The sequence below is a fragment of the Gymnoscopelus braueri genome, assembly GCF_963280865.1.
Source record: "Gymnoscopelus braueri genome assembly, chromosome: 12".
Taxonomy (NCBI): Eukaryota; Metazoa; Chordata; class Actinopteri; order Myctophiformes; family Myctophidae; genus Gymnoscopelus; species Gymnoscopelus braueri.
The window spans coordinates 5890846-6035024 of NC_137614.1; the positions used below are offsets into that span (position 1 = coordinate 5890846).

At 41.0% G+C, this 144179-nt stretch overlaps 6 protein-coding genes across 7 annotated transcripts in view; 2 read left to right on the forward strand and 4 right to left on the reverse strand.

Moving 5' to 3' along the window:
• LOC308097460 (dedicator of cytokinesis protein 3-like) overlaps window positions 1–2751 on the reverse strand; it is a gene marked incomplete at both ends in the record, with an annotated part of 143086 nt that extends 140335 nt beyond the window's left edge. Inside the window, 1 exon segment of the mRNA XM_080445219.1 lies at window positions 2715–2751. Coding sequence (XP_080301345.1) covers window positions 2715–2751 — 37 coding nt within the window.
• Window positions 2752–25494: 22743 nt separating this feature from the next.
• dcaf1 (ddb1 and cul4 associated factor 1) lies at window positions 25495–69989 on the reverse strand. The gene is made up of 27 exons (XM_080445220.1): window positions 69766–69989; window positions 64545–64665; window positions 63748–63824; window positions 63564–63637; window positions 61845–61958; window positions 60505–60642; window positions 59543–59859; window positions 58800–59124; window positions 56051–56152; window positions 54466–54624; window positions 53402–53581; window positions 52286–52495; window positions 48988–49157; window positions 47514–47638; window positions 46340–46575; window positions 44986–45229; window positions 42986–43886; window positions 41694–41892; window positions 39434–39516; window positions 36869–36953; window positions 35002–35235; window positions 33886–33979; window positions 31945–32049; window positions 30706–30779; window positions 30460–30555; window positions 29241–29520; window positions 25495–27704 (listed from the first exon to the last, which is right to left on the reverse strand). Exons 2-27 carry the CDS (start codon window positions 64655–64657, stop codon window positions 27649–27651), a joined length of 4791 nt encoding a protein of 1596 aa, XP_080301346.1. The 5' UTR covers window positions 64658–64665; window positions 69766–69989; the 3' UTR covers window positions 25495–27648.
• Window positions 69990–71673: 1684 nt separating this feature from the next.
• Window positions 71674–76504, reverse strand: LOC308097576 (protein SSUH2 homolog; the record flags this gene model as incomplete). Its single annotated transcript, XM_080445433.1, has 10 exons — window positions 76442–76504; window positions 75341–75470; window positions 75194–75254; window positions 74965–75086; window positions 74782–74844; window positions 73530–73627; window positions 73347–73439; window positions 72930–73035; window positions 72688–72798; window positions 71674–71814 (listed from the first exon to the last, which is right to left on the reverse strand). The coding sequence occupies exons 1-10, from the start codon at window positions 76495–76497 to the stop codon at window positions 71674–71676; spliced, it is 981 nt and encodes a 326-aa protein (XP_080301559.1). The 5' UTR covers window positions 76498–76504.
• Window positions 76505–81237: 4733 nt separating this feature from the next.
• Window positions 81238–95428, reverse strand: ssuh2rs1 (ssu-2 homolog, related sequence 1). 2 transcript variants are annotated; one of them, XM_080445431.1, is made up of 13 exons: window positions 94445–95428; window positions 94108–94172; window positions 92265–92369; window positions 88779–88854; window positions 88032–88161; window positions 87882–87942; window positions 86515–86636; window positions 86356–86418; window positions 85627–85709; window positions 84999–85091; window positions 83674–83779; window positions 82532–82639; window positions 81238–82257 (listed from the first exon to the last, which is right to left on the reverse strand). In XM_080445431.1, exons 1-13 carry the CDS (start codon window positions 94468–94470, stop codon window positions 82117–82119), a joined length of 1179 nt encoding a protein of 392 aa, XP_080301557.1. In that variant the 5' UTR covers window positions 94471–95428; the 3' UTR covers window positions 81238–82116. The 2 variants fall into 2 exon arrangements, with proteins under 2 accessions (XP_080301557.1, XP_080301558.1); XM_080445432.1 differs by lacking the exons at window positions 94108–94172; window positions 94445–95428 and adding an exon at window positions 92818–93359.
• A 176-nt stretch (window positions 95429–95604) lies between these two features.
• rpl32 (ribosomal protein L32) lies at window positions 95605–100343 on the forward strand. Its single transcript, XM_080445434.1, has 4 exons — window positions 95605–95664; window positions 96766–96866; window positions 97710–97891; window positions 100160–100343. The coding sequence occupies exons 2-4, from the start codon at window positions 96771–96773 to the stop codon at window positions 100287–100289; spliced, it is 408 nt and encodes a 135-aa protein (XP_080301560.1). The 5' UTR covers window positions 95605–95664; window positions 96766–96770; the 3' UTR covers window positions 100290–100343.
• Window positions 100344–112670: 12327 nt separating this feature from the next.
• The window catches only part of LOC308097438 (glutamate receptor-interacting protein 2-like), a gene marked incomplete at its 3' end in the record, with an annotated part of 107536 nt that continues 76027 nt past the window's right edge, over window positions 112671–144179 (forward strand). The window contains exons 1-4 of the mRNA XM_080445196.1: window positions 112671–112771; window positions 126514–126597; window positions 132516–132651; window positions 138660–138805. Of these exons, the coding sequence (XP_080301322.1) occupies window positions 112732–112771; window positions 126514–126597; window positions 132516–132651; window positions 138660–138805 (406 nt within the window). The 5' untranslated portion in view covers window positions 112671–112731. The remainder of the gene's footprint in view (window positions 112772–126513; window positions 126598–132515; window positions 132652–138659; window positions 138806–144179) is intronic.

The following is a 144179-nucleotide window of genomic DNA, read 5'->3' on the forward strand; positions in this document are numbered from 1 at the left end:
TTCCATTTGCACACTCTCTGAGTTAAAAGACCAGTGAGGATTTCACAGCGTTAGTTAGAGATAGTGGCTCGGTCGACTGAACGTCAGCTTTCCACATTTCAGCACCACGGACAGAGCCATGATATTACTAGGCAGGCAGGCAAGCACACTCACACACGTTTTGTATTACTATGCTCGTGAGGACATCGACCTTTCAGGAAAGGCAATATGCATGAATGCCATTTGGACTATTAGTTTGCGGCCAAAAATAGACGATCTACAAGCTCGTCAACAATGGCCAGGACCATGAATGGTCCTCCACACACACATGTCTTTTTTTCCCTCGAATTCTACAGTACTTTTGGCCGTCACAAGTATAGTATTACAAGCACACACACACACACACACACACACACACACACACACACACACACACACACACACACACACACACACACACACACACACACACACACACACACACACACACACACACACACACACACACACACACACACACAGAGTATGGATGCGGGGGTGGTAGTACAGCTAGTTAGCGGGGGAACTGTTGCTTTCTCATCCTGATTGCTTTCCCTTTTGTCCCTTTCTCTGTCAACCGAATATGAGGATTTTCTTTTTCTGTGTATACCTCCGTATGTGACTTCATTTTACTCGTGACTCGTGTGTGTGGTGTGGTGTGTGGTGTGTGTGTGTGGGTGTGTGTGACTGTGTGTGTGGGTGTGTGGGTGTGTGTGTGTGTGTGTGTGTGTGTGTGTGTGTGTGTGTCTGCTGGGGGTCGTGAGTAACCCCGCAACTAACAAGCTTACAGGTCCACCTGGATATCATGACTCATTCGAGTCGTCAGAATTGCTAGTATTTCTATGACTTCTACAATAAAATGAGTCTTAAGATGAGTCACTGTAAGACGAGGCTACAATTCCATAGTCCATACCATAATGAAATATAACAACAAAACCATCAACATTATACAGTCCCCACCCCCCCACCCCCCCACCCTGTCGCAGTATTGTGCCATCTAATCGTCACTGTCGGGTGGAAACCTTGTATGTTCAAACTAAACCGTTACTTGTCAGGAAATTGGGTGGAAAAAACACAGGTTCCAATGGCTCCCATGTGGTTATAATTTAGTCACACAAAGCTCTTGTTATAATACATATAAAAACGTAGGAGCATTCATTTACATTAAAAAACGTTTATGAAAAGTTGAAATATTTACGGTGATGCTAGCTTTCTGGCCCGACAGCAACGCTCTGCTAACAGGTTAGATAGGCTGCAGCCAGCGTCTCGGTCTACACCTGTGGTTCTCAACCAGTGGTCCTCGGGGGGGTTCCAGGTGGTCCCCAGCTAAATGATGGAGAGTTGGTAACCGAATGGACCCTCATAGATCTCTTTAACTCTTGATAGGGTAAGATGAAACCAAATGGACCCTTATATAGATCTTTAACTCTTGAGAGTGTAAAATGAACCCAAATGGACCCTTATAGATCTTTAACTCTCGAGAGCGTAGAATGACACCAAATGGACCCTTATAGATCTTTAACTCTTGAGAGTGTAGAATGACACCAAATGGACCCTTATAGATCTTTAACTCTCGAGAGCGTAGAATGACACCAAATGGACCAAATGGACCCAATCGCGCCTTGAATGAAGGCGCTATATAAAATGCACCATTTACCATTGTATAGATCTTTAACTCTTGAGAGCGTAAAATGAAACCAAATGGACCCGTACGGGTCCATTTGGTTTCATTTTACGCTCTCAAGAGTTAAATTATTGTTAAACATCTGCATTACTTAATTAAATAATTGTTATTGTTTATGGACCTTGATATGAAACGGGTTGAAAACCACTGCTCTTCACCTGTTGTTGGAAAGGCAGTGTCAGCGCCCCCTGGTGGCTCCAGTTGGCCTTTCCAGCTTTTCATTGTTTCAATATTTATAAAAACGTAGGAGCATTAATTTACATTAAAAAAACAATATACATATTGAAATATCTATGGAGATACGAGCTCTCTGGCTGACAGCAACGCTATGCTAACAGGTAAGAGAGGCTGCAGCCAGCCTCCCTCTACACCTGTTGTTGGAAACGCAGTGTCAGCGCAGCGCCCCCTGGTGGCTGATCTCGGATCAGGCTACTGCTGCTGCTGCTATTATGATGCTGTTTCTTCAGTGGAAAGCTAATACACATTATTAATACCACAACAACACACTATGTGACCAACTCAAATGACAAAAACAACAACAACACCCTCGTCCTTATAGACAGACAGACAGACATCAAACATTATAAACCCTTAAAGGTTATATGGATGGATTGGATCATCATCATCATCCCACGCAGTTTTGTCATCTTATGCAGTCAGTGTGGCCTCTCTCTCTCTCTCTCTCTCTCTCTCTCTCTCTCTCTCTCTCTCTCTCTCTCTCTCTCTCTCTCTCTCTCTCTCTCTCTCTCCCACTGTGGGTATATATATACAGTACAGGCCAAAGGTCTATAATATGAAGGAAAAAATGAACACACACATTGTGTAACATGTATGATAGCCTGTGTGGTGGAATGCTGATGAATACAACAACAATAACGTTAGGTTGTTGATAACATAAATAGAGAAATAAATAAACCACAAATGCCAACGCAGCTAGCAAATGAATAATAAGTCCAATTTACAATCGCTCCAATCAAAAGGGATTAAAGCTACACAAAAACGATCAACTCACCAACTCCGATCTTCTCTTCCTCCGTAGGAACCCACATATTTAGGCTTATTTTCCCTCCTTGTTCGGCAACATTATGTCGATGATAATATGGTTGAGGAGGAGGTTGTAGCTAAAAAAGAAGCGATGCGAGGCTATAGAGGCTACAATGTAACGATCCAGTCCTTCTAGAGCTACAATGTAACGATCCAGTCCTTCTAGAGCTACAATGTAACGATCCAGTCCTGCTAGAGGCTACAATGTAACGATCCAGTCCTTCTAGAGGCTACAAATGTATCCATTCCTAATAGCCTTTACATCCAACTACATGATGATACAATGAATCCAAATCTTCTGGAGCCTCTATAATAGTGGCTTTGAGGTGGAGAAAGAAAAAAAGAGACCATCCAACGATGCCTTCAGTCTATGCTATGTTATATTATGATATTATATCATAATGTAGATGTCCCTGTCGCGAGTCTCTCCAATCTGATGCAGTCTCCGATCCGTGCGTCCACCTACAAAAACCACGCACACACACACACACGCACGCGCGCACGGCAAATCGAATCTCTCTCCCAAATGGTGTTATTATTGCAGCCGCATTTCGATTGGAAACAGGAATATATATATATATATATATATCTTCTTTCTTCTTCTTCTTCTTCTTCTTCTTCCTCCACGAGATTTATTTATTTATTTGTTTTCCTTTTTTTAGGGGGGGGGGGGTCCGGGGGGGTCCTTAAAGTCTATCTATCGCACGACCATCATCATGAGGTCCAGGTTGCAGCTCTGATCTGATGTGATCTGGTCGATCAAACGGTGCTGATGCTCTCTAGTCGTGATGTGTCTCTGCTGGTCATCAAGTCAAAGTGGTGCAAGAAGAAAATACGAGCAAACTGCAATATACCATAAGCTGCGCCATCTTCACCACTATGTCACATGACTGCTTTTGTCAACACTGATGTGTCAAGCATTTGCAAATAATATACTCTCTCTCCCTCTCTCCCCCATCTCTCTCTCCTCTCTCTCTCTCTCTCTCTCTCTCTCTCTCTCTCTCTCTCTCTCTCTCTCTCTCTCTCTCTCTCCCCCCCATCTCTCTCTCTCTGTCTCTCTCTCTCTCTCTCTCTCTCTCTCTCTCTCTCTCTCTCTCTCTCTCTCTCTCTCTCTCTCCCTCCCATCTCTCTTCCTCTCTCTCCCCTTCTCTCTCTCTCTCTCCCTCCCTCTCTCTCTCCCCCATCTCTCTTTCTTTCACACACACACACACACACACACACACACACACACACACACACACACACACACACACACACACACACACACACACACACACACACACACACACACACACACACACACACACACACACACACCTGCCTATCTCTCTCTCTCTGTGTGTGTGTGTGTGTGTGTGTGTGTGTGTGTGTGTGTGTGTGTGTGTGTGTGTGTGTGTGTGTGTGTGTGTGTGTGTGTGTGTGTGTGTGTGTGTGTGTGTGTGTCTCACTCTCTTCTCTGAAACCGCAATTGCATCCATCATCACAAACAACCTGTGTTTCATACAAGCAGGCAGGAGGACGTCAGAGCAGAGGGGCTGCTTCCATCCATGGCCCTGCATCTGTGAATGTTGTAGCCTGAGGACTCCATCCATGGTGTAACTATAGTCCATAGCATTACATCTGTGAATGTTGTAGCCTGAGGACTCCATCCATGGTGTAACTGTATAGACAGTCCATAGCATTACATCTGTGAATGTTGTAGCCTGAGGACTCCATCCATGGTGTAACTATAGTCCATATAGCATTACATCTGTGAATGTCGTAGCCTGAGGACTCCATCCATGGTGTAACTATAGTCCATAGCATTACATCTGTGAATGTTGTAGCCTGAGGACTCCATCCATAGTGTAACTCATACATGGGCAACTGGCGGTCCGGGGGCCACATGCGGCCCCCACCTTCACTTAATGCGGCCCACATTAAGTGATTTCAGCTGTTACAATTCCAAACATGCAAACATGACCCGCTTTAATTACTTCAGTCTATATTAGTAGCTTAATGACTAGTATTAAAATTCTATTGTCTTTTTTATGTCCAATGTATTTGTATAGTTCAAAAGGTTTACATAAGTATAACTAAATGCATTTGAAATTAAATTAAAATCTTAGTTTTCGGGATTCTAATTCAAAAATAGCAACAAAAAAAAATGTGGATTCCAATTCAAAAATAGCAAAAATAGCAGATCTACAAGCTCAAAGCTTGTAGATCTGCTATTTTTGCTACTTTTGTGTGACATAGAATGGCCCGACAGTATATGCAATGTGGCCCTCTGGAGTGAGTGTGGAAATATAGTGGCCCTCTTCATCATCAAAGTTGCCCACCCATGGTGTAACTAGTCCATAGCATTACATCTGAGAATGTTGTAGCCTGAGGATTCCAAATAGTCCACAGTACAGTGGTGGAAAGAAAGTACTGTACTTAGGTACAATTTTAAGGTATTTGTACTTTTTGTACTCTTGAGTATTTCCAATTTCCAATACTTTTACTTCTACTCCACTACACCTCAGAGACAAATATTGTACTTTTACTCCACTACAATTATTTGAAAACGTTATTACTAGTTACTTTTCAGATATAAATGATGATATTGTAAAACATACATTAACCACTTTAGCCCTATTTTATACATAGGCTATTTGAAAATAGCCGATCTACGCGTTGTGAGCTTGTAGATCTGCTATTTTCAGACATTCTAGTACTTTTACTTTTGGTACTTTAAGTATATTTTGATGCCAATACTTTTGTACTTTTACTCAAAGTAACATTTTGAACACAGGCCTTTAATACTTGTAACAGAGTTTGTAACAGAATGTTAATATTGTGGTATTGCTATACTTAAGTAAAATATCTGAGTACTTCTTCCACCACTGCCATGGTATTACATCTGTGAAAGTTGTAGCCTGAGGAGTCCATAGTGTCACTAGTCCATAGTATTACATCAGATAGTAGGAGGAGGATGATGATGATGATGGTCACAGCAGCCCTCCTGGCTGAGTCATTTTTACTTTTTAACACAGGAGCTACAGTACACAACTCCAGCTGACTGCCTCCTCTGTCATAGTGCAGCACTTAGTCCTGCACAAAATGACATACTTTCTACTTTAGGGTTCACATTTAAACACATTTATTTGAGTAGAATCATCCTCTGTGTGTGTGTGTGTGTGTGTGTGTGTGTGTGTGTGTGTGTGTGTGTGTGTGTGTGTGTGTGTGTATATATATATATATATATATATATATATATATATATATATATATATATTCCCAACTGAGCTTTACCCCAATGTTTTTATTTATTTGTTCATTGTATTGTATGTATTACATTCCTGATTATATTCCTGATGAATTGAGTACAATGGACCACAATGGAAACAAGCCCTTAAAGCTTTTGGTGTTATCCTTGTAGCATAACTTTTGACTGTACTTCCTGTACTGTTATTAATCTTGCTAATAAAGTAAGAAGGGGGCGTGTCGGATCGGATCAAATGAATATCAAATCTAAATACTGAATCAAGCTACTTAAAAACTGTCCGGGGTGCTCACAAAAGCCTGAGTAGATGTTAAAATGACCCCAAACATGTTTGAAAGTGAAATATCCCTTTAACTGTTACTGTGGGGTGTACAAATGGAACCAAATGGACCCGTAAGAGTCCCTTTGGTTCATTTTGTACACTCTCTTTAGTTAAATCAACACTCAGGAATTTTCAGTGCACAATGCACAGCTCAATTTGGTTCAAATTGCATTATCCTGGGGGGTGGGGTTAAATTGTGAGCTTATTGAATTGTAACTGAGTAACTCTGATGGAGATGAGGAAACGCTCAGGTTACACTAGCACACATCTGTGAGTCGCCCCACACCTGTTATTAGTGACATGTCAGTATATATATATATATATATATATATATATATATATATATAAAGACAATAGGCAACAGTATAATGATGAACATCTCTCTGATCTAACTTTAGCCGCATATTTATGTAATTTTGTTTGTTATTTTACTGTACGTTGCTATTCTACTTATCGATTGAAAGCCCCCCCCCCCCCCCCCCACCAAGTGATATGTTCTATCTGAAAATGTATACCTTACTGGAGAAGCATGCAAGGCCCTGACAAGTACCAAAACGAAACAAGCCAAAGGGAAATGCTAACCTGCCCCCCCCCCCCCCAAATTGATATGTATCTGGCTGCGGTCCCCCATCTCAAAATATTTTGTGCCAGGGACGTCCGGAGGAGGAGAAGATTTGTGTGAAAAAATGTTCAAAAATAGCAGATGTACAAGCTCACACTGCCACCGTGTCACAAAGGGATGCGCTGTGAGCTTGTAGATCTGCTATTTTTAACTATAAACTATAAAATATGGTGGTTAACATGATTGCGATGCTATATTAACAAACTTTGCAAAGCCGATCTACAAGCAATGTGTCGCACGCAACACAACTTGTGAGCTTGTGGATCGGCTATAAATCGGCTATAAATCGGCAATAAATCAGTACAAGACAGTCTTGCAGACATTCAGGTGACAAGGACATCTTTCAGTCTCACATCTGCTTTGCTTGCGACCAGTGTTGGAAAGTAACTAAAGTAATATGTAACTTAAAGTAATATTATTACTTTTTTTCCAGTAACTAGTAAAGTAACTAATTACTTTTGGCAGGGAGTAATAAGTAAAGTAACTATATTACTTTTTAAACAAGTAATATGTAATAAGTAATATATTACTATGTTTTAGTGACTTTTCCAACACAGTGTTGGAAAGTTATGTTTTAGTAACTTTTCCAACACAGTGTTGGAAAGTAACTAAAGTAATATGTAACTTAAAGTAATATATTACTTTTTTCCAGTAACTAGTAAAGTAACTAATTACTTTTGGCAGGAAGTCATAAGTAAAGTAACTATATTACTTTTTAAACAAGTAATATGTAATAAGTAATATATTACTATGTTTTAGTAACTTTTCCAAGTTGCGACTACAGTGGACTACCTGCAACACACTTTCAGGGGCAGGATTTGTAGTCATCCATGTCACTGTTAAAGGATAATTCCAGTCATTTTAGATGTTTGCTTTGATGTGTCGCTAATCACTCACCGACATACAAAGGGCCGTTGAATTTTTCCAGAGAAGCCCCTGTTGTCCATTGTGGAGACCCCTTCCCCTGGCACAATGGAGTAATGTGTATAAATGAAAATTGCCTATTTTAGCACCTCCAAAGTTCGTTTTTTTTCCTCTAATCCTCATTTTGCAGTGTACTGACAATCAAACATGCAATGAATGTCCCTTATGAGCTGCCGTTCATGCAGAACGACGTGAAGCTTGTCCTCGGTGTTGCCAGATTCTGTGAGAGAAACAAGCAACCAGCTCCATGTCGTTCTGCATGAACGGCAGCTCATAAGGGACATTTAGTGCATGTTTGAGTGTCAGTACACTGCATAATGAGGATTAGTGAAGAAAAAAAAAACTTTGGAGGTGCTAAAATAGGCGATTTTCATTTATACACATTACTCCATTATGCCAGGGGAAGGGGTCTCCACAATGAACAGCAGGGGCTTCTCTGGAAAAATTCAACGGCCCTTTGTATGTTGGTGAGTGATTAGCGACACAACAAAGCAAACATCTAAAATGACTGGAATTCTCCTTTAACTCCCCATCCTCAATGTGCCATCCATTGCCAATGGGTGAAGGGGCACACATTAAAGCTGCCAGCTACATTATATTACTGCTGCTCGGTAGTTTGCCCTTCTACAGTGCTGGCACAGGGCGTCACTGATGCCTTCTTTGAGAATCCCTTCGGGGATCTTGTCTCTGCCCTCTAGGCGGCATAGCTGAATGGTTAGAGAGCCCGCCTGGGGAGCAACTGAGTATCCAGTTATCCCAGGTTCGAGTCCAGGCCTGGCAAACAATGTCTCGAATATGACAGGTCGAAGTGTCCTTGAGCAAGACACTTAACCTCTAGTCTAACTGATCAGCGATCAGCTGGATTGAGCTGAAACCAAATTTCTCCCACGGGAGCAAGTAGGTCAATATTAGTTGAAGGCTAGTGTCTAGACTGACAACTGTGTTCCATGAAGGACAATGTCCTAATCTACTTAATAGTGACAGAACATTTGGCGAATAATTAGACCAAGACACAATGACTTACTGTAGGTGCGACCTTTAGAGATACACAATGTCTTGACAAACAGATATAACTTTTAAGGTTCAAATCATCTGGAATATTAACATAACAAGCTAGTGTTGGTTGCTCTGTTGCACCTATAATCCAGGCAGTTAGATTATACAGTTCAAGTGGCAAAACAGATTTTGCTTCGGTTTAGACACATTTAAATTATGCGGGAGGCCACGGGGCATGTCTGGAAGAGTCACATAGAAGCCTCTTGAATATCAACGCCGCACTACACAGTGTCGTTGTGTGCTCAGTAGTTTGCTGTCCAGATGTTGTACCTGCCGTGTGTTCGCTGTCACTTTCAGCTTGGCTTACCTCAGTTGAGTCGATTGTTTCTGGGCCTGATGGCTGAGGTAGCCTGTATATCAGTTTATCTCCATGCTGCGCTTGCTGGGGCACTGAAAAACCAGCAGGGGGCAATCACGGGTCAACCTCCTCTTCAATTGATCCTGCCTGCAACATAAACGTATAAGGAAAGATGCTCACAAGTGTACAAACAAAGATGTATTCACACTGATAACCAATTTAGTTTAAATATAGTCTCATAGCCTTTTGTTGTGAGAGAAAACATTTTTAAAAAAAGTAACTTTTCAGCATAAAGGTTTTATTTTGTCTTTCTTCTCAGAACTGTCTAAGGGACTGGTGGTATTTCAGTTACAGTTTGAAGCGTCCAGATCCTCATGTGTTTTCACTGTGTTAATTTAAAGAACATCCTTCTTAACTGCTTCATAGTCAGCACCTTTTAGTTAACAATAAGCCTTTGACGGCTCTCTCACAGAAAATCCTGTAGCTTACAAACCCAGCTGGCATCGAAGGTTGGTGCATTTCTGAAAACACACACGCGCACACACACACGTGCGCGCGCACACACACACAAACTTCAGAGTTTTAGTTTATCTCCCACCTCTTTCTCTTTCTCCCTCTCTCTCTCTCACATTGTGTGCATTCCACGCACGCACGCACGCACACACACACACACACACACACACACACACACACACACACACACACACACACACACACACACACACACACACACACACACACACACACACACACACACACACACACACACACACACACACACACACACTCACACACACGATATAGTGAAACATGATATCCTGTAGCTTGCAAGCCTGGCATCGAAGGTTGGTGCATTTCTGAAAACACAGACGCGCACACACACACAAACTTCAGAGTTTTAGTTTATCTCCCATATCTCTCTCTCTCTCTCTCTCTCTCTCTCTCTCTCTCTCTCTCTCTCTCTCTCTCTCTCTCTCTCGTGTGCATTCCACGCACGCATGCACAAACACACACAATATAGTGAAACATTTATTTCATTTAGGCCTACAAAATAATTAAAAGTGAGCAACAATATTTTATTCACACCTATCTGTAGAAAACATTTTCAGTAGCAAATTAAAGTATCTAAAATTTGTTGAGATAAAAACGTTTCCAAAATATCTTCAATACTTCAAACGGTTTTCTACATTTTCTACAGTAGTTCATTGCCCTTGTGCATAAAGAGGACATATAAAGAGCCCTCCATTATTGTGTTTTTCTTTTAGCAACATTCAAAGTGTGAGTCTGTGAGAGACAACGCCACAAAGATCATTTATAGGCAAACATTTATAGACTTCCAGTTATAATTGTATAATTGTAAAATAGAGCTATACTAAACACTCATCTAAAAATATGTGTTAATTTTTTTTAAATCACTTACTCCCCAGGGATGTACCAGCCTCCTACCTTTTCCTTTAACAATAAATATCTTCAACAAAAAGAGCAGATCTACAAGCTCACAGCACACCGCAGCGCTTGTGAGCTTGTAGATCTCAGCGAATATGAATCTATGTTCACTAATTGATAGCCTATATCATAACATGCCCAGAATAGTAATACCAGGATTAACCACTTGAACCCCAGCATCCACATTATATGTGGATTTTTTTCTTTTTAGTTTCCCTGAGTCTCTGGTATTTTAGGTCATACTTGACCTTTTTTACTGGTATTTTTTTCTCTCATGTTTGTACCCTTTTAGTAATATTTATACGTGCTCTTTTGTAATGTTGAGATTTGGTGTAGACGGAAAAAAGTGGTCCAAATACAGACTAGAGCCAACTGAGGTCCAGTTTATAGTTAATGTGGTTAATAGGTAGGATAGAAATACCCCCACCCATCTCACACAGACCGGCAGGAATTTGGTTTGATTTGATCGATTGAATACTTTAGTCAAAAGAAATTATGACTAACTTTATTAGTCAAAACACTTGCAGGGCTAAAAGGATAACACAAAAGAGTCCATTGTGGTCCTATGTGTTTTAATTCATCAACAACAGAGCATAGAATATTAACACATTAATACAGGTCACCCACAGTAGTTTTCTGACAGAGGCTTTTTTCAGGCCAGTTTTGAAAGAAGCCAGTGATTCACATCATTTAGACATGGGAAAATGTTCATAGTACTACATTGGTCCTCTAAGTGAAAAATCTAAATCTTTCACTAAATCACTAAATCTTTTTGAGATGGGGGTCCGCAGCCAAATACATATTATTGTGGGGGTCCTTGACATGAAAAAGTTTGAGAACCGCTGTTGTACCGCTGTTGTACTCTGCCACATTATGGTGGCAGAGTATAGTACAATGAATTTGTATTTTTCAGAGCATGTTTATTTTAATGATCAATCAATCGATTGCGTTCTGGTTTGGATCAATGGAACCAACCTAGTATACTTATAGCCTACATAATAGCTCCTATTGGTATGACATAGAAAATTCGTTTCTTTCAAGATTTTAAAGAAATCTAAAATATTTGTTGAGATGCATTTTCAACATTTCAACTTTTGACCTTTTTACATTTACATTTTCTAGGCACATAATTGCTCATTGTCCTTGTTCAAGGTTCAACTTTATTGTCAGTAACAATTGTCAAAACAATACCAATCGCAGAGTAAAAGGCACGTGGAATTCATTGTGCGCTAAACCTCGCACAACAGCTACAGTCTCAAGAAGTTAGACATTAAAAATCACTGTTAAAACCTTGATGTGATCAGTATTAAAACTAAAAAACTAACTAACTAACTAACTAAAATCTATATTCAAATCTAAACTAAATGAGGGTGCATAGCAGTAACGTCATCATATGGCTTGAAGTGCAAAACAGAATAACAGTGTAGATTAACATACATCAATCAAAGTCTGTCATCAGTCCGTTTACAGTAGCCACAGGCAAGTGGACATGTAGTCCAGGCAGTGCATTAGTATTAGCTTAGGTTGTGCATAAATTATGTTTTTTTCACCCCATGGGGACTTGAATTCATGGATATTGTTTTGCTTTCCTAATATCCAATTCAAGTCTCCATGGGGTGACTAATCGATAGGAAAGAAAGTCATTTTGGGGGTGAACTATCCCTTTAAGTTGGGTAGAAATAAAAGAACAGAGCATGCGTTATGAGGGGCTGATTTCAGATGGCAGATATGTGAGAGTGTGAAGCTTCCTGGTAGTTAATCTTCCTCTTCCTCAGGAAAGTTGAGGATGATAGGGTTGTTGAAATGCTTCCTCCACAGACGCAGAGCGTAGTCTTCCATCCTCCTCCCCAGAAAGTAGACGATGAGGATGGTGAAGAGCCTGACCAGGGGATGTGTCTGTTTCATCACATTCCAGCCCTCCTGAATCACAGTGGTGGAAAGATGACATTACTGAAGTACTGTGCTGAAGTACAACTTTGATTGATTGAATACTTTATTAACAACATTGTTAACAGTACATATATAGAGTCAAAAGTTATGCTAAGCCCTGGGGGGAATTTGAGGTACTTGTACTTTACTGTACTTGAGTATTTACCGTTTGTTGATACTTTGTAATTCTATTCCACAACATTTCAGAGGCAAATATTATACTTTTTACTCCACTACAGTTATAGCTTTAGTTACTAATTCATGAAGCATGAGCTAGTTACTGCAGTTAGATTTAGATGATTTGAATATTAACTGATTAATGTGTTATTATAGGTTAATCTACCCAGCAACACAAAGTGATGACAGAGTTGATGTTCCTCCCGGGGAAGGGCTGTCCGCACCGAGACATGGCCATCACCATTGATAATGCTGTGGTGACGTCAACTCGGACTGCGAGGAATCAGGGTGTGACCCTGGATGACCAACTGTCGTTCTCGGCAAACATCGCATCAGTGACACTGATCCTGCAGATTACTCCTCCACAACATCAGGAGGATTCGCCACTTCCTCACGGAGAAGGCAGCCCAGGTGCTCATCCAGGCTCTTGTCATCTCCCGCCTGGACTACTGCAACTCCCTCCTTGCTGGTGCCCCGGCGTCTGCCATCAGACCTCTGGAGCTTGTTCAGAAAGCTGCGGCTCGTCTGGTGTTCAACCGCCCCAAGTTCTCCCACACAACTATCCTTCTCCGTTCTCTACACTGGCTCCCCGTAGCGGCTCGCATCCAGTTTAAAACCCTGGTGCTAGCCTATAGGGCAGTGAAAGGAACAGCTCCTTCTTACCTCCGGGCTATGGTCGAGGCTTACACCCCTGCCCGACCACTTCGGTCTGCCGCCACGGGGTGACTGGTTGCCTCGTCGAGTCGTCGCTCAGTGGTCCTTTTGGCCGATCTACACGGTCACAGCTTTTTTTCTGTTCTGGCCCCACAGTGGCGGAATGAACTCCCCACACCCCGCTGTCAGGACAGCAGAGTCACTGCCCATCTTTCGCCACAGGCTGAAAACCCACCTCTTCAAGAAACACTACCCTTCCTCTTCGCCTGGCCTACTTGTTGTTAACTAGTTGTACGAACTCTTGTTTTATTGTTTAATTGGATCTTGTTTATTCGATACACTTATTTGTTTTAGCTCTTGCTCATTTGATTTTCCTATTTGTCTCATCTGTTTAAGAAAGTAGGTAGCTGATATATGGCACTTTTACTTTAGCGCTAGGTATACTCTTGCTTGTTTTAGAAGAGAATGCACTTAAGACTTCTGGTGATTAGTAGTTTCGTTCCCTACCTACATGTCTGTTGAATGCACTTATTGTAAGTCGCTTTGGATAAAAGCGTCTGCTAAATGACTGTAATGTAATGTAATGTGATTAAAATCTGCCCAACCTTTACCAGCTGCAGCATTAAAGTGAAGAATGCATTACTAATTACAATCCAATATGTTTTAATGACTATACATGACTTTTACATGTAACAGAGTAATTCTACATTGTGGTATTGCTACATTTACTTCTGTTAGTAGTTAGTTAGTAGTTAGTTCTTTTTCACTGTACCTGCATGACGGCAGTGAGAGCTCCATAGTCGACAGCAGCCAGACCCAGCAAACGCATAACAGGACCCGGGTTGAACAGGATGTGGTACTCGGCAGTGCACATGGGACACGTCACACGTATCCTACTGTCACCCTGCTGCTTCTCCTCCACCCAGCGCTCCAGGCACACCTTGTTTTGATTGATTGATTGATTGATTGATTGACATTTTTATTAGGCAAAAGAATGTAAAACAACACAGTTACATTTATGATACTTTTGTCTAAAAGGTCCGACCAAAAAAGTCCTTGCGGACTTGTTTCCGTTGGGGTCCTTGAATTAATTTCATAGACATATATAGTAGCAACCAAACAGTTCAAATCAACATAAAAAACAGAGAAAAAATACCACTATGTACAAAAAAAGTCGAGGCGCGGAACTCAGGGAAAAAGGAACATCTTGGAAGGAAGCAGAGAAGATCGCCCAACACCGAACTAGCTGGAGGAAATTCATAAATGACCTATGCTCCCCAAAGAGCAAAAGGGTTTAAGTCAGACAAAAAAAGCATCATGAAAAATAAAAGAATATATATACCTTGTGCACCCACTTAGTGGACCCTCGACAGAGACAAGGATGAAGCCACTCTGCCCTGGGGTCATCCTCCTCTGTCCCTAAACACACCCAGCAGTTCCTGGACAAATTCTGGAAAAAAATGGCAACGACAAAAACAGCCTTTGTTTACACAGAATTTGCCAATTCAATTTCAGAACCAAATTTGATAAACAATCAGTTTATACCACATGAAATAAGACTCAGGATTGTGATGTGAAGTCAGTGAAACAAGACAAAATATAGCTGCAAGCAGCAATAAACGGGGCCAGGGAATGAAGGGCAAAAAGCAATATGCAATAATAGCGCAACACGACATAGAAACAGAATAGATTGAACTTGAGACGAAGCAGCCCATGCAACTAACAAATGAGCATTCTCAACAGCTGAGCAGAGTGCTGAGGGATTGTGGCTAGCATGCAGGGGAGCAATCCAGGGTTAAGAACCTCACTCATGGACACCTCAACCCATGGCCATAGACAGGAATCGAACCCTTGACCTTAGGACTCACAGGCTGCCACACTGCAAATTGAGCTATAGCTTCATCCAGCCTGATGGTGTCTGTAGAAGATCATAAACTCTTGCCTTCTGTCATGAACCAAGCCCCTATCTCACTAACACTAAGATCGGGTTCACAAACCATTTACCAATAGAGAAATTGTATGTCTCCTCAGAACCAAAACTAGCCGATCTACAAGCTCACAGAGCGTTGCTATCCAAAACGTTGTGAGCTTGTAGATCGGCTATTTTCACAAGGAAATAGGGTATACATTGAAAATAACTTTCTGAAAAAGGCATTTCATGTTATCTTTAAAAATTGCATATGCATTCATTAACAAGGTCATGTTTTGTGCAATGCATTGTGAGCTTGTAAATAGAATATCCGAGGTTGAAAATAGGGCTTTTCCACACACACACACACACACACACACACACACACACACACACACACACACACACACACACACACACACACACACACACACACACACACACACACACACACACACACACACACACACACACACACACAGCTATGCTCCCACCCACCCACCGGGCGCTATGCTCCCTCTGCAAGCCTAGGTAGCCCGTCCCCCCGTCCCCCCAGTCTCTCTCTAGCATGCTGCACTGGGTGCATCACTACACAATGTGATGCCCAACCTGACCTTTGTATCTTTGGTCACTTCCACTCACCACAGCAGCACACAGGGTACTGTGGGTAGGCACTAGGCACTAGGCAGCACACACAGGTCACAGCGCACCCCCCCCCCATGCACACACACTCTCACACACACTCAGATTTTCTACTTCAGTAAAAGTAGCCTACCACAATGTAGAAATACTCTGTTACAGATAAAAGGCCTGTATACAAAATGTAACTTGAGTAACAGTTCAAATGTATTGACATCAAATATACTTTAAGTACCACAGTAAAAGTACTCATTATGAATGATATATTTCACTAATTGTATCAAGTTGTCCAGATTTGTCCAAATCTTTACAAGCTGCCACGAAGCGACTCATTGTGAGCTTGTAAATCGAATATTTTTCAATAGCTGAGGTTGAAAATAGGGCTTTCAAATTAGCTTGGAACTAAAGCTGTCAAATAACTGCAGTGGTACAATATTTGCCTCTGAGATGTAGTGGAGGAGTGAAGTAGAATGAAGTATTGAAAAAAAATATATATACTGAACTAAAGAAAATGACCTCAAATTTGAATTAAATACAGTACTTGAGTAAATGTACTCAGTTGTTTTCCATCAATGCACAACACTAAGCCAAACAGATACTAGGTCTGGTGAACACTTATATTAGAGTACAGAATTTAAAAGTTTTATTTCTGCAATTCTGCAAAAACTAAACAAAATGGCAACGATAACAAAAAAAAGTATTTGTTTACAGTGTAAGTATTGTGTAAACTTTACACAATGCTTACCAATTCCATTTCAGAACCAAATCTGAACATTTGATAATCAGTTTATACCACAAGAAAAAAGGCCTGTACATTCAGTAAAAGTACAAAGGTATAAAAAGTTTTAGTTTACCTGATCAATATCCATGTTTTTGTAGATGTAAAACCCCCCAAAAAGAGTCACCATACAGTACCACTAAGTTTGGTCCAAGAGACTGCTCTGGAGGCTCAGGCCCGTCTCTTATACACCCAGTCCCCCCCCCCTCTCACTATGTCCCTCTTCCCCCCTCTGTGTGTGTGTGTGTGTGTGTGTGTGTGTGTGTGTGTGTGTGTGTGTGTGTGTGTGTGTGTCTTATCCCCTATTTTCTCTCTCTCTCTGTGTGTGTGTGTGTGTGTGTGTGTGTGTGTGTGTGTGTGTGTGTGTGTGTGTGTGTGTGTGTCTTATCCCCTATTTTCTCTCTCTCTCTCTCTGTGTGTGTGTGTGTGTGTGTGTGTGTGTGTGTGTGTGTGTGTGTGTGTGTGTGTGTGTGTGTGTGTGTGTGTGTGTGTGTGTGTGTGTGTGTGTGTGTGTGTGTGTGTGTGTGTTATCCCCTATTTTCTCTCTCTCTCTGTGTGTGTGTGTGTGTGTGTGTGTGTGTGTGTGTGTGTGTGTGTGTGTGTGTGTGTGTGTGTGTGTGTGTGTGTGTGTGTGTGTGTGTGTGTGTGTCTCCTCTCTCTCTCTCTCTCTCTCTCTCTCTCTCTCAAACAAAAACAAAACAAAATACATTTTCTACACAGATAATTGCTCATTATCCTTGATCCTAATTCAACTTTATTGCCAATAACAATTGTCAAAACAATACCAATCGCTGAGTGAAAGGCACGTGGAACAGCTACAGTCTCAAGAAGTTAGACATTAAAAATCACTGTTAAAACCTTGATGTGATCAGTATTAAAACTATAACTACATGAATACGTTTTAACCCAGCAACCCTATGTAAATTACGCCACTGCTGAAAATAATCCTAAAACGGGACAAAAAAAAAATGTATTAAAAAAAAAATACATTCTTTTTTTTTTGGGTGGCCCACCGGCCGTCTGGTGGCCCGTAAATGGCGCGGCCGTTCTGGAATTTTCCCGAATTTCCCAGTGGCCAGCACGTCCCTGGTATCAATACTGCAATGTCGAAATACTCTGTTACAAGTAAAAGTACAGAATTCAACTTTACTTGAGTAAAAGTACAAAAGTATTGGCATCAAAATGTACTTAAAGTACCAAAAGTTAAAGTACTAAAATGTTTGAAAATAGCAGATCTACAAGCGCTCCAGATGTGTCCAAATCTTTACAAGCTGCCACGAAGCGACTCATTGTGAGCTTGTAAATCGAATGTTTTTGAATAGCTGAGGTTGAAAATAGGGCTTTCAAATTAACTTGGAACTAAAGCTGTCAAATAACTGCAGTGGTACAATATTTGCCTCTGAGATGTAGTGGAGAAGTATTAGTAGTATGAAGTATTGAAAAAAATAATACTGAACTAAAGTTGAAGAAAATGACCTCAAATTTGAATTAAATACAGTACTTGAGTAAATGTACTCAGTTGTTTTCCATCAATGCATGCACGCACGACACACACACACACACACACACACACACACACACACACACACACACACACACACACACACACACACACACACACACACACACACACACACACACACACACACACACACACACACAGTGTAATCCAAACAGATACTAGGCCTGGTGACACTTATATTAGAGTACAGAATTAAAAAGTTTTAGTTTACCTGATCAATATCCATGTTGTTTTGGTTTTTGTAGATGTAAAATCCAGTAAATCACCCCCCCCCCCCACACACACACACACACACAGGCAGCACATCACCACCACAGCCAACAAGTTGCTATAGAGGTCCACATAACCGGGCTGAGGAGTACAGTAGGTGTGACCGCGTCTTTGCTGCTGCTTCTCCTCCTATTGGAACAGCCCGCCCTTCTATTTAGAAGTGCTAATTCTATTGAGGCTTTTAAATCCCTTCTTAAAACACACTTTTATTCCTTAGCTTTTAATCACATTTAAGTTCATGTCTTGATCTGCTTGTTGTATGTGATGTGTGACTTTGTTGTTGTTAGACTTGCATACTTTCCTGTTTGATGTTTTTTGTCTCACCCTGTACAGCACTTTGGTCAATTTCGATTGTTGTGAATGTGCTTTATAATTAAAGTTTGATTTGATTTGATCACACACACACACACACACATGCAGCAGATCACCACACACACAGGCAGCGCACTAAAGTTAAAGAAAATGACCTCAAATTTTAATTAAATGTACTTGAGTAAATGTACTTAGTTGTTTTCCACTCACACGCACGCGCACGCACGCACGCACGCACGCACGCACGCACGCACGCACGCACACACACACACACACACACACACACACACACACACACACACACACACACACACACACACACACACACACACACACACACACACACACACACACACACACACACACACACACACACAGTAAGCCAAACAGATACTAGGCCTGGTGAACACTTATATTAGAGTTTTAGTTTACCTGATCAATATCCATGTTTCGGGTTTTTTTGTAGATGTAAAATCCAAAAAACAAGTCACCACACACACACTTGTTGCTTCTGATGCCAAATGTTTTTGCTCCAAGACAAGAACGATGTTGATGTGAGGTGATACAGTACATATGAGGAAGTTTTGTACCTTTGCAAGACATAAGAATAATGATGGTCCAGCCAACACTTCCACTCACCTCACCGCTCACACAGGCAGCAGTCCCCCCCCCCCACACACACACACACATACTTAGATTGTATGCTTCAGTAAAAGTAGCAATACCACATTGTAGAAATACTCTGTTACAAATGTACTTTAAAAGTACTCATTATGAATGATCTACTGTATCTCTCTTTCTTTCTTTTTTAATTTTTTTATCCCACAATTTTGCAACCCCATTTTTCTCACCCAGTGCCAAATGTCTAAGTAATCCTGGGCGCTATGCTCCCTAGGAAGAGCCACACCGTGACCTCAACGCTCACAGAGGCAGCGCACACAGGCAGTAAATCACCACAAACACACAGGCAAATCAGGCAGCACACCAGCCCCCCCACACGCACGCACGCACACACACACACACACACACACACAGTGTCACAGGGTCAAACGCATCCCTACATGCAACGTCTCTCTCTAGCATGCTGCACTGGATAGGCAGCACACACAGGTCACAGCGCAACCCCCCCCCCCATGCACACACACTCACGAGACACCACACTCTCACACACACACACACACACACACACACACACACACACACACACACACACACACACACACACACACACACACACACACACACACACACACACACACACACACACTTTGAGAAAAAGTTCAAATAAATGTACTTTAAATATCACAGTATAAGTACTCATTATGAATGATCTATATCACTAATAGTATCAAGTTTTCCAGATTTGTCCAAATCTTTACAAGCTGCCACGAAGCGACTCATTGTGAGCTTGTAAATCGAATATTTTTTAATAGCTGAGGTTGGAAATATGGCTTTCAAATGAACTTAGAACTAAAGCTGTCAAATCTGATCAATATCCATGTTCCCCACACACACACACACACACAGGCAGCACACCAGCCCCTTCCTCACACAGGCAGCGCATCACATCAATCACAGGAGACAGGAGAGGGACTAAAGCCCTATTCGCACTGGATTAGTATTATCTAGGGACCTCTGGTAATTCAGAAATCACCCCCCCGACGTCTGTGTTTTTTTGGGCACATTCGCACTGGATAAGCAAAGTCTGCGTTTTACTTGAAATTACGGACATTATCGATGATCCTTATAACAGAAAAGACCATTCATTTGTAGACTCCCTGAGTTAACGTTTACATTAACAGTATTTATTTAATATTAAAGTATTTATTCACTCTGATTGAGATTATTCTGATTGAGAGTCCAACAAGCCAATTAAACAAATGATCAATGTCGCAGAGGCACGCATTTCAGGCAACACACACACACACACACACACACACACACACACACACACACACACACACACACACACACACACACACACACACACACACACACACACACACACACACACACACACACACACACACACACACACCTCTGTAATCTGTTTTTTTAGGACCCTAAAGGTGTCTAGTTATGATTTCTTCTTGTTGCCCTGGTCAACTAATGTCCCATGGGGTTTATTTTTAACCCTTTCTGACACCTACCCCCAACCCAAACCATAACATGGTGATAACAGAGAATACCATAACTCTTGAAGTAAACAACATACAGCGACAAATTAACACATTTTCTATAGCATTTTGACCCAAGGAATTCATTAAAGTGGTTATTATAAAGATTCAAGCACATCTTGACTCTATTTCAGGACATAAACAGCCAAAAACTAGCAGAAAATGTTCAAATCACAATTATCACATCTATATTTCTCTTTGTACTAAACTTTTAAGGTGTATTCTTTTTTTACCAGATGTTTTTTTAGGACCTTCATGGTCCTGTATGGACCTTTAGGATTTATTCTTGTTGCCCTGGTCAAATAATGGCCCATGGGGTTCATTTTAACCCTTTCTGACACCTATTCCCAATCAAACCATAAAATGGAGGTAACAGAAAATACCATAAATCTTGAAGTAAACAACCTACAGAGACAAATGAACACATTTTTCTATATCATTTGGACCCAAGGAATCCATTGAAGTGGTTAATATTAAGATTCAAGCACATTTTGACTCTATTTCAGGACAGAAACAGCTAAAAAATAGCAGAATATTTTGAAATCACATGTATATTTCTCTTTGTACTACATTTTTAAGGTGTTTTATTTTTTTACCATATGTCTTTTAGGACCCTAAAGGTGTCTAGTTAAGTTTTAATCTTGTTGCCCTGGTCAAATAATGTCCCATGAGGTTTATTTTAACCCTTTGTTACACCTATTCCCAACCTGAACCATACAATGGAGACAATAGAAAATACCATAACTCTTGAAGTAAACATACAGAGACAAATGAACAAATTTCCATATATAATGTTGACCCAAGGAATTCATTAAAGTGGTTATTATTAAGATTCAAGCAGGTCTTGACTATTTCAGGACAGAAACTGCAAAAAACTAACAGAAAATGTTCAAATCACATCTATACTGTATTAATCCTTGTATTAAATACTTAAGGTGTATTCTACTTTACCCCATGTTTTTTAGGACCCTTATGGTGTCTAGTTAAGATTTCTTCTTGTTGCCCAGGTCAACTAATGTCCCATGGGGTTCATTTGGTGACCATTTTAAATCGATGTCCACAGGAGTGGCGTTTTCATATCTGAACCAGACAACGTACAAAGACAAATAAACCCACTTTTTCATAGAATGTTTACACCAGGAATCTAATGGAAAGGTCACTGACATGGTACAACCATTCTTTATTGGTGAAAAACACAAATATAAAATGTTGGCTTATATTTAGGCATAATATAACTTTCTTAAATAATCAAAACATAATTTCACTGATCAGTATCATCCATCTCAACCTCTTCCCTCTTATCATCATCATCATCATTAAATAGTGTTAGGATGATCATACACAAACCTGAAAGCCTTTTGAAATTTGGGGTTCTTCTGGAGCTTTTTGAGTGGTGCCACCTTGCCCTTGAAGGAACTAGTACAGCCCTGACCACTGAATACATGGTACCCAAGCAGGGTGCTACAGTATGGCTGCCCAAGAGAGGTTGCTAGCTCCGTGACATTTACCAGCAGAAGGTGCCTGCCTGTGCCAGTGTCAAGGTAGATGAGCAGGTTGATGTCGTCATCAACATCAACAATCATTCTTGGCAAAACTGCTAACACAAGAACTCACCAAAGTTTTCTAGGTATTGATCAATCAACTCACTTCTCAATCTAATGCCACAAGTTTATGAGCTGTTCCTTCCACGATGAGAGCAGCTGTTTCACATTTTGCTAGCCGGGATGCTGCCTCCTTACTCCCCCAGACATTGAGCATCAACTGGCAGAGCTGTCGCTTATTTTCCTCATTGCCCAGAAAGAACTTAAAGTCCTGGGGTTTCCTGGTGGCTGGACCTTGCACTATGAATTTCTCTGAAAGTCCACGCCTCAGCCTCTACTGCGCCTTGATGGAATCAAGAGTGGTCTTGATTCCATCAAGGCGTAGTAGAGGCTGAGGCGTGGACCAGCTCGCTTGCCCCCATGCCAGGACACACTCATCCCCCACATCCAGTGGGTGAACTATAGAGTGACCTGTTACAAGCGAGCAGCTGAGCCAATCTTTTGGAGGCCTAAATCCTATGATGATGGTCAGGGGTGGCAGAAGACAGAAGGAGGGATTTTGGAGCCTGTCTGGTCTTGTGGGCCAATTCTGCCCCTATCTCTCATTGACCTGTTGGCTGCTGGTGTCATCAGTGATGATGATGATGAGAGGGAAGAGGATGAGGTGGAGTTTGATGATGAAATGGATGATACTGATCAGTGAAATCGTGTTTTTATTATTTAAGAAAGTTATATTATGCCTAAATATAAGCCAGAATTTGATATTTGTGTGTTTTCACCAATAAAGAATGGTTGTACCATGTCAGTGACCTTTCCATTAGATTCCTGGTGTAAACATTCTATGAAAAAGTGGGTTTATTTGTCTTTGTACGTTGTATGGTTCAGATATGAAAACGCCACTCCTGTGGACATCGATTTAAAATGGTCACCAAATGAACCCCATGGGACATTAGTTGACCTGGGCAAGAATACACCTTAAAAATGTAGTACAAAGAGAAATTTAGATGTGATTTCAAAATATTCTGCTATTTTTTTGCTGTTTCTGTCCTGAAATCCTGAAAGTCCTGAAAGAGTCAAAATGCGCTTGAATCTTAATATTAACCACTTCAATGAATTCCTTGGGTCCAAATGATATAGAAAAATGTGTTAATTTGTCTCTGTAGGTTGTTTACTTCAAGAGTTATGGTATTTTCTGTTATTTCCATTTTATGGTTTGATTGGGAATAGGTGTCAGAAAGGGTTAAAATGAACCCCATGGGCCATTATTTGACCAGGGCAACAGGAATAAATCCTAACTAAACACCATAAAGGTCCTAAAAAACATATGGTAAAAAAGAATACAACTTAAAAGTTTAGTACAAAGAGAAATATAGATGTGATAATTGTGATTTGAACATTTTCTGCTAGTTTTTGGCTGTTTATGTCCTGAAATAGAGTCAAGATGTGCTTGAATCTTTATAATAACCACTTTAATGAATTCCTTGGGTCAAAATGCTATAGAAAATGTGTTAATTTGTCGCTGTATGTTGTTTACTTCAAGAGTTATGGTATTCTCTGTTATCACCATGTTATGGTTTGGGTTGGGGGTAGGTGTCAGAAAGGGTTAAAAATAAACCCCATGGGACATTAGTTGACCAGGGCAACAAGAAGAAATCATAACTAGACACCTTTAGGGTCCTAAAAAAACAGGTTACAGAGATGTGTTTTTGGGGTGCTCACGGAGCCTCTAAACTGCCTTACTAGGCTTTCAAAGACAGAAGTAGTCTCACCAGAGGACAGAGGACGTGATTCTCTGTTGCCGCTTCTCCGATGACCAAAGTTTGAGAGTCAGCTTTATAAGAGACTGGGTGTGCTGGCCCCCAGCCAATCCACTCCCTGTGTTACAGGTGTCAGTCCATTTATGATCAAGGCTTCAGTCTCCACCTCTCACCACCAACTCTCCACCTCAGAACAAAGGAAAATACAGAATGCTACAATGCAAAATAGAATACAAAATACGGCTGGCCGTAACAGTCATTTTAAGATTTCTTTGGCTATTCAAAAATAGCAAATATACAAAAACTCATAGCGGGCACGAGTGCCGTGCTATGAGCTTGTAGATCTGCTGTTTTTGAAAAATATATATATTTTTGCAAATCTTTGAATATATATATATTTTTAAAGCAATTTTTTTTTTACTCAAATCTTTGCTTCTGGGGATTCTACAAATGTCTTCTAAATCCTAACAGTTTTCTGAAAAACCTATGTTGCTATAATAGTATCAGTGGTTCTCAAACCTTTTTCCATGTCAAGGGCCCCCAAAATTACAAGGACTTACGGAGCTGCTGCACGGGGCACCAAACAGCAGGAGGGCAAAAGTGATTCTATCGGGTAAAGAGCTTCGAAATATTGAAACAATGGCTGCCGAAGAAGCGGTAAAACGCATCGGCAGCACCCGCTGGTGAAGCGAAGATTCAGGGCCCATTTGTGGGACGCGGGCCCATTTTTATGGGTTGTGCCCATTATTGTGCCCATTATTTTTCATTTCCTACATTTTGCTTATTATTTAAAAAAATGTTCTTAAAATGTTCCCCACAAAAATCAAAATTCTTAGATTTAGAAGAAAGAAAAAACCCTTTAAGAAGTAGTGAAAATAGCAGATCTACAAGCTCTCAACGCATTGTATCGTGACACATTGTGAGCTATTTTCTGTGTGAGCTATGTGAGCGATTGTGCTATTTTCACTAGTTTGGGTCCCGGGGAGACATTAAATTTCTCTTTCGGGTCTCAAGGTAAAACGTTTGCAAACCACTGATTAAGTCTTCCTCCGACCACTGGACTAGAAGACTTCTCTGCTAGTACTAGTTTCAGTATAATCGATGCATGTTAGCAATGCAAATAAGTTGTCCTTCATCAGACACGAAACAAAGACATAATTTTGACGTTTTATTTATAGCAAAAATACTTTAGATACATACAAGCTGTACAGAAATGGTTTCAAGAAGTTCACCATAAAAGCTTCCATAAGTAACAAAACTGAGTAGGAAGGAACACACTCAAACCAGGCAAAAAACATGAAGTCTTGACACTGCGTTGCATGAAGTATGGATGTCTTAAGTATTTGTTTTCATCTGGTTAGTGAATACTCTTCACAGAATGATTCTGAAGCCACCGATTCAGTAGAAGAACAAATATCTTGGGAGAAAAAAACACGAATCCATCAAAGTCAACAAGTACGGTGTATTTATCCACCTCGACAGATTTCCTGCAACACGGTTTCTATCTCTCGCTAGTAGTAAGACCAAATCACATCCGGAATCTATAGTTTAGGATGAAGGTGTAAACGACTTTACTGTAGAATACCATAAATCACTCTCATGATGAACCCTAAGGCATTAAAACAGGCAGGCTACTGAAACATAAAATACATGTTGGACTGATGTCTTTTAAACGGCACAAATCCCTGAGGATTTGGTCAGTTTAAACCAGTGGTTCTCAACTTTTTCAGACCGCGACCCCCCAAAAAAAAATCATATTTGAACTGGGGACCCCCCGTTTTGTTTGACTCCGTTCCACAGATAAACACATTTTTGGCCAAAGTTTTATACTAGTTTATTGATTACTTTTGTTGTTGCTTTTTTTTTAGGTATTAAAAAAGGTCTTAAAAGTCCTTAAATTGTCACTTCCCTATCATCCCACAGGTTGAGAACCACTGGTTTAAACCAAACAGACGCATTAACCACTTGAACCCTCGTGTCCCAATTCTGGGCATGCCAACGGAAAGACAAGGGCAAACGTAGCGGCAGATATAGCCAATCTACAAGCTCACAACGCGCCACGACATGTCGTGAGCTTGTAGATCGGCTATTTTCGATGGGGGAAGGGGGGGGGGGGTGCAGGCAAGGATAGAGCCATGGGGGACCCCGGTCAAACAAAGTATACAGGGTTTAAGTGGTTAATTGGATGGCGGGACGATACAATGGAAGGTAACAGTAAAAGGCCTCATCACCCCTCTATGCACACGATATGCGTTGTCGTAGTCATGGCAACGTCCAAACGAATGATTTGTGTTTCAGGTCAGCGTTTCAAGAGCACCGTGGTTCATCTATAACGTCTATATTTACACAGTGAATATCCAGAGGCAATGATCTTTCATGGCACAGCCGCGGCGCGGGCTTTTGGTCATCTGTTCTATGGGTGGGTGGGTGGTGGTGACAGCGGTCGGACGTGGGTTGGTCTTCGGGTGAAATATGTCAGCAAATAGTGCGCAACAGCAGCTGCCTGTTGCAACACCTTAAACTTATGTTTATACGTTATCTACGTATACGCACAACCAGTTTGGACAAGTGTTGGCCGACGAAAGTGACGTCTTTTTCCAACTGAAATGTCGCTTGGGCAAAAACAATGTTATGTTCAGCAGAAAACCTTTTTTCCCCCCAGCTTAAAGTATGAGATCTTTGACAAGTGACATTTTGTAAAGGGCGGCGATAAGACAAGGTATAATTTGCCTTTTTAAGTCCCATTATGTCAGGAGAGTGAGTCAAAGCTTTAAAAAAAAAGCATTGGTCACCTCGCCACACAAAGCCAGTAGAGAAACTCATGCATGCATGTTTTTCTTCCCTAAGAAGAGAATTTTGTCGGCAGAATCCTATATAAACTGGAAGGGAATCCATAACAAATGGCATTGATGATGATGTGACAAAATATACAAAAAAATCACTTTTTTCACTGTATCTGCAACATGATTTCAGTCATCAAATGGGACAATTTGTTTCCTTTTTCTTTTCTTTTTCTTATTTTTATTTTTTTTAATAAAACTATATAATATACAATCATTTTTTACCCATTACAAAGTCAGTTTGTGTTCCCTGGTTCTTGACTCTTGACTCTTCCAGGATGCTTTGCTTGCGGAAGCGAAGCGTGCACATCTTCTGAAACTGGCGGTGCTGTAAAAGTCAGCTCCCAACTTCTTGTTCTGTTCACCGTGTCCTCACCTCTTCTCTGCTGTTCACATAACTCACATATTTATGAGTGGCTGCCCTGCTCAGAGTTCTTTTTAAAGTTCTTCTCCTAGTCCCTCCCGGGTCCCAGACGCACCTCTCACTCATTGAGGGATAAGATGATGTCGTCCTCAAGGTCGGAGTTGTCAGAGCTGTCTGTTGGGTTGATAGATAAAAAAATCAAGTTGTAAGATTTAGAGGTCTGACAATACAGGGGGCTTCACACTGAATAAGTGAGCAGGAAATCATGTTAGATTTTAGCGTTGGATATTCAAAAATAGCAGATATACAAGCTCACACAGCGTGTCACTTCGTGCCACTTTGCGAGCTTGTACATCTGCTATTTTTGAAACATCTCAAAAGTGTTTCAAAAATGTTGAATAATTTTGCCGGTCATCAAATTATTGGCTTAGGAATGCGACAAAAACAAATTCAAGGCTTCATGGGGAGTGTAATTGATAGAAAACACGATTTTTTAAAGGTGAACTACTCCTTTAATATAGCGTCACAATCATTTTAACCAGTCAAAGTGGGGTCCGGTGACCCCCAAGGACCCCTGGGGGGTACCCAGCTAAATATTAGTTAAATTAGTAGTTCACTGAAAAAATTACTTATTTTCTATCAATTACACACCCCATGAAGCCTTGCATTCATGGAGGGTTTTTTTGTGTCGCTAAGCCAATAATTTGGCTATTCAAAAATAGCAGATATACAATATATACTAGATCTACTAAAATATCACCTACCCTACCTTTAATAAAAAAAGATGTGTTATTGGTGGGCAAGTAACGTAATCGGTGTGTGGCCAGACTGGCCACACACACACCACGGAACACTGGACACCGCGACAACCGTAGTGGAAAACGAGATATGTAACACATCACGGTGTTACACAATAAACACAATGCCCTTCCTGACCATCAGAGAGCACCACAGTCCACTGACACTTTCAAAACGGGAACTAAAAACCTTTCTTTTTAACAAGGCACTTGCCTAGATGAACTGATTGATGCCTTTGTGTGTTTGTAAACTTTAAACTTTTTATTAGTCGTGTATAGTAGGGGGGAGAGGGGGGGGGATCTCTTTTATTTACTATTATTATTTATTGTCATGTAGCACTTTGAGACTTGTTTCAAATGTAAAGTGCATTACAAATAAAATGAATTATTCTTATTATCACACGTTGTTTTAACCAGTGTTAATTTTGACAGCAAATTTTGATTTTGTTTTAGTCATAGTCTTTTGAATAAAAGTAGGTTTAGTCCTACTTTAGTCATCCGAAAATGTTGTCGACTAAATATCCTAAGATTTTAGTCGACTAAATGTACAATAGATTTTGTGGCCAAAAATGTATTTTGGCGGGCCGTGATGGCTGATTTATTTAATTAGCTGTGTGCCGAAAATAGGCGATCTACAAGCTCACAACGCGTTGCAGACGCGTTGAGAGCTTGTAGATCGGCTATTTTTGGAGCGTGACACTCACGCGCAGCCAAGCATAAAATGCCCCTCCCTAACATTTTAGTTTAGTTATTATTTGTTGACGAAATTGTCAATATATTTAGTCATAGTTTTAGTCATCATAACTTAGTTTTTGAAAAAAGGTAGTCGACGAACGTTTCATGTCATAGTTTTAGTCAATGAAATGACCACTTTAACGTTAGAAAACGGAGGAAGCTTGAAGAGCTTACGTACCGTTGTCTCCACCCAGATCCACGTCCTCGTTGTCGGAGTCATCATCGTCGTCGTCATCATCATCGTCGTCGTCATCGTCGTCCTCACCCTCTCCGTCCTCCTCCAGGAGGCGGGCCACCTCCTCGTCATCGGACGGAGTGAAGTCATCGTTCCCGTCCTCTTCCTCCTCCTCGTCCTCCCCCGCGTTGTCCTCGTTCTCCAACTCGGCGATCAGAGGGTCCGTGTCCACGTCATCGTCCGAGTCGTCGTCTTCGTCGTCGTCCTGATCGTCGTCTTCCTCCTGGTAGGAAGCGAGGTGGGGGAGGGGGGACAGAAACAAAAGGAAACAAAACAAGAGCGCTCATCGAAACTGATAAATCATACATAAAGAGAAGATATCGTTGCTGGCTTTGCATATAAACATCAAAGGATGCTATAGCAACTACATCAATCAATAATGTCTTCTGTCTTATGGAACTAGTGTTGCACCGACTGACAATGACAGGGTGTTGACGATCACAGAGATGATCGACAATATACATTTATATCATATTCAATATTTAAATCTTTCCATCTAATATACAGTATATCACGAGGAAAACTTTACACTTGACATTTAACCACAGCACAGCATCCCTATTCTGGGGGGTTAGAATATCTACAAGCTCACAACGCGTCGCATTGTGAGCTTGTAGATCTGCTATTGTTGATGACGAGATTTGGTGTACATTGAAAAGGAACGCACGCAAAGTATAGTATTAGTTGCAACTCAGGTCTGTATAACTAAGTATAGAGGGTCTAAAAGGTTAAACTGAAGAGATATTAATACATTCCAAATATTAGCCCATTATTCTGCGGCACCCCTGGACTTCCCCTGGAGAAACCCTAGCGTAGAGGATTTGTTTGTTCCTCTCACAGACTTTTCTTCCTAGTGCGGGGCGGATTTAGACTTCCTCTTCTACGTATTCTCAGAGCACACGCTCACTGCCTGTCTGCCTGACTGTCTGTCTGACTGTCTGTCTGTAAGCAGTGGGAGAACATCTTCTGAGGTCTGCCTGCATACAATACAGATTCAAATGTAGACCTGTAGGGGGCCATTTCAAATTAACACAGGGTTTCGGTGTGAATGCACAAATCTAATGCCCTAAATCAAATGCAGTTTGATAGCTCGATTGACACACACACACACACACACACACACACACACACATATAGTTGCAGCCCTGGTCAGAAGGCTCACCTGATCCTCCTCATCCTCCTCTTCCTCCTCGGCCAGTCTCTGGCGGCCCACCTCGTACAGCCTGCACACCGTGTCCGTGTTGACAGAGTCCTGGTTCTGTGTGGGATAACACGGGACAGCAGAGCACATAGTCAAATCTCACTCAAATCCGTGTCCAAATACATATCATTTTGGGGGTCCTTGACATGAAAAAGTTTGCGAACCAGTGCCATAACACACAGGTGTGTGAATGGTCAGCCGGCTTACCTCAATGACAGCCAGGTAGCAGTCCTTTGTGTCTGTGCACAGGTCAAATATGTTCCTCTTCACATCGATTGTAGCTGTCAGGGTGTAATAAACAATGTGTGAATGAGTAATAAACAGATGACATTGGCCGCCGCCTAATAGTACTAATTTCTGTAATTGAAACTAAAACAAACGGCATATTGTCATGATTTTTCAAGGATTTTTCCAAAGTCTGTCAAGAAACGATAAGGCCGGCATTGTCTTTTATTGCAACATTTCTAGTACACATGAGACCCGAAGGAGCACTTCAGATACGTTCAACCTTATCTTCATATAATTGGTCCTCACGGATGCTCATTATAATATGGCACCATTTCTGTCTACTCTCTCCGTCTCTCATTGGTGGACTACTGTATACAGACAGTTCAGAAACCTGTCTACCAATGCAATGACATCATGGATGGGGATTCCAAGCTTATTGGAAACTACATAAAGGATAAGGATAATTCCTTTTAACAGGTCGTTCATGAAAGTCCTTGCGGTCTTGTTTCCAATGAGGGCCTGTGAGCAATTAGGGGTTAAGAGTCTTGCTCAGGGACAAATTTCATTTCATCGACACATATGCTGGCCTGGCCTGGAATCGTACCTGGGGCAACCAGGGCCTCTGGTTCCCTAGGCGGGCTCACTAACCACTCAGCTATGGCCGCCCCCACAGCGCTGCTCTTATTGGATAGTTAGGATGCTTGAAATCTTGTTTGAAATGACCAAACCTGCCTACTGATGATGTCACTGGTAGGCAGGTTTCCGAACTGTCCACAGCCCTCCTCTGAGACACAGAACGAGTAGACAGAAATGGTGACGTCTTATAGACATTTTCATACAGGGATTGTCTGTCAGTGTATTCACATGAGAAGCGCAGTGCAACCCTTATAATGAGCTTTAGTGAGGACCAATTATATGAAGATACGGTTGAAAATAGGTGATGTGCTGCTTTAACTCACTGAGTGCCAGAATTATTTCTGGCTATTTCTGGCCAGTGCGATTTTTTTTTCTTTTTTCTTCAAAAGTAAAACTTTTCAGTTATAATTTAAACAAGGAGTGGATGGAGCTGCAAATCTTCAGATAATGATATCTTGTGTTCAACAAAAAAAAAAATGTATTTTTTTTTATTTTTTACTATTTTTTTAAAAACACATGAAACACATGAATGGCACTCAATGAGTTAAGATGACATGAGATGGTTGTGAGGAAGTATCTTACCTATAGGTTTATAGTCAGTGGCGTTGAATGTGCGGAAGGAGGAGCCGAACGGTGATTTCATCTGCATGTCCATCATGTCATCCTCTTCGTCAGCTTGTAGCATGGCTGCAAGCACACAACAACAGCATCACACCTTGGACTAGACATTATACTACTACTTCAATGAACCAAATGATCTTCCAGCATGTTGTTTTAATATATTTGTTTTTAATATATCAAAGAATCAATGGAAATTATTAGTTTTATAATCGACTAAATTGATTAGTTTGATTAACTACATAAGCTCCATCTTATACTTCGTAGTACAACAGTGTATCGCACAAATATACAAATATTGCTGATCTACAACCTCACAACGCATTGCAAAACCTATTTTATCAAAATAGATTTATGTTTTTAAATGATTGATTAAATCGAATAACTGTTGCACCCTTCGAATGGAGGCACACATGGAGAAAGAGCGCAGAGAGTGGAGAATTTTCAATCTCCATACTGCACGCACGCACACACACACACACACACACACACACACACACACACACACACACACACACACACACACACACACACACACACACACACACACACACACACACACACACACACACACACACACACACACACACACACACACACACACACACACACACACACACACACACACACACACACAGAGTGCGGGCCTGTTGAGAGGATATATTTGTAGTGCAGAGTGACACATGGCTGCATGCTACTTTGTACGGGGAGAGCTGTCATGGTAGAACGCCCATTGCTCTGTGAGGTATGTGTGAAGCAGTTGGTTCTCTCTGCTGCCAGCCTAGCGCCGAGCATCATGCCCATATGCCTCACCACCAAGCACACACACACAGTTTACACCTCTCTCTCCACACACACAGGTTTGTATTACTATACTTGTGAGATCGTACACATTCTAGGACAGCATTGAAAATAGCTGAAAAGAGGCGATCTACATGCTCACAAAGTCTTCGCAAGCTTGTAGACATGGGGATTTTTTTGGGTGAGTGATATCACAGCTCAAGTTAAAATAACCCTGAGCCCAACCCATAAACCTAACCTCTAAATGTCTAATCATAAACCCTGAACCCAACCTGAATATCTTTTTCTAATTGTGAACCTAACTCTAAAAATCTTTTTCAATCATAAAACAACCATTTCTGTGAGGACCAGCAAATTGTCCTCACAATGTCACAATGTCCATTTTTCACATCCTACTATACTCGTGGGGACAGGTGGTCCTCAGAAGTACGGTAATACGAACACACATACACATATACACACACACACACACACACACACACACACACACACACACACCCCCCCCCCCCCCCCCCCCCCCCCTCATAATAGCTCAGCTCGCCGTTATCAAGCGCTCCTTTCACACACTTCTACAATCTACACCCCTGCTAAGTGGAAGGGTTTGTAGACGTAATAGGGCTGACGGCCGGAACTTCATTTCCCATCATGCAACTGCTGTGTCTAGGGTTGCAACTATCGAACTATCTTAGCGATTATTTCATCAATTATTAATCAAACAATCACATCGAATTAGTCAGATCAATGACTTAAGCTCTATGTTATACCTTTCACACAACAGTGTCACGCAAGCATTGGTATTTTTTGAAAATCTATCATTTAATTAAACATTTAGATTGTCTCTGTCGGGTGGAAACCTCATAATGTCCACAACTGTTCCTTTTCAAGATTCAAATTCAAAAATATCAAAAGTAGCAGATCTACAAGCTCGAAACGCGTCGCTTCGCGCCGCTTTCGAGCCGCTTTCGAGCTTGTAGATCTGCTACTTTTGACACTTTTGTGTGACGCTGTAGTATGATCAATTAGGGCGTGACAGCAACGATAGATATATTTTTAAATAATTGGTTAAAGTGATTAGTTGGATGAAGGGTTTGGTGGAGGGATTACCTCCATAGATGACGGTGCCGTTGTTGTTGAAGACGATCCTGCACTGGTCCAGAGCTGGCACCGTGTGCAGGAGATGGAAGGTCCTCAGATCCCACTGAACGGTCTCATTAAGGACCCTGAACGTCTTTCATATTTACAATCCGGGGAGGATTCCCCCAAAAACATATTTAAATAAGCTTAAAAAATAGATAAAATAGCAGATATACAGGTTCACACGCGACATGTTGTGAGCTTGTACATCCACTTATTTTCACTATTTGTCATAAGTATATACTGTAGGGCTTAAGTGGTTAACATGTTTGAATAACACAAGCGTGTGTGTGTGTGTGTGTGTGTGTGTGTGTGTGTGTGTGTTCGTGTGGAGAGTCAAAAAGATTGGGAACCACTAATTTAGAGGACAAATGAAAACTCAGTGTCACGACTGTAATTGTGCATTCAAATAGAGACCTATTTTTCTTTGCCTTTGAACAAAAGTTTCTTCTTTTATTCCCCCATTGTATCCCTGATGGTTGCCAATCCCCCCCCCCCCCAAGTGCACTGTGGTCCCTGTCGCTGCCAGCCTCCACAGTAGTCCTGTGGAGGTTGCAGACAGCCACATGTCTCCTCTCATACACATGGAGACACAGCCCGACCCCATGCCAGACTTGTGGGTCCCATAGAGCACCGAAGTCTGACGTAATTTACACATCCTACCCGGGTCGCGTTTTTTCCCCCGCGTCAAATAAGAACTGTGTTCCAAAAATAAACAAATGCTCCCGGCGGTTTTACTCTTATGGATATGAAGCATCAACTGACGGTGAGAAAACGATAATGTTACTTCCGCCAAATTAGTTACATTTTCGCCAATAACAGACTGTATCAAATATGAGTGACTGACTATCATAAACGATACAGAACCTCCTCCCTGACAATTTCGCCGAGACAGTTTGTTTATTTTTGGACCCCAATTCTTATATGAGACGATTCTATGATGACCCAATGTTATTCTCTATAGAGAAATTACTTTACGAACCTGGGGATGAACGATTGACGTCAGGACTTCTGTACTCTATACGATCCAGATTTTGGAACCGCTGGTCATAGACCAGGACCAGACCCCCCCCAAAAAAAGGATACGATCTCTGTGTTGATGATGACCTCCAGGCCGTTGGGGTGGAAGACTCCGCTGATGTTCATGTTGAACTTGTCGAACTTGTGGATGGCCTGGGCGGAGCGCACGTCCCACAGCACGCCGTCGTTCAGCACCAGGTCGTCCGTGGGGTTGAAGGTGGCACAGTTCCTCTTGTAGTTGTTGGCCAGGTCCGGGTTGTTCAGGGTCAGGGTCTTCTTCCCCGACTGGATGTCGTAGATCTGGTAAAAAAGAAAAAAAATGAAAAAAGAAACGCAGGGGATTCACTTTTGAGCGTTCATGCTTGTACGGTAGTAGTTTTTAATTTACTCACGATTTAAGCAAAAATAGAATCTCACAACCTAGTCTTAACCCATTAAACCACCCACGATGGTATGAAAGGAACATAATATGTCTGGGGGGAGGGGGAGGATCTCTTCTATCCACCGGAACTAAAACATTTTAACCACGATCGTTCGTTCTGTTGTTATCGGCCGTTGAATATGGCTCGTTTTCATCAAAAAACGCAATCTGGGAGACAAAATCAGAGCTAGATGCGTTTTTCAAAATCTCATAACATGGGAGTGGACGGGGTTATTTTTGGGGGATGACGTAATGTCCGGTTCTATAATCACTGAAAACATTACTATTATTTTGTTTTAGTGGACGCATATATGCATCCTTGGCAGGTAATGTGTTAAAATCTTAAAATAGGGCCCGGACCTGGCCTAGAGGTCCGGGCACCTAGGCTCATAAAGCACTGTGGGTTCGAGTCCCGTTCCCGACGGTCTTTGCTGCATTTCTCTCCCCCCCGTTTCCTATCCATCTCTACTATGAAGCTATAGATAAAAGGCATAAAACCCCCCAAAAATATCATAAAAATGTTTTAATAATCTTAAAATAGACGATCTACAAGCTCTCAATGCGTCTGCAACGCATTGAGAGCTTGTAGATCAGCTATTTTCAGTGAGCAACATGCTTTCATAGAAGACATGCAGAAACTGAAATCAGTTGTGGCGACTGAGAACTTTAATCCTGGAATCAAACAATCATGACCATAAAGCCTTTAATTCTGGGTCAAAATAATAATTGGGGAAACGTGAAAAAGGAGAAGGTACAAGACTGTGGAGTGAGGAACTTGGTATCCCATAAACCATTGCACATGCATTTCCAATGGCTCCAATCAAACTATGGTTTAGCTTGCTTTCGTCTTAAATGTAACCGTCGTTATTATCATAGTGTTTATATTGTTAGGGGGCCGCAGTGGCTCAGGAGGTAGAGCGACCACTTGTGAATCGGACAGTTCCCGGTTCAATACCCGGATCGCCCCCTGGGTTAGTGAGTCCTCGAGAAAGACACTGAACCTCTTACTGGTTTGGTACCAATGAGCAGGTTGGTGCTTTGCATGGTTTCTCCGCCATCGGTGTGTGAACGTGTCTCTCAATGTGTGAATGCAACACGCATTGAAAAGCACTTTGGATAAAGGCGCTATATTTATATAAATGCAACACTCACTAGTGTTGAAAAATATTGTACTTGGCTTTAAGTGATTTTTTAAGATGATTTAAGATCGTGTCTCCAGACTGTGGGATCCAGTGTCCAACACTAACATGGTAACACAAGCTCCACCAATAAGAGATGTCGACGTTACACTTAAGTTACGATAGTGGGAAGTGAATGTCTCCATGATAACAGACATACGTGTGGCTTCTACAGGAGATTACAGCATCATTTTACAACCATCACTCATGCTCAAGTCTACAATGGATTGTTTCTGTACATTATTTATGTAGCTGATAATACATTTGGGACGTTTACCATTTAGCTCTAGGTGTATAATGTTTTGTCACATTTATCTGCAGTAGCTTGACTTACGTGAGCTATGTGTTCCTTCGTACCGATCACTCTGTCTTGAGACAGCTTACTGAATTCCACGTAATGGTTGCCTAAAAAGGAATGCCTGGAAACAAAACATAATGACATTTGAATATTAAAATTTCGCCCCAATTTTTGTTCTACACACGTTTCTGTGTGACAACGAGGGCTGTCACAATTACAACTTTTTAAGTTGACGATTAATTGTCACACAAATAATTGCGATTAACGATTTAATTGTGTTTTTTGGCATTGAGCATTGGGACATATGAATAAAAGCTTAATTTCTGTTTGGCCTTTTAGGCTTTGTAATCAAAACTTATATGACAAATAACTTAAATATACAAAGACATTGTGAGAAGTGACACGTTGCAAGCTTGTAGATCAGCTATTTCTGCTTTTAACATTTTTGACGATTATGACGATTATGCAAAATAATTGAGATGATCTCAAATAATTGCGATTAAACGATAATGTAATAATTGTGACAGGCCTAAGTACAACTGCCATTGTATCCTACTGGCTCACCTACCAGTGAGGAGCCCCCACCGGGAGGACGTAGAGCCTCCGTCCTACTCCTCCCGTCCCAACGCTCCCTGCTGACAGGTGCCGCCCCCAAAGCCCGTAGTGCTGCAGTGACTAAATGTCACCCTACCCGCTTCCCCTCTCCTCCCGAACACGGGCCAATCGCGCTGGTATAGACGCTCGGTAAAGCCAGATGCATCACGGTGGATTCGAAACCCCCTAGATTCGGCGGCGGTGGTGAGTGACATTTGAATATTCAATCAAAATTTGCCAGCCAATGAAAATCGATGAAACGCCGAGAGGTTTCAACCCCGCGGGAACAAAGCACTCCCTCTAGGCTTAAATAAAGACCATAATATTATTGCTCTGACTGGATGTAAACTGTGGGGAGTTTTGAGGCCATACAGGTAGGGTTGCCACCCGTCCCGTAAAATACGGAATCGTCCCGTAATTGGAAACTAAAAGACGCGTTCTGTATTGAACTGATACGGGACGCACTTTGTCCTGCATTCTAAGGTCGGGGAATCAATATGAATGACAGGGCGATTTATGTGCCGTCCTGTCTCTTTGCTGTGTTACTGGGAGAGTGGGAGCTCAGTCAGTCAGTGTTGCCAAGTATAGTGAGAGAAATGAGCCAGCCGACCTACAAAAACAAGCCAAATTTTGTCCAAAGGTTGCGGGAAATAAACAGACTTGGCAACGCTTATGATGCCATTGTCTGAGAGTGTGCTCAGCAGCTCATTGGCTCATTACTCATAACACGACCAATGAGAGTTAGCGCTTTCACGTTGCTAAGATACGTTGTTGTCTTGTTCAACATGTATGGTAGAGTATGTTAATACAATATTCTGTAACTTATAAAACTGGGGTGGTTATATTTGGTCTCCCTGCTCTTCTATTGAGACATTTAGATCCTGTGTCTAGGTTGGACACGACTTTTGACACCATCCTCTTTCTGGTTTGACGAAAAAAATGATCTGAAAAAGTCAAAATCCAATTTCTCCCCAGAGCAAGCAGGGAGGCTCATTTCAGCACTAGCAGAGGAGAAATGGGTTCAAATCCGGGATAGAACAGGAAAGTTACGGAGTGCAGTTTTAATGGTCTTACTACTGCATACTCGTCCTCAAGCCACTGATGTTACCCGAAACATTCTGTATTGTTCAATATAGAAGTGTTTTAATCCCGTCTGTGCCTGAGGCTAAATGTGTTTCTTCAATACAGTGATATTGTTCTTTGAACAGGGTAAGCACTTAGACATTTTAATGTGTATACAGTATGTACTAGTACTGGTTTTCAAAGTGGGGTCCAGGGACCCACAGGGTTCGTTGAGGGGGTTCCAAATGGACCACTACAGGTCTGTAACCAAAGGGGTCCATTTGGTTCCATTTGTACACGCTCAAGAGTTAAGGGGGTCCTTGAGATTTAAAAGTTTGAAAACCACTGCAGTAACACGTCGAATAAGACTGACGGAGATAATTCAAATGTCAGAATCGATCAAATAATCTCTGTCAGCACTTGTCCAAGGCTGCCAGAAGGGTAGAAGCCCCTAATCAAACTATCTCTCTAGGTTTAAACAGCCACCATATGCTAGGCAGATTTCCACGCACTTTGCTTCCTACCAAGTAATACAGTAATTAGGAGTGTCGGTGCTGCGAGGTCAACTTAGATGAGCTGCTAAACGGGTGACAAATGGTGTGTTATGGTGGTTTGTCTATAGAAACAGTCCGCACTCACAGGGTGAACTTTCTTTTAATTTTAGTATTTACCGCAGCAGCAGTCTCTGACAAACGGACGTGTTTCGGCTACTCAGGCCTTCATCAGCGTTGATGGAAGGCATGAGTAGCCGAAACGTGTGTCCGTTTGTCAGAGACTGCTGCTGCGGAGAATTTACATTATGAGTGCGGACTGTTTCTATAGACTGTTCACTGAGAGTCTGCACCTGTATGTCCTTCTCTGAAACTAGTATTGACAGTAGAGCGTGCTCAGCTCGGGACTTCTGTCCCCTAGTATTTGGATGTGTTATGGTGGTTCATCACTTACTTCATGATAAAGACGGATTTCATGCCCCATAATGCAGACAGAGGATAGCTCCATGATGCCGATGTCAAAAGCAGTGACCCATCCTAAACGGAACACAAGAAAAACTCATGTCAAAAGCAGGGACACATCCTAACGGAACACAAGAAAAAAATGACATTTGCTTTATGAGTGGATTGGCTCATAAAGCCCTTCACCCCCATGTGCATTCTACAACCCAGTGTGGAGATTATTTAGAAAATGTCATTATTGTCATCATTTTATCCTTATTTATAGTAATTATTTTAAATGTCAAACTAATAATTTTGTATTCTTATTCATATTGGATATTCACCTCAATTTCCCTCTGGAGATCAACAAATGTTTATTATATGTATCTTATTGGCACTTTTTATTAGAACTTTTCTCAACTTAAGAAAAAACGTTGTGGCCCGCTTCACACAGGGCTTGAATTGAATGTAGGCTTGAATTGAATGTAGGCTTGAATTGAATGTAGGGACAGCGTTGATTTCGTCGACTAAAACGATGACAAAATGTTGGTCGACTACCTTTTTTCACTGACGAAAACTAAATAAAAACTAAATAAAAACTAAGCTATGATGACTAAACTAAATATATAGACTAAATATATTGACAATTTCATCAACAAATAAAAACTAGACTAAAATGTTAGTGAGGACGAGTGGAGAAGAGATCTAGTAGAACTAAAAGACAAGTCATTTTATGTTTGGTTGTGCTCGGGCGGTGCGCTCTGAAAATAGCAGATCTACAAGCTCACAACTCGTCGCGCTGCGACGCGTTGTGAGCTTGTAGATCTGCTATTTTCAGCATGCAACCAAGAGTAAAATCAGCCATTACGACGCCATCAAGGCACCACCAAAATACTTTTTCAACTGTAGATTTAGTAGACTATAATCTTGGGATATTTAGTCGACTAAAACTAGACTAACAGTAAAACATTTCAGATGACTAAAATATGACCAAAACTAAATGGAATTTTATTCAAAAGACTGACTAAAACTGAATCAAAATTTGCCACACTAGGTGGCAAAATTTGCCACACTAGGTGGGAGTTGGAAAACAAATGTGGTGTTTATGTAGACACAGCCTTATTGCAGCTTGGCATACAGTATATTATCAATGCTAATTAGTGGTGGACAAAGTACTTGAGTCAAGGTATAGATATTCCTTCCTAACATTACTCCACTGCAAGTGAAAGTTGCGCAGTCAAATTTGTAATTGCAGTGGTTCTCAACTTTTTCTGGCCGTGACACCACAAAATAATCATATTTGAACTGGGGAACCCCCACCCTGACAAGCACTTGGAATTGTAGGCGTTGATGCATTCCATTTAGTTTGACTCGGTTCCATAGTGAAAATAGCCCAGCTACATGTCTATGGCTAAAACGGGCCAAATACCTATTTTACTTTCCAAAATAGCAAAAATAGCCAATCTACAAGCTATTTTTGCTATATTTCAACAGATGGATTTAAACAGAACAATGTTAATATGAATTCATAAGGATATTAACGATTCAGACAATTATGCAGAATTATTTGATTTGGCTATTTATTTGGTTTCTTTGGCTATTCAAAAATAGCAGATCTACAAGCTCATAGCCCGGCACTCGTGCACTCGAGCTTGTAGATCTGCTATTTTTGAAAAAAAGCGTGAAAATTTGTGCAAATCTTTGAATATATATTTTTCAAAGCAAACATTTGTAACTCAAATCTTTGCTTCTGGAGGGGTCCCTGGAACAACATATTTAGAGATGGGGGTCCGCGACCAAATACATATAACTTTGGGGGGTCCTTGTCATGAAAACGTTTTGAGAACCACTGATATTATTATAGCAACATACGGTTCTCAGAAAACAGTTTTAACTGATTTAGAAGACATTTGTAGATGCGTTCCCGGATTGAATGGGTTAATTCATTAAGAACTGGAACGCATCTGTGTCACTTTTAGATTTGAGCTAAAAAGCATTATTTTACACAAAATTAGCAGATCTACAAGCTCATAGCGCGGCACTGTGCCGCGCTATGAGCTTGTAGATCTGCTATTTTTGAAAAATCTTGACAATCTGAGCAAATCTTTGAATATATACATGTTTTAAAGCAAAACAAAATATATATTTTTCAAAAAAAGATTTTTTAGAAAAGTGTCGGGATTTAGAAGACATTTGGCTTCAGGTCTTAATGGGTTAATTCAAATAAAATACAGGCTGATTATTGTTAATAATATTTTTAACAGGCCACTAACCCGCGAGGGCTCCAGGTGGGTGATGGCAGAGCTGTGGCAGCTGTAGCTGGCCTCCTCCTGGCCCGTGAACACGTTGTAGAGTTTGAGCTGTCCCGTGCACGTCCCCAGCATCAGGAAGCGCTCCCGGGCTGAGAAGGCACAGCACATGAACCCGCTCTCATCCTCCTCCGCCTCCCGGAACACAGAGATCGGCCGGAACCTGAGGGGGGGGGGGGATTGAAAATAAAAAGGTAGAAATGTAGGAAAACATGCGTGGTGGTCCCTTCCCTTTTTCCCCCCATACACTAAACCACTCCGCCGAAAACGGCAAATATAGCAGATCTACTAGATCGGCTAGTACGGGGGTCCCTACATGATCTTTTTGGGGGAGGTCCCCAGGTGACAGTGAGGTGACAATTATTTTATTATTCTTTTTTTTTAAAATATTTTTTTATTATTTTTGCTTTTCTGCCTTTATTGATAGTATAGAGAATGACAGGAAACAGGGAGAGAGAGACGGGGAGTGACGCACAGCAAAGGTGGTCGGAACGGGATTCGAACCTGCGACCCGCTGTCAGACATTAGAGCCTATATGTGGTACTATGCGCCTGGACCGCTAGGCCAGCAGGCGCCCCCAGTGAAGTGACAATTTAATGACTTTTAAGACCTTTTTATTACCACATTTTTTAGGTGGCGATGCGTTGTGAGCTTGTAGATCTGCTATTTTCACAATATTCATCTGTGGAACAGAGTCAAACTAATGCCTCAACTCCTACATTCCAAATGCTGCAGTACTATCAGAAGTAGTTCAAATATGATAATTTGGGGGGGTCGCGGCCTGAAAAGGACCATTAGGCTAGTGGATCTGCTATTTTAGCCGAATGTTCTCCTATTTTCACCGAATGTTAGCCTATTTTTGACATGCCCAGAATTAGAGCCAGACCTAGATCGGCCATGACTTTTCTGACGTAATCGGCATCGGCAGATATGCAGGCGATTTGTCCCGGTTTTAACCACTTTAAACCTGGGGTCTCTATTTTGTCTATCATTTTGTATATCATAATAGTTTTCAAAACTTGTTAAAAAAAATCTTTGATCTACAAGCTCACAACGCATCATAATGTGTGTAGAGCTTGTAGATCGTTTTCTTTTTTAAATTTTCTATTTTTGAAGTATTTCAAACAGATTTTGCACTTTGACAAAATATGGGTCAAAACATTAGTACTTGGTGAGCTATGACTCTCCAGAAGCAGACGCAACAATTTGGCATGGATTGATGTGGTTAAACAAAGCCAACAGAGTCAGACGCTCACCTGCTGAAGATGAGGTGTCTGTCGAAGCATCCTCCGTCTACGCCCCCGTACTTAGGATATATGACCCTCCTCGTGTGTCTGGAGGTGAAGTTGACGGGCGCTTGCCGCCTCTGTTTGGGCTCGGGGCACTGGTGGGGGGTGAACAGCGAGAACGGCGGGCAGGTGGCCACGGGGTTTTTGCAGCGCGCGTGCTGCTCCCGCAGGTACTCCGTGATGATGCCGTCCAGCGCGGGGGGAGAGGGCAGGTGCCTGTCGAACTGCTTCTTCATGGCCGGACTCTGAGCGAAGGCGCCGTGGTCCGACTTCTGTCTCAGCACCCGCGGCTTCTTACAGCTGGCGGCCATGGCGGGGCACGGCGGCTGCCGCTCCCGGGTGAACACGATTCGGCCGGGCGGCGGGCCGTTGGCGCAAGGGGTGACGCCGCCGCCGCCGCCGGTCGGCGGGGAGAAGGTGGCGGGGGACGAGGCCGACGAGGGGAGGCCGACGGGGGGCTGCGACGTCGACGGACGGGGGGTCTGCGAGTGTCCGGAGGGGAGGAGGAGCGCCGGAGTGGACGGCGGCTGACAGCCGTGGATCCCCAGCCTCACGCGCTCGACGCCGTTGGCGAGCCGTGGGGCGCGGGGGAGGGCGGCGGCGATGGAGGCGGGCGTGAGGGGAGGAGGCGGGGGGGCGGGCAAGGGGAAGGCGGACGTCGGGTGTGACGAGTGAGAGAGGTGCACCATGGGGAGGTCCGCCTCCTTGGTGAGCGTGTTGGCCGTGCCGTGCAGGCCCTTGGCCACCAGGTGGTTCCGGATGAGCAGCAGCAGCTCCTTCTCAGGGAAGGAGATCCGGGACTGGGCCACGACGTTGGCCCTCTGCAGCCAGGCCAGGGACACGTCGGTGCCGATCAGCAGGGGCTTCCCTGAAAGTAGGGGTGCAACAATTAAATCAAACTAATCAATTTGACTGATTTTATTAACCCATTGAGACCTGAGGCCGATTCTACAAATGTCTTCTAAATCCTAACGGTTTTCTGAAACACGTAATGTTGCGTTATCACTGGTGCGCCAACTTTTTCATGTCAAGGACCCCCAAAATGATGTAAGTATTTGGCAGCGGACCCCCATCTCAAAATATCTTGCTCCAGGGACCCCCCAGAAGCAAAGATTTGAGTTAAAATGTTCGCTTTAGAAGAATATATACTGTATATATTCAAAGATTCGCACACATTTTCACAATTTTTCTAAAATAGCAGATCTACAAGCTCGTAGCGTGGCACTCTGTGCCGTGCTATGAACCTGTATATCTGCTATTTTTGAATAGCCAAAGTGTAAAATAATGCTTTTTAACTCAAATCTAAAAATGACACAGATGCGTTCCCGGTCTTAATGGGTTAAAACAATACATTGATAAAATTGATAATTTAACAGAATAATGGATTAATAACTGATCGCTTTTGAACATCATGTCTTTCTTTTCTTTTCCCTTTATTTATTCAGGGAAGCCCATTGAGAGCAAGCTCTCTTTTTCAAGGACGCCCTGATAACAACATATAAAATACATACATAATGAGAGACAATAACAAACATTTGAATAACACTACAATGTCACAGATGCAAATAAACATAGAGTTACATGAAACAGGAGCAGTCACTATGTAGTGTGTCCTCAAGAAGCACCTCAAGAAGCATGTCTCTATTCCAATCGCACCAGTTTCAAAGAGTCCTGAAGTTTGTTCCATTTGTCTGGAGCATAATACATGAAAGCAGTCTTACCAGAATGTCATTCTAGGCAAAAAGTTTCAAATTTCAGAAACGTTCCAAATAATGAAAATAGCAGGAGCTATTTTCACAATTTTTGCATGTCACCAAGTTGTTACTTCATTCATTGATATATAAAATAAATTACAAAACTACCTTAAAAACATGCTTCTCGATTATTCGATTAATGAAAAAAAGTGATCAACAGAACAATAACTAAAAGAAAACAATGGATAGTTGTCGCAGAGCGGGATGCCTTACCCGAGATGCGCTCGATCAGCTCGGCGGCAAACTTGCAGAACTTGACGTGCTCGCTGCGCTTGTCCTGCAGCACAGGCTCCTTCATGAGCTGCTGGATGTGTCCGCTGCTGAACAGCGGCAGCTTGCTGATGATCTGCCGCACCGAGCTGGAGCGGGACAGGCCCACCAGGGCCTTGCAGGCCAGCGCTCGGATCTGATCCGCGTCCGTGATGGGCATCTTCACCATCAGCAAGGAGAGGAGCACCTGTACGAGAGAGGAGTCAGGGAGGGACAGCAAGGATGTCAATCCGGGAAAGCATACTGTGTCATTTTAGATTTTTTTGTTGTTGCTACAACCATTATTTTAAACTTTGGCTATTCAAAAATAGCAGATCTACAAGCTCATAGATTTGCTTGTAGATCTGCTATTTCTTTTTTCAATCGTGAAAATCTGTGCAAATCTTTGAATACATGTTTTTTAACTCAAATCTTTGCTTCTGGGGATTCTACAAATGTCTTCTAACAGTTTTTTCTTTTTTAAAACTTATATTGCTATAACATCAGTGGTTCCCAAACATGTTTCATGTCAAGGACCACCCAAAATGATGATCTTTTTTTAATAGCCAAAGAAATCTTAAAATGACACAGATGCGTTCCTGGTCTTAATGGGTTAAAGGTCCTTAAATTGTCACTTTACTGTCATCTGGGGACCCCCCCCCCCCTCACAATTGGTCCCGACCCACAGGTTGAGAACCACTGCTATAGGACCATGGGACCGTGGGAATGAATGAATGAATGAATGAATGAATGAGTGTTGATTTCGTCGACTAAAACTATGACGAATTTCTTTTGTCGACTTTTTTTTCACTGACGAAAACTAAATAAAAACTAAATAAAAACAAAGATATGATGACTAAAACTAAGACTAAATATATTGACAATTTCGTCAACAAATAAAAACTAGACTAAAATGTTAGTGAGGGACTAGTGGAGAAGAGATCCAGTAGAACTAAAAGACAAGTCATGTTATGTTTGGTTGCGCTCGGGTGTTGCGCTCTGAAAATAGCAAATCTACAAGCTCACAACGTGTCGCAGCGCGTTGTGAGCTTGTAGATCGGCTATTTTCAGCATGCAACCAAGTGTAAAATCAGCCATTACGACACCATCAAGGCACCGGCAAAATACATTTTAGTCGACTAAATCAACTGTAGATTTAGTCGACTATAATCTTATGATATTTAGTCCACTAAAACTAGACAAAAACTAAAACATTAAAAAAAAGATATGACTAAAACTAAATGGAATTTTATTCAAAAGACCATGACTAAAACTAAATCAAAATGTGCTGTCAAAATGAACACTGGAATGAATGTACCTTGATGCCGTTGTTGGACTGCACCACGTTCCACATCTTGGTGAGCACGCTCTCACTGGACTTGGTCTGCTGGGGCAGGCGGCGGCGGGCCGAGCCGGCCATGAACTTGCCGATGCTGGAGATGCGTTTGTCGGGAGCGCACACGCAGTTGATGACCACCTGCAGCGCAGACTTCTGGATCTCGGCGTCGTTCACAAACACCTCGCCCTCCGCCACCACCAGCACGATGCTCATCCCTGAGACCAAACAAAGTTAGAAGGAAAATCAACTAGAATATAAATAATCAATGGCTCAGTGGCTCTGGAGGAAGAGCGGCCACTTAGGAATCGGCAAGGTTCCCTGTTCGATCCCGGGCTCCCCCCCTGTGTTACTGTCGAAGTGTCCTTGAGCAAGACACACTGAAATGCTCCCCCATGAGCGGGTTGGTGCCTTGCATGGATTCCTCAGCCCATCGGTGTGTGAATGTGTGCGAGCGAGTGGGTGAATGTAATGCATATTGTAAAGTGCTTCGGGATAAAAGGCGCTATATAAACCATGTATTTACAACAAGGGGTGTCAAAGTGAACTTGGTATAGGCCTCAGGAATAGAGCTTATCCAATATTCTAAATTGATATTACTCGTTTAAATTTTTAGTCTATGTAATTCTACAGAATGTCCTCATACAATTCATCAGCTGGTCAGCCACTGTACTTCTCTCTAAAAGCACAGCCTACTGTACCTGTGGAGTTGAGAGCTGATTCTTTAATCCATTAAGACCAGGAACGCATCTGTGTCATGTTAAGATTTCTTTGGCTATTAAAAAAATAGCAGATCTACAAGCTCATAGCGCGGCACTCGGTGCCGCGCTATGAGCTTGTAGATCTGCTATTTTCTTTGAAAAATCGTGGACAATTGGGAGAGAGAAGCCAGGCGGGGAGGATATTTGTCACTGCACGTACTCCTAAGGGCTGGGGGGGGGCACCTGTCAGCAGGGAGTGTTGGGCGGGAGGAGTAGGACGAAGGCTCTACGTCCTCCCGGTGGGGGCTCCTCGCGTGCAGGTGAGCCAGTAGGATACAACAGCAGTGACAACACACACAAATGGTGAGGAATCAGCTGGCATAATGACTAAATTGGGGAGAATAGGGCCCGCTGGGGTCCATGTGGTTCACTGGAATACACAGAACACGACGTACCGACAGTAGAGATAGTGGATCCACCCTCATCCAGCACGGCTACGGCTTCGGCCAACAACAGCTGGGTCTTAGGCACCACGGTCAGGATGCTCAGGATGTCCAGGGCGTAGCGCACCGTGTCACTCCTAAGCAAAAAAAGGAAAAGAGCGTTTGCAGAAGCATGAGGATCAAACGATCAACGATATAAAAAAAACTATTATATCGTTGCCGTTGAGCAGAAACCTCTGTTTTATGTTTTTTCATAAATACTAATACACTAATACATCATACTTAAGTGTCACACAAAAGTAGTGTGTAGATGTGCCATTTTTTTTTATTTGAATTCGGAAAAGTAACAGTTTTGGACAGTTTCTAGTCGACAGCAACGATATGCAATTTGCAACCAAAATGTGAATGCTTGTCTTTGTTCCATAGAATAAATGAAAAGTTGATTTTGACGGGCTGGGTAAACAGGTGAAGCAATCTGAGGTTTTCATCAATTAACCACACAACAAATTAATGCATAATGAAAACTAAAAGGTCAGTCGGAAGCAGTGGTGGAAAAAGTACTAAAATGTTTTACTTAAGTGAAAGTATCATTCAATACTGCAATGTAGAAATACTCTGTTACAAGTGAAAGTCCACAATTCAAAATGTACTCGAGTAAAAGTACAAACGTATTGGTGTCAAAATGTAGTTTTAAAAGGTAGGGTAAGTGATTTTCTTTGGTTAAAATAAAAAAGTGTTAAATAGCTCTATATTGTGATAGTACTCATTGCTATAGAGTGTTTGTTCAGTAAAAGGAGTCTCCATGTCTCTCCAGCTCTTTATAAAACAGAAAATGCATTTTTGTTTCAGTTTCAGTTTCATTTCCAATAAGGATAGAGAACTCAATCAGGATATAGATTAAACAAGTGAAATTGGAAGTGATGACACTAAGAAATGAGCAGAAAAAAATGGAACTGGAACACACACACAACATAAAAATGAAGCTGATAATGGGTACTTTCTCCTGATTGGCTGAGATTTTGACACCTACCTGAAAATGTATTTTCAGGTTTAATATTCTATTAAAGAGCTGGAGAGACGGGGAGACTCCTGTTACTGAACAAACACTCTATAGCAATGATTACTATCAGAATATAGTGCTTTAACCTTTTAACAAAATACTTTTTGTTTTAACCAAAAAAATCACTTACCCTACCTTTAAAATGTATAAAAATCTTTAGAAAATAGCAGATCTACAAGCTCACAATGTGTCGCATCGCGCCACATTGTGAGCTTGTAGATCGGCTATTTTCAAATGGACGAAATGTATGTAGGGCTGAAGTGGTTAATATATGTTCTGCAATAATAATCAAAATCTACAAAGTAACTAGTAACTAAAGTTTTCAAATACTTGTAGTGGAGTAAAAGTACAATATTTGCCTCTGAGATGTAATGGAGTAGGAGTAAATGTACTTGGTTACTTTACAGCATTGGTCGGAGGCCTTACCTGCCGTAGTACGTCCTCCAGTCACAGGCGATGGAGATGAGCTGCAGGAGGAGCTGGACACAGGACAGCCGGTAGAAGACCTCGGCCGGCTCCCAGTACAGCAGCAGTGGACCATACTCTATGAGGAACTCCATCATCTCCACCACCTGCTCGTGGCTGTAGTTCACCGCCTGGTGGACAGAACAGGCATGACATGTGAACAATATTCCAAGGTTCAACATTTCAAGGTTCACTTTAAACCCATTAAGAAAGATGCTTTCCCCGGTGTCATTTTAGATTTCTTTGGCTATTCAAAAATAGCAGATCTACAAGCTCATAGCGCGGCACCGAGTGCCGCGCTACGAGCTTGTAGATCTGCTATTTTTGAAAAATCGTGAAAATGTGTGCAAATCTTTGAATATAATAATAATAATAATAATACGGCCAAATACATATCATTTTGGGTGGTCCTTGACATAAAAAAGTCATACACTACTAGGATGAATTAGCTTTTGTTAAGCTGCAAATTCAGTACCACTTAAACTCTCTGTTCTTGATAAAAACGGATCAGTAAAGAGCTCATTTTGGTACGCTCTTATTTAACTCTGCACAAATCGATTCGCCAAAAATAGCCGAGCTCACAACGCAACACGTGGTGAGCTTGTAGATCGGCTTGGCGAACGTTCCCCCCAGAATAGGGATGCTGGGGTGGGGGTTCAGGTGGCTAACAAAAGTGCCATTGATTATATTAAAATATCGTTAATCACAATAATTTTTGCCACAAGGGCCTGAGGGTGGTACTAGAGGTAAAGTCAAGGAGTCACTCAAATGTTAGTGTTCATACTGCAGGGAGCATTAATTCACTCACAAGGTTTCATATCGATTCACCCAGTTCGATTTAGAGATACAGAGTGTACAAGTGGACATTTTGGCCTAACATTGGCGCTAGAGGCTTTGGGGGGTCACAAAAACCGGTACGGTACACAGAGGTTGACACTAACGGTTGTCCAACTCCCCGTGGCAAGTAAACAAAACGTTCGGGCAAGTGGAGTTTGCTTTCAGGTTGCCCGACGGGCAAGTGCATTCTGTCTTCATTACAAAATATAGGCTATTTATGAAGAACAATGATACCCTTTTACAACTAGCAGTTGCACTCATTCTGGTTTTTCAAAGTGACTGTTGCCACTTTGATTCAACATTAATGTTCTACAAGCGCAAATTTTACCTCTCATTTTAGAATGGAAAATTTACTTTTTGGGCAAGTGGGGATGACCTTTGTGCAAGTAGAACATGACCTGTACTTGCCCGACGGGCAAGTGTCTCTGAGACCTTAGTGTCAACCCCTGGTACATCTTTCGGGGAGCATGAATGCACTCAGATAGAGTATCATGGCAATCCACCCATTAGATTTTGTGATAACTTGTGTTGTGTGCAAATGGAAATCGTGGCCAGGGGCGTGTAGCATGAATTTGCAACTGCAAAACAGTCTCTGTGGACCCCTTGAACATCTCTTGGAAATAATTAAGTGAGCTAAACAAAATATCTGTGAGCGAGCCTGTTCTGTTCTGTTCTGGCTGCAAACCATCCATTTTGTTGTGATCTTGGAATCAAAATGTTGCTCTGACTAACTGACACGTTGTCATCCTTAGAGCTCTGACACTAGCGAGGTCAAGAGCCTGATGAATAAAACCTACATAAACAAACTGCTATCTATTTAACCACTTAACCCTCTGGGCATGTCATAATAGGTGAACATTCAGCCAAAACAGGCGGACATTCGCTGAAAATCTACTGATCTATTATTCTATGGGTGTCTCTTAGCTTGTAGTAGGGTTGGGAGCAGTGGTGTAAAGTAACTAACTACATTTACTTAAGTACTGTACAATTTTGAGGTATTTGTACTTTACTTGACTATTTCCAATTCCCAGTACTTCTACTCCACTACATCTCAGTACACCACATAAATCTATACATAAGATTGCGTAGCACAGAGCAGGTGGATACCCCAACAATAACAAACATCTGGCTTGCACTGGAGCTTCTTGGAGCTCTCAGCAGCAGCCGCATACAGTCATTATAAGCCACTGTGAGTCGTCTGATGCTGCCTTGCTTGTAGTGACACCACAGGTGGGCAGTATACAGAGGTGTACAAAAAGATTTAAAGAGTGAAATCTTCACCGGTACTGAGCACATGCTAAATTTGCGAGACAGCATGTTCCCTTGATCATACAGCTTCCGACGCCGTCTATGTATGTCCTTGTCATCAGAGAGGTCATTTGATATTATATGGCTCAAATATTTAATCTCACAGCAGACACTAGGCAGTGCCTGAGAGATAGAAGTCAGGAAAGGTTGACTGTCTGTCTTCTCTGCTTCGGACAATCATCATCTTACTCTTTTTAGCGTTGTACTTTATATCAAAATCAACACCATACTGTGAGCATTAGGCCCGTAACGATACAGTAACTGCATCGATGCATCGTTTTGAATTTTCAACGATCTACTATATCGATATGCAAACAGCTAAATATCGTATCGTTTGACTTTGAATCGTATCGAATCGTTTTGCAATGCAAATAATCGTATCGAATCGTTCTGCAATGCAAATAATCAATTATATCAATACTAAGTACTTTTAAGAAGAAGAAAAGAGAAAGAGGGGTTTATATCCAGTATCCAGGTATTTATTTTTCACACAGAATTTTTGGGTAAATAAATAGTTACTATATCGATTTTAAATCATTGAATCGAATCGTATCGTTCTAAATTAACCCGTCCTGTATCGTTCATGTATCGTATCGACTAAATCGCTGAATCGAAACGTATCGTATCGTTCTAAATTAACCTGTATCGTTCATGTATCGTATCGACAACCAAGTATCGTGATACGTATCGAATCGTTGTTAAAACGTATCGTTACACCCCTAGTGAGCATGTACTCAGAAGCTGTTGAAGACCAGCACTATTACTACTATGGACTAAAGATCACCAAGTCATCCGCATACATAAGGTGATTAATTAGCGAATTGCCAACCCTACACCCTGTATCACATGCGTTTAAAATCAAAGATAAATCATCCATATAAGCATTAAAGAGAAAAGGAGACAAAATCCCCCCTGGCGGACGCCATTGTTCACACGAAAGGGAGCAGAGGTTGACCTCCCCCATTTTACTCGCATCGTCTGGTGAACATACCAGAAGACCAGGATTCTGACTAGAAAACTAGGGACCCCTCTTTGCGACAATATACTATTTACTTAAGTAAAAAATGCGAGTACCTTTTCCACCACTGGATGGGAGTGAATGGGTGTTTCTTACCTTGTAGTAAGGCTGGGAGTGAATGGGCGCGCCTCCCTCCGTGCGCTGCAGTGACTGTTTGACCTGCTCCACCTTGATGGCCAGATGGGCTTCAAAGTAGCGGCGCAGAGCCATGCAGGTGTGCTTGGCCGTCTGCCTGCTGGAGAAGATCTCATCATCGCTCAGCAGTGTTCCCTGGTCCTCTGGGTTCAGGATCTCCAACGTACTGATCTGGAAAACAGTGGGTACACAGTCACACACCTCAGTATGACATAACCATTAAGACCTGAGGCCGATTCTACAAATGTCTTCTAAAAATCAGTAGTTCTCAAAAAGAAATCGTGCCAAGAACCCCCAAAATGATATGTATTTGGCCGCGGACCCCCCCCCCCCATCTGATTTTTTTTGTGCCAGGGACCCCCAGAAGAGAAGATTACAATTAAAACATTAATAAATTATCATTTTTGAGATTTTTCCAGGTGTTTCAAAACATAGCAATTGGCTATTCTTTGGCTATTCAAAAATAGCAGATATACACGGTGCCGCGCTATGAGCTTGCAGATCTGCCATTTTAGATAAATAATGAAAATGTGTGCAAATATTTGAATATATATATTTTTTAACATTTTTACTCAAATCTTTTACAAATGTCTTCTAAATCCTAGACCGTTTTTTGAAAACAACTTATGTTGCTATATCAGTGGTTCTCAAACTTTTTCATGTCAAGGACCCCCAAACATTTTTTATTTTGGCCGCGGACCCCCATCTCAAAATGTTTTGTTCCAGGGACCCCCCAGAAGCAAAGATTTGAGTTAAAAATGTTCGCTTTAAAAACATATTTTCAAAGATTTGCACATTATTTTCACGATATGCACATTATTTTCAGATTGCACATTATAGCAGATCTACAAGCTCGCGCTACGAGCTTGTAGATCTGCTATTTTTGAAATATCGTGAAAGAAAGAAATCTTAAAATGACACAGATGCGTTCACGGTCTTAATGGATTAAGAGCGTCTGCTAAATGCCTAAATTGTTAAATGATTGAAATGAAATTATTTCCATGACGCTTAATCGTCAACTTGAATGCTGTAATGGTGAGAGCCCTAGGATTGGACCGATCGGCAGCAGTCTCTCACCAGGTTGACGAGGCGTCGGAGGCCGTCCTGGCGGTCGAAGAGCTCCAGCACGGCGCGGAAGGAGAAGGAGATGGAGAAGAACATGGTGGCATGGCAGCAGCCCGACGCGTGGGAGCACTCCAGCAGCCACAGCGTGTAGCCCACCACGTCTGACAGGATGGAGGGAGGCAGCATGCACACCTGTGTGTGTGTGAGGAGACAGTGGTGTAAAGTAACTAAATACATTTACTTAAGCAGTGTGCTTAAGTACAATTTTGAGGTGCTTTTACTTTACTGGAGCTTTTCCAATTTTCGATACTTTTACTTCTACTCCACTACAACTCAGAAAAATGTTTAGTTACTAGTTACTTTGTAGATTTTGATTATTATTACAAAACATTACCCACTTCAGCAATATACATTTCGGCCATTTGAAAATAGCAGATCTACAAGCTCACAATGTGTCGCGATGCGACGCATTGTGATCTTGTAGATCTGCTATTTTCAAACATTTTATACATTTGAAAACTTCTGCATAATGACTAATTTTACTTTTGTACTTTAAGTACATTTTGATACCAACACTTTTGTACTTTTACTCAAGTAAATGTTGAATTTCAGACTTTTACTTCTACATTTCAGTATTGATACTTGAAAATTTGACTTTTCCCACCACTTGAGACAGCAAAGAGGAGCCACTATTGCTTTGTTTATCGATAAATCATCGATAAATCATCGATATCGGCCGAATTTCTGCCAATTATTTTCCCCCTGTAGTTTAGAACAACCATCACAGCTTTCTATGTCCATGAGCAAGTGCACTGGTGTCTAAACAGTAAATACAGGTTCATAACTTATTGATGTGGTAGTTTGTGGGAGAAAACTACCAGCCAGGGCATTCTGCTTATTGTTTTTAGTTATGTGTGTTACAACTGTATTTTATTAGATATATAAAAAAAACTGTTTTTGATCGGCCAGCTGCCTTCCCTATTATCTGAAATATCGATAATATCGAATTATTATAATAAGTACATTTTCAGTGACAAAGAATGTGATACATGATGAACATAACGTTGAAGCATTACCCTTTCCATGGCGTCCTGGTTGTAGGCCAGGTAGTAGAGGCACAGGGACACCCCCGTGGCAGCCATGGACGGCCTGGGGATCTCCAGCAGCTTCTGGACGCCTCCGTGAGCCACAAACTCTGCAGCAAACTTCTTGTGCAGCAGCAGAGACGCCAGGTACTGCAAGAACACAGAGACAGAGGGGAGAGAGATAGAGAGGTATGGAGATAAACCAGAGGAAAGGTTAGACCCTGCTATCGTTTACATAGCATGTTTGGGGGCAGGGGGGTGTGATTCAGAGGCTTGACTAGGGCTGCGACTATTGATTATTTTCTTAGAAATTATTCTATTGGATTTTTCAATTAACCCATTAACACATTGAATGCCAAGCGCGTAGATCTACGCGAACCTATTTAAAGCCGCAGCGTGCCAGTCGCGTAGATCTACGCGAACCGCCGATTCGCGTTGAAAATTTTCCAGGTGCACTTTCGGAATTTTTTGATCCATTTCCGGTTCCGGTTTGAAGACCGGAAACAGAATTATTTGGGATCCGTTTTTTTCGATCACGTCGGCCCCCATTCTAAAGCGCACACTGAAACTCAATTCTCTTCCTGTAGTTTTTTCTCCTCGCATATCACTGTTTTTTTTTTTTTTTTTTTTTTTTTGTAATTAAGGTTTTTATTCCTTTTTCAACAAATAAACATGACATAACATAACAGACAAAAACCAACAACACAACATAACAAACAGATAAAACAACAACATAAAATACTTAAAATAAAACAAAACATAACTAACTAAAGCAGGCAGGCATACCTAAGCTAATCGGACAACACCCCACACCCCTTTATTTATCACTTGTGAATATATGTCAATTGTGTCACTGAGCATATCACTGTTTAACGTAATCCGCTCTAACTACAATCATGGAGATCCGTTTTACATGCGGTTTTCACTGGGAGATACAGTGAGATGTCGCGGATGTAAACAGACCGTGTACGGCTCAATCTTAAGGATGGAAAAAAAAAAAAAAAACAATAACACGTTGGCACTGGTGAGTACATTATGAGATTAACATCTGGCATGGACCGGGAACGCATCGGTGCCATCTTAGATTTTAGCTATAGCCATCATTTTGTACTTTAGCTATTAAAAAATAGCAGATCTACAAGCTCATAGCGTGGCACAGAGTGCCGCACTATGAACTTGTAGATCTGGCGAGCTTGTAGAGCTGTGGGCCACATGGCTCGGCAAGGCTTACTACTGTGCATGTATCAATAAATCAATATGAAAGAAATCGAATAGATTTTTTTAAATAATTGATTATTCTGATTAACAACTTTGTCATACTACGGTGCCATGCAATAATGGTGAAAATAGCCAATCTACAAGCTCAAACGAGTCGTAGATCGGGTGTTAGAGCTATGTTTTAACAATTGGTATTTTCACCTACAGTATATTGAAAATATAGGTGAAAAAACTAAAACAAAAGACAAACAATTTCTTCCCCAAATCGATTATTTCATTAAAATTGATTATTCTTTATAATTGATTAAATTGATAACTGTTGCATCAGCCCAAAGCATCAGGACGGTGGTGGGCGTACCTTGAGGGCCTCAAAGGTCAGCTGCACGTCGTTGGTCTGCTTCAGATCCATGTAATGCATGAGCAGCTCCCGGGCTCCCATCTGCATGAACACCGCCAGCAGCTGCACCGCAAGACACAAGACACAATGCATGAGCGATTCCCAGCCCTTTTTTTTTTCTCTCCTCAATTTAGTCCTTATGCCAATTATTTCCTCCCACACACATTGCTGTGTGTTGTCACTGCTGTTCTGCTGACTCAGATGCCGGTGAGGAGCCCCCACCGAGAGGACGTGGGCAACTTTGATGATGGAGAGGGCCACTATATTTCCACACTCACTCCAGAGGGACACATTGCATATAACTGTCGGGCAGACACCTCTTAACTCCGTATTTTAACCTTTTTCGTAAATTAATGCCATACTTCGCCATTCTATGTCACACAAAAGTAGCAAAAATAGCCGATCTACAAGCTCAAAACGCGTCGCAGCGTGGCGCGTTTTGAGCTTGTAGATCTGCTATTTTTGCATTTTTGAATTGGAATCCTGAAAAGTAACTTTTTTTTTAAATTTCAAATGCATTTAGTTATTATGTTGACTTTATGAACTTAAATACAAATACATTGGACATAAAAAAGACAAAATTATTTTAAGCCCAAAATAATGGCAAAATAATTTGACACCCCAGTGACAGATATCACCCTCCCTGCCCGGCTTCCCTCCCTGACGTTGAGAAACAGTGGAATATATGAATATGTGATTTAAAAATAAGACTGTTATTCGAGCATTTCTTGGAAGAGGTTTAACATTTAAAACAAACCGCACATTTTTTTCTCGCCAGTCTCACGGCATCAGATGTTGTAGAAACTAGAAAATGGACAAGCCGTCATTTTAGTGTGACTTAATTGTAATGTCTGTTGCTTCATCTCTAAGAAAACTCTAACAAGTAGAGCCCATCTTGATATGTTTATGGACTTAGACTGACACCTGCTGGTAGGTTTGAGAATGGTCGCAATTCTCCCAATGTAATTGGCAAAACACAATGATTTCATGTCCAATATAACATTAATATTAAAAACAATAATGTCAAAATAAAATGTTGTGGTATGTCTTTCTTTAAAACTTGTCAAGCCGGCACACAAGTTATCATCATTAAAATAAATATGCTCTGAAAATGCACACTGCCCACCCACTTGACCACTTAAGGAGAATTTCAGACTAGCCTTTTCCTTACCTTTATGATGTTATGTCCTAGGACCAGTGGTACAGTAGAACATTTGCATAACATCCTGAGTCCACCGCAGCTAAAAACCAGAGCGGACGGCCCGTGTGCTAGATCGCATATTTATTTATTTTTAATTTATTATCTGATGGTCATATTGACAGAAACCTAGCCACAGTGTTTGTGTTCGATGCGCCCCTTCCTCCGGAAGTCTAGATTTCACCTGTGATTTCTTCCAAGTCAGCTTGTAAACACTACAGCGGCCCATTTCGGACAAAAACACTGTGGCTAGGTTTCTGTCAATATGTCCGTCAGATATCTAGCGATCTAGCACATGGACCGTCTGCTCGGGTTTTAAGCTCCGGTGGACTCGGGATGGAGTTATGATTTTTTTCTACAGTACCCCTCTCCCTAGGATATAATAATATCATACAAAGGTAAGAAAAAGGCTAGTCCGTAATTCTCCTTTAACACGGCGGCCGATAGCCGCGAGCACTTTCGAGATGTTCAAGCGGGCCCTGATGCAGAAAAGGCCTAAATTGCTAACCAAACGGACCGTTATCTCTATTTGTACACTTTTGCGTTAACCCATTAAGACCGGGAACGCATCTGTGTAATTTTTAGATTTCTAATTGCTATTTAGAATTGCTATTCAAAAATAGCAGATATATAAGCTCATAGTGCGTCACGGCTATGAGCTTGTAGATCTGCTATTTCTTTTAAAAATCGTGAAAATATGTGCAAATCTTTGAATGTACTTTTCTTTTCTTTTTTAACACAATAACTGCCAAAGACGTTTATAAACGTCTTTGGGAATCTAGCTATTGCCTGCCAAAAACGTTTAAAAACGTCCTGGAAAAAAAAAAAAAAGTAGTATTGACACTCTTTCGATATTCCAAACGAATAAGGAGATAACAATTCCCAAAGATTTGCTGCTCCATCCACTTCAATGTTAAAATTCAAACGGACAAACAATTCACATTGTTTTTTGGTTTGAAACTACAGGTTTTGAGCTATTTTCAAACATCAAACAACACATGACAACAAGGTCATAATGACCTCGTTGACATTTGTGAAACCACACCTGAATCTCATCTGTGATTAGAAATTATCTGGGATCAATCATACTGGAGAAAAATATTCTGTGGCTATGCGAAAAGGTACCAAAATCGTTCAAAACCCTGGCAGGCTACAGACTTTTTCTGAAAAAACTCTGGCAGTCAATCAGTTAAGCGAACATTTGTAACTCAAATCTTTGCTTCTGGGGGATTCTACAAATATCTTTTAAATCCTGACAGTTTTTTGAAAAAACCTATGTTGCTATAATTAGTGGTTCTCAAACGTTTTTATGTCAAGGACCCCCAAAATAATATGTATTTGGCCGCGGACCCCCGTCTCAAAATGTTGTTCCAGGGACCCCCCAGAAGCAAAGATTTCAGTTACAAATGTTTGCTTTAAAAAAAAAATTGCCCAAAGAAATCTAAAATGACACAGATCATGCTTTCCCGGTCTTAAAGGGTTAAATGAATGCCGGGGGCGGGGGGACCTTACCTCCTGGTACTCCCCCAGAGGAGTGAGGTACTGGAGGATGAGCCTCTGCTCGATCTCGGGGGTCAGCGGGTACAGGTGGTAGTTGTTCCCGATCACCCAGGGGCTCATCTCCGACCAGCTGCTGTTGGACAGCTCGCTGAAGTTCCTCTCGGGCTCCGGCAGCGAGAAGTTCAGCTTCTGCTTGGCCTTCTTGCCCGTCTCCCGCTCCGCCTTCCTCTTCAGGTAGCTGCTGCCTATGCCGCCCTCCGCCTTCCCGTCTGGCACGTCCTGGTGGTGCGTCAGCAGCGTGCCCGGGGCGGACATGGGCTTCATCATGGACGTAGGGCTGTCACCATTATGAAAATTTACTTGACGATTAATTGTCACTCAAATAATTCTGATTAACGATTTAATTGTGTTTCTGTCGTTGAACATTAGTGGAACATTATGAATACAAATTACATTTCTGTTTGGCTTTTAGCCTTCATAAACAAAAGTTACAAATAACACATATTTAATTACATTATAGCCTACTTACTGTATAAATAAACATTAATAGTGGAAATAGTCAATCTATGAGCTCAAAACGCGTCACGAAGCTTGTAGATCTGCTATTTCCACTATTTTAGACATTTAAAAAAAAATATTTGAACATTTCTAACATGGAATTGATTATGACGATTATGACGATTATGCAAAAAAATCTTGCTATTATCTCAAATAATTGCGATCAGGCGATTATGTAACAATTGTGACAAGCCTACATTGAGTTGACCCGGCCTCCGCCGCCGTTCTTGAGAGGGGAGCTCAGGCGGAAAGAGGACCGCTCGTTCTCGAACGGACTCCCGTCGCGGTCGTCCTCTTCCGGCGTCTCCTCCTCCGTTCCGGCGGCGGCGCCGTTTGTCCCCGTCGACGTGAACGGGCTGTCGTCGAAGCCCCCGTCGACGGCCTCCTCGTCCAGGGGGAGCAGGGGCTCGCCCAGACCCAAAAGGCCCTTCCGGGGACTCGGCCTCTTGAACTCGGCCCTGCTCTCCGCCTCTTTGTCTTGGAGCTCGCGGAGCCGCTGCAGCATCAGAGGTACCTGCCGAGAAAATAAAGGAACCATTAAAAAGAGGGGTGTTTTAACTTTAACCCATTTAGACCTGAGGCCGATCCTAAACCCTTTTTCTGAAAAACTTCAATTATTCATTCAAAAATCACAACAAATGTATGTTGCTATATACTGTACATAGCAACAAGAACCCCAAAAGGGGTTCCCGTCCTGAACGGTGTCCAAAATGGGTTAAAACACTTCTGGGTTCATTTTGAGATCTACTCTGGCCTTTGTGTGCTTGATGTAATATTTATATATTTGAATTCATGTCAACACATTTTTTATCATTTTGAATGTGTAATGTAAAAAACATACACCTGTGTGGCCAACAGGTGTACACACACACACACACACACACACACACACACACACACACACACACACACACACACACACACACACACACACACACACACACACACACACACACACACACACACACACACACACACACACACACACACACACACACACACACACACACACACACACACACACACACACACACGGCTATTTTCAGTCTTTCGATTATCGATGTACATATTTTTGTCATAATCGATTAAATCAACTAGTTCAATGAACTGCTAATGAACCGAATGTGCCCTAGTTGGGAGGACAGCACCATCTACTGACCAGGATGGAGTTCTCCTCCCTGTAGTTGGCAGCGATGTCCTGGTTCTCCATGGCTCCGGCCAGCAGACCCGTGGCGTAGATCCTGAGAGGCTGTTCAGCCTCCTGAGCCCACTTGAACAGCCTCTCCACGATGCCCTCCTGATGGGACACAAAGCAACGCTTACAATGGGTTCACTATTAACCCATTAAGACCGGGAAAGCATCTGTCATCTTAGATTTTAACCACTTGGACCATTATCTTATACTTTGTCTATTCAAAAAGAGCAGATCTACAAGCTCATAGCACGGCACCGAGTGCCGCGCTATGAGCTTGTAGATCTGCTATTGCAAAATTGCAAATCTTTGAATACATATATTTTTAAGCGAAAATGTTTTACTCAATTCTTTGCTTCTGGGGGATTCTACAAATGTCTTCTAAATCCTAACAGTTTTTTTTTAATGCATGTTGCTATAATATCAGTGGTTCCCAAAATTATATGTATTTGGCCACGGACCCAATCTCAAAATATGTTCGTCCAGGGACCCCGAGAAGACTTGAGTTAAAAATGTTCGCTTTAAAAAAAGATATAATATATATTCAAAGATGTACACACATTTTCACGATTTTTCAAAAATAGCAGATGTACAAGCTCATGAGCTTGTATATCTGCTATTTTTTAATAGCCAAATAAATCTTGAAAAAGAATGACACAGATGCGTTCCCGGTCTTAATGGGTTAAGGACAATTATTACCACAGACACTTCAACATGAGGCTAGTAGGGCGAGCCAACCAGTGTTGTCCAATGCAAAACTCGAGTCACTTCCTGACTTGCCTACGTAATGGAAATACGAGTCAAATAGGACCCTGGCCAGACTGAGTAGCGAAGATTCAAGGGTAGCAGGGAACCCCATGATAGGAAGATTTGTCACCATTTTTCCGAAAATAGTGCATCTCCAAGCTCACACAATTCAAATGGGTCTAAAGTGTTTAATCCTCCTTTTGCTGGGGATCCCCTGGAACGCCGTCAAGGACCCCTGCCCGCACCCCACTCTGAGAACCACTAGCCTGGGACCAGACGGATCTGCCAGTGCAAAAACAAAATTGCCCTCTGCAATTTTGGTCTGGCCCCTGGCCTCCGTTGTGAATCCATTTCCGGCTCCGGAAGTTTGGGGTGACCAATCAGGGCCCAGTATTCTAATATGGGAGACTGTAATTGGTAGTTGGTTGTAGGTCTAGCCAATTGCGTCCAGAGCCATTCTTTTGATCCCGCCCCTTGGAAAAAAAACTTCCTCATAGAAGCACCAGACTCATATCCACGCAGTGAGTCATATAAGCCAGCGGTCAGGAGGGGTATCCTACCTTCTCCTGGAACACCACAGCGGTCTCCAGGCCGGGCATGATGTTCTGCAGCAGGCGACAGGCTGCCGTGTTGAGGGACAGCTCTCTGCTGGTCATCACGTAGCTGTTGACCAGCTGAAACACAACGGCTCAACCTTTCAATCAACACGTCCATCCATGTGTTCAACAATAACACTCATCTTTTAACCTTTGGGATTTAGAAGACATTTGTAGAATCCCCAAAAGCAAAGAATTGAGTTACAAATGTTCGGTTAAAATATAATATATATTATGTATATATATATATATATATATATATATATTCAAAGATTTGCACACATTTTAACGATTTTTCAAAAATAGCAGATCTCTAGCTCAGATCTCTAGCTCATAGCCAGTGCCGCGCTATGAGCTAGAGATCTTGAGCTAGAGATGAGCTAGAGAGCTTGTATATCGTCAGTGTCCAGCCGGGACCAGCTAACTCCTTTTTCAGTTTTTTTTTTTTTTTTCATAAATCAACGCTATTGAACCCCCTCTACATCTGTGTAATTTTTTTTTTAATAATAACATATGAAAAGTATTAAAAAGCGCCTCTGACGAAAACTCCTAACTCCATTGGACCCTCAAACTGTCCGTCAAAAACAAACAACTCCCCCCTCCTCTCAGGCTCTCGAGAAGCTCTGCTCTGTATGAGGCAGACAGGGAGAAGATTTTTCAATGCTTTTGGGAGAACATAAACTGGGAAGAGAAGAGAATGTATGTGCAAGGTTTGATAGATGTCACCCCAGTAAAGAGGAGTGTTTTCTTTTAAAATGTTAATGGACAGAGAATGAGTGTGTGCAGGAGTTTGTTTCAAACATCTCCAAGAGCTCAAGGAGATCATGCCAAAAGACTTTCACAGCTTTTATGACAATCTAAAGCACTAAGAAACACCCACCACACACACGCAACACACAACGTTTTTATTATCACACAATGTGATAATAAAATGTTGATAGGTATATGATAGGTAAATTCAACTGTGGTTGTTATTGTTAGTGCAGTAGGCTACAGATTTGATAGGCTAAAGATTTTATTTTTCATGAATGTATTTTGTATTTATATGCCATTTTTTTTATTGTTGGTGTGCCATGATCGCTTTTGTTAAATACATGATTGAGTATTGAGGCAGAATTGTTTGTTGCACTCAACTGTAGAAGAACAACAGTGGTAACAGTTAGATCCATGGTTGTTTACAATGCATGTTAAAATAAAAGTTGTTTAAGTACAGAATTCAGCTTGATCTATAGTATATGAGGATGGCGCTCACCATAAATAGCTGATCTCCAAGCTCACAATGCGTTGTGATGTGTTGTGAGCTTTGAGATCCATTGCCAGCTGTTCTTATCAATGATGGACAAAACCTCCTAACTCCACTTGCACTGGATTTGGGTAAAGTGGTGATAATATAATGACACATGCAAGTATCTGATAATATATAAAGTCACAATACCAAGTTTGATGAGGCAGTATTGCTTTGTTTTAAAAATATAAGGTTTTCTTCATTTTCTGAAAAATTGATATTTTGTTTTTCATTTCCTGAACAATTACCATTTTGGATTTAGCTGGTTCCGGCCGAACAGCAGAGATATGTTATTTTTGAATAGCCAAAGAAATCTAAAAATGACACAGATGCGTTCCCGGTCTTAATGGGTTAATGAGATTTACATTCCTTTCTTTCTTCCTTTCTTCCTTTCTTACCGCGTTCATGAAGTCGTCGTTCTTGAACAGAATCTTGAGCAGGTGTCCCAAAACGCATTCTGGATCCGCTCTCCCTGATCGAAAAAACACAAGTCAGCTGCATATATAGGATATGTACTCTATCCAAAGTAATGCAGTCATTGAGTGAACATCTTCATTGTGAATATTATGGTAATTCTTGTACCAGGATGTCGGTCATCAAAGGGATCAGGATCTGCTTTGTGGTATTCCTCTGTCTCCCTCTCAACCAGCTCAGAGATTCTGGACATTACAGAACATATTAGTTATAAAATATATTAAAATTAAATATAAACATTGAAACAATATTATATACTATTCTATACCAGGGGTCTTCAACAGGGGGTCCTCAGAGTTACTACAGGGGTTCCGCCAAATCTGTGTGGTGGGGAACGTTAGCCGAAAATAGCAGATCTACAAGCTCACAACGCCTCGTGCTGCGAGGCGTTGTGAGCTTGTAGATCTGCTATTTTCGGAGAGTCTGTGTAGAGGGGGAAAAGAGCAGACCAAGTACAGAGCCAATGGTCAAGTTGACTAAATATTGAGGGTTTAAAACGTTAACTGTCTAAAAATACACATTTGCGTGAATCCAACCATCTATGAAATCTATGAAAATCTGCAACACAGTTTTATACAATAAGTAGTGGGGGGTCCCTGCTTCATCTCGCTCTCAGCTAAGGGGTCCTTGGGCTGCAAAACGTTGAAGACCCCTGATTACTTCTGAGAAGTGAGTCAAAGTATAACATCATTTGATAAGAAAACTATTTAATTATTTTTATTTCAAGGATCCTCATAACCCTGAGAGTGTGCATTTGGTTCCATTTGTACTCTCTCAGAGTTACAGAGCTGTAAGAATCTATTTGGAACTCAAGGAACCCTGAGGGTTCCTCACTGGATCCCACTTTGAGAACCACTATCGTATACCGTATAAACAGAAAACCTTTAAATAATAATCTATCTTACTTGGTGAGGATGTTGAGCAGTTCCGTGGTGCTGCCCTGCTGTTCCTTCTCCCACTGCTCCAAAAGAGCGGTCAGCTCTGCCTTGGAATCCACGCTGGCAGATGCCGACGCCATGGCGTTACCTGACGAGACAGATGGAATAACACACACCCCAAATTATTAGCATTAAAAAGCCATACCAATAAATATGAACTCACTCAACCCAATAAACCCATTTAGACCTGAAGCCAATTCTACAAATATTTTCTAAATCCCAACAGTTTTCTGAAAATGTTATGTTTCTATATCAGTGGTTCTCAAACTTTTTCATGTCAAGGATATGTATTTGGCCGCCGACCCCATCTCAAAATATGTTGTTCCAGGGACCCCCAGCAGAGCTAAAGATTTGAGTTAAAAATGTTCGCTTAAAAATAATATATATATATATATATATATATATATATATATATATATATATATATATATATATATATATATATATATATATTCAAAGATTTGCATACATTTTCACAATTTTTCAAAAATAGCATATCTACAAGCACTTTGTGCCGTGCTACGAGCTTGTAGATCTGCTATTTTTCAATAGCCAAAGAGTAAAATAATTTTTAGCCCAAATCAAAAAATGACACGGATGTGTTCCAGGTCTTAATGGGTTAAAGGTATACTACGTTAGTTCCATTGTCCCCAAAATGGAACACGATTGATTGATCATTAAAATAAACATGCACTGAAAAAAATGCATACGGCCCACCTATCTGACCACAAAAACAATAGCCGATCTACAAGCTCAATCCGGTAGGAGAGCTTTGTCCATCACTGATGACACTAAACAGTAAACAAACAAAACACCCCTCAGGAAAACTCTCCAGAGGACCCCCCCCTGTCAAACAAAAAAACCCCATTTGAAAAGATTTTGTGCCAGGAGTGACCCATATAAGAGAAGATTTGTGTTGTTAAAATAATTCCAAATTCCTCCAATTTTTTCAATATGATTCACATTTTTAATAGCTGAAGTATCAAATATAGTTAAATATATATTCAATGATGTGCACAAAGTTTCACGATTTTTCAAAAATAGCTGATCTACAAGCTCATAGCGCGGCACCGCGCTATGAGCTTGTAGATCTGCTATTTTTGAATAGCCAAGGAAACCTAAAATGACACAGATGCGTTCCCGGTCTTAATGGATTACAGTGGTTAAACTGTTCCTCATTTTGTTGATGACCCCCCTGGAAGCCCCCCCCCCCCCCCAAGGGCCCCTAAGAGGCCCCTAAGCCCCCTTTCCACTGCAGCTTAAGCACCACACCACACTACACCACACCACACCACACCACACCGCATCAAAATATCTACCTTTTCCATTACACAAAAGTACCCCCTCTCAAATCCACAGGTATGAGTAGCAGACTCCGGTCATTGACACTCATTTGTAATGTAAACATAGATGGAGGTCATTGCTTTTTGTCTAACAATGTAATGTAAATGAGTGGCCAACTGTCCTGTATACAAATGCAAATCACCTGTGCACGTGTGGGTGAACCATTTGGTTCGGTATGAACCAAATGGATCCTTATAACTGTGATTATAATACAATATAAATTATAATGTATTACAACTATGCTAATTATAATACACTATAATGCATTATAACTGATTATAATACAATATAAATTATTATAATTTATTACAACTATGATATTTAGAACACACTAATATATTACAACTGTGATCATAATACACTATAAAGTAGTATAATGCTTTACATATGATAATTATAACACACTATAATAGATTACAACTGTGATCATAATACACTATAAAGTAATATAATGTTTTACAACTATGATAATCATAATACACTATAATAGATTATAACTGTGATTATAATACACTATAAATTATTATAATGTTTTACAACTATGATAATTATAACACTAGAATAGATTTTAACTGTGATTATAATAATATATAAAGTATTATAATGTTTTACAACTATATCCTGTTCTAAATAAAAAGTCGGTGAGTGATCAGTCATTATGAAGTGTTTGGCCCCGCTTGGCCTAGCTCAGACCTACCCAGGACTGGGTACTTTTTAGGCACCAGTTTAGTACCACTTACACACCACTCTACCCACTTCATTGTAGTGGAAACCGAGGCACAAGTGGACGGTGTGGTGTGGGGTAGGGTGAGGCCATGCATATGGAAAGCCGCCTTTAAGAGGTCCCCGGACGCCACTGTGAGAGCCACTGCTGTACATGGTGTGCATGTTGTTGTTTGAATTGTTGTTGAACATACAGTAGGGTAAGCTTTGTCCATCATTGGTGACACTAAACACTAACAGTAACACCCCTCAGGGCAATGCTACAGAGAGGCTCCATGTTCAACAAAAAGATATGCATCGTTTGCTCCTCCTAGTGCAGTGGTGGAATGAACTCCCCACTGATGTCATGACAGCAGAGTCACTGCCCATCTTTCACCGCAGGCTGAAAACCCACCTCTTCAGGAAACACTACCCTTCCTCTTTGCCTTGCCTACTTGTTGTTAACTAGTTGTACGAGCTCTTGTTGTATTGTTTTGTTGTATCTTGTTTACTCGATACACTTATTTGTTTTAGCTCTTGCTCATTTGGTTTTCCTATTTGTCTCATCTGTTTAAGAAAGTAGGTAGCTGATATATATTACTCTTAGTTGCTTGTTTTAGAAGAGAATGCACTTCTGGTGATTAGTAGTTTTCTTGCCTACCTATGTTGAATGCACTTATTGTAAGTCCACAGAAGCAAAGATTTGAAAAAATAGTGGTCTGGGGACCACCAGTGGTCCTTGAGGGGGTTCAAGGTGGTCTCCAGCTAAATGATGTTGAGTTGTTAACCAAATGGACCCTTATAGATAGTCTTCAGTGTAAAATGAACCCTTATAGATAGTCTTCAGTGTAAAATGAACTTGCTTTAATTTTACACTCTCAAGAAAGAGTTAAATTATTGTTAAAATTGTCAAAATGTTATCCAACGACAACAAAATATTAGGACCACTGTTTGAGAACCACTAGAAAAGAAATGATCATGCAAGTCTGACCTCTCAGTTGTGAGTTTGCTGTGTAAAGGAATTTTTACCACTGGTTAAATTGTTGACAGTGTTGGAGAAAGTACATTTATTTTTTACTTAAGTAAAAGTATCAATTATACCATCATGAAGAAATACTTTAAATGATTGTTAAAAGGATAACACAAAAAAGCCTAGGGGCTGATTTTCCATTGTAGTCCTGTCTATTCAGTAATCAAGGCTTTTAAAGACATGACAATAATATACAATAATAAACAGGAACAACATATTTTGAGATGGGGGTCGGCGGCCAATACATAATATCCTTGACGTGAAAAAGTTTGAGAACCACTGATATAGAAACATACAATTTTCAGAAAACTGTTGGGATTTAGAAAGTATTTGTAGAACAAGACATAATAAGCAACACTAGTTAAACTAGTTAATAAAGTCTTTGGTCTGAAAGGCTAAATCTCATCAAACGGTGGTTCCATGGCTCAAATGCCCAATACCTTGATATAAAAGGGTTTAAATCAGTGGTTTTCAACCAGTGGTCCGGGGACCACCAGTGGTCCTTGAGGGAGTACCAGGGTGGTCCCCTGCAAAATTAGTTAACATATTCACATAGTAGTCATAGTATAGTCACAATCATTTTTAACCACTTAGCTTTGGCAATTCAAAAATAGCAGATATACAAGCTCATAGCGCGGCACCGAGTGCCGCGCTATGAGCTTGTATATCTGCAATTTTTGAGCTTGTAGATCTGCTATTTTTGAAAAACCTTGAAAAAGTGGGCATATCTTTGAATATTTATATTTTTTCAAGCGAAAATTAACTGATATCTTTGCTTCTAGGGGGTCCCTGCACAACAAAACATTTTCAAATGGGGGTCCGCAGCCAAATGTATATCAATTTGGGGTCCTTGGCATGAAAAAGGTTGAAAACCACTGGTTTAAATGAAAACCACTGCTGTACACAAAAAGATGTGCATGCAGCCTGCACTGCATGCAGCTGCAGAACTCCAGGAGTTGCCTAACCTTGCCTTTTCTACGTCTTTGGCAATTAAAAAATAGCTCATAGATTGTAGATCTGCAATTTTTGTCCCTGGCACAAAATATTTGAGATGGAGGGGGGAGGGGGGGGGGGGGTCCGCGGCCAAATACATATCATTTTGGGGGTCCTTGACATGAAAAGTTTGAGAACCACTGATTTAAACTAGCAAGTTTGCATCAAAACCTGCATGTTTATAAGAACACCACTAGTGCATCGTTGTAAACACACACACACACACACACACACACACACACACACACACACACACACACACACACACACACACACACACACAGTACCAAGTTGACGTTAGCTTTACAGCCGCTAGCACCAGTACTAGGATAGGTGGGCACCAATAAGGAAGAGTGGGCACCTATAGGTGTTACATTGGCAATTTAAAAAATATATATATATATATTTGGGGAAATGGTCTAAGTGAAGTAAAGTATACATGATTACAACATGCTTAAACATGCGACAATTAAGGTCTAATAGATCTACAATTGCTGCAAATAATTGCTACAAAACCTGTATATCCAGTCATTTTGGGGCATAATAAACAATACGTTGAAGGATACAATTAAGTCTGATAATGATGTAAAGTGCATGTTCACATGTATACTTTACATTACTTAATAGTATTATTATGATGATGTACCGTGCATGTTCACATCATGTATAATTTACTTTAGACCATTTTTCAAATATTTAATTTTTCAACATTTTGGACAAAATAGCCCAGATGTCCCTAAAAGTGCCCAGATGTCCCTAAAAGTGCCCAGATGTCCCTATAGTGCCCAGATGTCCCTATAGTGCCCAGATGTCCCTACAAGTGCCCAGATGACCCTATAAGTGCCCAGATTTCCCTATAAGTGCCCAGATGACCCTACGGGTGCCCAGATTTCCCTATAAGTTCCCAGATGTCCCTACGAGTGCCCAGATGTCCCTATAATGCACAATGTCCCTAAGTGCCCAGGTGTCCCTATAAGTGCCCAGATGTCCCTACGAGTGCCCAGATTTCCCTATACGTGCCCAGATGTCCCTACAAGTGCCCACCTCTCCTGCATCCGTATACTAGCAGCAGCAGCATAGGCTAGTCTAACCAGCTAGCATGTAGCATGCTAACTTTACCTTGGTTCCTCTCAGTGTTTCCTCGGCTCTTCAAAGCCCGTCCAGGGGACTCTGTGTGTCCGGAGCTTCAGTCCACAGTCTGGCCCACAGCCTAGCTTTAAAGTGTGTTTATAGATCAGATATTCCAAAGGCTGCGGAACGTGTGTCTTGTCTGGCTGTATCTTTGTTGTTGCTCAGGGTTTATTATCATTATGGCGAGCAGAGCAGCAGCAGCACGTTCCTGCTGCGCGTCATCGGCCAGGCGACGCGTCCACTTTTAATGACGCAACGAGTCCGACCTGTGCAAAACCAAAACATTGATGAAAGATTGTGTTTATATAATATCAAAGACCATGCCAATTTGTTATTTGTTTATGATATTTTGACAGATTTAGGGGAAGTTTTTCTATTTTATAGTCACACAAAAGTACAAATTTAAGGCCTCCAAACTTAGAGAAGATATAGTATAAAGTTCCACATCAAAGTAGGATTATTAAGGAACTGCTTAATCCAATAAACTTTAAATATATTAGAAATAGTAGTAAAATCAAGAAGATTAAGCCCACCAGTATCATAAGTATTCATAACAACAGAGTTCTTCACATAATGAGTCTTATTCTCCAAATAAAATAGTAATAATATTATTGTTAAACCAGTTATGATAAAATAAAGATCTATTTTTAAACAAAATGCACCTATTATTGAATGATATTCCAGATGTAGCATTTATGCTACAATGAATTTATGTTCATTGTAGCAAATTTGCTAACCAACGTTCAAATATATATATATTAAAGCCTTATTATTGTCATACTTAGAAACCTTAAAACATTGTACAAACACTAATATAAAGCTATGGAAACCAGAAGAATCTATGAAGAATATGAATATATTAGCCTCAAGTCTATAACCTCAAGCTTATTTTTTTTATTTCTTTCCTTTATCTGTCCAGTATTGTAACTGCATTTTGTCCTGTTATTTGTAATGTTGATATTTTGGCAATAAAAAATAAAACCTGGATGAAAAGGTTCCCTTTTATTGTCAGCTTTTCAGTCATGATGTCAAGATGTGTTAGTTCTTTTTTTATTACAAGTTCATGCTTATTATGCAATCAGTAAACTTTAAATGACACAAATACATTAGTGCAATAATACAGAGAAGCAGAAAAATAAAACACTTAATTTCAGAATAGTACATTCGTTTGATATTATTGTAACACTTGTTAACTCATGAAAAATAAATATATTGATTGATATATTTTAAACACTTGATTACTCTTGAAAAATGACAAATATGAGAATTTCAAAATAGTGGCATATTGATTGCATACAGTATTTTCACATTATTATGATTGTTCCTGAAAAATTACTGGTAGGCAGTGGTGGAAAGTAACATGTACTCAAGTACTGTACTTAAATACATATTTGAGGATTTTTGTACTTTATGGGAGTATTTAAAATGTTCTATACTTTTACTTCTACTCCACTAGGCCTACATCTCAGAGGCAAATATTGCCTACTTTTACTCCACTACAATTATTTGAAAACTTTAGTTCCTTTATAGATTTTGATTATTATTACAAAATGTACGATCAGCCCTATTTAAACTTAGCCGTAGATCGGCTATTTGAAAATAGCCGATCTACAATCTCACAACATGTGAGCTCGTACATCTGTTATTTTCAAAAGACTTTTACACATTTTAAACGGGACATTATGCATAACTAGTACTTTAAGTATATTTTGATACCCATACTTTTTACTCAAGCCCATTTTGATTACCAGACTCTTACTTGTAACAGAGTATTTCTGCATTGCAGTATTGATACTTTTACTTCAACAATTTGAGTACTTTTCCCACCACAGCAGGTAGGTCTGCAAACAAAGGCACTAATTACAAAAACACTAATTACACAAACAAAGGCACTAGTTACATGACAGTGCAACAGCATGTGGCTGGATAATTGTCAGCTTTAACTCGCAACTCATTCCCATAGACATAGTATACATGCAAGCTGCCTTTCCAGTTGTAGGTCACCTTGGTGATGGGTATCAACTCGATAGTTTGACGCTGTAGACAAAAGGAGAATTATCAGTTCATTTTGCAACGTTTAAAGATGCTGTAAGAAGTGAAATGTTTGGGTTAAATAGCTCTATATTCTCACAGGAATGATTGCTAAAGAAGAGTGTTTGTTCTAGTGAAATGATGAAACCAATAAATGAGCAGACAAAATTGGAACCGGAACACAAGTTGATAAATTACGGTATCTTGAAATTGGTAATTCCCACAAAAAAAAAATGTATTTGCCGTTTACCATAAAGCTCAGCTGGAATGACGGGGCGACACCTGTTACTGAACAAACACTCTAAAGCAGGGGTGGGCAACTTTGATGATGGAGAGGGCCCCTATATTTCCACACTCACACCAGAGGGCCACATTGCATATATACTGTTGGGCAGACACCTCTTTTTTCCCCCCGTAAATTAATGCCGTACTTTGCCATCTATGTCACACAAAAGTAGCAAAAATAGCCGATCTACAGCTCAAAACGCGTTGAGCTTGTAGATCTGCTATTTTTGAATTGAATTTTCTTTTGCTATTTTTGAAAAGTAACATTTTTATGTTATGCTTATGTTAACTTTGTTAACTTTATGAACTTAAATACAAATACATTGGACATAAAAAAAGACAATATCAATTTAATACTAGTCATTAAGCTACTAATATAGACTGACTGAAGTAATTCAAGCGGGTCATGTTTGCAATTGTAACAGCTGAAATCAATAATATATCAGTATTCCGATATTAAGCTGCAGGCCGCATTAAGTGCAGGTGGGGGCCGCATGTGGCCCCCGGGCCGCCAGTTACCCATGTATGCTCTAAAGTCTAAACAAAGCAATGATTACTATACATTTTTTAAAGCTTTAACATTTTAACACTTACCTGTTGTAGAATGCGTCGTCCAGTGTGGGAGTACTTCCCCTGGTGTTCTCTGACCAGCCGCTCCGAGGCGCGCACCATTTGAGGGTCAGGGAATCCCATTACTGGATTTACCTAAATCATATGCAGTATGATTCAAGCATTACTGGATATACCTAAATCATGTGGAGTATGATTGTTGAAACGAAAAGACATGACCACCACACACAAGCTTCCTTCTGAATATAAATCTAAGCATCTCTCACCAGGTGCTGAGTGTCACTGAACACCTCCTCTCCATACACCGTGTCGAGTTTCTCAGTCTGCAGACCACTTGACTGCCCGACAGTATAGTCACTTTCGTTGTTTTCCCTGGGGGAATGTACATACAAAAAAAACATATTAAAAGCACGTTTTATATTATATCGACCACCACAAAGGACCACGGTCTTCGTGGCACTGTGTAGACGGTTTAGTGTTATACGTTGCATTAAGCCTGAGTTATACTCGGATGCAAATCGAGCCGTGCAGCGAAAATAATCTTCAAGCTCACAGCGTGTCGCAATGTGAGCTTATCGATCTGCTGTTTCTTGTGCACAACACCGGCGTGAAAACAAGTATAACTGAGGCTTTAATATTCATCATATCAAGCGCTGTTAAAATGAATCATGAGGGTACAACACCATGTCACGGTCAGGTTTCTGAAGACCAACAGTCGTCGTTTTCCACGGCATGTATTGCACTCTACGTTGCCCTGGCCGTGGCACCAAGTGCAGCTGTAACACAAAACAATGAACTTTAACAACCTGATTAAAAGGCCAAACAAAGCCAAAGATGTCATCGATGCGATCGGCTCAGATACGTACTATACTCCCCCAATGCCACTACAGTGACTGCATGGCATCAAGGTCATGCCATCATCCATCATAAGCAAACCGGACCCATTGCACACCGAACACACTTCCTGATGGACACAAGAGTTCACACAGGCTTTGGTTAAGACTGCGAACAAATCCAATTGGTTTCTCTAATCAGATTGGAATGAAAAAGTCATTTTGGGTGTGAACTATCCCTTTAAGTCATATTAAAAAAAAAAGGTGATGAGTTGGTTAATGTCTCTCCACAGCAGTGGTTCTCAAACGCTTTCATGTATAGGACCCCCATATTAATATGGATTTGGCCGCGGAACCCCATCTGAAAATATTTAGTGTGAGGGACCCCCATACAAGAGTGATTTTCAAATAGCCGATGTATATCGGGTTAAAGTGGTTCAACTGATTTTGCTGGGGACCCCCTGGAACGCCTTCGAGGGCCCCTGGGAGGTCAGTGTTGAGAACCACTGTTAGATAGTTAGGAACCAAATGGACCCTTATGAGTCTATATAGCCTTCTGTAACTCAGAGAGTGTACAAATGGAACCAAATGGACCCTTTTCGTTCCATTTGTACACTCTCAGAGTTAACTTAACACTGACAAGTTTACAGTGTAGATTGGGGTCCCAGAGATTTAAAACAATTGCATCAAATGGGGGGTCCGTGGCCTGATGCATATCAAACTGGGGGTCCTTGAAATTAAAAAAGGTTGTGAACCACGTACTGCTATAGAGCCACACCGTAAAAATGTTCTCTTATGGAGCTTATGTTTTCATACGGGGGTCTGCAGGCTAATGTGTATGTAATTTGGGGGTCCCTGACATGAAAAGATTTGAGAGCCGCTGCTCTAAAGGTAGCTCTCCACCAAACAGACTACAGATTACTACAGACTGGCAGTCCAATGAAGTCGGGAGATCAGTCGGTTGGAAGATGTGAAAAATGTTGCTGAAGCACCTGATGCTAAAAATAGCCTACTGCTTGACGTCTTTTTCAACAACAAGCCTGCTGCTAGCTTTCAAACGCTTCCCTACAACTTGCGACCCGACGCGACAGCGTACCTACCGCCCAGTCAACAACAGATCTTCGCGGCCCGGGCGGCTGGCGTAGCGGTCCAGGCACCTATAGGCTGAAAAATATCTTTAAAAAAAATCTTAAAGACGCTTTCCAGCGCTTACCGCTGCCGATGTCAGTGCGGTGGAGAGCTACCGTTACAGTTCCCAAAGCAAACGTTTCACAAAGTGACTTACGTTCCCTGCACCAGCACAGCGTTCACACGGCGTGCTCCCCATCCCCATACAGTCATGGCAGTTCTGGAGATGAGATGTTCACATCAGAAATATGTTTTTAGCAAAAACAACCTTGGAATTATATTTTCATCAATAATTTTTTCTCCAAACATAATATCATTTTGGAATGTGGACTTGCGTTACCTTCACTGAGGAAGTGTTAGGAACCTTGATGACCTGCATGTCATCGTGGAAGAATCGGGGGGATCTGGTAGTGATATCCCAAAGTCCTGGAGGTGGCTGGGTGTGGGCATCCACTCGCTGGCCTGGACAAATAAATGGTGTATTTTATTGGTACTGAACAGCCATACACATAACAAAGAGAAAATAAGAAGACAGATCCCAGTGTGATCCATTGGGTGATAAACTGTACCGTCGTATGGCTCCTGACTCCACGCTGTAGATCTCTTCTCGGAGAATGTTTCCAGGTTAAACTTTAGATAAAGTGGTGAAAAATAAATGAGTTATTTGTTTGAAGTCACGCATCATCAACTAACTTACAGTCCTTCCGTATGCTTACCCTGTACGTATTGAATGCCTCCATGTCAGTTATGACTCCATTCTTTGCTGGTGACTTGTTCCAGCAGCAATGACTGGAGGCATACAGGACAAAGGCCTCCCGGGCATCACCTTCAGTTATAGATGGAATACTACCAACAGTGACATGACATAATAACATATATATTCTTCATGAATAGTCAAAAAAGCTATGGTTGTCACGGTTTGCTAACAGGTGAACCCAAAAGCAGAGCCAAACACAGGGAGCAAGGTAACGGTTATTTATTCACAGTAAGTGAATGGGAGGATGGGGGAGGTGGCGTGGAAATGAGGCCAACGAGTGACACGGAGGTGAGCAGTCTGGGCAGGCAGCAGGCAGGCAGGTAACAAGCAGGCAGTGGAACAGGTGAGCTGGGCTCTGAAGCAGAGGAGAAAGGGTTAAGTTGCAGGCAAGAATCTTGAGGACAAAACTAGACAACAAGGAACACTCGGACTAAACTAGGAATATACAAGAAACACTGGGAATAATCACTAGGGAAACTGGCGAGAATGATGCTACTACCATGGGAGGTTGTGCAATGATCTGGCGATGACCGGTGTGACTGTGAAGACCAGGGTTCAAATACTATGAGGGTTGATGGCCGGCAGGTGCATCAACTGAGGGAGACGAGGTGACCATAGACCGGTGCGCCAAAGCTGGAAGGCAAGCCTACGCCCACACAGAGCCACAGTACGCCCACACAGAGCCACAGTGCCATAGACATATAAAGGTAGATGGCAGAATCTAGTTGTATAAAAATATAACAGGATATTTTTATACAACTAGATTATGACAAGTCCCGGAAAAGACGCGCTGTGATTGGCCAGTGGTCAGGAAGCTTGCCTTCTCCAAAATGGCGGCCGCGATACATTCGCTCCAATGCACTGCAGAGGCCAATGAGGTATCTAGGTTTCTATATCTATGCCCAGTACGCCAACACAGAGCCACAGACAGTGACAATGGTACTGTGTGGATCTCATATTCTTAAATATATCTAAGGACAACATTAGTAATGATTAATGATGTGATGTGTTACTGATGCGGTATACATCACATTATAGCATGAAATCTTTTAAGCCGTACTTCCACTGTTGAGGAGTGGGGCCAGGCTCAGGCTGAGGAACAGGATAGGTAGGCATGGGAGGATACACAGGAGGCGCCTGTTGTCCACCTACAACAGGTAAGGCAAGAAGCACAAACATAACAACATAAACATAAATAAACATCCTGAAAAAGTGTCATAATTGAGTATGAAATTGACAATGGACAGTGCAGTGTAAAAGTGCTGTTTACTTAAAGTTTAATCATGCTAACGAAATGTCAGCGATAAACATAGATACAAATTCAATTCTAAATTAAAGCTGCAAGCAGCGATGAACGGGCCGTCAGAGCTCTGTCCACATTGGGGGCAAATATCGACCAACCAGAACATGGAGCAGAGCGAAGTGATTATAATGAAGGACAAGGATTTTTAACAAAGTTGCGCCAAAACACATTTAAAAGATTACGGCAAAAACTCACCGAATTCCCCTGCCTGCCGAACAAGTGACCCAACTAGTAGGACTCTCTATTGCTTGCACGTTGGCTATTTATGCTACCTTTGTGTGACACTAGTATGGCGAAGTAGGACATTAATTTACGGGAGGGGTGGGGGGAAACATAAGAATTGACATAATGGAGATGAGGTTTCTGCCAACAGCAATGATTATATTCTGACCTGGAATGATGGACCTCAGAATATGTCTCTCATGAACCCCAGTGGACTGACAGCCAGAGCACAGGTCATAGTCAGGACACACTGTACAGTTATACCTGGTCCCGAAAATAGCTCCCTCACAGCCGTCACAAAACACATCAGGGTGCAGCATGCCAGAATCTGGCAAACAAAACAAGAGAAATGTATCAGTATGAATTTAGTATAAAACTAGAAAAAGTGCTCCTCGGAGCAGGTCTCCACCAGGCCAGGTAGCTAAAATTGGAAGGGAAGGGAACAAAAGAAGGAATCAAAAAGAGACAACAAGGTATATCTACAAATTTACACATAGCATATCCATCCAAACATTATGTACTTGAGGTTTAGAAATAAGCTGAGCATAGCAGATGGTACAAGCTTGTAGATCCACTTCATTATTTTGGACGGGAAAAAAGAGAACACACTCGTAGAGAGTTTCATGCAGATTGCTCAAACCCCCCAAGTTCAAATTGAACAGTTTTTCATATAATTCAAATTGGCGGAAGATCTAAAGGTCAGAGGTCGGCGTGAAACAATGCATGCTCACTCCCGGTAAGCCGAAGAAGAGCCTCTACTCAAATCTTTCCATATCAGCCTGTTATTGCGCCAACATGAGGCAGATATTTGCAAAACACATTTTTGCCACTACTCCTACAGATTTTCTCCAAACCTCACACAAATCGGTAGGAGTATTGCATAACAGGGTCGGGCATGCATTCCCTATTTGCATCGTTCCCAACTTGCATCGTTCCCGACTAGGCCGGTGCCCAACGTGTGGTGGCCTAGTACTTTGTATAGAAAACAAAGTAAATGTCAATATCCAAAATCCATGCTACTGTCTTTTGTCTAGAATATAAAAAAGTCATTGTTCAAATGTAAACAGGAGGCCAAACTGACAAATATTGTCTGATCTTGGGTTTGTCTTTGCAAAGATGTAAATGAAAGCAGCAGCAGATTAAAACAGGATGACAGTTCAGATGCAGATTCATGGGAGGACTTTCCAGATTCAGAGGAAGAACCTTCAGGAACAACTCACTGTAAGTAGTCGTTTGAAGGTTCATGCAATTTACTCACATTTTAAATTTTAATATTTTGAAACAAGTCCGCAAGGACTTTTTTGGTCGGACCTTTTAGACAAAAGTATTATAAATTTAACTGTGTTGTTTTACATTCTTTTGCCTATTCAAAATGTCAATCAATCAATCAATTAAGTTGCTGTGGATAAGAGCATATAAATAATACCTATTGTGCCAAATTGTAAAAGATTGTAAATTATTTTTGATACTTTGATGAGTTTGAGCTACGGCAGCCCTATTTAAGTCTGCTGATAAGCATAAAGGCGGTTACACACCGGCGAATATGCGAATATACGCAAAATTCGGACTTGTTCCGAATAATTAAAAGACGCTTTTTCGCTTTTTCGCGCCATGTACGCTTGCATTGACTTTATAAGGTTTAAAAAAAAAACGTATTATTCGCATGAAAAAATCGCCCCGGTGTGTAAGGACCTTAACGGTTTGCCTTCTGTCTTGTGCCATGCCCTATAGACAATAGGTCACAATACTGAAATTGAATACTGTCAAAATGCCAGAGGAGATAGATTTGAACAGTTTTTCCTATAATTCAACATGGTGGGAGATCTAAGGGTCAGAGGTCATAGGTAGGACTATGATAGTTGTTCGTCATGAGGAGACGCATATGTGTATCTAAGTTTCATGGCAATAGCTAAAACATAAGTAATTAAGTAAATTTACACAAGGATCTAATGACAAAATAAATGCTTCTCGAGTTATGGCTGTTTAAAGGCCAGCCAATAGGAAGACAGAGGGGGCGGGGCTTCATAAATTACAGCTCGTCCCTATTGGTGGTCTTAGTCCACATACCAAATTTGTACTCAGTAGCATGCTGCGTAAAGTTATTTTAATAATAGCGTAATGAAATGAACTCATCAAAGGCACCACTCACTTCACACTGGGTGTGATTTTTTACATGCAAAACACCTCTACGGTTGGCAAAATCGCTAACTCATTCATTCATTCTTGACATAATAAGTTAATAGTAAGAATGGATTATCCAGCTGGTTCCAGCCCCAGTTCATGTAAGCCAGGACCCCAAATTTGGGCCACCACCGGAACCATCTGTGGGGAATAAATCTCATGGTGATTTTTTGCAAGGTATTCACACACCCCTAGTGCTAGAAAATGTGTGATATAGCAGGAAATGTGATATATGTATAAGGAAATGTATTATGAAATTCAATAAATCAAATATAATGTAGGTGTGTAAGTAATAATGCATAGAATAGCATTTATTTTACCATTACATATTTGCAGCAGCTTTTCACCAGAAATTGTTTACATACAAAGCACCTCTGGCTGGCAAAATCGCTAACCCTTTCACTTTCCCACTTTCCCCTTGTGCCAAACACATTCATTATCCCCACTATCCCAAACCAGCAAGTAATACTATTTGAAATTTCATATAGGCTATTGACCTGTCTCATTTTCTGTTGGTGTTATATACCAACCAGCTACCACTGCTGCAATGCTATCCCATATTTTCTAACTCTAGAGAGTAGAGATGTATACCTGGCCAAAAAATCACTATAAGCATTATTCCCCTCAGATGGTATCAACTAACACTATACTGGCTCACGGACTAATGGCAGTAATGTCAAATTGTGTCTCTCCGGTAACATGGCTACTTATAGCCTATAAGTAGCCTACTTCTCAAACATTTATATTAGGCCTATAGCCTATTATTAGCCTTGTATCAAGACTGTCATAGATGTCTTTGATTGATTCTGACATAAATGCCTGAGTGTCAGAATCAATTACAAAAATCTAACAGTCTTGATTCAAAGCTATAGTGACCAAAACATCAAGCTCACCCGCTGGCGATTGGTATACTTGATCCATTTGTTTCTTGCCTGGAACCTAGAAAATGTAATGCAGAAAAGTTAGAATCTAACTGTTAGATGCTCATCAGCCTCCTCGACTCAAACGCAGGTTTAAATTAAACCAAAAGTGTCCCACTTTCCTTTCAGCACGTAAGGAAAAGTGGTGAGCCAGGCCCAGCCCTCAAGATGTTCTCTGCTGTTTTTCACTATTATTTCCTGTTGGCATATACCTTGTGGTTATGTGATGCCAAATTGTTACACCTTAAGTTCACCACATCCGGTACATCATGTTAGCTACTTTATGTTTAATCATCATGTTCATCTTCCTCATCATCATCATTCACATTTGTGTACATTTCTTCTAGGTCATCCTCGTCTGTCCCTTCTTCAGACAATACATCAATGAGGGCTTTGGGGATGACGTCTAGCCTGGTAAACCCTCCCTCCGGAAATCTCATTTGTAATGCAAATGAGATTTCCGGAGGGAGGGGGTTTACCAGGCTAGATGACGTCACCTTCAAACCATAGAGGCTCTAGCTAGTTTGCCATTTTCTGAGTTCAGATGAAACCCATAGTCAAGAGGTGATGGAAATTTGGCTTGTACTGCTGGCCTAGCGGTCTGGGCACTTAGGCTCTAAGGTAGCCTGACAGTGCATCGCGGGTCCACGTCCCGATCCCGACGATCTTTATTGCATTTTTCTCCCCATCTCTCTCTCCCTGTTTCCTGTCCATTTCCACTGTACGATATCAATTAAAGGCCCCAAAAATATCTTAAAACTTCCAGATACATAATTATCTGGAAGTTTACTCTTTTGATGTGGTGAAAGAGGACCCTCTTTCATGGTGGAAAAGTTGAGAGGTCAATCGAGGCTTGAGCCACACATTTTCTTCACCGTGATCTCTCTTGCCTCATCCACATGCTTCACTCGAGGACCAAAGCCGTATGAGGCGACAAGTGAACTCTTCAACACCAGTTAGCAAAAGCTCAAGTTCCAAATATTGTTGTTTTTAAAGCCTTATTATTGTCATACTTAGAAACCTTAAAACATTGTACAAACACTAAAGTTATGAAAACCAGAAGAATCTGTGATGAATATATTGCCTAAAGTCTATAACCTCAAGCTTATTTAATACATTTTTGTATTTCTTTCCTTTATTTTTTCAGTATTGTAACAGCATTCTGTCCTGTTATTTGTAATTGTAATTGCAAATTGATATTTTGTCAATATATAAAAAATAAAACATGGATGAAAAGATTCCCTTTTATTGAATGGTTAGTTCATGCTTATTATGCAACCAGTAAACTTTAAATGACACAAATACATGAGTGCAAAAATACAGAGAAGCACAAATATAAAACACTTAATTTCAGAATAGTATATTTGATTGACATTATTGTAACACTTGATGACTCCTGAAAGACAAATATAAAACTTTATTTGAAAAAAAGTAGCGTAATGATCGATATATTTTAAACACCTTATTACTCTTGAAAAATTACAAATACAATAATTTATTTCAAAATAGTGGCATATTGATTGTATACAGTATTTTCACATTTGATTACTCCAACAATTACAGGTAGGCAGTGGTGGAAAGTAGTATATGGACTCAAGTACTGTACTTAAGTACATATTTGAGGATTGTTTATGGGAGTATTTCAAATTTTCTACTCCACTACATCTCAGAGGCAAATATTGTACTTTTACTCCACTACAATTTTTTGAAAACTTTACTAGTAAAACAAACATTTACCACTTCAGCCCTATTTAAACTTTGACTATTTGAAAATAGCTCATCTACAAGCTCACAACGCATCATGATGCGACGCGTTGTGAGCTTGTAGATCACCTATTTTCAAAAGACTTTTACACATTTTAGACGGGCTATTATGCATAACTAGTGCTTTTACTTTTGGTACTATATGTATATATATATATATATATGTATGTATATTTTCATACCAATACCTTTTACTCAAGTAAATTGTGATTACCGGAAAAAAAAGTATTTCTGCATTGCAGTATTGATATGATATTAATTGACTTTTACTTCCAACAATTTCAAGAATACTTTTCCCACCACAGCAGGTAGGTCTGCAAACAAAGACACTAATGCCCAGTGTAGTTACATGACAGTGCAACAGCATGTGGCTGGATAATTGTCAGCATTAACTCGGAACTCATTCCCATAGACATAGTATACGTGAGAGCTGCTTTTCCAGTTGTAGGTCACCTTGGTGATGGGTATCAACTCGATAGTTTGACGCTGTAGACAAAAGGAGAATTATCAGTTCATTTTGCAACGTTTTCCCTGAGTTTAAAGATGTAAAAAGTGATATTTTTGGCTTAAAATAAGTGTTAAATAGCTCTAATTTCTCACAAGAATGATTGCTAAAGAAGAGTGTTACTCAACAAACACTCTAAAGTCTAAACTCTAAAGCAATGATTACTATCAGAATATAGAGCTTTAACATTTTTTTAACACTTGTGAACAAACAACAAAGTCGACCTGGCATGACGATTGAGGAAAACAGCTTTACCTGTTGTAGAATGCGTCCAGTTTGAGAGTACTTTCCCTGGTGTTCGCTGACCAGCCGTTCTGCGGCGCGCACCACTTGAGGGTCAGGGAATCCCATTACTGGATATACCTAAATCATATGGAGTATGATTCAATCCTTACTGTATATACCTAAATCATATGGAGCATGATTCAATCATTACTGGATATACCTAAATCATATGGAGTATGATTCAATCATTACTGGATATACCTAAATCATATGGAGCATGATTCAATCATTACTGGATACACCTAAATCATATGGAGTATGATTCAATCATTACTGGATATACCTAAATCATATGGAGCATGATTCAATCATTACTGGATATACCTAAATCATATGGAGTATGATTCAATCATTACTGGATATACCTAAATCATATGGAGTATGATTCAATCATTACTGGATATACCTAAATCATATGGAGTATTCAATCATTACTGGATACACCTAAATCATATGGAGCATGATTCAAGCATTACTGGATTAGAGCTCTTCACGGGCCCCCCCGACAGGACCCGAGACCCGCACGGGTCGGATCCGTGTTTTATCATAATCACTCGGTACCGGGTCTGAATCGGCGCTATTACCTCGGAACTCGGGTCTGTCCATCATTATGTGTAATACCCGAGTGGATCCGAGAAGACCTGTAGTATTCCTACTGTGTGTGTGTGTGTGTGCGTGGCTGCACTAATCGGGAGAGAAACGCAATGAAGTGCTGTTTAACTTGTGTGTGATGTTTTAGACAGACCTAGGATCAGGTTAGTGCAGCAGCGAGATGAATGGCTGTGCATCTTGTGTGATGATTATGGTTGGTGATGATTATGGTTGGTTTAGGATCCGATTACTACAGCGCAAAAAACTAAGTTGGTGGTGCGCAATGCCTACTGTAATAGCTCAAAATTCAACATGTCTTCTGCCCAAACATACTTTCTGTATTAACTCAGCAGTAGATATTTCAGCGCTCGTGCGGGGTACCCAGGTTCCAATCCCAAGTAGAACATGAAAGTTATGGACTGCAGCTTATTTATTTATTTTTACGAACCAAAAGACATGACCACCACTAAATCCTCCACATGCTTCCTTCTGAATATACAGTAAATCAAAGCATCTCTCACCAGGTACTGGGAGTCTTTGAACATCTCCTTTCCAGACACCTTGCTGAGGTTGGCCACCTGCAGACCACTTGACTGCTCCACAACATAGTCATCTTTGTTGTTTTTCCTGGGGGAATGTATATACAAAAAAAAACACACATTAAAAGCATGTTTTATAACAGGGGCCTTCAACGTTTTTTCAGGCCAAGGACCCCCTAGCTGAGAGAGAGATGAAGCAGGGACCCTCCCTCACTACATACTGTATAACATTATGTTGCAGAGTAAACCTTTTCATAGATAGCTAGTTAGTGTTGGATTCATGTTAATGTGCATTTTCAGACAGTTAACCACTTAATTAACCCTCAATACTTAGAAAACTTGTACTTGATCTGCTCTTTTCCCCCCTACACCAAACCTTTTTGCTGAAGATAGCCGATCTACAAGCTCACAACGCCTCACAGCGCGAGGCGTCGTCAGCTTGTAGATCTGCTATTTTCGACTAATGTTTCGGCGAAAGTTCCTATCACACAAACATTTGGTGACCCCCCTGTAGTAACTCTGAGGACCCCCTAGGGGTCCCGGACCCCCTGTTGAAGACCCCTGTTTTATAATATCCACCACCACAAAGGACCACGGTCTTCGTGGCACTGTGTAGACGGCCTAGTATTATACGTTGCATTAAAGGTATCATGACATTCATTTTCACTTTTTTTATTTTCAATGTTTTATTTGGGGTTTTATGACCTCAATTACACCCAAAAAAACCTGAACTTAGAACATTCAGTGGATTTTCTGTGGTCTGGGGTTTTCTGAATAATTAGGCTGAAAAGTAATCTGAGCTTGGCCCTTCGACAGTGAGGTCACAGTCGATTAATCCCGCCCACTCTCCTCCTCGCCCCTCCCCTCCCCTATCCTTTCCTTTGGGGGGGCGGAGCAGAGGCGATGATTGACAGGCAAAATCCCTCACCAGCGACACCCGCAGGCAAAGATTTCTTTTTTCATTGCAGTTGAAAAGGCTTTAGAAATGTGAGAGAAAAACACCTGCCATGGATCACTGGAATGGAATTTTCACTTAAAACTTTTTGTACACTTTTGAAGGACCAGGACAAAGACTTTGAATGTGGTGTAAAAGTGAATGTCATTAAACCTTTAAGCCTAAGTTATACTGGTTGTGCATAGTGTCGTGCAGCAAAAAAATAGCCAATCTTAAAGCTCACAGCGTGTCACAACGTGAGCTTATCGATCTGCTATTTCTGGCGGCACAACACCGGCGCGAAACCAAGTATAACTGAGGCTTTTTTTATTCATATCAAGCTCTGTTAAAATGAATCATGAAGGTACTACACCATGTCACGGTCAGGTCTATGAAGACCAGCAGTTGTCGTTTTCCACGGCATGTATTGCACTCTTTGGAGCCGTGGCCGTGGCACCAAGTGCAGCTGTAACACACAAAACAAACTTTAAAGGACAGCTTTGTTTTTTACAACCAAGGTTTATATTTTAGCTTGTAATTAAAGTAAATAAAAGATGAGTGTTTTTTTTACATTTTCATTTACTGCTTTCTATAGCTTTAGCAATTTTCGCAATCTTTTTTACAGTGGGCGGGCGCATTCGGGCAGGTGGCTAAATGTCTTTTTTTTACACAATAAAAAAGGTCCTGTGGTCTTTGATGGCCAGATGTGGGTTATTGGGGGCTAGAAGAGCTACTGTAAATAATAATAAAGAAATCGACGGGTTATTGTGTAAAGAAAATACATATTTAGCCACCGCCCACTGTAAAAAAGATCGCAATATTGTTAAAGCTATAGAAAGCAGTAAATGAAAAAGAATTAACACTCATCTCTTAGTTACTTTTATTACAAGCTAAAATATAAACCTTGGTTGTGAAAAAAACAAAGTTGTCCTTTAACAACCTGATTAAAAGGCCAAACAAAGCCAAAGATGTCATCGATGCGATCAGGCTCAGATACGTACTTTTCTCTCCCCCTGCCGCTACAGTGACTGCATCGATCATCTCTCATGCGGTAACCGGACCCGTTGCACACCCAGCACACTTTCTGATGGACACAAGAAATCACAAAGGCTTTGTTAAAGGGATAGTTCACCCCCAAAATGACTTTTCTTCCTATCAATTACACACCTCATGAAGAATTGAATTCATGGAGATTTTTTGTTTTTTGTCGCATTCCTGAGCCAATAATCTGATGACCGGCGGTAGGAGACACAAAGTGTCAACTTTGAGTCTCCTACCGGAAACATTAGCAGGAATGCGACAAAAACAAGAAAAATCTCCATGAATTTAAGGCTTCATGGTGTGTGTAATTGATAGAAAATAAGATTTTTTTGGGGTGATCTATCCCTTTAAGACTGCGAACAAATCCAAATTACTTTAATTAATCCAACAGAGTAATGCTTTATTGTACGACGGTGACACAGTGTCTTTCCCGAACAGCTTTAGAAGTCAGATTTGACTCAGATTTGACTCAGATTTAAAACCGCCTAGGAGCGGGGTTCAAATTTGAATGGCAAATTCTCTCATAAGCCATCCTAGGGTTTCTTAACCTCAACCGCACAACAACAATCTGTCACCTCTTTCCCATGGAAAATATTTCTATATTGCAGTATTGATACTTTTACTTGAGTAAAATATCTGAGTACTTTTTCCACCATTGCCCATAGCAAACGTTTCATAAAGTGACTTACGTTCCCAGCACCAGCACAGTGTTCACACGGCAACCTCCCCATCCCCATACAGTCATGGCAGTTCTGGAGATGAGATGTTTACATCAGAAACACATGTTTAGCGAAAGAAAACCTTGTAAATATATTGTTATATCATTTTGGAATGTGGACTTGCGTTACCTTCACTGAGGAAGTGTTAGGAACCTTGATGACCTGCTTGTCGTCGTGGAAGAATTGGGGGGATTTGGCAGCGATGGCCCAAGGTCCTGGAGGTGGCTGGGTGTGGGCATCCACTTGCTGGCCTGGACAAAGACATTGTGTATTTTATTGGTACTGAACAGCCATATACATAACAGAGAGAGAGGACAGATCCCCCAAAAAATCTATCAACATTTTAAAACGAGTGCTTTCAGTTCCTGAACTGTCAGTACACTATCCTATTTGTTTTAATCATCATTTTATTCCATGTCAGTCAGATACAGCTTTTACATGCTGGAAGGAAAAGGATCCGATAACCTTTTCAGATCTATACATAAATAACTACTTTGCATCATTTACTGAGCTGAAAGAAGCATTTTCTCTTCCACATTCCCACTTTTGTTGTTGTTTACAAGTTAGACATTTTGTTCAAAATAATTTCAATAATATTGAAAACTTACCTCAGGAGCACTGTTTTTATGCTTTACTGAAACAGCATCCTAATTCTAAACACCTAATATCCAAATTTGTCTCACTGTTTTCTAAATTGTCTATTCCGTCAACAAATCATATCAAGTCCTCATGGGAGGCTGATATTGGTGTGGAACTGTCTGATGAGATCTGGAGCGAGGGTTTGAAGAGGATTCACTCGGGCTCAGTCAATGCCAGATTGCAGCTTGTCCAGTTCAAAGTCATGCACAGATTACATTACTCTAAGGTTAAAATGAATAAAATGTATTCAACTGTTTACGATACTTGTGACAGATGCAACATGTCCAATCAAAACTTCCTGGTCCTGCCCAAGGATTGTTTTATTCTGGCAAAACATTTTTGCTTGGTATAGCAGAGCATATGGTTTTCATATCGAACCTGATGCATTAACTGCCTTGTTTGGTTGCTCCGAAGCTTTTCTTGCTCTGCCGTAAGCTTGGTACACTTGTAGCAAAGAGAATTATTTTAACAGAGTGGAGGACCTCCATCGCTCCTTGTTTTACTAGATGGCTTAATGAGTTTGTATCACTGATACATCTGGAGAGGCTGCGTTGCAACAAACAGGACAGTTTAGCAACATTTGAATACATCACGGGTCATCTCAACTCTGTTGTGTGACTGCTCTGTTTTGTACTGGCCCAATTGTTAATGTGTCCAACTGTTGTATTCTATTTCCCTATACAGTACCTCATTATGATAGGTTAATTACTCATATTTAACATGCATTATAGTCTGGCGCTTTTGTCTTATTGTTATGTCTTGTTGATGCCATGTCTTATAAAAAACTAATACAAATTAAAAATAATAATAAAAAAGAAGACAGATCCCAGTGTGATCCATTGGTTGATATACTGTACCATGGTATGGCTCATGACTCCACGCCGTAGATCTCACCTCGGAGAACGTTTCCAGGCGAAACTTTTAAAGATAAAGTGGTAAAAAAGAAATGAGTGGTTTGTTTGAAGTCACGCATCATCAACTAACTTACAGTCCTTCCGTATGCCTACCCTGTATGTATTGAATGCCTCCATGTTGGTTATCACTCCATCCTTTGCTGGTGACTTGTTCCAGCAGCAGTGACTGGAGGCAAACAGGACAAAGGCCTCCCGTGCGGTATCTTCAGTTATAGATGGAATACTACCAACGATGACATGACATAATAACACATATATTATATATTCTTCATGCCAAGTCAAAAAGCTATGGTACTGTGTGGGTCTCATATTCTTAAATACATCCAAGGACAACATTTTAGCAATGATTAATGATGTGATGTGTAACTGATAACATCACATTATAGCAGGGGTGTCAAACTCGCATTTTGGAGCCAACATTTTTACAGCATAAAGTGAGTTTCATTATCCTTACAGAGCAAGGGATAAACTGTATTCAGTTTAAACTAGATTCACTTACTAAATATCATTTTGAAATTGAATTGTTCTACTTTCAAATGGTTTATTGAGGCATTATTTATTTGATCTCTCATACCAAATGTCTTGTAGCCTGCAACTGTAATATCAATCTTCTTAATAATAAACTCCATTTTTAAAGTGATATACTATAGTTATTGCAGTGACTGAGACAACAGGTTGGAAAACAAAGCCAGTGACAGCTATGTAAGTGAACGCACGAGCACGCATGCGTGTCCGCAACTGGTCGGGGCCCTCGGCAAGTCACCTTTCGCCCAATGCGGCCCTCACTCCAAAATTAGTTTGACACCCCTACATTATAGCATGAAATCGTTTGAGCCGTACTTCCACTGTTGAGGAGTGGGCCCAGGCTCAGGCTGAGGAACAGGATAGGCAGGCATGGGAGGAGGCACAAATCCACCTGCAACAGGTAAGGCAAGAAGCACAAACATAGATTACAAAGGGGCGCTCAGTGGAACACACGCCCCCCAATAACAATAGGCTACTTATGCCCGAGTTATACTTTGTCAGCTTCACAGACCGAAAGTAGCCGACCTATAAGCTCACTACGCGTTGCGTGCATCCACAACACATTGTGAGCTTTTAGATGGGCTATTTTCGGTCAACAAAGCCGTCGTACAAAGGAGCATGAACTAGGCATTACAATCACGCAGTAGTCAGAGACGTAATTTCAGAAAAAATAGGGGGGGGGGGGAAATAAGTTAACACTTAAGCCTCATGTCCAAAATAGCAAAAAATACACAGAAGCGTCTATTTTAAAAACTGCGTCTACCTGCGGCCACTGAGAAACAATACTATATTTTCTGCTCTGGTCTGAGTCTGATCACCATCCATATAGACCCCTTAATAACTTAACTCCCGCCCAATGGTCTCGTCCCTGACTTAAAGACAATGTCCAAATATTTACCTGGTCACATGGGCTGTCTTTCAATCTCTATGTACCCAGGTAACCTACCCTTGGAACGGGTTGTTGGCTTTCTCTGAGCGCGTGAGTTAGAAGTACATATTACTCAAACCTGTGTCTTTGATGTTTTTTTTTATTATACTAACATTACAATACGAACATACAACACACTTCAGCCTAGTGTTAAAGTACCATCACTATGGAAAGTCAGTCAGTACCACAAGTCAGTACAAGACCCCTAAGTCAGTCTAACTAGTACTGTAGGCTCACATTCTACTAGGTTTAGCCTAATCAGGTTCAGGTATAGGTAATAAAACTGCAGTCTTATCCGCGCCCAAGCCAAATGTCGAATCTGACTTGCTTTGCCAAGACCCTGAGCCTTTATACTGTTTCAGTGGCCTCACCAAGGAAGCCGCCTCAGACTCCAGGGAGGAGTGACAAACATTTCCCACAAGGCATTGGGGTCTAGTACCTTCCAAGTTACAGTGAGTGATCTAATCATGCCCTTCTGAGCATTTCAAGACCCTCCAATCTACTACTCGTTAATCATTTCACTGGCCTTTTGTCTTAAGAGTGGCAACACAGTACCCTAGCTCTGTGCTGTGATAGTGACCATTGTTCTCCAGCTCCTTTATCTGACCTAATCAATTAACACTCTCCTGTTTCTCTCATGCATATCCTCTTGCTGTGGATCTGAGGCCACAGTGTGGCCCTTACAATCTGCGTATATTTTTACCTTTCCAACTAAACTTTAGTTTATACAATTTAACTAAGCAGAAAATACACACATATAACATGGCAATAATTATACGCAAACTTCCCTGCTGAAAAGCTCGGATAATTCTACAGACAACGTATGAACCTGGAGGTGCTACAGTTATAAGAAGGGGAGGGGGCAGGGGGGCTCCCTCATTCTACTGGCCTGCTCGCAAAAATCTATTTGACCTTAACCTTACAGTGTACACTTTTTGTGTCACTTGTTAAATCCTCAAATGACTCTTACGAGACAACCTGTCTAACTCCTCTGTCTATAGAGAAATGTGCTGATGCTCCCCCAGCCCTAAACAACTCTCATCTTATGCCTACAACCTGGAGCAACTCTGTGTTTGTCCTAAGTCTAGTAGTCACACAGAAAAGAGATTTAATTTTTTTTGCTACTTTCAGTATCATACTAAGTTAGTACATACATACATTACATTTCATCAGCTACATTCTCTATCTATGTGGGGTGTGAACATGTTTGTCAGTTGTGTCTGCCGCAGTGTGGAGATCCGTTCAGCTTACATCAGGGGTGCCGCTCCTTCTTTTTAAGAAAAGCCCTACTTAGGTCCGTTCACTTACTAACTAAGAAGAAAATGGGAATCAAAGGAGGACTTTTCCACACTCTTTGTTAGCTCAGTAATATAATACACACAAATCAAACCAAAGCTAAACTTTTCAGAGCGTGAAGTCTACGACCAAAAGTGTGAGAATGTTCACAGAGTAGGCAGGGAGCCTCTTAAATACTAAAGATAGATCGGGACCACAACCGGTGCAAGGAAATCTTATCTTCCCCAAAACCCCTTCCCCTTGAGGTCACGTCTCTCGTCACAGAACGCATGTGTTTACCACAGGATAAACACATGGGTGGCAGGAAATCAAGTACCTTGGCCTCATTCTCACTGATAAACTCCATGATGTGGTGCACATACAAGAAAGGTAGCATGCGGAGGCTTAAAGTGGCCAACAATGATGCCCTGAGGATACTACTTAAGGTCCCTAGATGGCATAGTGCCAGTCACCTGTTTGTAACATGTGGAATCCACACATGTGAGGCTCTCTTAAGGCACTCTACTGTATGTATGGATTAATGTCTCGCCTGGATGAGTCCTGGAACAGTATTATTGAGGATATAGTCAATCCTGAGAAGAGCTGTCTCCGGTACTCGTCCAGGCTGCGTGTTTTTTTTATTGTTTAATTTGTTGTGTGATGTTGACGATTTGTATGTACTCTAAGCCAAGGACCCCCTGTGTGTCTGGAATAAAGTTTGAATTGAATTGAATATATGAGGCTACCTCTATATGAGGTAGCACGTACTGTAGCAGCAACCTCCAGCAACTGAATCAAACAAATTTTGACTCACTCCTATAAGGCATGCAATTGAATTTAAAGTTAGTATATATATATTTTGTTAAGTTAGTACCAACATGGATTGCACCTTTTTGCCTGACGTAGTCTTCAGAGACCAACTACTACAGTACAAAGCTCGACGGTGTGACTGTTTCACTTGCATTTGTGACTAAAATAGAAGTGTGCAAACTTTAAAATGTATTTAGGATCACATGTGTAAATAATAGTATTACCTGTCTCTATCATTATTATTATTATCAAAAAGTAAAATTGAAAAATGGAAATGACTACAATGCTCATTTTCTGCACTATCGATACTGGATGCACTTTCTCGCTCGGTTAGGGTTAGGGTTTGGAATAAGGTTAGCTTCAAGGCATAATTTTTACTGAGGTTAGGGTTTGGAATAAGGTTAGCTTCAAGGCATAATTTTACTGAGGTTAGGGTTTGGAATAATCACAGCGACTACTGGCCAATCACACACGCACATGCACGCACATGCATGCACACGCGCACGCACGCACGCACGCACACACGCACACACACACACACACACACACACACACACACACACACACACACACAGGGGTGAAAACAAACTACCCTTGCTGTATACCCTTGCTCTCAATCGGATAAGACATGTTTGTTGTCGCAGAGACCTGCTGTGTCTGTAGACAATCTCAAAATGCTTTCCTTCCTCCTTCACAAAGGAAAGCAGTCAGAGGCCATTGCAGGCCAATAGGAAGGGAAACTGTGGAATTACAGTAGAATAGCATTGCTGTACTGTACTGTACTGTACCTCCGCCCCCAGCCAGCGTTCCTTCATAGCCAGGCACGGTGTCAAACATACTGGCAGGAGGAGCGCTGGGACCATTCATGTCTGCCGTGGGTGGGGCATAGATGGCTGTCAGAAACAAAACAAGACAAACCAGTTCAGTCAGTGGGGAAAGTCTTTTCGGAGGGAGAAAATGTGTTCAATAACCACGGTTACACACATGATCTAAAATGCCGTAAAATAAAACAGATAACATCTCATCCCTGGCATGCCCTACTGTCCATAGATAGATAAGATCTGAGTTTACATTAAAATGTGAAGACATACATTGTGAGAGCACACTGACTTGAGAACAGTTTTGTTTTGTTTGTTTAAAATGCTCTGTATGTGCACACACACTCACACACCCAAGAACACTTTCATAGATAATTAAACACAGCTGGCTGGACTTTACACTCATCACAATGCAAGAGTTGTTTACTTGATTTAACTCTATGGTAATTTGTTTTAAGTTATAACTACAATCATGATCAATACAAGCACTGCACAACAAAATGTATATTTAAGAGTGACTTACCTTGTGACTCCATAGGATTATACATTGTATTTCTTGCTAAGCCCAACCCAAACTAATCTTAAGTATTAAAGAATGAGCCTAAATTATCCTAATTCTAACATGGGTAAGCTCTATCAACGAGACTTTCTGAAGTAGGCTACACCCACAGCCAGATAAACTAATCTATAACACTGTGAGACCGATGTCCGTGGTGTCGAAATCTACAGTATTTTACAAATAGTTTCCACTGCTGAAATCACAGCCAGCCGGATCTGAAAGTAAATATTCCAACATGTCTTGTCACAGGAAAGCAAAAGCTACAGCACACCGCCCACAGGAAAAGCATTAGAAATACTGTAGCCATGGATACACGGTCGTCTGTCACGACCGTCATGGATGAACTTCAACTTGGTGTTTGCACTTTCTTCATTTACGGCCCGTACATCTTCATAAAAGTTCAAATGTCAAATATAAAGTTCAAACGCCATGGCCACGGATGTTACAATTATTTACGGGCCCTCAAAAGTACCCGTATCTTCCGTATCGTTTAATATAAAAGCATGTTAATCCTATCGGTGGCCATTTTCTCATAGTTATGTATCAGAGTGCAATACACCTCCCAACCGATAGGATAGTTTAAAGCATAATACGGAGAATATGGCTAAAAATGTATTAAAATCTTTTGAAAATAGCAGATCTACAAGCTCACAATACATGGCATCACGACGCATTGTGAGCTTGTAGATCGGCTATTTTCAAATAGCCGAAATGGATAGGGCTGAAGTGGTTAATGTATGTTTTGTAATAATCCAAATCTACAATGTAACTAGCAATTCAAGTTTTCAAATAATTGTAGTGGAGTAAAAAGTGCAATATTTGCCTCTGAGATGTAGTGGAGTAGAAGTAAAAGTATTGAAATTGGAAATACTCCACTAAAGTAAAAACATACCTCAAAATGGTACAGTACTTGAGTACATGTACTTCACATCACTGCCGCCCACAGGAAAGCATGGTGAACTGTACGTGATCTACAGTAAGTAACTTAGAATGTACAAGAGATGGCATGTCCTGGAGCAACCCGGATCACTGGATTTCTGGTCTACACGATCACAACAATGCCACAGGTTCGAATCCATCCCATGAACAAACATTATCTCATGACTTAAGTCAATTAGCCGCGTTTTGGTTTTAACCTACCACACTTGAATGATTAAACACGAGTTTAAGAGTAAGTGATCTATTCTTTAATGTCTAATAGGCTACATGTTATTACGAATATAAAATATATTTTGGTCAAATAAAATAACTTACCAGGATTCATCCCGGCCGTTGGCATGTATCCAGGATTTGCAGTTCCATAATAAGCATTCTGTCCACTGTGTAAAGTAATGGAAAACAATGTTGAGAAATAATGCTATATAATATGTCCATCAACATAAAGGTTTGAGAATTAGGCTACTATAAGGTATAAGTAGCCTACTTCTCAAACCTTTATGTTAAGCCTATAGCCTACTATTAGCCTCGTATCAAGACTGTCTGAGATGTCTCTGATCGATTCTGACTGTGACATAAATGCCAGAATGTCAGAATCAATTAAATAAATCTAACAATCTTGATAAGGCTTTAAGTGTCCAAAAATCAAGCTCACCCTTTGGTGATTGGTACTTGATCCATTTTTTCCCCTTGGCTGTTAAATGTAACTCAGAAAGGTTAGATGATGCTGATCAGGATCCTCGTCTCAAACGCACGTTTCTATGAAAATCGAAAGTGTTCCGCTATGCTTTCAGTCCGTATGGTCAGGTGATGAGAATGACAGATTGCACTTTGATCCATTCAGTGACCTCCCCGTTAATTACTTCTTCTTTAGAAAAACTAACACCCACCACAATGTTAACACATTAACAGACCTCATGACCTGTAATTTACTCATTTATAATTTATAAGCCATAATTAACCTAAAGCAGGAAGTGCGCAGTTGCAGTGGTGGAAAAAGTACTCACATTTATTTAGCCCTGAAACACATGTATGAACATCAACCTGGTGTTTGCACTTTGTTCATTTACAACCCGTACATCTACATAAACGTTCAAATTTCAAATATAAGGTGTTGGCCTTATGGCCACGGATGTTACAATTATGTACGGGCTCTCAGAAGTACCGGTATGTTCCGTATTTTTCAATAAAAAGCATTTTAATCCAATTGGTGGCCATTGTCTCCATATTTTCGCCATATGCTTTCAACTACGTGACCCTATCGGTTGGGAGGTGTATTGCACTTTGATACATTATAACTCTATGAAAATATGGCCACCAATCGGATTAAAATGCTTTTTATTGAACAATACAGAATATACAGGTAATTCTGAGGACCCGTGCATAATTGTAACATCCGTGACCGTGAAGTAAGCACTTTATATTTGAAATCTGAACGTTTATGTAGATGTACGGGCTATAAATGGAGAAAGTACAAACACCAGGTTGAAGTTCATCCACGTCGTGTGTGATCCATGGCTAGCCAGCGCAGCTGTAAAAAGAAAATATCTTGACTACAAGTGAAAGAGTACTGTTGTATTGCCTATAATATGTAATTTCATATATTGTATTTAAGTCCCCAATAAATTACAGCAACAACATTAATCTGGGTCCGGGTACTAAAGTATAATTCGGGTCCTGCTGATTTCCTGTTATTGTGCACTTTTTTTTACAGACCAAACGAACGAAACCTAAGACAGAAACTACACTTCTGACTTTCCGTTGCCTCAAGACCGCCAGTGAACTCCATTACCCATAACGGAGTGCAACACCAGCGGAAGTCCTTTTCTTTCCTTCCGCCGTCTTGAGAGTCCCTTTTTGGATTTACATCGGCGGGTGAGTTGTACAAATCTATTCCCATCCGTCAAAATAAACATTTAATCTGACCATAACAACATCGCTGTGTAATCTTAATCATGTCCTGCCAACATTATGCTGTAAATTATCTATTTAATCGTTATGTGTGCCCTGCTGTGGCCAGTTTATCGAGATGCTGCTTCGGAGCGCCTACAACCCATGTAGTGTTTTAGTAATGGCCTACTCCGACCGCGACGTGTGCTTTTTTGTACTGTTTATTACGAACGTCGTTCTTATCGTTTTCCTTTTTCTCTGTTATTTCTATTGGTGGGTTGGTGACAAGTACAGCGTGAGTTCTGTTAAAGCTTTCGCGTTGATTTGCGCATAGCATTTAACATGGCTAGTAGTCGTTGTGGTTAGCATAGCTGCTACAGCTGACTGACTGCAGTGAACAGCCTGTTGTCTCTATAGTGAATTATATTATACCTGTGCTGATTTGGTTAGTAAACCATAAACCAGCTGTCTACCAGTGTACTGTGCACCTGGTTCAGTTACTGTATCCTAGTAAACCACTAACCAGGTGTATCTCTACCTACAGTATGTAATGTACACACAGGTCCACTCCATACTAGGTTAATTCATTTACACAGGACGTCACTGTCACCTGCCATTAGCTAACTTCATACAAATACAAAGTTGTTTAAAGGTGCTGTAACCTGTAAGTGATGTAGTTACAGCTCTATATTCTGAAATATTTGCTGTATAGTGATGGTAACCCTGTGTCTCCAGCTCTTTAATAAACTGACCAGTCAAGTTTGATACAATCACATTTTAGTGTTGCAATTCCAATTTTGTCAGATCACTGCTTAATCATTACCAATTTAACCTTATATCCTGTATGAGTTCTGTTTCTCTCTTGATTGGAGGAAATTGGTATCCCGACCTGAAAATGTATTTTCTGTTGACTCATAAGAGCTGGAGAGACAGGGAGACCCCTGTTACTGAACAAACAATATAACAATGATTACTATTGAAATAGAGCTGTTTAACACTTAATTTTACAAAGAAAATCACTTACTGCATCTTTAATGTTATGTTCTAGTAATTGCTAATGACATCTGCTTTCCTCTCTGTCTGCAGTCACCATGGGAGCCCTCAGACCCCTCACTAAACCCAAGATCGTAAAGAAACGGACCAAGAAGTTCATTCGCCATCAGTCTGACAGATATGTCAAGATCGCGGTAAGTCTGTGTGAACATGCATGATGACAACCATATATTTTATTGATATATCTATTGAAGTGGGGAAGCTAATTCCTCATTATCTTGGAATTGCCAACAACACAAACCATGTACACATCTGTCTATTCTAACATGGACACATACAGTACCACTACCTGCTGCTACATTTATTGTCTATATCTACACTGCCCAAAAAAAGAAAGGGAACACTTTGATCCCTTAATTCTTTTGAGTTTTCATGAACTGTGTACATACTGCTAACACAAACTGCTCAAAAGAATTAAGGGATCAAAGTGTTCCCTTTATTTTTTTGAGCAGTATATATTAGATCCGTTTCCATCCTGTCTAGGGCTGGCACGATTACAAATTGAAGTTGACGATCAATTGTCATTCAAATAATTGAGATTAACGATTTTAATTGTGTTTGGCATTGAACATTGGAACATGTGAATACACATTTTATATCTGTATTCAATTAAAAAAATGCACAGGACAGATATGACATAACTTGAACATACCAAGAAATGATTGACATATTTAATAATTGCATACATTTGTGACGCGTTGTAAGCTTGTAGATCAGCTATTTCAGCTTTTTTTTTAAATCACAAATGTGTGAACATTTTTCAACATGGAAACGATTATGACGATTATGCAAAATAATATAATTGCGACTATCTCAAATGATTGCGATAGTCGATTATGTAATAATTTTGACAGGCCTAATCCTGTGTCTTTGGACTTGCTCTTCCTCTCCTCCTCAAGAAGGCTTCAAATTTATAGAGCGTTCACCCATCTTTAAACCTGTAATGTGACAAACGTTTATTCTGATTCTGCCAACAGAAAAGCTGGCGTAAACCCAGGGGTATTGACAACAGGGTCCGCAGGCGGTTCAAGGGTCAGATGCTGATGCCCAACATCGGTTATGGTAGCAACAAGAAGACCAAACACATGCTGCCAACTGGCTTCAAGAAGTTCCTGGTGAACAACCTCAAGGAGCTTGAGGTCCTGATGATGTGCAACAAGTAAGGGCCTGTACACACTGCAGGAGATTAGGTTCGATATTGCTGTCGCCAACATTTTTTGGCGCTCGCCGACAAAACCTCCCGATCTGACGCAGATCGGCCTTTGATCTGCGAGATAATGCTCGCTGTGTGTGTGAAAGGCACCGCGAGACGATATGGGCGCGATAATCCGCTCTGCGACGGCTTTCCGACCGTTTTCAGATAACTACCATGTTAGATATTCAGCTCTGTCTGGGACAGGACAGCAGACAATATCATACAATATGAACGGGGCTGCGACCACCTTGCGAGGAGATGCACGCTACAGCCAATGAGAGCACATTACAGCCACCGTGGCTAGGGGGGCGTCGCTGGATCTGACCACAACAAACAGTCCCTACCGCAATATTACCGTCCAGTCCTGTATTAAGTTAACATTATAAAACAAAATGAGAGAGTGAGCGAGCCTGGTGGGCTGTTTATTTTAGAGGAATTGTACAGAGAGAGAGAGAGAGAGACACACAGATACATAGAGTCAAGGACCCCCTAAATATGTATTTGGCCGCGGACCCCCATCTCAAAATATTTTGTTCCAGGGACCCCCAGAAGCAAAGATTTGAGTTCAAATGTATATATAAGATTTGCACACATATTATGTGATTTTTCAAAGATTGCAAATCTACAAGCTCATAGCGCGGCACTCGGCGCTGCGCTATGAGCTTTTATATCTGCCAATTTTGAAAAGCCAAAGAAATCAAAAAATGACACACAGATGCGTTCCTGGTCTTAATGCGTTCAACCACTCAAGGTTTATTTTATATTTAGTCTTACGTGCGTGGTAAAGATGGCAGATCTGATCTACCAGCTCACAGCGCATAATAGATCGCTAGTCCAAAATGCCAGATGGGAAGTGTTTAACTTTCAGCAAAATGAATATTGATGAAGTTTTAAATGAAGTCAAAACTGTCACAATCTGCTGGCCAATTTCAGGCAAATGGTAATGGGTGTCTGAGGTATTCTAAAATATCAGGGGAAAACAATCATTGTGAAAATAGAGTCAGTAATGCACAAGATTGATCAAAACCTCTGCAATTGTACATATAATCTGCGTTAGGGCTTTTGTGGAGTCATAAGGCTTTGCAAGCAGGAGTAAGAAAGTTGATTACGTTAGTCATTTAGCAGACTCTTTTATCCAAAGCAACTTTACTATAATAAGTGCATTCAACATAGGTAAGGAAGGAAACTACTAATCTCCAGAAGTCTAATCTCCAGATGCTGTGTGCAAATTGATATGGTTGATGACAATCTAAATTCAGCGAAAGGCCTAAAACTGTGAATGTAAAAAAACAGCATCACAGAACTAAGTTTTGCACAGTCCTTCAATTGGGTATGGTAGCAGGATTGGTTTTCAAAGAAGTGGGCTGGGTGTTGGTTTGTTAGTGCCGTTTTCTTCCAGTGTCCAAGCCTGTTAATTGAATTTAGATTTCACTACACTTATTAGTAGGCGGTCTCTGATGGTATGACAACATGAGACTAGGTGAGATAGATCATGTCCTAGAGGTGTTGGTTGTTTATTTGTTACAGTTGGTTTAATTGGTAATGTATGAACGGTCTTGTCTGTAGATACAATGCTAACTTCAAAAAAGTTATTTAGTGAGTTTTGTGACTGAGGATGAAGCCCAAGAAATAACTTTTGTACAGTGTTCAGATCCTGGTCTCAGTTGAAAGCTTCTTAAAATTCAGCTAAATTCCTCATTTAGTAGGGCTGCAACACTCAATCAAACTCATTTTGGTTATAAAAAAATTATCGATCATTGAAAATGGCAAAAAACAGCATGTCTACAAGCTCACAAAAACATTGCATCGCAACTTGTGAGCTTGTAGATCTGCGTGTTGTGAGTTGGTAGATTGTTTGTTAATAAGAGACCTCATTGTACAGCTGACATGAGGCTATGAATATTCTGAACATAATGCTAATTACTGAGCAATATCACTGGTAATGCCTGTGAATTCTGATGTAGAGTTATGTCCCACGACCCACAGTAGGGCAGAGTGCTTTTTTTTAGTTTTATTTCAGAATTTAAGTGTTCAGACAGTTGTTATATAATATAAATGCTAATTTCTGTCATACTCATTTTCAGTTCCTGTCAGTGTCCTGCTGTGCCTTTTTCCTTTAGTAATAGAAAAAACACACTCTGAAGTTGACTGTATTTATCATGAAGATGGAGATTAATGTGAAGAACCAAACGTTTCTGTAATGCTTAATGGCCCTCTTTTCTGTCTCTGCAGGACCTTCTGTGCCGAGATCGCCCACAATGTCTCCTCCAAAAACAGGAAGCTGATAGTGGAGAGGGCAGCACAGCTGGCTATCAAGATCACAAACCCCAATGCCAGACTGCGCAGCGAGGAGAACGAGTGATCTGGCTTAATTATTTTCACAATAAACAAAAAAAACGTCTTTAAAAATGTCAAACTGCTTACAGATTGTTATTTTTTCCATACGTCATTGTTAGTTTGTGATATTGCACATTGTTGTGTTATCTGGGGATACGGCTAAATGCTTTTACCCAGGTCTTGAGAACTGAAGAATTAAAATACAGTCATGGAAGTGAAATGAATAAATTATTTTCTTTAAGGTGAGCCAGACTGCTGCTTCCAGATGGCTGGTTGTTGATACAGAACATGAGCAACAAAGTGTCTTTATAGCATACACATAAATTACAATTGCCTTACCCCAAAGCTGTTATAAATAAAGAACTCCATGGTAATATTTTAAGCTATGCTTAACCAATTATATCTGAAACTTAAATGTTACTCCTAAGGCATCAGAGATACTGGAGAGCAACTTAACGGTTACTCTACACATGGTTTGATGACACGAAGTCATATTGTGATATGTAAACGGACATCAGTAGACATGTTTATGCATACATATTTAAATATAAAAGATAACATTGCCAGATCTTCTTTATAACCACTGGAAACTTAGATACTTTGAATACTTTATTAGACAAATGTAGACAGCACAAGGTACAGTCAGACATTTGGGCTAAAAGGATAACACAAAGGGGGATCTTCTATACTTGGTTGTCTCTTTTTTCTTTCCTCCAACACAAAATTATTCACTGAAAATGGCCAATCTGCAAGCTCACAATGCACGTGAGCTTCTAGATGTGCCATTTTTGCAGAATGTTAGTCCCTGATTGAATTGGGATGCTACTAGGGTTCAAGTGGTTTCAACTTGATATTTTCAACAACTTGAAATATTGTGTTGCCTCGCAGTGACAGAAGCCAGCTTCCTAGGGAGCCAGTTTCCATTGCATTCTGGCAGACAAGCTGTGCCGTGGAGCCCTTCGCCCCTGTCCCATCTGTCCATGTAGAACAGCTAGTGCCAGAGATGCACGAGCAAAACATTTATTTACCCTGTCAGCTTGTGGTCTTGTGTTTGCGACGAAGTAAGTTGCAAAGGATGGTTGGAAATGAATATGTGAAGTGTTTGTATGTTTCCTGATTTGAAACATCCTACATCCACTAAGGATAGACCCGAGAGAGGATGCTGGATGTTGTCCAGACAACAGAGAGGACCGGCAGAGACTACATTGTTTTTGAAAGATGCGATGCTGAGGAGGAGGAGGACGGAATCCTGTTTACTGTCAGTGGCCAGAAAATGAACATGTCAGCTAGAGTGTTGATTGGGAAGGGGCGCGCCAAACCCAAACTCTTCAATTTAGCCTTCTCCCAGACAGAGGATAGGAGGAGAGGACTATGGTCTGTAGGAGAGAAGAGGAGAATGTTCTCTTTCTCTATCAGGTGTCGCCTTGGCATCGTCAGAGGCAGGACCAAAGGTAAGACATATGTAAATTATATATATATATATATATATATATATATATATATATATATATTATATATACTGTATATAATAATACATTATATTCATATTCATATATATATATATATATATATATATATATATATATATATTGTATATATAAGTATGTATATGGTATACACATTCATAATGAAAGATGTGATATTTGGGATTGTAAATGTATCAGCATTTTGGCCAAATTCTTAGTTTGAACTATTGTGTAACTTACGCTGTCACTTTTATTTGACATGATTGGTAACACTTAGTAGGCTACAAATTCATGCATAGCATACCGAATGATTATATGAGATGATTTTTCAATCCTAAGACGAAGAACATGCTTTAAGCAAAGGTGGTTGGTAACAGCACATGCAGGGTAAGATGGATGTCTCACTGCTAAAACAGTGGGATTTTCATGAGTGGGAGGTGGTGAGTCATAGTTATTATAGCATGCAAGCTGACAGCCTTCAACTTTGTCTTGAATAGGATCTATTTCTAGGCTTTAGTATTCCACAAATAGTCAACCTATTTTAACATTGATGCAGCATGTTCTTGACTGTATGGCCTTTTGACCTGATCTATGTGCTGCTCCTGGCTGATGGGGTTAGGGTCATTTTAGCTCATGATTGAATTCTCTTCATGCAATTGGAGGAGATAGCCATGAGATGGCAGCAGTGGTGGGAAAAGTACTCAAATGTTTTTATTTGGTTAAAACAAGTGTTAAACAGCTATATATTCTGATAGTACTCATTGCTATAGAGTGTTTGTTCAGTATAGTGTTAAACAGCTCTATATTCTGATAGTACTCATTGCTATAGAGTGTTTGTTCAGTAACAGGAGTCTCCATGTCTCTCCAGCTCTTACAGAAAATGCATGTTCAGGTCTGGATACCAATTTTATCCAATCAGGATAGAGAACCCAGTCAGGATACAGATTAAACAAGTGAAATTGGAAGTGATGACACCAAGAAATGAGCAGACAAAATGGGAACGGACCACTATAAAAATGAAGCTGATAAATGGGTACTCTCTCCTCCTGGCTGAGATTTTGTCACCTACCTGAAACAGTATTTTCTGTTTATTAAAGAGATGGAGAGACAGGGAGACTCCTGTTACTGAACAAACACTTTATAGCAATGATTACTATCAGAATATAGTGATTTTAATAAAAAAAATGTTTTGTTTTAACCAAAAAATATCACTTAGGCCTACAGTTTACAGTTTAGGCATTTAGCAGATGCTCTTAATCCAGAGCGACGACTACCCTACCTTAAGTCAAAGTATCAATACTGCAATATAGAATAATTATCACATTGTGAGCCTGGGCTTGTAGATCGGCAATTTTCAAATTGCCGAAATGTATGTAAGTGGTTAATGTATGTTTTGTAATAATAATCAAAATGTACAAAGTAAAGTGCAAATACTAAAAAATTTGACTTAAAGGTAGGGTAAGTGATATTTTTTGGTTAAAACAAAAAGTATTTTGTTAAAAGGTTAAAATACTATATTCTGATAGTAATCATTGCTATAGAGTGTTTGTTCAGTAACAGATGTCTCCCTGTCTCTCCAGCTCTTTAATAAACAGAAAATACATTTTTCAGTAGGTGTCAAAATCTCAGCCAATCAGGAGAAAGTACCCATTTTTAAGCTTAATTTGTATAGTGTTCCAGTTAAAATTTTGTCTGCTCATTTCTTAGTGTCATCACTTCCAATTTCACTTGTTTAATCTATATCCTGATTGAGTTCTCTGTCCTGGTTAGATAAAATTGGAAATGAAACTAAAAAAAAAAAAAAAAAAACTACAAAATACATTTTCTGTTTTATAAAGAGCTGGAGAGACATGGAGACTCTTTATATGGACAGGACACTCTATAGTAACGAGCACTATCAGAACATAGACCCATGCAATTATTTGAATAATTGCAAATCACTTACCCTACCTTTAAGTAAATGTACTTAGTTCTACTTTCCACCACTGGATGGCAGTGTGGTCCGTTTCATTGATGACTTTAGACAGGGAGGTTCTGTGCCTTGAGTTGTCTTGACTTGCAACCAGGTCATGGCCGTCATGCTTGCTTTTTACTCAAACAAATGTGACAGTTTGATTATGACATGATAATATCACCAAAAGATGGAAAAATAGCAATTGAGTAAAAAAAAAAGATGCAACGAGAAGGCAGGAGAGGGGATTCTTGCCAACAACGGCGGTTGCCAGACTAGAGGGCGCTGTTCCCTCGTTCTGGTGTGAACATTGCTATCTGATAAGACCATTGAGGTGAGTCTTTCTTTCTGTTTCTTGAATACTTGGTCATGTCGGTGTTGTTTTCCTAATAACAGTTTGTATGTCAATAGGCTCTATGCACAGCAGCCATATTGGAAAGAAATTGGGCCTCTTCCTTACTTCCTTAACAGGTGTTACCAATGATACTAATGAAGGCTCTGTTCCATTTAGTGTAGCACAGTGGTTCCCAAACCTTTTTGATTTCAAGGACCCCCATAACTCTGAGAGTGTACAAATGGAACCAAATGGACCCGTTTTGTACACTCTCAGAGTTACACACCCGCAAGGGTCCATTTGGACCCCCCTCAAGCCACCATGAGGGGTCCCTGGCTGGACCACACTTTGAGACCCACTGGCTGACATTTTAAGCGATTTAAACGCTTATTTCATTTTCAACCCGTCAGTTAGATTTTTCTTTGCCGTTAGAAGTTCAAACATCTGAGAGCAGGGCAGAATACCTTTACTTTTTGGATACGATGTGCGGAAAAGGGTAAGAATCATGCATAGTGGAAAATATTCTAAAATGTCCCGCTCAAACGGCACCGAGCCGCGTGGGACCTCATCTCAGAGCGGTAGCGGAGGGAGAGGGTCCAAATGGGGCTAGTACAGACATAACACTTTTCACTATCACTTAAACCAGAGCTTGCAGATCTGCTATTTTTGAATAGCCAAAGTATAAAAAGGTAAGTGGTTAAAATTATTGTGATGCTATATTAACACATTTTGCTGGGGACCCCCCTGACCCCCGGACCCCACTTTGAGAACCAATGACTTGTCTTAAACAATTGCATATCTACAACTGCAAGCTCACAACTTGTGTCGTGGCATGTTGTGAGCTTGTGGCAACTTTTTGCTAAATTGTAGCCTACATTGTACCTGTATTTGTGTGACACCGTAGTATGACATAGTAGAGCATGGAGTGGTTAGAGTGAATGCCCTGAGACAGGGAGGTGGGGGGTTCAGTTCCCACGTCATGTCATATCATATCATATGAAATGTTATGACTTGACTGGCTCTCAGCATAAAGGGTTGGATTGGGGATAATTAAGTCCCTGTGACATGTGACATGTTAACATCATTTATGTTTGCATCATGTGACATGTTAACATCATGTCCGGGGGGGGGGGTAAGTACATTTACTGAAATTGTACCTTACTGAAGTAGGTACAATTTTGAGATACTTTTACTTTAATGGAGTGTTTCCAATTTCCAATACTTTTACTTCTACTCCACTACATCTCAGAGGCAAAAGGTACTTTGACTTTTGGTACTTTAAAGGACGACTTCACCCATTTTCAACCTATCTTCATATAATAGGTCCTCATTAATGCTCATGATAAAATGGTAAAAAAAAGAAATCTACTCTGTCTGTGTCTCAGAGGAGGGCTGTGGACAGTTCAGAAACCCGTCTACCAGTGACATCATCGATGGGGAATCCAATCTAATAGAAACTGCAGGCTTTGTATTCCTGGAAAGTTGCAATGCAATAATAGAAGCCATTGTTCTCGCGTTAATACAAATCTAAGTAATGTTTTTTAAATCTTGTTGGGAAAAAAATCCTGCCTAACAATGATGTCACTGGTAGACGGGTTTCTGAACTGTCCACAGCCCTCCTATGAGACATAGACGAGTAGATTTTTTTTACCATTTTATCATGAGCATTAGTGAGGACCTATTATACTGTATGAAGATAGGTTGAAAATGGGTGAAGTTGTCCTTTAAGTATATTTTGATGCCAATACTTTTGTACTTTTACTCAAGAAACTCTGTTGAAAGGAACACAGGCCTTTTACTTTTGTAACAGAGTATTTTTACATTGTGGTATTGCTACTTTTACTCAAGTAAAAATATCAGAGTACTTCTTCCACCACTGCTTGTGCATCATATGACATGCTAGCGTCATGTCCAGGGCGTGGACTTGTACTTCAACCTGCCTCACGCTACAGAAACAGGAGATAGGCTCCTGATCTATAGACCAATTATTTATTTACCAACATTGAGACTGGACGCACAGGTTATTGTTTCATGCAATCAATTCCCAACATATTGTTTCGGCTGGGGCAGAGTAGCTCAGGGGTAGCAATGGCTCAGGGGTAGAGTGAACTGGAAAACCGCAATGTTCCCAGTTCGATCCCGGGCTGGGGCGCTCCCCCAGAGTTAGTGTCGAAGTGTCCTTGAGCAAGACGCTGAACCCCTAATTGCTCCCGATGAGCAGGTTGGTGCCTTGCATGGTTTCCTCCGCCAGCGGTGTATGAATGTGTGTGTGAATGGGTGAATGTAATGCACAATCTATGTAAAGCGCTTTGGATAAAAGCGCTATATAAATGCACCATTTACCATTTTACCATTTATTTTGGGGTGCGCTGGTTTCCGTTCATTCAACCTCCTCTTGTGTGTTGGCTAGTGAGGCGCGTCCTAGCCAGACCTGACAGAACGGGTTTCATTTGGTGCCGGCCTGCGCGCGCATACTGGTTCTTATCAGTGTGACGTCGTCTGTGAAGGGGTCTATGGGCCACATGGCTTGGGAAGCCTTGGTTCCCAAGGGCAAGGTTTTAATAAATATCAGATCTACAAGCTCATAGCGTGGCACTCGCTATGTTTCCTCTTTCTTATCTTATATTATTTGACAATTTGGCCAATGTGTTTTTTTTTTTTTTTTAAGATTAGTTTTTGGGCAGGATAGGACAGTAGGGGCGTTGTGACCTTGTTAGATCTGCTAATTTGGGTGAATATTCCCCCTCAGAATAGGGATGCTATGGGTTAATTTAAAAGAAAAGAATAACACAAAGATTTGGCGGCCCCCCTGTAGTAACCCCCGAGGACCCCCTGGGGGTCCCGGACCACCCGTTGACGACCCACGTTCTAATCAGTACACTATCGCTTATTTAGTTCTGCCAATGTGATATCTGGACCGTATAACTTGTGTAAGTGTTAGCATAAGAGTGCTGTCTTGTTATTAGCCTACTTTTGCTGCCCAGCTCCCCTGAGTTGTTATTTTTTTATCAGACCAACACGCTGTTCCATCTCCCTGTTTCCCTGGATTCTGTTGAAAATTAATTAGTCTCGCTGTGAAACACAATGCTCAGTCACACTGTAAATGGGGTATTAGGGACAGACGTCTCGGAGGAAATTATCTAATGCCGAAAGAGTTCCATGTTCATCAGAAGAGCTGACTAATTAGTCCATTATGACCGGTAACGCATCTGTGTCATTTTAAAATTTCTTTGGCTATTCAAAAATAGCAGATATACAAGCTCATGGCGCGGCACCGAGTGCCGCGCTACGAGCTTGTAGATCTGCTATTTTTTTAAACATTTTTAACTCAAATCTTTGCTTCTGCGGGGGTCCCTGGAACAAAATATATTCAGATGGGGGTCCATGGCCAAATACATATCATTTTGGGGGTCCTTGACATGAAAAAAGTTTGAAAACCACTGATATTATAGCAAAAAACTGTTAGGATTTAGAAGATATTTGTAGAATCCCCCCAGAAGCAAAGATTTGAGTTACAAATGTTCGCTTTAAAAATATATATATATTCAAAGATTTGCATGCATTTTCACGATTTTTCAAAAATTAGCAGATCTATAAGCTCGTAGCGCGGCGCTCGGTGCCGCGCTATGAGCTTGTAGATCTGCTATTTTTGAATAGCCCAAAGAAATCAAAAAATTACACAGATGCTTTCCGTGGTCTTAATGGGTTAGGCTCCATGCTACAGTGGGTACTGTACTTAGAGACACATGGAAATATTTTTGTTGTAATCATTTGATGCAAACTTGGAAAAATATTCCTTCTCTGGATCAAGGATGAATGTGTAGTTTTGTTTGTTGATAAAGTCTTTGAACCTCTTGTTTTCTGTGCTTTAAGTATACTGCTCCTCCTCCCCGCTTCGGAGGCGTAGTGGCTCGGGAGGAGGAGCAGACACTGGAGAATCCAGAAAGTTCCTGGTTTGATCCCTGGCTGGCTCCCCCCCCCCTTGGTTATAGTGCTGAAGTGTCCTTGAGCAAGACACTGAACCGCTTTCAAGATTCAAGATTGTTACATCTTATATATGAGTAGTAATAATAATAATAATAACAACAACAACTGATTAGTACACAAGAGTAAAATTCTTATTTTTTTTGTCTCCGCCAGGCCGAAGGCATGGCCGAGACTATATTTTGCACCCGGTCCATCCGTCCGTCCGTCCGTCCGTCCGTGTGTCCGTGTGTGTCCGTCTGTCCGTCTGTGAACAGCGAATCTCCGGCACCATTGGCTTGATGGCAGTGAAACTGTGCACACACACTCCCTGGATGCCTGTTATAGCGCCACCAGGAGGCTGATTTTTGCTAACATTACTCCTACAGATTTTTTCCAAACATCACGCAGATCGGTACACAGTATCTCTATAGCCATTAAACCAAACAGCCTTTCAGAATTTTCATATTCCATCCTGATTGGCTATAAGAATGGCTTCCAAAGTTTGCAGGAGTGCTCCGCTTTGAACAAAATGCCTCTAATCATAACACATTCCCACTTGACCGAGAAAGAAATGCCACTTGATTTTTTTCAAATCAGCCTCATGGTGGCGCTATAACCGGTCGATTGATATGGATCCGTCCCATTTTTCATATACCATCCTGATTGCCGAATTCCGAACATTGCTGGCCCACAATAACCCACCTGACCTGGCAGAGCCCTGTGCTCCGAGGAGCACTTTTTCTAGTTTGGTTTGGTTTTCCACCCTGGCGTTCCTATTTTGGGCATGTCAATACAGGTAAAAAAAAAATATCAAAATATTCTGACAGATATTCCAAAATAATTTCATAAATAAATAAAAAAGTCAAAGAAATTCCACGAATTAGGGATTTCTTTTGAATAAGTAGTGAAAATAGCCGATCTACAAGCTCACAACATGTCGTATCACGACGTGCTTTGAGCTTGTAGATCTGCTATTTTCACTAGTTTGGGTCCCGGAGAGACATCAAATTTCTCTTTTTGATCTCAAGCTAAAAAGTTTGGGAAGTTAACCACTGATTTAATGGATGCTCTTGCATGGGTCACCCCCCCCCCCCACCCCCACTGCATTCCTTCCTCCAAGCTCAATGATGACAATTAGCCCCGTGGTGACAGAACATGATGGAGTCTGGAGAGAATGTGTTGGATAGAGGTATGTGTGCAATGACACATGGCCCGACAGGTGTGGCCGTCCGTCTCGCAGCTGACATGTCAAACCGACTATTCGACTATCAAACCACTATTCGACTATTCAAAAAAAAAAAAAAAAGCATTTTTTTTTTTTTTTTTAAGATATATATTTTTTTAGTGGCTTTTCTAGAGCAGTCATGCAGCTGTGAGCTCTGGTGTGACGTCAACTCGCATTCCTTGAGTCGAGTCATCAATGCAATTGAGAAAAAAAAAAAAAAAACGTTTTTAAAAATTTGTAATTTTTTATTTTTTATAATCAAATCGAATAATCGAATATTCGAATACTTTTGGGTCGAATAATTCGAATACCATAAATCACTATTCGTTAATGCCCTAGTCCCCAGGTGATTAGCTTAATGTGCAACATTGTTTTCTCACTCAACAGTAAACAAACCAACATACAGTATAAGTGGGTATCTGCACATTTCTAAAGTTACAATTTAAGGACTTTTAAGAGCTTTTTAATACCAACTTGTCAAATATTACGTAATAAAGAGGCACACATTGTGAAAATAGCTAAATTACAAGCTCACAACACCTCACCATGCGTGGCGTTAATGTGTATTTGGCTCAACTCCTACAATTCCATGCGCTTGTCAGGGTGGGGGGTCCCAAGTTCAAATACGATTATTTTGGGGAAATTTATTTTCTGAAAAAGTTGAGAACCACTTGCTTTACACGATGGCGCGCTGTTGCTAAGAATGGAATGTCTTTTTTTTTATACATAATACTTCTATGGTGAAATTTGGGAACCCTTGATCTAGATTCTAGACCCCTGGGGGAGCTTGTAGATCGGCTATCTCTTCGCCGAAGATATTCGGCGTAGAGGGGGAAAAAGAGGGGGCCTAGTGTTAGATCCCTGGGGGACTCCGGTCATACTATACTACTGGGTTTAAGTGGATATCTGTCTGTCAGTCCTGAGTGGAGGGGCCGGTCAGCCGGGGCTGCATGCATGGGACAAGTGGAGGGGCCCTTTCACCCAGAAATGGAAACCTGAGATGGTGGCCCCTTTTTTTTTTTTTACAACCATGTTTCTTCTGTTTCACATGCTCTTCAAGCTGGGGGACTGCATGGAGCTCGCATGCTATTTCTATCCCCCCCCCCCCAACATTTGAGCTCATTTACACATTAATACATAATCTGTTTATAAGGCAGCAGCAGCAGCCCTATATAACCTAACGCTGCCTGCATTCCACAGCTGAACAGCAGTGTGGCTGTCTGTGGCAGTCTGCAGATGAGGTCTTTTAATCCAACAAGACCGGAAACGCATCTGTGTCATTTTAAGGTTTCTTTGGGCTATTCAAAAATAGATATAGGAGAGTGCCGCGCTACGAGCTTGTAGATCTGCTATTTATTTTGAAAAATCTTGAAAATCTGTGCAAATCTTTGAATCTATATTTTTCAAAGCGAACATATGTAACTGTCAAACGTCTCAACAAATCTCTTCATTTTTCGGAGAAACTTTTTCTTGTCAAGGACCACCCAAAATGATATGTTTTTGGCCGCCGATCCCCATCAAGATATGTTGTTCCAGGGACCCCCCAGAAGCAAAGATTTGAGTAAAATTGTTCGCTTTAAATATATATATATGTATATATTCAAAGATTTGCACGAATTGCCACGATAAAAAACAAATAGCAGATCTACAAGCTCATAGCGCAGCACTCGGTGCCGCGCTATGAGCTTGTAGGTCTGCTATTTTTGAATAGCCAAAGAAATCTAAAAATGACACACAGATGCTCTCCCGGTCTTGACGGGTTGATGCGCATCGGAATTGTTGCACGCGGGAAACGGGAAGAGTGCATGTGTGCACGTGAGGAAGAAGGAAGATCGAGGCACCCTGTAGGCATTAAGCTGGCTGTCGAGGGAGAGAGGGAGAGAGAGAGAGAGAGAGAGAGAGAGAGAGAGAAGGAGAGAGAGAGAAAAGAAGAGAGGGTGAGGAGGGGGAGAGAGAGAGGGTGAGAGAGCTATTGAGCGAGGTTATACTTTTTCCTTTGTGTCAGACAGAGATAATAGTGTTGTATTGATAGAAGCGGAGCAGAATGGGGGGTGGTGTGTATCTGAGAAAGACATGACTGCAAGGGCTGAGGATGACAATGGATGCGGGGGCGGGTGTTAATTGAGCAGAGAGAGTTTAGTGTGGAATAATATGTGGCACTGCCAGTGTGTGGTGTGAACGGAGGTGCGTGTGTGTGTGTGTGTGTGTGTGTGTGTGTGTGTGTGTGTGTGTGTGTGTGTGTGTGTGTGTGTGTGTGTGTGTGTGTGTGTGTGTGAGTGTGTGCGTGCGTGCGTGCGTGCGTGCGTGCGTGCGTGCGTGCGTGCGTGCGTGCGTGCGTGCGTGCGTGCGTGCGTGCGTGCGTGCGTGCGTGCGTGCGTGCGTGCGTGCGTGCGTGCGTGCGTGCGTGCGTGCGTGCATCCGCATGTGTGTGCATGTGCACTGTCATGGGGGGTGTTTGGTTGAGTGTTAAGGAGAGGAAAGAGGGTGGGTGGGGGGGTGACTGTGTGTGTGTGTGTGTGTGTGTGTGTGTGTGTGTGTGTGTGTGTGTGTGTGTGTGTGTGTGTGTGTGTGTGTGTGTGTGTGTGTGTGTGTGTGTGTGTGTGTGTGTGTGTGTGTGTGTGTGTGTGTGTGTGCGTGCGTGCGTGCGTGCGTGCGTGCGTGCGTGCGTGCGTGCGTGCGTGCGTGCGTGCGTGCGTGCGTGCGTGCGTGCGTGCGTGCGTGCGTGCGTGCGTGCGTGCGTGCGTGCGTGCGTGCGTGGGAGTGTGTGTGGTTTGTGGGGGGTGTGTCTGCTTCACTGCACTCCTCTGGCAGAGAGAGAGAGAGAGAGAGAGAGAGAGAGAGAGAGAGAGAGAAGAGTCACTGACTCACTATAGCTGGGTATGTGTGTGTGTGTGTGGTAGAGTGGGTTTGTGTGAGAGCTCGTGTGTAAGTGTGTGTGAACATCGGAATGATTAATCCTCTGGAATTGTACAAGGAGCAGAGAGAGACCACAGCACTGCCTCACAGAAAGGAACTCATACGGCAAGATGGCAGGGAAAGGACTTTTATCGCTATAAAAAAAACCTGATCTCTGAGGGTTATTCAGAGAGGAACACAACCCTTCTACGACCAGATAAGAGCTGCTTAGCAGTGTGGCATTTACCAAGAGGGGTGAAGGGATATTTGAAGGGGGAAAAAAATCTTTCTAAGTTCAACTCGAGGGGGTCCTCTATCTGCTGGAATCAAATATGATCTGATCTGTTATAAGAGTGACCTCACTGGGTGCTGGATGTCAAGGCAGTACTGCTGGACTTTTGGACGTAAGGAATGAAGAAGCCGAAAGATGGTGTTTCTTATTTAAGCGGGTGAAGAAGACACAGCTGCCTCTTGGGAATACACACTTGCTTCTTTTCTCCCCAAGGAGTGGGGTTGGGGGGGGGGGTGGGGAGTTCTTCTTCTTCTCCAGTTCTCCACTTAATCCCCACAAGTGGAAGATCAACAAGGTTACTTCCTCCCCAAGGTGGATGTTCATACGAGACGACAGCCATGCTGTGTGGTCTGAGGAGGGACACCAAGAACAGCATCGGTAAGACCCCAGCGGCAACTGAGCGCCGTGCCGTGTTGTTACTAGTGGACCTGAAAGCGGAGGTGGTCCGTGTTGTTAGTGGACCTGAAACCGGAGGTGGTCTGTGTGGTGGTCCGTGGCTTCTCGCAGAACCTGTGACCTAAAAAAAAGCACCGTAACCACTTAAACTCTTAAAGGTGTAGTTCACTCAAAAACATGACTTATTTTCCATCAATTACACACCCCATGAAACCTTGAATTTATGGAGATTGTTTTGGACGCATTCCTGAGCCAATAATTTGATGACCGGGTCATCGGTCAATAGGAGACAGTAGGAAACAAAAAAATCTCCATGAATTCAAGGTTTCATAAGGCATCATGGGGTGTGTAATTGATAGAAAATAAGTAATTTTTTGGGTGAACTACTCCTTTAAACACTTGAAAACCCTTAACGTTGACCGGCATGTCTCCCAGTGGTCTGTCTGTACTTGGCCCCCTCTGTCTCTCTCCATGCACCGAATCTCTTAGAAAATAGCAGATCTACAAGCTCACAACGCGTCGCTCTGCGACGCGTTGTGAGCTTGTAGATCGGCTATTTTCGCCGAATGTCGGCATGCCCAGAATAGGTACGCTCAGGCTTCAAGTGGTTAATCTGTCGCCTACTTCAACTTACAAATTCCTTCTCCTCCTCCTGTGACTGTGGACTAGTCTCAATTTCAATCACTATTAATTTTGACCACATCGTAGATTGAGTGCTTTTTATGCGCTTGATTCATAAATAATCACTCTTTGCTTAAAGCATTGCGACGTAAAGCATCGTTACGCGCACATTACTGCTGCAATACGAGTGCAAGGGGACTTGTGTGTCACTTGACTCTTTGCACCATGCCGTTCTGGCATGCCGTCGTCTTTGCTACAGTATGTGAAAGTGGGGCAGCGAGAGACGGAGACAGTAATGCTAACTGGGTCTGGTGGCGAAGCCGTGTTTATAAATAATATTTGACATCTGAAAATAGATTTATGATTTCATTGCCATTGTCAGCAGCACGGCACGCTGCCCCCGCGCTTAACCTACATTCTGATTGGCTCCGAGAGCAGGGCCAGCGTACGGCGTATGGCCCTAAATACAATTAGGAGTTAATTGACTCGTTAGATTTTTTTGTGAGTATGGAGCCTTTACATTTTAGTCAATCAATTCTGGTCTCTAAGACTCGGATGGTTTCATTTGAATACTTCCTCTTTAAAGACAAAGACAAGAATCAATGCTATTATTGGTGGTTCGTGGTCCATGACGTAACTAATTACCGGTGGTCCATGATAAAATGTCTTAAAACGTTTAAAATATTTATATTGTGCCTTTGTTAAATGTATCACAAAATAAGTTGAAATACTATTTCATAAGTAAATTTAAGAACACTTTTGAACTAATAGACTAATAGAAAAAAAGCTGAAATTAATTAATGATTGTTAAGGGCTTAATGTACTTGGTTGCACGTGGTGTCATGATCCGAAAGTATAGCCGATCTACAAGCCCACAACGCGCTGTTCTTGGTGTGCTACACTGGTGTGCAACTAAGTATAAATACGGCTTTAAGACACACACTTTAAGATTTTAAATATTGGTACAAAAAAAAAATATATATATTGTTGTGGGAAGGTGGGGTGGGGTGGTCCTTGAAGATTGTTGAAAATATATGCTAGTGGTCCAGATCTCACAAAAAACACTGATTTAATTGAGAGGACAGTTTATTATTCGCATCAATGTAGGGTTGCAACAGTTAATCATTACAATTGATTGAATGAATTATTCAATGGCTATAATATATTCAATGATGATTCAATGAATCCACAAACTAATGAATAGAATAATCACAGTTTATTATTCGCATCAATGTAGGGTTGAAACAGTTAATCATTACAATTGATTGAATGGATTATTCAATGGCTATAATATATTCAATTATGATTCAATGAATCCACAAACTAATGAATAGAATAATCACTTGGAAAATAATAATTGATAGCTGCTGCCATGGATGAATGATCAACTGTCTTTAGGGTCACTGGGGGTTATTTTATAAGCTGGAGCAGTATGGCTGGAGGACTGCTTGATGCTACAGTAGTATTCATACAGTAGTATTCATTCAGTGATAATGGTACAGTAGTATTCATACAGTAGCCTAGTATTAATACAGTAGTATTCATTCAGTAGTATTTATTCAGTGATAATGGTATAAATAGCAGATCTACAAGATCACAGCGCTATGTGAGCTTGTAGATCTGCTATTTAAAAAAAATCTTTATTTCTTTTTTACAAATCAATATATATATATTTTTACAACATTTGTAACTCAAATCTTTCCTTCTGGGGGGTCCCTGGAACAAAATATTTTGAGATGGTGGTCCACATATCTAAAAATGTTTTCTAAATCCTAACAGTATGTTGCTATATCAGTGGTGCTCCAACTTTTCCATGTCATGGACCCCCCAAAATGATATGTATTTGGCCGCGGAAGCTTGCAGACCAGCTATTTCTGCTTTTTTCCATGTATGAACATTTCTCAACATGGAAACGATTATGACGATTATGACAAAAATAATTGCGACTATCTCAAATAATTGCGATTAGACGATTATGTAACAATTGTGCCAGGCCTAGGTATATGCGCGGTGGGACAAAGAAAGGTCGATAACAAGTCGATTTTCTCCTCAATTGTTTTGTTGGATATTTAGTCCAGTGACCATGGGGCTACAGAATGGTTCATTAGCTGTGTTCACGTTCACGCTCCCATTGGGATTAATAGACTCCAACCTTCTTACTGTCTCCTAAAGGGGCGACCACCTATGTCAGTGGTTCTCCACCTGTGGGTCGGGACCCCCAGGGGGGTCCCCACATGATTTTTTTGGGGGGGGTCCCAGATGACAATTTAAGGACTTTGAAGACCTTTTTGATTCCTCAAAAAAGAAAGAAAGAAAATAAAGAAAGACCATTACTGCATCAAAAGTAATCAACAAACTATACTATAAAAACTGGTCAAACATTGGCCAAATTGCATAATATAAGAAAGGCAAACATTTAGAAAATAGCAGATCTACAAGCAAGCTCACGTGATGCGTTGTGAGCTTGTAGATTTGCTATTTTCACAACATTTATCTGTGGAACCGATTCAAACTAAATGTAATGCCTCAACTCCTACAATTCCAAGTGCTTGTCAGGGTGGGGGGTCCCCAGTTCTAAATAGGATTGTTTTGGGGGGTCAGGGCCTGAAAAGGTCGAGGACCACTGGGATAATGGGGAGACCACCTACGTCACTCTGATACTGGAGGTAAAGGCCGCCTTTCTTTTTATTTTGTCTTGGCTACAGTTACGCAGTGGTGTAAGAACTACACACATTTTTTACTTAAAGGAGAATTTTGGACTAAAGTTTTCTTACCTTTTCTATGACGTTATGATATCTTAGGATGAATGGTACAGTAGAAAAATGTCATAACTCCACCCCTGAGACGCCACAGCTTAAAAGGTGCGCGGATAGGCCTTAGGTTAGATCACATATTTTAATAGCTTTTTTTTTCCTTTTTTTTTGTGAGATCTGACGTTCATAGTGACAGAACACTATGCAACCAAAAAAAAGAAAAGAAAAAAAAACAGAAGTCTCGCTAGACGAGATTGAAATTTCGAGATTTCAATCTCGTCTAGCGAGACTTCTGTTTTTTATTTTTTTATTTTTTTATTTTTGGGCTCGGGGGTGGAGTTATGAAATTTTTCTACTGTACCATTCATCCTAAGATATCATAACGTCATAGAAAAGGTAAGAAAACTTTAGTCCAAAATTCTCCTTTAAGTAAAAGTATCAATACCACAATGTAAAAATTGTCTGTTTACAAGTAAAAGTTCAATATTAAAAATTTACTTGAGTAAAAGTACAAAAGTATTGGCATCAAAACGTACTTAAAGTACTCATTATGCAGAAGGTCCCAAGTTTTCAAATGTATAAGCGGAAAAGCGACATGCTGTGAACTTGTATATCGGCTAGTTTCAAATACAATATAGTATAGTAATAAGTGTTTTTTTTTAAATAATATTCAAAATCTGCAAAGTAACCAGTAACTCAAATTTTGAATAATTGTAGTCAAAGTGGAGTACAAGTACAATATTTGCCACTGAGATATGCTGGAGTAGAAGTAAAATTATTGAAAATCTTAAGTCCTCTAGTTAGTAAAGTAAAAAATACCTCAAAATTGTACTTAACCCATTAAGACCTGGAACGCATCTGTGTCACTTAAGATTTCTTTGGCTATTCAAAAATAGCAGATATACAGTGCTGCGCCATGAGCTTGCAGATCTGCTATTATTTTTTTATTTTTTTTACTATTAGGATTTATAAAACATTTTTAAGAATTAGTACTTTGTCCACCATTGTCTTAAAGTGGCGACCACCTACGTCACACTGACACTGCAAGCCAGTTGTGCCGTCTGTCTTTGTATGTAGTCTTGTCTTGGCTCCCAGTTAACGCACAGAGTCTGCTGAACTGAAGTCATGTAGCTCAGGCCTAGTGGCAATATACAGTGACGTGTGTACTGGTGTGCTGTGTTCTGGCTCCGCTGCAGCGTGACCCGCAGCCAGCCATGCCTCCTCTTGACTGCCATGACAGCTGCTGGACTTGTCATACAACCCCCAGGAAGTGTGCCATTACGTTGCTTTTGCCCAACCTTAACAGCCCTTTGATGTGTCACCCGCTGTGTGTATGTGCGTTCGTGCGTGTGTGTGTGTATGCGTGTGGGTGGGTGTACGTACGTGTGTTTGTGTGTGTGTGTGTGTGTGTGTGTGTGTGTGTGTGTGTGTGTGTGTGTGTGTGTGAGTGTGAGTGTGAGTGTGAGTGTGTGTTTGTGCCCCAAAGCTTGTGTACAGCATACAAGGATGTGAATCAAAGGTTGTGAATTATCATAGCATGCATATATGTGCATATTCTTTATGTCCATATATTTACAAATGAAAACCCATTATGCTTCGCCCCCTTTCTTTTTTTCCCTCCATCCGTCCTTCTTCCCTCCCTTCTTTCTTTCTTCATTCTTCCTTCCTATAAAACGGAACCAAGGCACCAACCTGCTCATCGTGAGCAGTCAGTGGTGGAAAGTAGCATTTACTCAAGTACTGTACTTAAGTACAATTGTGAGGTATTTTTTACTTTACTGGAGTATTTCCAATTTTCTGTACTTTTACTTCTACTCCACTACATCTCAGATATTGCACTTTTACTCCACTACAGTTATTTGAAACCTTTAGTTACTAGTTACTTATTTTACTTTAGTTACTTATATTTAGATTATTATTACAAAACATGCACTAACCACTTCAGCCCTATATATTTCGGCCATTCGAAAATAGCAGATCTACAAGCCCACAATGCGTCGAGATGCGACGCATTGTGGGCTTGTAGATCTGCTATTTTCAAAAGATTTGTATACATTTGAAAAAATTGGAATGGGACATACTGCATAATGAGTACTTTTACTTTTGGTACTTAAAGTACATTTTGATGCCAATACTTTTGTACTTTTACTCGAGTACATTTTGAATTCCGGACTTTTACTTGTAACAGAGTATTTCTACATTGCAGTATTGATACTTTTACTTAAGTAAGAAACGTGAGTACGTTTACCACCACTGGAGCCGGGCGGGGATCAAACCCGGGATCCTTCCGTTTCCCAAGCAACTGCTCTACCTTCCAAGACACTGCCGGGCCGTGCCGTGCAGCTATGCGCTTTTTATTGCTCCAGGCCTTGACCAAAGGTTACAGGTCAAACAATGTTTGACAAAGCCTTCCTGCCTGTCAGGTTTTATAAGGACCGTATATTATATTCCACAGAACAGATGTAGAAAGCTGATGTGAACGGTGATGTGAACAGATGTAGAAAGCTGATGTGAACGGTGATGTGAACAGATGTAGAAAGCTGATGTGAACGCATTGCATCCGATGCCTTCCAGCCTCCCACCCATCTGTCCGCTCACATCATCACTACACATAGAACCGGTTTGGAGATAGGATACTGCACAAACGCCAAGATCACTCATATACATTATGTACACTTATAGACAAAAACATCGCAATTTCCGCATCTTAAATGCTGAGAGTAATCACATAAACCCTATATATATATGTACTTCTATTTTTCTAAATCTCTTTGGCGAAATTAGCTGATCTAAAAGCTCAGAACGTGTCGTGTCACAACGTGTTGTGAGCTTGTAGAAAATTGGAAATACTCCAGTAAAGTAAAAAATACCTCAAAATTGTACATAGGTCCTACCTACTTCCCTACTTCCTTCACAGGTGCTACCAATGATACTAATGAAGGCTCTGTTCCATTTAGTGTAGCACAGTGGTTCTCAAACCTTTTAATTTCAAGGAGTAAATATACCTGAGTAAATATACTTGGTTACTTTCCACCACTGTGGGGAAGATATCTCTGCGTGAAACGCCTCACTGTGTCTTTGTGACTCCATGTTCTTGGTGGAGGTACTGTATGGTTCTCAAGCATTTTCATGTCAAGGACCTTCAAATTGATCCGTATTAAGCCGCGGGGGACCCACCAATTGAAAAGATCAGGTGCCAGGGACCCCCATATGAGAAAATATCTGTTGCTACTGTAGATTAAATACAGAATTTCACAACTGTCTATACTGTAGAGAGAGTCATTGGATTACCTTATACCGTAGCTGGTGAAATTATAATGAAATGAACATCTTTCAACCTGGCATCCCTATTTTGAGCATGTCATAAAGCTTCAGAAATAGCCCATAATACCAAATCCACAAGCTCACACAACATGTCGCAGTGCAGCTTGTAGATCAGCTATTTTTGCAATGTTTCTTTAAATAGTGCTTAAGACCTGAGGCGATTCTTAAAAATGTTTTCTAAATCCTAACAGTTTTTTGTTTTTCTAACAGTTTTTTTGAAAAAATATTTTTTCAAGATTTTTCAAAAATAGCAGATCTACAAGCTCATAGCGCGGCACTCGGTGCCGCGCTATGAGCTTGTATATCTGCTATTTTTGAATAGCCCGAGAAATCTAAAGTGACACAGATGCGTTCCAGGTCTCAAAGGGTTAAGTGGTTAAACTGTTCCTCATTTTGCTGGGGACCCCCTGGAACCCCCTCAAGGACCCATGGTGGGTCCCTGGCCTGGACCCCACTTTGAGAACCACTGGCAGTGGTCCTCAAACATGTTCATGTCAAGGACCCCCAAATGAATATGTATTCGGCGGTGGTATTTGAAACGTAGTTGACATGTCAGTGGGGAGCCTTGGCTCGTGCCGGCGTATTGCATATGCCTGCGATTGACTAGTACAGCCTGCAGGTACATCCCATGCAGTGTTGATTTTGACAGCACATTTTGATTTAGTCATAGTCTTTTGAATAAAATTCCATTTAGTTTTTGTCATATTTTAGTCACCTGAAATGTTTAACTTTTTGTCTAGTTTTAGTCGACTAAATCTACAGTTGATTTAGTGGACTAAAATGTATTTTGGCCGTGCCTTGATGGCGTCGTAATGGCTGATTTTACACTTGGTTGCATGCTGAAAATAGCAGATCTACAAGCTTGTAGATCTGCTATTTTCAGAGCACAACACCCACACGCAACCAAACATAAAATTCTAGTCTAGTTTTTATTTGTTGCCAAAATTGTCAATATATTTGTAATCATAGCTTAGTTTTTATTTAGTTTTCGTCAGTGAAAAACATTTTGAGTCATAGTTTTAGTCGACGAAATCAACACTGATCCCATGTCAGGAGGGGCAATTGTTCTGCCGTCATTAATTCACCAAAAATGACAGTTGTCGTTGACCGATTTGAAAGATATCCAGGAATTGGCGTCTTTGGCCTGCTGGTTGCGTGCACAAGAAATATGACATTGATCTGCCTTGGTACTCACAAGTATAGTAACACAAACACGCACACGCACACGCACACACACACACACACACACACACACACACACACACACACACACACACACACACACACACACACACACACACACACACACACACACACACACACACACACACACACACACACACACACACAGGGCTGAACGCAGCACATCTAGAGATAATAGCTTCCTCCATTGCATCGGTTGAGCCAATAGATCTATGAGCAGTTATGATTTCATATTGTGATGCCGTAAGGCAGAAATATGGCCTTTCCTCCGTACAGAGAGAGAGAGGGGGCTGGTAGTGTGAAATATAGGATGTTTGAATCTGTGTGCCGGCCATTTGAAAAGGTTATTCCCCCACATGTACGGGATTATTAGAGAAGTGCCAAGTCAGATCCCTCCTCCCTACGACTGCTGACGTCTTTGTGTGGCTCAGAGCCAGACCCATATGTCAGCTTGGCCGATATTTGACGATTTGGACGATGATTTGGACGATTTATGCATCCCATGTGTCCTGATTTGTATATAGTTTCAACCTGGCGCTCCTATTTTGGGCATGTCGTTATAGGAGACCTTTAAAAAAAAATTACATATAGCGTCTATTCATTTAGACCAGGGGACTTCAACAGGGGGTCCGTGACCCCTAGGGGGTCCTCAGAGTTAGTACAGGGGGTCCTCCAAATCTTTGTGGGATTCTGAGGGGAGTGAGGGGAACATCAGCCAAAAATAGCAGATCGACAAGCTCACAACACCTCGCGCGTTGTGAGCTTGTCGATCTGCTATTTTTGGCAAAGAGGTTTGTTGTAGAGGGAAAAAAGATAACCAAGTACAGAGCCAACGGTCAAGTTTAGTATTGAGGCTTGGTTAAGTGGTTAAATGTCTGATAATTATACATTAACATGAATTAATAGAGAAGCTAGTGTATAAAAAAACTATCAAAAAACATTAATTTGTACAACATTGATGATAGTGCTGTAAAACAAGTCTATGAAGCTATCTATGAAATCTATGAAAAGGTTTAATCTGCGACACAGCTTTATACAATATGTAGTGGGGGTCCCTGCTTCATCTTTCTCTCAGCTAAGGGGTCCTTGGCCTGAATAACGTTGAAGACCCCTGATTTAGACACTTCAGCTCAGGATTAAACATTACCATTTATTAACCATTTACCATGTATTGCATATAACCATTTACTGCAATATTAACCATTTACTGCAATGATATTGCATTCAGTTGGGCGGTGTGACTCTGCTCATGTGATATTACAGATAACCTGCGCAAGCAGGACACAGAATCTGAGATCACAAACCCCCCAGAGCAGAGCATAAAATACAGTTTTATATGAACATAACATTGAACCTTCAATGCATAATTAAAATACCACATAATAGTCATAGTACAATCCATAGAACCACAGAACAATCCACAGAATCATCCTATTAACAACATGAACTAAATGCCAACTAAATGCCACAGGGAGGAGGCCAGGGAGGTGGAGGGAATTTTAAAACGTAACAGCTGTACAACCGGCAATGATGATTAATGATGCCAATACTTTTGTACTTTTACTTTGGCTATTCAAAAATAGCAGATATACAAGCTCAGCGCAGCACAGAGTGCCGCGCTATGAGCTTGTAGATCTGCTATTTTTTTTTAATCGTGAAAATGTGTGCAAATCTTTGAATATACATATTTCTAAAGCAAACATCTTTAACTCAAATCTTTATTTGCTTCTGGGGGTTCCTGGAACTAAATGTTTTGAGATGGGGGTCCGCGCCCCAAATACATGAACGAGAGTGAACGTAGCATATAAACCTCCTGCCTTCCATGCCTACGTGAACTATCGCTATGCTGAATTTTCGCTGATCGGCTATGTGGATTGGCTATTTTTGAAACTTTTTGAATAGGGCTTTAACTTATTAAGTTATTATTTGTGCTTATTATTTTTTTGCATATAAGTTAAATGTTCTTTAATCAGAGTTTTTGAAGTGTATTAGAAAACAGCACTTTTATGCAAAATATCGGTCAAAACATCGGTAATCTGTGCAGGCTAGGACTCTCCGAAATCGTGTCCGGCATCGCACCCAAAAATCTGGCATGGGTCGGGCTCTAGCGTGGCTGTATTCACATTGGCCAGAGCTACAGTATAGGCTCTGAGCGCTATGGACGTATGGGGCCCGGCAGTCAGCACTGTCAGAAATGCTCCTCACTGTTGGGATTTTCCCCGTAGAGCAGAACATTCCCTGGTCAGCAGTGTTGGAAAAAGTATTCGCATGTTTTACTCAAATAAAATATCAATACTGCAATATGTAGAAATTGTAAAAGTTAAAGTCCAGAATTCAAAATTTACTTCAGCTCGCATTGTGAGCTTGTAGATCGGCTATTTTCAAATGGCCCAAAATGTATATAGGACTGAAGTGGTTAATGTACGTTTTGTAACAATAATCAAAACCTACAAAGTATAACTAGTTTTCTAATAATTGTAGTGGAGTAAAAAGTACAATATTTGACTCTGAGATGAAATGGAGTAGAAGTAAAAGTACTGAAAATTGGAGTACGTAGTACGGTACTTAAGTAAATGTACTCAGTTACTTTCCACCACTGTTTTTTTCAGTGACAACTGCTGCAAAACGACCGAACGTGATTATTTTTCTCCCCATGCCCGAACAGCCCCATTAACCTCACGCTGCTCCTCGAGGAAGATTGCTGCGCTTTAGCATTCGCATACATCAAGCTGCTTGCAAACGTACTCATGTGTTAAATTAATCGTTTTTGGAGGCTCTTCGCCTCGGACCAAGGAGGAAGCTATTTACATTTCTGGAACGCCTTACAGGGATTGTCTTGTAAACAGAAGTGACCTCCAAGGTCCAGAATTCAGACTTGATCGTTCTGGGTTTTGTTAATGACTACTGGCTACAAGCTAATGTCTAACGGTTGTTAGATGTGGATTTTTAGTGCTGTTTTCCCTGCCTGAATCCCCATGCCAGAGGTGGAGTTCAAAGCATTCAAGTAGCCAGCAGTGGTATAAAGTAATTAAGTACATTTACTCAAGTACTGTACTTAGCCCATTTAGACCTGAGGCCGATTCTAAAAAATGCCTTCTAAATCCTGTTTTCTGAAAAACTTCAAATATTTATTCAAAAATGACAACACCCCCAAAAGGGGTTCCCGTCCTGAAAGGTATAGTTACAAATAGGGGTTTCCGTCCAAAATGGGTTACAATTTTACAGTATTTCTACTTTACCGGAGTATTTCCAATGTTCTATACTTTTACTTCTACTCCACTACATCTCAGAGGCAAATATTGTGCTTTTACTCCACTACAGTTATTTTAAAACTTTACGCATTGTGAGCTAGTAGATCTGCTATTTTCAAAAGATTTTTTTTTACATTTTATACATTTGGTACTTTCTACTTTTGGTACTTAAAGTAAATTTTGATACCAATACTTTTGTACTTTTACTCAAATAAATTTTGAATTCCGGACTTTTACTTGTTCGGGCACGGTCCCACCGCACTTTTATTTTACCTCTGGGGTGGAATCTGCCAATGCTTTGTCAATGTAAATGCGTGGATTCTTGGAAAAAATGCGCAAGACCATGAATCCATGCATTTGCATTGACAAAGCATTGGCAGATTCCGCCCCAGAGGTCAAATAAATGCGGTGGGAGCGCGCCCCACCAAGAGTTGGCTGGCCGCTGTTTGCAGAATCTGCCAATGCATTGTCAATGCAAATGCGTTGATTCACGCAAGAGCAGATTTTTCCGCTAGTCGCGCAGACCTTGCGTTTATCTGCTCTCCGCGACTAAGCATAAAACTGCTGGAGGCAGGCGCTGATTTTCTCCCTCTGTCCAATCGGGTGAGTCGAAGGCGGACCGTCTCAAGACTCAGGAAGCAACATGGTGCTCAAGGCAGCAGGCACAGGCGGTGCTACGGGGAGGCTCCTGAAAGTGAGTGACAGGCGCGACACTCCCGTTTTTTAGAATCCGCTGGCTGCAAAAAACTTTGGCCGCGCACAACCTGCGTTTAACAGCGGCCAGCCAACTCTTGGTGGGAGCGCGCCCTAACAGAGTATTTCTACATGATGGTATTGATACTTTTACTTAAGTAAAACAATTTAGTACTTTTCCCACCACTGGCTAATGCCTAACGGTTGTAGATGTGGACTTTTAGTGCTGTTTTCCCCTCCCTGAATCCTCATGCCAGAGGTGGAGTTCAAAGCATTCAAGTAGCCAGTGGCAGCTGGCTGTCACAGTGTGTGAATTGATAATGTGAGGAGTCATCTTAGCCCTCGCTCTGCTGCACAGATTCCCTACATGCCATTTAGAATGCAAGCATCCTAAAATGCAGTGGTGGAAATAGTACTCAAATGTTTTACCTTAGTAAAAATATCAATGCTGCAATGTAGAAATACTCTGTTAGGGCGCGCTCTCACCAAAAGTTGTCTTGCCGCTGTTAAACGCAGGTTGTGCGCGGCCACAGTTTTTTGCAGCCAGCGGATTCTAAAAAACTTGAGTGACGCGCCTGTCACTCACTTTCAGGACCCTCCCCGTAGCCTGCACCGCCTGCTGCCTTGAGCACCATGGTGCTTCCTGAGTCTTGGGACGGTCCACCTTCCACTCACCCGATTGGACAGAGGGGGAAAATCAGCTTCTGCCTCCAGCAGTTTTCTGCTTCAAATGGACAAGTCGTGTAGAGCAGATAAACGCAAGGTCTGCGCGACAAGCGGAAAGACCCGCTTTTGCGTGAATACACGCATTTACATTGACAATGCATTGGCAGATTCTGCCCCAGAGGTAAAATAAAAGTGCGGTGAGAGCGTGCCCTTACAAGTAAAAGTCCGGAATTCAAAATTTACTTAAGCAAAACTACAAAAGTATTGGTATCAAAATGTACTTAACACATACAGTGCCAAGATCGCATCGATGCGTTCTTTCAAATCCATCGCTTGAGTGCCAGGATTCCAAAGAACGCATTGATGCGTTCTTTTGAATTTTCATTGTTTAATCTGTGATCGCACGGTCCTGTTTATTTCTCATCAACACTTTCGTTTTCCACTTACGTCACACTCACCCGGAGCCGGATGTAAAAAAAATAATTCATTTCCGGGTCACATTGATTTTCGGCCAGAATAAGGAAAAACACTGTTTTTCACACGGTATAAAAAACGAACGGACAGCTCAACTTCTATTTTCTTTGGTCCGGGTGACTAACAGTCATCGTCGTAGTGTATCACATCGTTTTCAGGCCGATCAGCGGGCCAGGGATTGTCGAAAACGTCACATCCTGTGAATGACCGGATATGACGTGGGCCTGTTTGGGAGGGGGCGAGCGAGGTGATCAATGTGTGGATTTGCTGCTCTCTACTGGTGGAACTGTCGTATGTGCTTAACACTATAATCATAGAATTTATTTGAATGAAAAATTACAAAATAAAAAAAATACATTATGAATAAACTCTGGCAGTCAATGTGTTAGTACCAAAAGTAAAAGTACTAAAAATAGCAGATCTACAAGCTCACAACGCGTCGCATCGCGTTGTGAGCTTGTAGATCGGCTATTTTCAAATAGCCTAGGTTTAAAATAGGACTAAAGTGGTTAATGTATGTTTTATAACGTAATAATTTATATCTGCAAGGTAACTAGTAGCTAAAGTTTTCAAATAATTGTAGTGGAGTAAAGTACAATATTTGCCTCTGAGATGTAGTGAAGTAGAAGTAAAAGAATAGACAATTGGAAATACTCCAGTAAAGTAAAAGTACCTCAAAATTGTACTTAAGTACAGTACTTGTAAAATGTCTCAACATGTCCCACTGCTTTCTCCTCAGATGACGGGCCGTACTCGAAGGGAGGGGGCAAGGATTCGGGGAATGCGGACCACTCGCATTCGTCGCAGAGACGCAGCCTTTCAGGTACTATTTACTGTTTACAATGTAGGCGTTTAACAGAAGCTAAAGTGTGTGTGATCAGAGTCAACAGAGTAAGTGTGAACTCTAGTCAACAAACAAGGTAAATAGCCACATAAAGTAGAGTGCAGAGAGAACATTGTAGTGCCTGAAAGAAACTATAGGATACTATAGGTCAGGGGTGATGCAACTTTGATGATGTGCTGTAGAGGGCCACTATATTTCCACACTCACTCCAGAGGGCCACATTGCATAATACTTTTGGGCTGACACCTCTTATCTCTGTATTTTAACTTTTTTTCGTAAATGAATGCCGTACTTTGTCATTCTACTGTATGTCACACAAAAGTAGCAAAAATAGCCGATCTTCAAGCTTGCACGTTTTGAGCTTGTAGATCTGCTATTTTTGCTATTTGCTATTTTTTGGGGGTATTTTTGAATTGGAATCCTGAAAAGTTACATTTGTATTTAATTTCAAATGCATTTAGTTATACTTATGTCAACTTTATGAACTTAAATACAGATACATTGGACATAAAAAAGACAATAGAATTGTAATACTAGTCATTAAGCTACTAATATAGACTGAAGTAATTAAAGCGGCTCATGTTTGCATGTTTGGAATTGTAACAGCTGACATCAAGTGAAGGTGGGGGCCGCATGTGGCCCCCGGGCCGCCAGTTGCCCATGTATGCTATAGGTAAACAAGGAACCTATAGCATACCACACATAGCACACAGGTCTAGCAAATAACATTGTCGAAAAAAACTAATCTGAGGGCACGGCCACACCGCACTTTTGTTCTACTTATAGGGGGCGGATTCTGCCAATGCTTTTCAATGGGAATGGCGTGGTTTTGATGGTCTTGCGCATCTTTCCGCGTGTCGCGCACACCTTGCGTTTATGTGCTCTGTACGCCTGCTGGTACATCAGCATTTATCAAAAAGGTCAGAAGAAGAGATACAAGGAGAGTGAGGTACTAGGGGGTGAGGTAGAATCTGAAGAACGCTCGCCTCAAAACACGCTCGCCCCTGGCCGAATCCGGCGACCGCGGAACTGTTGCCACCAGTATTCGTAAACGTAACCTCAGTAATACTATGTCTAAACCTAACCTTATTCCTAAACGTAACCACAGTAAAACTATGGCTAAACCTAACCTTATTCCTAAACGTTACCTCAGTAAAACTATGCCTAAACCTAACCTTATTCCTAAACGTAACCTCAGTAAAAATATGCCTAAACCTAACTCCTAAACGTAACCTCATTAAAACTATGTCTAAACCTAACCTTATTCCTAAACGTAACCTCAGTAAAACTATGTCTAAACCTAACCTTATTCCTAAACGTAACCTCAGTAAAACTATGGCTAAACCTAACCTTATTCCTAAACGTTACCTCAGTAAAACTATGCCTAAACCTAACCTTATTCCTAAACGTAACCTCATTAAAACTATGTCTAAACCTAACCTTATTCCTAAACGTTACCTCAGTAAAACTATGCCTAAACCTAACCTTATTCCTAAACGTAACCTCAGTAAAAATATGCCTAAACCTAACTCCTAAACGTAACCTCATTAAAACTCGGTCTGCGGAAACAAATGGGGGCGAGTGTGTTTTGGGGCGAGCGTTCCGGGTTACCGTCTGAAGAGGTTAGAGTCTTCAGGCTACGGTGGAAAATGAGGAGTGAGTATGCAGTTCTGAACTGCAATGGGGGGAGTGTGTGTTCCACACTTTGGGAGCCAGGAGGGAGAGGAGTCGCCTTTCATCCATCACTGTACCATACCTTAGGCTGCATATCACGCTGTTGCAGAGTCCTATTTACCGTACTTATTTGTCAACAGTAAAAAAGAATGAGAAAGCCATTCTTGCGTTTATGCTTGGTTTGTGTGCGTGACATTGCATGGAGACATCAGGCACGTCTTCTTTTGTTTGGCCCGATGTAGCGCTGGGCCGTTCAGATGATCTCATAAATGCTTAGATAAGGGGAAAAAAGTGTGTGTGCAGCAGACCTGTCATTGGTACTAAAGCACAACACTGGGTCTGGTCTGCCTCGGTGAACTTCACTTAGCATGACTTAACGCGTTAGAACCGGGAACGCATCTGTGCCATTTTTAGATTTATTTTGGCGTTTTCAAAAATAGCAGATATACAAGCTCGAGTGCCGCGCTCTGAGCTTGTGGATCTGCTATTTTTTTTTTTAATCGTGAAAATGTGTGACTCCAATCTTTGCTTCTGGGGGATTCTACAAAATGTCTAACAGTTTTTTTGAAAAAACGTATGTTGCTATAATCAGTGGTTCTCAAACTTTTTCATGTCAAGGACCACCCAAAATGATATGTATTTGGACCCCCATCTCAAAATATTTTGTTCCAGGGACCCCAGAAGCACAGATTTGAGTTACAATTGTTCGCTTTAGAAAACATAGGATTCAAAGATTTGCACACATTTTCACGATTTAAAAAAAATAGCAGATATACAAGCTCATAGCGCGGCACTTGGTGCCGCGCTATGAGCTTGTATATCTGCTATTTTTGAATAGCCCAAAGAAATGTAAAAATGACACAGATGCGTTCCCGGTCTCAATGGGTTAACAGCACAGCACAACACCACAACACAACCTGTCTACAAAGACACAATGAGTCCAAGACAAATGTGTTTGATGGCACCACAGACACCTAGCCATAGGAGTTCACTTAAAGGTATAGTTCATCCTCAAAATGACGTATTTTCTATCAATTACACACCCCATGAAGCCTTGCATTCATGGAGATTGTTTTGTTTTTGTCGCATTCCTGAGCCAATAATTTTATGCCCGGCTGCGGCTCCGGTAGGAGACTCAAAGTGTCAACTTTGAGTCTCCTACCCGAGACATTAGCATCTTTCCGCCGGCCACCAAATTATTGGCTTAGGAAAAAAAAATTAAAAATCTCCATAAATTCAAGGCTTCATGGGGTGTGTAATTGATAGAAAATAAGTAATTTGGGTGAACTATCCCTTTAAACCCTATATAATTATACCGGGGTTAGGGCTGTCTGTCACCATTATGACATTGTAATTGGCCATTAATTGTCGCTCAAATAATTGCAATTAACGATTGAATTGTGATTCTGTCGTTGAACATGGGAACATTTATTATACAAATTTACATTTCTGTTTGTTTTTTAAGCTTCATAAACAAAAGGTGCACAGGGCAGATAATGACAAAAACATTACATAATTAAATAACTTTATATACATGCATAGTGGCAATAGGTTTGGGAACCACTGTCGTAGTACAATGATCTGGCACGCCGAGAATGGCGGCTATATTTTGGGCGGGAGACACCATCGTACGACTAAGTATAAGTATATCAGGCTTTAAGGTCAAACTCATTTTGAACTCCACTGCACGATTGACCTACATAGAGTCTGTGCTCAAGAGTCTGCCATCATCTTTCAGTCAATCTTTTTTTAATTTGTGCGTTGAGTTTCTCTCTATTATTGCCTTCTTCCAGTGCTGCTGCCCCAAGGCAAACCCATCAACTCTTTGAAATCCCAGCTTAACCACTTAAAACCGGGAACGCAGATCTGGTCCATTTTAACATTTTTAACATTTTTCACGTCAAGGACCCCCAAAAATGATATGTATTTGGCTGCAGACCCCCATCTCAAAATATTTTGTTCCAGGGACCCCAAGAAGCAAAGATTTGAGTTACAAATGTTCCTTAAAATATATATACATTAAAATATTTGCACAAATGTTCAAGATTTTTCAAAATAGCAGATCTACAAGCTCATAGCGCTGCACTCGTGCCGCGCTACGAGCTTGTAGATCTGCTATTTTTGAATAGCCAAAGTATAACATGTGGATAAAGTGGTTCACACAGATGCGTTCCAGGTCTTAATGGGTTAACCATTTAGGCCCTATTTTATAGTTCATTGTACAGTGTCACATGAATACAGATACATGTTTAATTTGAGCTTGTAGATCAGACTAATCCTTGGTTGGTTATGTTTTTGCATCGATTCGTTCCTTGTATAAAGAAATAAGAATGATTTAACATTATTCTTGCTTATCGGTTATTCAATTAATCGAGAAAGTATAATAATGGCTAGTTGCAGGAGAAATATACAAGCAAACTAAGAGGCACATGGCAAATAACTAGGCAGGCAGGCAGGCAGGCAGGCAGGCAGACAGACAGACAGACAGACAGACAGACAGACAGACAGACAGACAGACAGACAGACAGACAGACAGACAGACAGACAGACAGACAGACAGACAGACAGACAGACAGACAGACAGACAGACAGACAGACAGACAGACTTTGATTGATTGATTGATTGAATACTTAATTAGACAGAAATGCAAACGGCACGAGGTACAGTCAGACATTTGGGATAAAAGGATAACACATTGTGCTCCTATCTATGTATTCAATTAATCAACATAGCATACAAATAACACCAAAATACAATATAATCAAATATAAAACACTATTATGTACAAAGTAGGTCTGCTCCTTTCTATGTGAAAGTGTAGCTCCCCTTGTGGTCTGCTGAAAGATGGACCTTCAGGCCTGTTTTGGAGGAAGCCAGTGATGCATATTTTTTAAGGGATGGAGTCAGGGCATTCCACATTTTGATGGCAGAGTAGCAGAAAGAGCATTTTCCCATGTTTGTTCTATAGGTGGGTGGTACCAGAATGTTGTTGTTGTTGTTGTCGTCGTCGTTGACGACAGTGCAGAGTACAGGTTGTAGCCTCTCAGATAAGCTGAGCATGTCAAGCGGATAACAGGGGTTGACACTTGACACTAAGGTCACAAAAGCATTCGCCCATGGGGCAGATAAAGGTCATTTTTCTGCTGGCCCTGAGGTCATGACACTGGGAGTTTGAGTTTTAGTCATGAACGGATTGTGTGTGGGAGACAGAGAGTGAGGGAGAGAGCATGAGAGAGAGCGCTTTGAGCTGAGAGAGAGAGAGAGAGAGAGAGAGAGAGAGAGAGAGAGAGAGAGAGAGAGAGAGAGAGAGAGAGAGAGAGAGAGAGAGAGAGAGAGAGAGAGAGAGAGAGAGAGAGAGAGAGAGAGAGAGAGAGAGAGATGTTTGTGTGTTTATGGAGAGATATCTGTAATGTTGAAAAGCGTCCACAATATGTTTTTTTTTATTGATTGAATACTTTATTAGTCAGAAATGTTTAAACATCACAGAGTAAAACGTTTGGGCTAAAAGGATAACACAAAAAAGGTCCTGGAGACTTGTTTCCATTGTGGTCCTATGTTTTCGATTCATCAACAAAGCATAGAATATCGACACATTAATACATGTCATCAACAAATACAGTTAGCTATATTTACAGAGTAGAAAAGGGAAAACGGGGCGGCAGTGTATGACCCCTCATTTCAATAGGAATTCATATCTAACTCCTGACTACCGTAGTTTCCTGATAGATGCTTTTTGTCAGGCCAGTTTTGACAGAAGACAGTGGTCCCAGTCTCTAAAAACACTCAAAAAAGAAAGAATGAAAGAAAAAAAAAAACACTTGCCGTTTCACGCAAGCAGAAAGTAAACCTCACTTGTAGAAATATGTGTTTTTACTTGTCCCCGGGCAGTATGGCAACCGTTAGTGTCAACCCTTGGATAGTGACGCTGACAGACAGTGTGACTTGTCAGGTACTGCTCTATATCAGCTATTATAGGAATCCGCTCAATTTGGAGAGGCGTTGTTTCCTTTACCCATGATTGTTGTCTGCTGTGTTTGACAAGTATGCCAACATTATTGTATTTAACAATGTTCTGCCTTATATATGCACTTTGTAACTGGCTTTTTCCCATTATCTGACTGCACTGGCAGTGTTTATTTCCTTTGTACAAGGCATTCTTGTACTTCTGTTTATGTGGACATAAATAAATATTTTGTGTGTGCGTGTGTGTGTGTGTCACCAGAGGAGTACCGCGGGGTGACCACCGTGGACCTGATGAAGAGGGAGGGCAGCAGCCTGGGCCTCACCATCTCCGGGGGGTCCGACAAGGACGGCAAGCCCAGGGTGTCAAACCTCCGGCCGGGCGGGCTGGCCGCCAGGTGAGATATCTCTGCTCTGACGCACACGCCACAGACCTGGCAACCCTCCCACCACCCACCACCCAGGCTGTCTGGACGTGTTTATTTTCTCCCACCACACACACACACACACACACACACACACACACACACACATGTTTGTATTATTATACTTGCGAGGACATCAACATTTTAGGACAGTTTTATGGACGATATGTTTTTGCCATTTTTTTTACTGTAACCTAAAGCCGAAAAATAGCAGATCTACAAGCTCACAACGCATCGCGTTGCTTGTAGATCGTCGCTTGTAGATCGGCTATTTTCCGGAGCAAGACTCCAGCGCGTATAACTAAGTATAAATCAAGCTTAAAGGGATAGTTCACCCCCAAAATGACTTTTTTTCCTATCTATTAGTCACCCCATGGAGACTTGAATTCATGGATATATTTTTGTTTTTGTCGCATTCATTCCTAAGACAACAATTTGATGACCGGCAGCGGTTCCGGTAGGAGACACAAAGAGTCTCTTTTGTGTCTCCTACCGGAACCGCTGCCTAACGGTCCGCTGGTCATCAAATTATTGATTTAGGAATGAGACAAAAACTAAAAAATATCCATGAATTCAAGTCTCCATGGGGTGACTAATAGATAGAAAAAAATACATTTTGTGGGTGAACCATCCCTTTAAATCTAACCCTAACCCCTAAAACTAACCTCTAAATGCCTTTAATCCTAATATAACACTAACCCCAACCGGAATCCTTTTTCTAATAGTAAACCTAACTAACATTTTTTAACCATAAAACGACCCTTTCTCTATTTCTCCAAATTCTGCTATACTTGCGGGGACATTCGGGCCTCACAAGTATACACACACACACACACACACACACACACACACACACACACACACACACACACACACACACACACACACACACACACACACACACACACACACACACACAGACAGACACACACACACACACACACACACACACACACACACACACACACACACACACACACACACACACACACACACACACACACACACACACACACACACACTCCCCCTAACCCAGAGGATCACAGATGTAGCATCAGATCAGCCCAGCTGGGCGATGCAGTGACCCAGCCTCACACACTGATGTTGCAACAAGACAAACTGTGTGAATACGTTTCCTAAGGAAATGGAATGCATGTGGAATTGCGCACGTGTCCCGGCACACACTGTTTATTTAGTTAAAGGTTTACGTCGTAAAGTGATATTCCTTTGTTAATATATGTGTTAATTAGCGCTGTATTCTGAGTCATTGCTATAGTAGGTATATATATATATATATAGCTATAACAGGAGTCTCGCTGTCTCTACTGCGCTTTAGTAGCCTAAACAAAAAACAAAAATACGTTTAAATGTCGGGATACCAATGTTATCCAATTAGGGGAGAGAACTCACACCAGATACAGGATAAACAAGTGAAATTGCAAGTGATGATACAAAACAAAGTTGGAACTGAAACACTAGAAAAAAATTAAGCTGGTAATGATGGTTCTAAATTTATGATTGGATAACATTGGCAACCCACCTGAAAGTGTATTTTCCGTGTATTAAAGCATTGGTTCTCAAAGTGGGGTCCGGGGACCCCCAGGGGTCCTGGGGGGGGCGCAAAGTGTGGGGGGGGAGCAAAATGTGGGGGGGGAGCAAAATGTGTTAATATAGCGTCACAATAATTTTAAACTTTTATACTTTGGCTATTCAAAAATAGCAGATATACAAGCTATATCTGCTATTTTTGAATTTTTTAAAAACTTCTTTGAATATATACATATTTTAAAGCGAACATTTGTAACTAAAATCTTTGCTTCTGGGGGGTCGCTGGAACAAAACATTTTGAGATGGGGTCTGCGGCCAAATACATATCATTTTGGGGGTCCTTGACATGAAAAAGTTTGAGAACCACTTATATTAAAGATCTGCGGTTACATGGAGACCCCTGTTACTGAACAAACACTCTGTAGCAATGATTACTATCACAATATAGAACTTTAACTACAGTATTAAAAAAAAAAAAAAAAAAATCAGTTACACTGCCTTTAAACCTTACATACTTAGCTGACAGGGGTACCCCAGGGCTCTAAACTAAGTCCGCTCCCTGTTTTCCGATCTGACCAAATCACTTCAACGATAATAGCTGATCTACAAGCTCACAATGCGTTACAGGGCAACTCGTTGTGAGCTTGTAGATCAGCTATTTTCAAATGTCAAACGCTCGCCTCAGAATAAGGACACTAGGGTTCAACAAACGGTGAGGTAAATTAATTGGTATTGTGAGCTGCAGATAGCATTTTGAAAGACTACGGCTCTGTTCGTCCTCCGCTCAAGTCATTGTAGAGGCTAATTACAGTAGTTGATATAGTAGCTATTTTCTGCGAACTCATTTCATTAGAGATTGTTTAATTAAGATTCAATTAATCTCATTTTCCCCGATGTCAGCCATGTGAAAGGAAAATGCAGTGGACAGCTGATGACTAAGCAAGATGTAATTATAGCCTCTTTCCCAACGCACGCACGCACGGCACACACACACACACACACACACACACACACACACACACACACACACGTGCGAGCGTTGTGAGCTTGTAGATCGGCAAATTTTTCTTGCCAAAGAGGTTTGGTGTAGAGGGAAAAAAAGAGCAGACGGAGCCAACGGTCAAATTTACAAAGTTCAGTCAGATAACTCACCAATACATTGAACCAATATTATAAACCGAATAGATTGAACCAATATTACAGAATGAGAATACAAGTGTGGATGTAATATTTTATTTTGCCGTTCAGGCTCTGCAACATTTGTCTCCCTGCTCAGCCCAATATAGACAACCATCAGTAACCATTAAGAGCAGGGAGATAGATATATAATTACAACCCCCCCATGGGGAACAGAACCAATAGCATAGCCGACTGGTGGTGCTGGGGTGGTGGTGGGAGCAAACGCCGCATGACAACAACCAGACACACAAAGCGGAAGGAACGTAGATTTAGGTGAGCTTAAATAACCCGCCCAATTGGACAGCTGATTGCCACGTCAGTGTATGACGTATGGGTCTTGCATGACGCTGTATACAGCCACATAGTAATGAGCATGCATGTAACCTCTCGAGTGTATACCGCCTGAACTAACCTTGCAGGCTGCGTATCATTATTGAGGGTTTAGTTAAATGTCTGAAAACACACATTGACATGAATCCAACATATCGATAGAAAAGATTAAACCTCTTTGCCGAAAATAGCAGATCTACAAGCCCACAACGCGGCGCAGCGCGGCACGTTGTGGGCTTGTAGATCTGCTATTTTTGGCAAATGTTCCCCCAGAATAGGGATGCTAGGATTCAAGTGGTTAAACCCCATACTACAGTATATACTTTGCTGACCGGAGTCCCCCAGGGGTCTGTATCAGGCCCCCTCCTTTTTTCTCCCCTCTACACCGAATCCCATCGCCGGAGATAGCTGCATGATCTACAACCTATATCCTGCGGAATATTCTTCCCCCAGGATAGGGGGACGCTATAGGGTTCGTCTGGTTAATTTGTCAGAGAAGACAGTCACTGTGTGAATTCCATCAAACAGCTTAATGTTTCCACCAGTGGATTCCACCTCCCGTAGGACGGCTAATGACTTGATTGGCTGGAAAAACCATGTATGTCCAAAACCGTTACTTTTCAGGAAATGGGGTAAAGAAATAAAGAAAACCTGTTTTCCAATGGATCCAATGTAGTTATTATTTAAGTTACGACTTTTCATTGGTTCAATATTTATTAAAAAAATATATAGAGAGAGACAATAATTTGATGACCGGTCATCAAATTATTGGTTTAGGAACGTGACAAAAACAAAAACAAAAACATGAAATGTTAAAATATGGAGATGCAAGGTTTCTGTCGGACAGTGACAATATGCAACGATCCCTCTGCAGTGCAGAGACGTTGTGCAGTCTCACTCCAGCCACTACATTGTATTTCGTTGCTGTCAGGCAGAAACCTTGTATGTCCATATTTCAACATTTCATGTTTTTGTTTTTGTTTTTGTCACGTTCCTAAACCAATAATTTGTTTTTACAGCTCGGCAAAGCTGTCAATAAATAGACCCCTGCAACTAGTCGCCACTTTCTCGTTTCTTTCTCACTTTCTCCCTATTGGCTAAAGGCCAGGGTTGTGGAATTCTGGATCAGTCAGCAATCGATAAGGCACATAGAAATCGAGACAATATTCCATGGTGGTGGTTATGCTTTATGTACATGATATCATGGTCAGAAGTACATTAGCCTCGATCTCCAAGCTTTTTTTTTTTTTTTTTGCTAAAAAATAAAAGCCTGGACCAGCGAGCCAGTGTACCCGGTATAGGAAGTGTTTCATTTCCCCAACCAACCAGAGTGCAGTGGGCGTCGCTCCAAATGTTGTGTTGACGGGGCGGAGGCTGACGGACAGATCGGTGAACCAATGGGATCAGGCGTATTCTCTCCGCGCTGATTTTAAACCCGCCCCTCTATACACGAAAGCTGGAAGGCTAGTGCAGCGGCGCCTAGAAGTACATTAACACTCATGTCAGTGGTACGGTAGTTCTGCCTCGAGCACAGGGCAGAGATCATAGTTATACTGTAGCTGCCTGAAGGACAAACTGAACCATAACAAGATAGGCTGTACCAAAACAATAGCTAGTAGGCCTAGTGGAGACATTTAGGCTCTTACAAGCTGTCAAATATCATAATGTATTGTAGAAGTATTGTAAGTGATGGTATAATATAAAGGTTAGATACAAGCAGCCATATAACTTCTTCCTCACCAGCCAATGAAGGCCAATAAAAATATGCCAAATAAAAGGTTGAAATATGGAGATACGAGGTTTCTGCCAAAAATAGCAGATATACAAGCTCGTAGCAAGGCACTCGGTGCCGCGCTACAGATTTGATTTGAGTCAAAAATGTCCGTTTTAAAATATATATATTCAAAGATTTGCACACATTTTTCAGGATAAAAAATAAATAAACGCTGATCTGCAAGCTCGTAGCGTGGCACTCGGTTCCGCACTATGAGCTTGTAGATCTGCTTTTTTTGAATAGCCCAAAGTATGAAATAATGGTTATAGCTAAAAACATCTAAAATTACACAGTATGCGTTCGCGGATTGAAAGGGTTAAATGTTGCTATTTGCATTTCCATTCTGCAGCCAGCGACACAAGGTCGTTCAACAGCTGTGTGTTCATTTAAATGCCAATGTTTGCATCTCAGCTCAGCTTGGAGGTCTTGGAGATACATTAATGAAACCCCCTGGGGTCCCCCAAGGGTCTATTCTTGGTACCCCTCTCCTTTTTTTCCCATGCACAGCAAATGTCTTTGCTGAAAATAGCAAGATTTACAAGCTCACAATGCGTCGCAACACACCATGTTGTGACGTGGTGTGAGCTTGTTGATCGGCTGCCTATTTTCGCCGAATGTTCGCCCTATTATGACATGTCCGGAATAGGGTTAATGTGAGTTAACCTCTTAAACCCTCTTCTGTTCAAACCCTCTTCAAAATCTTGAAAATATTTTAAAATCTTTGAATATATGTTATAAAATGAACAATTTTAACTCCGATCTGTGCTTCTAGGGGGTCCCTGGAACAACATATTTTGAGATGGGGGTCCGCGGCCAAATACATATCATTTCCTTGACATGGAAAAGTTTGAGAACCGCTCATATAGCGACATACGTTTTTCAGAAAACTGTTTTGACATTGAAGACATTTGTTGAATTCCCAGAAGCAAAGATTTGAGTTACAAATGTTTGCTTTAAAAATACATATATATTCAACGATTTGCACAAAATTGTTCACGATTTTTCAAAAATAGCAGATCTACAAGCTCGTAGTGCGGCACTCGGTGCCGCGCTATGAGCGTGTAGATCTGCTACTTTTGAATAGCAAAAGACATCTAAAATGACACAGATGCGTTCCCGGTCTTAATGGGTTAATGTGACTCTGTTTAAGGAGCGACCAGCTGAACGTGGGCGACTACATCAAGTCGGTGAACGGCATCAACCTGTCCAAGCTCCGCCACGACGAGATCATCAGCCTGCTGAAGAACATCGGAGAGCGCGTGGTGCTGGAGGTGGAGTACGAACTGCCCCCCTTTGGTAGGTGGAGGTTTATCCTACTGCGTCTGTTAGGATTATCCTTTCTTTCTTCTTTCTTTCATCTCCACTATCTGGCAGTGGTGTAAAGTAACTAAGTACATTTACTCAAGTACTGTACTTAAGTACGTTTTGAGGAATCTTTACTTTACTGGAGTATTTCCAATTTTCAATACTTTTATTTCTACTCCACTACATCTCAGAAGCAAATTTTGTACTTTTACTCCACTACAATTATTTGAAAACTTTAGTTACTAGTTACTTTGTATATTTGATTATTATTATTATTATCTCAGTAAAAAAAAAACGTAACAGCTGCAGACAGTCATGGCCACTGATTTTACATTCCTGCTGGTGGGTGCTCAAACATTTGATTGGCACCAACGCACATTCGTTTTCCTGGAGAGTGCAAGTTTCACGCCGGTCGGTCCAACGGTGCCGGAGATTAGCTGGTGACAGACAGGGGCGAAGGAGATTGATTGGAGTTGTAATAGTTCCATGTATAAAACACCAGTTTTTTTCTGGCCCGGAGAGGCCCAGGTATTAATTCCAGCTTTAGGCACGGGCTCCATTCTGCTGTGTGTGAACCAGTGCTGGAAAAAGTACTCAAATTCTTTGCTTGAGTAAAAGTATCAATACTGCATCGTAGAAATACTCTGTTACAAGTAAAAGTCCAGAATTCAAAGTGTACCTGAGTAAAAGTACAAAGGTATTGGCATCAAAATGTACTTAAAGTACCAAAAATAAAAGTACTAAAATGTTTGAAAATAGCCGATCTACAAGCTCACAACGCGTTGCTCCTCATTTGCAATGCCTCTTGGATCTCTGTCAACGTTGTCCCTTTGGATCTGAAGCACCCCCACAGAATTATTCTAATGTTTTTCAAGCTGTTATGCAGGCACAAAGCGGTTATGACTCCCCCCTCCCCCTCCCCCTCCCCCTCCCTAAATCATCTACTTAACCCATTAAGACCGTGGGAAAGCATCTGTCATTTTAGACGTTAACCACTTTAACCATAATTTTATACTTTGGCTATTTTGGGAAAAATCGTGAAAATGTGTGCAAATCTTTGAATATATATTTTTTTCGAAAGCGAACATTTTTAACTCAAATCTTTGCTTCTGGGGTATTCTACAAATGTCTTCTAAATCCTAACAGTTTTTTGAAAAAACGTATGTCGCTATAATATCAGTGGTTCTCAAACTGTTTCTTGTCAAGGACCCCCAAAATGATATGTATTTGGCCGCAGACCCCCATCTCAAAATATTGTGTTCCAGGGACCCCCCAGAAGCAAAGATTTGAGTTAAAAATGTTCGCTTTAAAATAATATATATATATTATTCACAGATTTGCACACATTTTCACGATTTTTCAAAAATAGATCTAGCGCGGCAACGAGTGCCGCGCTACGAGCTTGTAGATCTGCTATTTTTAAATAGCCAAAGTGTAGAATAATGTTTTTTTTTACCGTAACTCAAATAAAAAAATGACACAGATGCGTTCCCGTTCTTAAGGGGTTAATGATGCTTTTCCTTTTGAGTAAATTTTCTCTCTCTGCATGGCTGCACATCCCCAGCCGTGTCCCTTTATGCGTAACACAGTCACCAGCTAAACTATTTGGGATGGGCAACTCAGAATTAAGGTCTAATATTTCTACAACTGCTACAAATCTGCTACAAAACCTGTATATCATATCTGTCATGTTGGCATTAGGGCTTTCACGACTAGAGATTTTTACTGGTCGACTAATTTGACCCAGTGGTAGAATATTACCTATTTTTTTTATGCCATTGTTTTAATATCATTATTATCCTCCTGCCTTTATTTTTTATGCTGTTTTAAGGAAAGCGCTTCTGGCACAGCAGTACAGCAGTGTCTCCAAGGATCCTCAAAAGGGGGTTATTGCCCAATAATAGGCTATTATTAGGCATACTTTTGATTAAAATAAAGGCAGGAGGATAATAATAATAGTATGGCATTAAAACAATTCAATTCAACTACTCGACTAGTACCAACAAGGTCGACTAGTGGTTATACTAGTCGACTAGTTGGTGAAAGCCCTAGTTGGCATAAACAAGAAGTTGAAGGATGAAATGAAAGTCTGATAATGATGTACCGTGCATGTTCACATCCTGTATACTTTTCATTACTTATTCCTTAAATATCTTTATTTTTTTTATTTTTTTAATATATTTTGGACAAAATAGCCAATTTTACATCAAGGTGCCCAGATGTCCCTAGTGCCCACCTATCCTGTATCCTCTAAGATGCAGTCTTTTTTTCTTTATTATCATAATACTCGGATAAATGGCCCATTATAGCGGCATGTTCAATGTATAAAATATAGATAAAGTGGTTGTTGATGCTGTATCAATACATTTTGCTGGGGACCCCCCTGGAACCCCCTCAAGGACCCCTGGGGGTTCCCGGACCCCACTTTGAGAACCACTGATCTAAGACGCAGTATATTTTGTTCTTTATCATAATAGCCCCTTTGATGGGATGATAAATACAACTCATTAGCTGCATGTTATATGCATATTAAGTGGACATATACAGTATACACGAACATACATTTGCTTCCAGGTCAAGAGAGATATGTATCGTTGTTGCCAGATCTCTGCCCCAATAATTAAGCATTCAACCACTTACACCATACATGGGCAACTGGCGGCCCGAGGGCCACATGCGGCCCCCACCTTCACTTAATGCGCCCCTTAGGTTAATATCGGAATACTGACATATTATTGATTTCAGCTGTTTCAAATCCATACATGCAAACATGACCCGCTTTAATTACATAAAAGCGGTATTAGTAGCTTAATGACTATAGTATAAAAATTCTATTGTCTTTTTTTATGTCCAATGTATTTGTATTTACGTTCATAAAGTTAACATAAGTATAACTAAATGCATTTGAAATTAAATACAAATTTAACTTTTCAGGATTCCAATTAAAAAATAGCCCAAAAAAATCAGGATTCCAATTCAAAAATAGCAGATCTACAAGCTCAAAACGTGTCGCATTGCGACGCGTTTTGAGCTTGTAGATCTGCTATTTTTGCTACTTTTGTGTGACATAGAATGGCGAGGTATGCCATTAATTTACGAAAAAAGTTAAATTACGGAGATAGGAGGTTTCTGTACAGTATATGCAATGTGGCCCTCTGGAGTGGGTGTGGAAATATACGGGCCCTCTCTATCGTCAAAGTTGCATCACCCCCCCTGACTTACACCTTAGCCTCGTTCCCAGCCTTTACTCATCTCTTGAGGAGAAAAGCCTGGTCATGACCTAAAGCAGAGAGTCTATAGGGGCGGGACTTCCGTCGTGTGTATTTATTTCCCCCGGAAACTATATTTTTTCGACCAATCACAACACTCGTTTCATTCACGGAGAACGTAAACAAATTTGTAAAGCGTCAACTTCGTCATTTCCTTGGGTGGTACTTCCGCCAGATTCCGGTACTTCCGTTTACTCGGCTAGGGCTAGGGCTAGGTCCTGCCCAGCGTCCTTACACCTTACTTAGTTGACCAGGGATCTATACTATTTGTCCCCTCCTATTTTACCTCTACACCAAGTAGAGGTATCTTGCCTTACCCCTTATGCCGATAAATATTTTTAAATTGTTAAAATAGCCAATCTCCAAGCTCACAATGTGTCGATGTAGATCGCCTATTTTCACTATTTTAAAATGTGGACTGCGTCAGCCAGTACCTACAAAGTCCGGACAGTGGATGGTAGCATGTAGCCTCTTTAGGCTCAGGACAGAGTTCAGATTTAAGACCCGACTTGACTTGAAAGCAAATAAAGACCAGTGCTATACAGTATGAGATTTGATGTCCTAAATGTGAAAATTGTATCACTACGCTGTGAGCAGGGTTCGAACCTGCGCGGGGAAACCCCATTGGATTTCAAGTCCAACACCTTAACCACTCGGGCATCACAGCCATATTTGTCTTTTTTATGACCGGTGATTCTCACAGAGACCTCCTCACTTCTACTTTTTATTAGGTGTACAGATTGGATGTCTACTTATTATTTTGAAGAAACTTTGTTTGAATGCTGATGTTTTCACTCTCTGGAACATAGATAGTTCAGACTGAAGTCCTAAAGGTGTGTATGACCATCAGTACGCTGTGAGCAGGGTTCGAACCTGCGCGGGGAAACCCCATTGGATTTCGAGTCCAACGCCTTAACCACTCGGCCATCACAGCTGTGATTAGATAAGACTTAACTAATCAGTCTCAAAGCTGGAGAGACTTAGACTCGATTCAGACTTGAGTAGTAAAGTTCAGAACTTGCAACTCGACGTAAAGACGTGGTGTGACTCCGGTCCACCCTTGACTGCGTCAGCCAGTACCTACAAAGTCCGGACTTTGAATGGTAGCATGTACTGTAGCAGCCCCTTTAGAGTCAGGACAGAGTTCAGATTTAAGACCCGACTTGACTTGAAAGCAAATAAAGACCAGTGTTACACAGACTTAGAGTATGAGATTTGATGTCCTAAATGTGAAGATTGTATCACTACGCTGTGAGCAGGGTTCGAACCTGCGCGGGGAAACCCCATTGGATTTCAAGTCCAACACCTTAACCACTCGGTCATCACAGCCGTATTTGTCTTTATTGTGACCAGTCATTCTCACAGAGACTTAAGGCGGTTACACACCGGCGAATATGCGAATATACGCAAAATTCGGACTTGTTCCGAATAATTAAAAGACGCCTTTTTCTCTCCGCGAAACTGGTGTGGAAGCTTGTATTGACTTTATAAGGTTTTAAAAAAAAACGTATTATTCGCATGAAAAAAATCGCCCCGGTGTATAAGGACCTTAAGACTTGTGACGTGACTCCGGTCCATCTTTGACTGCGTCAGCCAATACCTAAAAAGTCCGGACAGTGGATGGTAGCATGTAGCCCCTTTAGACTCAGGACAGAGTTCAGATATAAGACCCGACTTGACTTGAAAGCTCAGGACAGTGTCCAGCAAGATAGGACCCCAAATTTATTTTCCGAAAATAGCCGAATGTTTGCCTATTATGACATGTCCAGAATAGGGATGCTAGGGTTCATGTTGTTCATTTAACCCATTATGACCGGGAAAGAATCGGTGTCATTTTAAGATTTCTTTGGCTATTCCTCCAGATCTACAAGCTCATAGTGCGGCGGCACCGAGTCCCACGCTATGAGCTTGTAGATCGGCTATTTTTTTTGAAAAATCATGGAAATGTGAACATTGTAACTCTCATTTTCTGCGTCTGGGAATTCTACAAATGTCTTCTAAATCCTAACAGTTTAAAAAAAAAAACTTAGAATATCAGTGGTGCACACACTATTTTTATGTCAAAATTATATGTATTTAGCCGCGGACCCACATCT

What these genes read in the sequence shown, in the direction of transcription:
- rpl32 (XM_080445434.1), top strand. Translation starts at nt 96,771, where the DNA reads ATGGGAGCCCTCAGACCCCTCACTAAACCCAAGATCGTAAAGAAACGG. An exon ending in ACAGATATGTCAAGATCGCG is followed by an intron (nt 96,867 to 97,709) that starts GTAAGTCTGTGT and finishes TTCTGCCAACAG; the next exon opens with AAAAGCTGGCGTAAACCCAG. An exon ending in GTCCTGATGATGTGCAACAA is followed by an intron (nt 97,892 to 100,159) that starts GTAAGGGCCTGT and finishes CTGTCTCTGCAG; the next exon opens with GACCTTCTGTGCCGAGATCG.
- dcaf1 (XM_080445220.1), bottom strand. Translation starts at nt 64,657, where the DNA reads ATGGCGTCGGCATCTGCCAGCGTGGATTCCAAGGCAGAGCTGACCGCT. An exon ending in CTGCTCAACATCCTCACCAA is followed by an intron (nt 63,825 to 64,544) that starts GTAAGATAGATT and finishes TGTAATGTCCAG; the next exon opens with AATCTCTGAGCTGGTTGAGA. An exon ending in AGTCCAACAACGGCATCAAG is followed by an intron (nt 45,230 to 46,339) that starts GTACATTCATTC and finishes TCTCTCGTACAG; the next exon opens with GTGCTCCTCTCCTTGCTGAT.
- ssuh2rs1 (XM_080445431.1), bottom strand. Translation starts at nt 94,470, where the DNA reads ATGGATCAAGTACCAATCACCAAAGG. An exon ending in AGGCATTCAATACATACAGG is followed by an intron (nt 87,943 to 88,031) that starts GTAGGCATACGG and finishes TATCTTTAAAAG; the next exon opens with TTTCGCCTGGAAACGTTCTC. An exon ending in TCAAAGACTCCCAGTACCTG is followed by an intron (nt 82,640 to 83,673) that starts GTGAGAGATGCT and finishes CATATGATTTAG; the next exon opens with GTATATCCAGTAATGGGATT.